At 46.0% G+C, this 129124-nt stretch overlaps 1 protein-coding gene and 1 non-coding gene across 3 annotated transcripts; one reads left to right on the top strand and one right to left on the bottom strand.

Annotated features, from left to right (window-relative positions):
* The first annotated feature begins 14157 nt into the window (after positions 1-14157).
* LOC139266025 (extracellular calcium-sensing receptor-like) lies at positions 14158-116883 on the top strand. 2 transcript variants are annotated; one of them, XM_070883796.1, is made up of 6 exons: positions 14158-14199; positions 89831-90122; positions 106003-106806; positions 109107-109334; positions 110981-111104; positions 115074-116883. In XM_070883796.1, the coding sequence occupies exons 2-6, from the start codon at positions 89865-89867 to the stop codon at positions 115985-115987; spliced, it is 2328 nt and encodes a 775-aa protein (XP_070739897.1). In that variant the 5' UTR covers positions 14158-14199; positions 89831-89864; the 3' UTR covers positions 115988-116883. The 2 variants fall into 2 exon arrangements, with proteins under 2 accessions (XP_070739897.1, XP_070739898.1); XM_070883797.1 differs by lacking the exon at positions 14158-14199 and adding an exon at positions 26985-27034.
* Positions 116884-120687: 3804 nt separating this feature from the next.
* Positions 120688-120877, bottom strand: LOC139266410 (U2 spliceosomal RNA). The gene has a single exon (XR_011593704.1). It is a non-coding gene; the product is annotated as a U2 spliceosomal RNA (small nuclear RNA).
* Between the last annotated feature and the right edge of the window lie 8247 nt (positions 120878-129124).

Here is a 129124-nt window from a genome sequence, read left to right as displayed (position 1 = left end):
TGCTGCAGTCGCGGGTAGCTTTATTCTGAGGTTAGCATTCAGTCACTTACTGCAGCACTGTAGAGGGAATTTTACTCAGCATCTAACTTATACAATAATTGCCCTGGGAGTGTTTGATGGGACAGTGTCGAGGGAGCTTTACTCTGTATCTAACCCGTGCTGTACCTGCCCTGGGAGTGTTTGATGGGACAGTGTAAAGGAAGCTTTATTCTACATATAATCCATGCTGTACCTCAGATGGCTTGATAGGACAGGGTAGAACTGAGTTTTGATTTATATCTGACCTGTGATATTCTTGACTTGCGAGCGCTCTGGGGAGAATTGGGGAGGGAGTTAACTTTCCCTCCAGCCATGCTATCCTTGGCCTGTGGCTGATGACATTGGGAGCCCAAGATGCAATTCTCCCATTCCCCAACACAGACAGCCTTCATGTTAATAAGCACAATGAATTAAACCAATAGTAATTAATTAATTTCCACCTGTTTTTTACCTCAGTTTTACTCATTGTGGAACAATCCCATACTTCTGTCCACCCGATGGTGATAATAGTAATTGATACTGACAGTTCCATCACTGCAAATATGAGGAGAATGATCCTCAGACTGAACTGAGATTCCTGGGAATGAATGGCAAGAATTTGTCAACACAGTGGCAAGTCAAAGCTGACTCTTTCATTTTTGGCTAATTGCTGATTTAAAAAGTCAATCAGGTGCCAATGGTGCAAAACAAATAAAGACTGTAAATTAACCAAATTAAAAGGAACCTCAATAAATCAAATTAAAATGTTGTGCTTGGTTGTGAGGATGCACTGCAGTCCCTCCGGTGCCCACCAGTCATGAAAGGCCTTGATCATGCTGGTGGACACCGTGTGCTCCATCTGCAGGGACACCCGGGCACGAACGTAGCCGCGCAAGGAAGGCAGGCAGTCGGGCTGAACAACCCCCTCGATCATCCGCTGCCTGGATCAGTTAACGGCCACCTTGGCCAGGCTCAAGAGCAGTCCCACGAGGAGGCCTTCTGACCTACCTGCTCCACCCTGTATAGAGTTCCACTCAGTGGACTACTGCTCCACCCAGTGGACTACTGTGGTAATGTAATTACTGGTGTGTATAATAAACGAATCATATGACAAGGTCACATGGCAAGTTCCTGTCGAGCCATCTTATGTGTGTGTTTGTGATGTCGTAAAGAATATATCACCCCTCCGCGCACTGGGTGCCGAAAGATCAGGAGCATGTGGAGTTTCAAAGCTGAAGCTGGTGGAGTTGAACGTTAATGCCCAATTAACAAGTTTAACAAGGTAAATCTCATCCTTCGGATTTATTAATTGACCAGCAAATAGGTGGCAACAAGGCAAGGCGCATCACACCTTCTCCTACTCAAACTCATTGGGATCAATTTTCCACTCGTGGTCCAGGTGTGAAACTGGCCCCGCGGACTGATTTCAACTGAAAGGGAAGTCAGGCGGTTTCTACAACAAGCAGCTGTGCCAGTTTTATACTCTTACGTTTGCCTTAATTTAGCATTCATCCATCGATGCGGCATCAGTGCGGCCTGGATGGGTCAGAGAGGAATTTTCTCAGATTTTTTCTTCCTAAATTTTATCTGGTTTTTGCCGCTCCTAGGAGATCACATGGCTCCGGTTGGGGTGGAGTGTAGAATGTTTCAATGTAAGGGGTGTCGCAGTTGTGTGGGGCGGACTGGTTGGGCTCGGGGCTCTTTGCCTTTCCGCTATTGTTCATTGTTCATAGGTTTATATTTAACCTTCAGGGCTGCTGACTGAGGGCCATGTGGCTCTTTGTCGGCCGGTGTGGATATGATGGGCCGAAATGGCCTCCTTCTGCGCTGTAGATTTCTATGTTTCTATGTTTCGATGCGGCATCAGTGCTAAAAACAGCCCTTTCCAAACCTCCCGATCCACGAAATCCAAACAGCACAAAGTAAAATATGTGGAAATCAGATGGAGTAGCCAAGGATCGCTCGTGCTAGAACTCGGGGGTGTGAATCGAGCTCCCCAGCATGGGATATTTCATCAATGTGAAGGATATTGCACGCCTGGAGCCTACTTACAATTGTTAGCGAAATCCCACTATTTTTGCAATAATTATGGTTCGTACTTACAGAAAGAGCAATTTCATCAGTTTGACAGGAAGCACCTTCACACTGCAGATAGGGAACCCACATCCGCAGATCAATGGAAAACAACAGGAAGCCACCGAGGGCAGCACTGGCACTCAACAGGTTAAAAACGACACAAGCCTGGAGCTATCAACAAGGGCACAAGAACGAGATTATTATACATTGTCATCAAGACGCCGTGGTAATTTTTACATCTTATACACCGTTCCACTATGGCACCTCAGAGACACTGGCCTGGATATTGAGGTGGGTAACGGCTGAACTTCTACATGAACTCCACTTTCCCACCCGATCCACATGTCCTCTGATTCTTTTTGTGCTCAAAAATCTATCGATCTCAATCTTGAATATACTCAATGACTGTGCAACGATAGCCCTCTGGGGTACAAAATTCCAAAGATTCACAACCCTCTGAGTGAAGAAATTTCTCCTCATCTCAGTTCTAAATGAGTGCTTATCCTGAGTTCTAGACACTTCAGCCAGGGGCAACAACCTCTCAGCATCTACTCTCTCAATTCCCCTAAGAATCTTATATGTTTCAATGAGATCACCTCTCATTCTTCAAAATTCCAGAGAGTATAGGCCCATTCTACACAATCTCTCCTCATAGGACAGCCCTCTCATCGCAGGAATCAGTCTAGTGAATCTGCATTGCACCACCTCTAAGGCAAGTATATCCTTCCTTAGGTAATGAAACCAAAACTGTGCACAGTGCTCCAGGTGTGGTCTCACCAAAGCCCTGTATAGTTGTAGCAAGACTTCCATACTCTTATACTCCAATTCCCTTGCAATAAAGATTAATATACCATTTGCTTTTCTAATTGCTTGCTGTACTGGCATGTTAAGAACATAAGAACACAAGAAATAGGAACAGGAGTAGACCAATTGGCCCCTCGAGCCTGTTCCGCCATTTAATAAGAACATGGCTGATCTGATCATGGACTCAGCTGCAGTTCCCTGCCCACTCGGTCATTAATATAGATTGTAAATAGTTGAGGCCCCAGCACCGATCCCTGCGGCACCCCACTAGTTACTGTTTAACAACCGGAAAATGACCCATTTATCCCGATTCTCTGTTTTCTGTTAGTTAGCCAATCCTCTATCCATGCTAATATATTACCCCCAGCCCCGTGAACTTTTATCTTGTGCAGTAACCTTTTATGTGGCACCTTATCGAATGCTTTCTGGAAATCCAAATACACCACATCTACTGGTTCCCCCTTATCCACCCTGCTCGTTACAGCCTCAAAGAATTTGTCAAACATGATTTCCCTTTCATAAAACCATGCTGATTCTGTGATTCGTGTGCAGGGACACCCAAATGTCTCTGAATAACAACATTTACTAGTCTCTCACCTTCTAAAAAATATTCTGCTTTTCCATTCTTCCTCCCAAAGTCCACATCGTCCGCATGCCCAACACGAGACTCCCTAAGCAAGTGCTCGAGTCGGAGCTCCGACACAGCAAGCGAGCCCCAGGTGGGCAGAGGAAACGTTTCAAGGACACCCTCAAAGCCTCCTTAATAAGGTGCAACATCCCCACTGACACCTGGTATTCCTGAGCTCAAGACTATCCTAAGTGAAGGAAGAGCATCCGGGAGGGCACTGAGCACCTCGAGTCTCGTCACAAAGAGCATGCGGAAATCAAACGCAGACAACGGAAGGAGCATGCGGCAAACCAGACTCCCCACCCACCCTTTCCTTCAATGACTGTTTGCCCCACCTGTGGCAGAGACTGTAATTCCCGTATTGGACTGTACAGTCACCTGCGAACTCACTTTTAGAGTGGAAGTAAGTCTTCCTCAATTCCGAGGGACTGCCTATGATGATGATGATGATGATGACCAAAGTGAATAATTTCATACTTCCCCACATAATTCTACGTGGGTTCGATTCTTAATGAATACGTTTTCACAAAAGTGAGAGGCGATGCAGACTTATCAAAGAGGGAGGAGGAGTGAAATATTAGATGAGATAAACATAGTGAGAGAGGAAGTATTAAGGGGCTTAGCAGCTTTGAAAGTGGATAAATCCCCAGGCCCGGATGAAATGTATCTCAGGCTGTTAAGAGAAGTAAAAGAGGGAATAGCAGAGGCTCTGACTATCATTTTGCAGTCCTCCATGGCTACAGGTGTGGTGCCAGACGACTGGAGGACTGCTAATATTGTACCTTTGTTTGAAAAGGGAGAAAGGGATAGACCAAGTAATTACAGGCCAGTCAGCCTTACCTCAGTGGTGGGAGAATTATTGGAAAAAATCCTGAGGGACAGGATAAATCTTAATTTGGAAAGACATGGATTAATCAAGGACAGTCAACATGGATTTGTTAAGGGAAGGTCGTGTTTGACTAACTTGATTGAGTTTTTCAAGGAGGGAACTAGGATGGCTGATGAGGGCAGTGTGTATGATGTAGTGTTTATGGATTTTAGCAAAGCTTTTGATAAGGTCCCACATGGCAGACTGGTCACGAAGGTAAAAACCGATGGGATCCAGGGCAAAGTGGCAAGTTGGATCCAAAATTGGCTCAGAGGCAGGAAGCAAAGAGTAATGGTTGATGGGTGTTTTTGTGACTGGAAGGCTGTATTCAGTGGGGTTCTGCAGGGCTCAGTGCTGGGTCCCTTGCTTTTTATGGTAAATATCAATGGCTTGGACTTAAATGTTTGGGGTATGATTAAGAAGTTTGCAGATGACATTAATTAAGCTGTATGGTTGATAATGAAGAAGAAAGCTGCGGACTGCAGGAAGCTATCAATGTACTGGTCAGGTGGGCAGAACAGTGGCAAATGGAATTCAATACAGATAAGTGTGAGGTAATGCATTTGGGGAGGGCTAACAAAGCAAGGGAATACACATTAAATGGTATGACACTGAAAAGTGTAGAGGAACAAAGGGACCTTGGAGTGCAGATCCACAGATCCCTGAAGGTAGCAGGCCAGGTAGATAAGGTGGTTAAGAAGGCATATGGAATACTTGCCTTTATTAGTTGAGTCATGGAATACAAGAGCAAGGAGGTTATGCTTGAACTGTCTAAAACACTGGTTAGGCCTCAGCTGGAGTACTGTGTGCATTACTGGTCACCACATTACAGGAACTACGTGATTGCACTGGAAAGGGTGCAGAGGGGATTTTCAAGAATGTTGCCTGGACCGGAGAATTTTGGCCATGAGGAAAGTTTGGAGATGCTGGGTCTGTTTTCTTTGAAACAGAGGAAGCTAAGCAGAGACCTGATTGAGGTGTATAAAATTATGGGGGGCCTGGATAGAGTGGATAGAAAGGATCTGTTTCCCTTGGCAGAGTGATCAACAACCAAGATTTAAAGTAATTGATAAGAGGTTTAGAGGAGATATGATGGAAAATGTGGTGTGGGTCTGGAACTCACTGCCTGAAAGAGTGGTAGGGGCAGAAACCTCACCACATTTAAAAGATACTTGGATGATCACTTAAAGTGCCGTAACCTACAGGGCTACGGTCCAAGAGCTGTAAAGTGGGATTAGACGGGATAGCTCTTGGTCGGCCAGCGTGGACACGATGGGCCGAAATGGCTTCCTTCCGTGCTGTAAATTTCTATGATTCTATAATTAAACTCTAACTGCCATCTTTTTGCTTAACCAGTCTATATCCCTTTGCAGCCTCTTTGCGTCCTCCTCACAGCTGAGATTCCCACCTAGCTTTGTATCGTCAGCAAATAGGGTATATTACATTCGATCCTCTCGTATAAGTCATTGATATAGATTGTAAATCGCTTAGGCCCAAGCACTGATCCTTGTCCACTCCATTAGTTACACCCTGCCAGACCAAAAATGACCCATTTATTCCTACTTTCTGTTTCCTGTCCATTAACCAATCCTCAATCCATGATCGTATATTACCCCAATCCCATGAGCCCTCATCTGGTGTAACAAGGTCCTGAGTGGCACCTTATCAAATGCCTCTAATCACACTATGGTGCTGTAGTGAGGGAGTGTTGCATTGTCTGAGGTGCTGTCCTTCAGTTGAGCCGTCAAGCAGAGGCCCTGTTTGCAGGATCTTGTGAACAAATCAGCAAAGTGGTAACACGATTACTATTGAACAAGATTGTTGCAAATTAGAAACATAGAAACATAGAAAATAGGTACAGGAGTAGGTCTTTCGGCCCTTCGAGCCTGCACCGCCATTCAATAAGATCATGGCTGATCATTCCCTCAGTACCCCTTTCCTGCTTTCTCTCCATACCCCTTGATTCCCTTAGCCATAAGGGCCATATCTAACTTCCTCTTGAATACATCCAATGACCTGGCATCAACAACTCTCTGCGACAGGGAATTCCACAGGTTAACAATTAACCTGTCCAGTCCCGTCAAAATCTTATACGTTTCTATGAGATCCCCTCTCATCCTTCTAAACTCCAGTGTATAAAGGCCCAGTTGATCCAGTCTCTCCTCATATGACAGTCCAGCCATCCCTGGAATCAGTCTGGTGAACCTTTGCTGCACTCCCTCAATAGCAAGAAATTCCTTCCTCAGATTAGGTGACCAAAACCGAACACAATATACCAGGTGAGGCCTCACTAAGGCCCTGTACAACTGCAGTAAGACCTCCCTGCTCCTATACTCAAATCCCCTAGCTATGAAGGCCAACATACCATTTGCCTTCTTTACCGCCAGCTGTACCTGCATGCCAACTTTCAGTGACTGATGAACCATGACACCCAGGTCTCGTTGCACCTCCCTTTTCCTAATCTGCCGCCATTCAGATAATATTATGCCTTCGTGATTTTGCCCCCAAAATGGATAACCTCACATTTATCCACATTATACTGCATCTGCCATGCATTTGCCCACTCACCTAACCTGTCCAAGTCACCCTGCAGCCTCTTAGCGTCCTCCTCACAGCTCACACCGCCACCCAGTTTAGTGTCGTCTGCAAACTTGGAAATATTACACTCAATTTCTTCATCTAAATCATTAATGTATATTGTAAAGAGCTGAGGTCACAGCACTGAGCCCTGCGGCATTCCACTCGTCACTGCCTGCCATTCTGAAAAGGACCCGTTTATCCCGACTCTCTGCTTCCTGTCTGCCAACCAGTTCTCTATCCACGTCAGTACATTACCCCCAATACCATGTGCTTTGATTTTGCACACCAATCTCTTGTGTGGGACCTTGTCAAAAGCCTTTTGAAAGTCCAAATACACCACATCCACTGGTTCTCCCTTGTCCCCTCTACTAGTTACATCCTCAAAAAATTCTAGAAGATTTGTCAAGCATGATTTCCCTTTCGTAAATCCATGCTGTCTTCGTCCGATCCTGTCACTGCTTTCCAAATGCACTGCTATTTCATCCTTAATAATTGATTCCAACATTTTCCTCACTACTGATGTCAGGCTAACCGGTCTATAATTCCCTGTTTTCTCTCTCCCTCCTTTTTTAAAAAGTGATGTTACATTAGCTACTCTCCAGTCCATAGGAATTGATCCAGAGTCGATAGACTGTTGGAAAATGATCACCAATGCATCCACTATTTCTAGGGCCACTTCCTTAAGTACTCTGGGATGCAGACTATCAGGCCTCAGGGATTTATCGGCCTTCAATCCCATCAATTTCCCGCCTAATAAGGATATCCTTCAGTTCCTCCTTCTCACTAGACCCACTGTCCCCTAGTACATTAGGAAGGTTATTTGTGTCTTCCTTTGTAAAAACAGAACCGAAGTATTTGTTCAATTGGTCTGCCATTTCTTTGTTGCCCATTATAAATTCACCTGAATCCGACTGCAAGGGACCTACGTTTGTCTTCACTAATCTTTTTCTCTTCACATATTTATAGAAGCTTTTGCAGTCAGTTTTTATGTTCCCTACAAGCTTCCTCTCGTAATCTATTTTCCCCCTCTTAATTAAACCCTTAGTCCTCCTCTGCTGAATTCTAAATTTCTCCCAGTCCTCAGGTTTGTTGCTTTTAGTAGCCAATTTATATGGCTCTTCCTTGGTTTTAACACTATCCTTAATTTCCCTTGTTAGCCATGGTTGAGCCACCTTCCCCATTTTATTTTTGCTCCAGACAGGGATGTACAATTGCTGAAGTTCATCCATGTGATCTTTAAATGTTTGCCATTGCTTATCCACCGTCAGCCCTTTAAGTATCCTTTGCCAGTCTATTCTAGCTAATTCACGCCTCATACCGTCGAAGCTACCTTTCCTTAAGTTCAGGACCCTAGTTTCTGAATTAACTGTGTCACTCTCCACCTTAATAAAGAATTCTACCATATTATTGTCACTCTTCCCCAAGGGGCCTCACACAACAAGATTGCTAATTAGTCCCTTCTCAATACACATTACCCAGTCTAGGATGGCCAGCTCTCTAGTTGGTTCCTCAACAAATTGGTCTAGAAAACCATCCCTAATACACTCCTCGAAATCCTCCTCCACCGGATTGCTACCAGTTTGGTTAGCCCAATCAATATGTAGATTAAAGTCGCCCATGATAATTGCTGTACCTTTATTGCACACATCACTTATTTCTTGTTTGATGCTGTCCCCAACCTCACTACTACTGTTTGGTGGTCTGTACACAATTCCCACTAGCGTTTTCTGCCCTTTGGAATTCCGCAGCTCTACCTATACCAATTCCACATCATCCAGGCGAATGCCCCTCTTACTAATGCATTAATTTACTCTTTAACCAGCGATGCCATCCCGCCTCCTTTTCCTCTCTGCCTATCATTCCAAAATGTTGAATACCCCTGGATATTGAGTTCCCAGCCTTGGTCACCCTGGAGCCATGTCTCCGTGATGCCAATTACATCATATCCATTAACTGCTGTCTGCGCAGTTAATTCGTCCACCATATTCCGAATACTCCTCGCATTGAGGCATAGAGCCTTCAGACATGTCTTTTGCCACACTTTGCCCCTTTAGAATTTTGCTGTAATGTGGCCCCTTTTGTTTTTAGCCTTGGGTTTCTCTGCCCTCCAATTTTACTATTCTCCTTTCTATCTTTTGCTTCAGCCTCCATTTTATTTTCCTCTGTCTCCCTGCATAGGTTCCCATCCCCCTGCCATATTAGTTTAACTCCTCCCCAACAGCACTAGCAAACACTCCCCCGAGGACATTGGTTCCGGTCCTGCCCAGGTGCAGACCGTCTGGTTTTTACTGGTCCCACCTCCCCCAGAACTGGTTCCAATGTCCCTGGAATTTGAATCCCTCCCTGCTTCATCACTCCTCAAGCCATGTATTCGTCTGAGCTATCCTGCAATTCCTACTCTGACTAGCATGTGGCACTGGTAGCAATCTTGAAATTACTACTTTTGAGGTCCTACTTTTTAATTTAGCTCCTAGCTCCCTAAATTCGTCTCGTGGGACCTCATTCCATTTTCTACCTATATCGTTGATACCAATATGCACCACGACAAATGGCTGTTCACCCTCCCTTTTCAGAATGCCCTGCACACGCTCCGAGACATCCTTGACCCTTGCACCAGGGAGGCAACATACCATCCTGGAGTCTCGGTTGCGGCTGCAGAAACGCCTATCTATTCCCCTTACAATCGAATCCCCTATCACTATAGCTCGCCCACTCTTTTTCCTGCCCTACTGTGCAGCAGAGCCACCCATGGTGCCATGAACTTGGCTGCTGCTGCTCCCCCCTGATGAGTCATCTCCCTCAACAGTACCCAAAGCGGTGTATCTGTTTTGCAGGGGGATGACCGCAGGGGACTCCTGCACTATCTTCCTTGCACTGCTCTTCCTGTTGGTCACCCATTTACTATCTGGCTGTGTACCCTTTTTCTGCGGTAAGACCAACTCACTAAACATGCTATTCACGTCATTCTCAGCATCGTGCATGCTCCAGAGTTCATCCACCTGCAGCTCCAGTGCTGCAATGCAGTCCATCAGGAGCTGGAGGTGGATACACTTCCCGTACACATAGTCGTCAGGGACACCGGAAGTGCCCCTGACTTCCCACATAGTACAGGAGGAGCATAACACGTGTCCGAGCTGTCCTGTTATGAATTAACCCTTAGATAAACTTAATTTGGCAACAACAATGCTAAAGGTTATTTACTAATAAAGAAGAAAAAATCACTATTGAAGCTGTAATCACGTAGAGAGGATTAAGTTTACATTGTAATTGCATGTAACCAAGGTTTTATTTACCAATTGAAAATTCTCATTTGCTTTCCTGGAGTGTATTAGGGATGGTTTTCTAGACCAATATGTCGAGGAACCAACTCGAGAGCAGGCCATTCTAGACTGGGTGTTGTATAATGAGAGAGGACTAATTAGCAATCTTGTTGTGCGAGGCCCCTTGGGGAAGAGTGACCATAATATGGTAGAATTCTTTATTAAGATGGAGAGTGACATGGTTAATTCAGAGACTAGGGTCCTGAACTTAAGGAAAGGTAACTTCAATGGTATGAGATGTGAATTGGCTAGGATAGACTGGTGAATGATACTTAAAGGATTGACGGTAGATAGGCAATGCAGACATTTATAGATCACATGGATGAACTTCAACAATTGTACTTCCCTGTCTGGAGTAAAAATAAAAAGGGGAAGGTGGCTCAACCGTGGCTAACAAGGGAAATTAAGGATAGTGTTAAATCCAAGGAAGAGGCATATAAATTGGCCAGAAAAAGCAGCAAACCTGAGGACTGGGAGAAATTTAGAATTCAGCAGAAGAGGACAAAGGGTTTAATTAGGAGGGGGAAAATAGAGTATGAGATTAAGCTTGCAGGGAACATAAAAACTGACTACAAATAGAACAAATACTTTGGTTCTGTCTTCACGAAGGAAGACACAAATAACCTTCCAGAAATATTAGGCGTCCGAGGGTCTACTGAGAAGGTGGAACTGAAGGGAATCCTTATTAGTCAGGATATTGTGTTTGGGAAATTGATGGGATTGAAGGTCGATAAATCCCCGGGGCCAGATAGGCTGCATCCCACGTACTTAAGGAAGTGGCCCTAGAAATAGTGGATGCATTGATGACCATTTTCCAACATTCTATTGACTCTGGATCAGTTCCTATGGACTGGAGGGTAGCTAATGTAACAAAGGAGAGAGAGAGAAAACAGGGAATTATAGACCGGTGGGGAAAATGTTGGAATCAATTATTAAAGAAGTAATAGCAGCGCATTTGGAAAGCAGTAACAGGATCGGTCCAAGTCAGCATAGATTTATGAAAGGGAAATCATGCTTGACAAATCTTCTAGAATTTTTTGAGGATGTAACTAGTAGAGGGGACAAAGGAGAACCAGTGGATGTGGTGTATTTGGACTTTCAAAAGGCTTTTGACAAGGTCCCACACAAGAGATTAGTGTGCAAAATTAAAGCACATGGTATTGGGGGTAATGTACAGACGTGGATAGAGAACTGGTTGGCAGACAGGAAGCAGAGAGTCAGAATAAATGGGCCCTTTTCAGAATGGCAGGCAGTGACTAGTGGGGTGCTGCAGGGTTCAGTACTGGGACCCCAGCTCTTTACAATATACATTAATGATTTAGATGAAGAAATTGAGTGTAATATTTCCAAGTTTGCAGATGACACTAAACTGGGTGGCGGTGTGAGCTGTGAGGAGGACGCTAAGAGGCTGCAGGGTGACTTGGACAGGTTAGGTGAGTGGGCAAATGCATGGCAGATGAAGTATAACATGGATAAATGTGAGGTTATCCATGTTGGTGGCAAAAACAGGAAGGCAGAATATTATCTGAATGGTGACAGATTAGGAAAAGGGGAGGTGCAACGAGACCTGGGTGTCAAGGTACATCAGTCATTGAAAGTTGGCAAGCAGGTACAGCAGGCAGTGAAGAAGGAAAATGGCATGTTGGCCTTCATAGCTAGAAGATTTGAGTATCGGAGCAAGGAGGTCTTACTGCAGTTGTACAAGGCCTTGGTGAGGCCACACCCGGAACATTGTGTTCAGTTTTGGTCTCCTAATCTGAGGAAGGACATTCTTGCTATTGAGGGAGTGCAGCGAAGGTTCACCAGACTGATTCCCGGGATGGCAGGACTGACATATGAGGAGAGACTGGATCGACTGGGCTTGTAATCACTGGAGTTTAGAAGAATGAGAGGGGATCTCATAGAAACATATAAAATTCTGACGGGATTGGACAGGTTAGAGGCAGGGAGAATGTTCCCGATGCTTGGGAAGTCCAGAACCAGGGGTCACAGTCTAAGGATAAGGGATAATCCATTTAGGACCGATATGAGGAGAAACTTCTTCACTCAGAGAGTTGTTAACCTGTGGAATTCTCTACCGCAGAAAGTTGTTGAGGCCAGTTCGTTAGATATATTCAAAAGGGAGTTAGATATGGCCCTTAAGGCTGAAGGGATCAAGGGGTATGGAGAGCAAGCAGGAAAGGGGTACTGAGATTGAATGATCAGCCATGATCTTATTGAATGGTGGTGCAGTCTCGAAGCGCCGAATGGCCTACTCCTGCACCTATTTTCTCTGTTTCTATGTTTCTATGTAACTGCACGTATCCAAGGTTTTATTTATTTATTGAAAATTCTCATTTGTTTTCAAATCCCTCCATGGCCTCACCTCTCCCTATCTCTGGTATCTCCTCCAGCCCCACAACCCTCAGAGATGTCAGCGCTCCTCCAATTCTGGCCCCTGGAGCATCCCCAATTTTAATCGCTCCACCATTGGCGGCCGTGCCTTCAGGTACTGAGGCCCCAAGCTCCAGAACTCCCTCCCTAAACCTCTCTTTCCTCCTTTAAGACGCTCCTTAAAACATACCTCTTTGATCAAGCTTTTTGTCATCTGCCCTAATTTCTCCTCATGTCTCATTGGCTCAGTGTCAAATTTTGTTTCATAGTCACTCCTGTGAAGCACCTTGGGCATTTTATTATGTTAAAGGTGCTATATAAATGCAAGTTTTTGTTGTTTGTTATTGCAGTCAGTGCAGAGTAGGACAAGATGTAACCCAGCACCCGTTAGAGGTGATTAAGTAGAAAAGGACAGAACAAACACGTTAACATTTTATGACTAACTCTTCATCAGAGCAGAAGCTCATGGTCTACAGAGCAGTAGTGATACCCACCCTCCTATATGCTTCAGAGATATGGACTATGTACAGCCGGCACCTCAAAGCACTGGAGAAGTACCACCGACACTAATCTGCAGGATCCTGCAATTCCACTGGGAGGATAGGCACACCAATGTCAGTGTTCTCGCTCAGGCCAACATCCCCAGCATCGATCAGCTCCAATGGATGGGCCACATCGTCTGCATGCCCCATACAAGACTCCCAAAACAAGCGCTCTACTCTGAGCTCCTACATGGCAAGCAAGCCCCAGGTGGGCAGAGGAAATGCTTCAAGGACACCCTCAAAGCCTCCTTGAAAAAGTGCAACATCCCCACCTGGGAATCCCTGACCCAAGACCGCTCAAAATGGAGAAGAAGCATCCAGGAAGGTGCCGAACACTTCGAGTCTCTTCACCGGGAGCACGCGGAAGCCAAGCGCAAACAGCGGAAGGAGCGCACGACAAACCAAGCACCCCCCACCCACCCATCCCTCCAACCACCGTCTGCCCCACCTGTGACAGAGACTGTCGGTCCCACATTGGACTCATCAGTCACCTGAGAACTCATATTAGTGTGGAAGCAAGTCATCCTCGACTCCGGGGGACTGCCTTAGAAGAAGAAGAACCCTTCAACAGAACTAGAATAAAATTTGCAGACGAACTGCATTTAAAAATGAACAGAACACAGGGAAGGGGAGGACAAAAACACGCACTCATGAGAAAGGGAATGTAGAATGAGCAGTAAAGTACTTTAAAGGAAAAGAGGGTATGGTTAAATCATAGATAGGCTGGATTTTCGGTTTTCTGTCGCCCCTGTTAGCAATAGTGGCGGTAAGCACTTCCGGGCAGGCGGCCAGCTTCCAGCGCCCCGCCAGGACATTCGGTGCCGGTTTCGAGAGGGCACGGAGCATTACCGCCCGGAAGTGGTGAGCCGGTGTGCAATACCACTGGTTGCGACACCAGATCGATATTTGGATCACTCCTGACCCTTAGCGCGCCCCCTGCTGGGAATGCCTGTGGAAGCTGCCGTGCCGAGCTGTAGCGGCCGCAGTGAGGTAAGTGTGATTGTTTCTGGTTTTTTGTTTTTTGCGTCCTATGTTGTGGTGACGTGAGTAATGTATCGGGAATGCTTTTGGTGTTCTTTTCAGAATTGTTTTCCCCCCGAGGCCTGTCTTAGGTCCCTCCGAGGCCAGCTGTTCAGCTCGGTATTTTCCCTCGCTCAGTTGGCCTAGTGCTCTAAAAGAGGTTTGCAACGCCTCCCTTAGCAACGCCTCCCTTAGCAACGCCCCCCTGCTCCAAACTCCGGGCCCAGCTGATGAGGTTGGAAGCGGCTAACACAATCCATTGCCGGCACAAGATTTACCATCCAGCCCGGATTAACGCCGCAACTGAGGCGCAATAACTGAAATATTAGTAACTGGAGACGATAAGAAGAAGCATGTTCATAGAAATTAGAGATATTTAAGGACATAGAGGGGGTGAAATTGATGTTTCTCAAAATCACGAAATAGGAGACAGTGAATTGGCAGCCCGTATCACAGCGCAGCCTAATTCTTTTATCTTGAACTCAATGGAGAGGTGTTAAACCGGCTATCAGTTGTCTTTTGCCCATCCATCACTTTTGCCACAGACCAATTTCACCTCCAGGGAACCTGTGAATAGCTGAGCCAGTGGGGGATGGTGATGGGGAGGTGGGATATGGGAGGAGGGGTATGGGAGGTGGGGTATGGGAGGGTGAGACGAATCTAACATCAAAGCAGGAGTAGGTGGCACAGTAGAAGAGAATCCGCTCCCACTCTGATCTCTCCATCCTCGGCCTCTTGCACTGTTCCAACAAAGCTCAAAGTAAGCTCAAGGAACAACACCTCATCTCTCCCTCCATGTAAACCCACCCCCCCCCCCCCCACCAACCCATATTCACGGCCAGCCCCTCGACCTTGCCATCTCTCGTGGCCTAGCTACTTTATCGTGTCAATCGCAGATAAGGCCATCTCTGACCACTTCCTCGAATCGCTCTCCACCCACATCCCCCTTCCACTCCCCCCTCAACCCTACCTCCTTCTGTGTCCATCCCTGTAAAAAACACTCTCTCCCGACTCTCTTACAACTGCACTTATGAGCTCCCAACTGTCCAGCCTTTGGTCTTCCACTCACCATGACATTGCTGCAGCCATCGATCTGCTCAATCACACCCTCACCACCACCTTTGATGCTCTAGTCCCTATTAAAACAATTACTTTCTCTAATCCTGGTCATTCCCCCCGGTACAGCCCTGATCTTTGCTCTCTTAAGTCCAAGGGACGCAGATTTGAACAGATATGGCGGCAACTGGTTTAGCCATTCACTGCCACATAAAGTACTATTGGGGCCTGCTCTCGTCTGTCAAAATCGCTCACTATTCCAGAAACATTCTGGAATGTAAAGATAAAACCCACCTTCTATTCTCCACTGCTAACCGTCTTTTTAAACCCCTCTCCCCAGTCTCCACCCTCACCTCCGACATTAACTGTGAGTAGCTCATGGAGTTCATTGTCTCTAAGATTGAGACCATCCATTCATTCACCTCTGCCTCTTCCCTTCCTTCCCCTAGCCCACCGGGCCAAACTTCCTCTAAGGAGACCTCTGCCCTAGCTCCGACCTCACATCTTTCTCCAGTTTCTCTCCGCTCTCCCCTCATGACCTTTCCAAGCTCATCCTGTCCATGGGACCCACTTCCTGCTCCCTTGCCCCTATTCCCACCAAACTGCTGACCACCTAACTTCCTTTTCTAACTCCCATGTTAGCTGACATTGTTAACGGTTCTCTCACCTCAGGCAAGGTCCCCATTTCCCTCAAATCTGCCGTCTTCACCCTTCTAAGAAACCAACCCTCGACCCCTCCGTCCTTGCAAACTACTATCTATCTCTAACCTCCCTTTCCTCTCCAAAGTCCTTGAACGTGTTGTCACCTCCAAAATCCATGCCCATCATCATTTCCGCAATTCAACGTTTGAATCCCTCCAATCCGGTCTCTGCATCTGCCACACACTGAAACGGCTCTCACCAAAGTCACAAATCACTTCCTTTGTGACTGTGACAAAAGCAAATTATCGCTCCACATCTGTGTTGACTTGTATGCAGCCTTTGACACGGCTTGACCACTCTATCCTTCTCCAACGCCTCTGCACCATCGTCCAGCTGGGTGGGACTGCACTTGCCTGGTTCCATTCTTATCCATCTAATCGTAGCCAGAGAATCGCCTGCAACGGCTTCTCTTCCTGCTCCCTCATCGTTACCTCTGGTGTCACCCTAGGATCTATCCTTGGCCCCTCTTATTTCTCATCTACATGTTGCCCCTTGGCGACATCATCCGAAAACACATCAGTTTCCACGTGTACACCGATGACGACCAGCTCTACCTCACCACCATTTCTCTTGAACCCTCCACGGTCCCTAAATTGTCAGACTGCTTGTCTGACATCCAATTTTGGATGAGCAGCAATTTTCTCCAATTGAACAGTTGGAAGACCAAAGCCATTATTTTTGGTCCCCACCACAAACTCTGTTCCCTAGCCACTGACTCCATCCCTCTCCCCAACTTCTGTCTGAGGCTGAACCAGACTATTCGGCACCTTGGTGTCTTATTTAATCCTGAAATGAGCTTTCGATCACATATCCGCAGCATAACTAAGACCACCTATTTCCACCTCCATAACATTGCCCGTCTCTGCCCCTGCCTCAGTTCATCCGTTGCTGAAGCCCTCATCCATGCCTTTGTTACCTCTAGACTTGACTATTCCAATGTACTCATGGCTGGCCTCCCACATTCTACCCTACCTAAACTAGAGGTGATACAAAACTTGGCTGCCCGTGTCCTAACTCGCACCAAGTCCCACTCACCCATCACCCCCTGTGCTCGCTGACCTACATTGACTTCTGGTTAAGCAATGCCTCAATTTCAAAATTCTGATCCTTATTTTCAAATCCCTCCATGGCCCTCGCCCCTCCCCCGCCCCCCGAGATCTCTGCGCTCCGCTAATCCTGCACTCTGGAGCATCCCTGATTATAATCGCTCAACCATCGGTGGCCGTGCCTTCTGTTGCCTCGGCCCCTAGCTCTGGAATTCCCTGCCAAAACCTCTCCGCCTCTCTACCTCTCCTTCCTCCTTCAAGATGCTCCTTAAAACATACATCTTTGGCCATCTTTTGGTCACCTTTGCTAGTTTCTACTTGTGTGGCTCGGTCAAATTTTTTGTGTCATAATATTCCTGTGAAGTGCCTTGGGACGTTTCAGTACATTAAAGGCGCTATATAAATACAAGTTGTTGTTGTTTAGACACTTTGCAGCCTTCTGAACTCAACATTGAGTTCAACAATTTCAGACCATGACCTCTGCCCATATTTGGTTTTATTTTGATTTTTTTCTGTGTTTTATTCTGTTTTCTCTCTCTCTTTCTCCCAGCAGCTGTTGAAGATTCTGGAATCTCCATTTGCATTCTATCTAGACTCACCTCTTGTTTCTTAACTTGTCCCATTCCCATCTCCTTTTGCCTTGCACCATCATCCCTTTTGTCTCTTAATCTCTCCTGCCTTCCACCCTATCACAGACCTCCCCTTTTCTTTTTTCCTCCACTCCCCGCCTTCTTGCTTAAAAACCTGTTACATCTCTAACTTTTGCCCAGTTCTGATGACGGGTCATCGACCTGAAACCTTATCTCTGTTTCTCTCTCCACGGATGCTACCTGACCTGCTTTTATTTCAGATTTCCAGCATCCGCAGTATTCTGCTTTGTCGAAGACAATCGACCAGTCTAAGATTACCACAGCATTTCAACAAGAGAGTCTTTACCCCAAGTGACAAACCTCTCCCCTCAACCCCCCAAAAATATCGACACATTCACCCCACGTCACCAGCATCTCCTGCTGGTGGGAGCCCTCATTAAGCTCTGAAGTTATTGGCCCAGAAATTCCGGCCTCCCGGGTCCGTACAGAGTGTGTACGGACTCGGGAAGGCATCGCAAAAGCCGGTTTTCAGTGCACAATGCACAAGCTGGAGCTTGACAGATCCTCTGCATCCCCACAGGAAAGACATTTGCTTGGGCAAGATTGCGGTATTTACCCATATCTTGCCCAGCAAATGTCCTGAAATCTCTTGCGCCTGATAAAAGCAGGTGCATAGCCTACTGTTACAGGCGTAAAAGTTTTAAATCACACTTAAAACATGAAAAATAAAATTTAAAAATAACATTTTATTTTTAAAAACCCTCCCCACTACGTTAAATTTATTTTAAAGCATAATTTAAAAAACGTTTTAAAAAATTGGAAAAATATATAATTTTACTAATACATAAATAACTTTAATTTAAATTAATGTTAAATATGTAGCACATTTTTTCTATTTTTTATTAATGTTTTGGATGTTTGGGGGGGTGTTCTCATTCATAATAATGGGAACTCCAACTTACGGAGTGCCCATTTTTATGAATGAGAATATACTTTACCTTGATTGGCTGCCCAGAGCCATGTGACTGCAGCTCCAGCCCTGCACACGTCCCGATGTGCACGCGCTGCGATGCGCTGTCAGTGGAGGCCTCAGGACCGGGAACTCGCGCTGGTGCAGCAGCTTCAGGTAAGTGCGCTTCTTTTTTCTAGAATCCAGCTGAACGCCCGCAGGAAGGAGAAACCGGGATTTCAGGGCCAATAATGTCAACATTAAGGCCAGAAGACTGCACAGTACCTAATACAAGAGTGGCATAATTAGATGTCAGCCGTGGCTCAGTGGGCAGCACTCTTGCCTCTGAGCCAGAAGGGTGGTGGGTTGATAGCCCCACTCCAGAGACTTGAGCACAAAAATCTAGGCTGTCACTTCAGTGCAGTGCTGTCACTGGGCAGACTGACGACATTGGTTTCAATGCTGGTTTTTGCACTCTGTCCCGATGTTACTCTCCCTTGAAGTCAGTGTGCCATGATATTCTGTGAAGTGCCAAACCTGTGCTAATGTTTCTGTTAACTGCATGGCTGCTCGGCGGGTTTTAAATGGAAAATTAATTTTTTTTAAACTAAAAATAAAAACATTTTAACCCCCAAAAAATGAGCAGGAAAATTGACCTGCGTTCCACTCGAACCCGTGGGGTCCCCATCCCCTCTACCCCTCCCTCCCCCGGTGTTTGAGATTCCCTCATGCCGCATACTGTACGGAGAGACTTACAGTGGTTCTGTTTAGGTTTCTGTGTGCAGCAATCGACGTGATTCCTGAAATTATGAACTGGAAAATAATATCGGAAATGAATAGTGGGATTAAAATATTAATATATAAGCATCCAAATTGCATTAAAACAGGTACCATTCTTTATTATTACAGTGTCAGCTGTGGCTCAGTGGGTAGTACACTCGCCTCTGAGTCAGAAGGTTGTAGGTTCACGTCCCACTCCAGGGATTTGAGCACACAAATCTAGGCTGACACTCCCAGTGCAGTGCTGAGGGAGTGCTGCACTGTCGGAGGTGCTGTCTTTCGGATGAGTCGTTAAACCAGGGCCCCGTCTGCCCTCTCAAGTGGACGTAAAAGAAGAGCAGGGGAGTCATCCCTGTGTCCTGGGCCAATATTTATCCCTCAATCAACATCACAAAAAAAAGAGATGATCTAGCCATTATCACTTTGCTGTGTGTGGGAGCTTGCTGTGCCAGATTGGCTGCCGCGTTTCTACATTACAACAGTGACTACTTCATTGGCTGTAAAGCGCTTTGAGATGTCTGGTGGTCATGAAAGTCTTTCTTTCTTTCTTTTATTGATTGTTTATAGTCAGCAATGCTCTGTCGACAGCATCTTTGTACAAATTAAGCTCCCCATGAATAGGTTAGAATTGACTGGGGCAGTGACAATGAGTATTCAATGCCTTCTGCTGGCATTTCTCTGTTTCCTGTTTTGCGGAAGGCTTGTTCATTTGAAATGGGTCGACTCCTGTGCTGAAACTAGGGTTGCCAACACTGGCTGGATGTATTTCTGGAGGTTTCATCCTGCGAACTCCCACCCCCCCACACTCCCGGCACTGGTCGCTCAACACATCCATCCTCACAGCACACCGCCTCCCAACCCCAAATCTTGACAATGAAACAGCCTTTTGTTCTCCATCTCCAATATCTTTATAACTCATGAATGAAAGTGGAATTCATTGGGAAAAAAAACACCCCATTTTTTTTTTAATTGTCCCTATACTTATTCCCTGCTCACGGTCACAGAATTAAAATGAATCTTTAATTCCTGGAAACTTCAGGGCAATCCTGGAGTGTTGGCAACTCTCGCTGGAAAAACAGTGTTTTAGCAGGCCACGTGTTAAGAGTTTCACTCATACTACCTAGGGATTAGATAGGATATACAACACAGAAACAGGCCATTTGGCCCAACCAGTCCATGCTGGCATTTACGCTCCATTCGAGCCTCCTCTCATCTTTCCTCGACTAAATCTATCAGCATAACCCTCTATTCCCTTCTCTCTCATGTGTTTATCGAGCTTCCCCTTAAATGCATCTATACAATTTGCCTCAACCCTCCCTGTGGTAGCGAGTTCCACATTCTCATCATTCTCTGGGTAAAGAAGTTTCTTCTGAATTCCCTATTGGATTTCTTGGTGACAACCTTATATTGATGGCCTCTAGTTATGCTCTTCCCCACAAGTGGAAACATTCTCTCTGTATCCACTCTATCAAAACCTTTCATAATTTTAAAGACCTCTATTAGGTCACCCCTCGGCCTTCCTTTTTCAAGAGAAAAGAGACCCAGCCTGCTCATCCTTTCCTGATATGTGTACCTTCACATTTCTGGTATCATCCTTGTAAATCTTCTCTGCACCCTCTCCAGTGCCTCTATATCCTTTTTATAATATGGCAACCAGAACTGTACACAGTACTCTAAGTGTGATGTAACCAAGCTTCGATACAGGTCTAGAATAACTTCCTTACTTATCAATTCTATACCTCTCGAAATAAACCCTAGTGCTTGGTTTGCTTTATTTATGGCACTGCTAACCTGTCTCACAACTTTTTAAATAGTAACTCTTAAACAGTAACTCGAGCCTCAAGGATAGGTTGAATAATAACCACAGGAGGGGAAGATTTCCTCTGGTCACGGTGTGATAACGCGACGGCAAAAATAGCTGGGGAGCGTTCCTCTCTTACCTGCTTCAAGCAAGATTGTAAATTTGGGTGGAAATTGTTGCGGTTTCGCATCACTGATACGGCAACCCGTGCAGGAGATGGGCTCATTAGACAATCACCAAGTGTGGTCTGGCTCCTCTGTGTAGTCACACTCAAAGAACACTTGGGTTGGTTTCTTTGCTCATGGTTCTACCGATGTAAGGTGGGGAAGAAATGTTCTACTTAAGCTCACCCACCGCGGCTGATTTGCTGTCCCTTAATTTGAACTGATAAAGAAAATAAAGAGCATGCAGCCTGCCCCGCTGAATTGTCTTATACCCTTTCACACACGCAGTGCTTTACACCCAGTTCTAACGTGGGTTCATATCTCTGGAGTAGGACTTAAACTCAGAACCTTCTGACTCAGAGGCTAAAGTGCTCAGTGGCTAACACTCTCTCGCCTTTGAGTCAGAAGGTTGTGGGTTCAAATCCCATTCCCAAGACTTGAGCACAAAAACCTGGGCTGACACTCTCAATGCAGCACTGAGGGAGTGGACGTAAATATCCCGTGGTATTATTTCAAAGAAGAACAGGGGAGTTATCCCTGGTGTCCTGGCAAATTTTTATCCCTCAACCAACATAACAAAAACAGATTATCTGAGTCAATATCATGTTGCTGTTGTGGGAGTTTGCTGTGCGCAAATTGGCTGCCACGTTTCCTACATTATAGCAGTGACTACATTTCGAAGGCATTTAGTTGGCTTAAAAGCACTTTGGGGTGTACAGATGTTGTGAAAGACGCTGTATATGCAAGTCTTTCTTTATTTACACACACATTCCCGCAATGATTCAGACTCCAGACAAGCGCTGTTCAAGCCAAGAGTGCCATCGTGGAAAAGCTCCCCTAAAGTGAGGCGAGGGTCTCTGGCCTTTTGAGCAGTTGTGCCTGTTTCATGTTGCTGACACTCACCAGCGTTCCGCCCCACCAAGGCGTTCCTATTTCCGCTGCGAATGATCGCGGACTCAGAATTAACGGAACCCCGAATGTTATAAAAACCAATCCCAACATAACCTGGGCTACCTGGAACAGAGAGAGAGAGAGATTGCATGAGAATAAAAAAAATCACAGAGCAATATTCTGCTAAAATAGTCCTGGGTGAGGAGGAGAGAGAGAGAGAGAGTGAGAGCAGGAGGTATGGAGAATAGATAGAACATTTATCAAAAATCCTGTTTAATAGCAGATAAAATTTCCCCAAACGTGGGAATGATTTTGCTGCAGATAATTAACAAAGGGAATCAATGCGATTGGCTGCAGAAGATCAAAGTACAAAGTACTCCACTGAGTAAGATTCGTTAGCAACAGAATCCTACAGCACAGAAGACCATTTGGCCCATCGTGCCTGTGCCGGATCTCTGAAAGAGCGATCCAGTTTAGTCCCACTCCCCCCACTCTCTCCCCGTAACCCTGCACATATTTTTCCAGTAAAAAAAATTGTTGAATCTTACACCGAGAGCCTGTCGTTGTCCCTTTGCAAGTCTTTGTTTGGGTATTTCCACACTTTCTGGATGGGACCAAGGGGCTTCCGGTATTACTGGCAGGTCCTGTCCACTCAGTTTGGGGTCAAACGGATTAATCACAGGTTTCCTACTTTTATTGGTGAAAGCAGCCATTGCCTGCGTGAAGACTGGAAAATCTGCCAGAAGTAACCATGAGTTCAATTCATAGAATTTATATTCATGAAACGATACAAAAACGCTGTTATTATTTGTCTGAATGTTTCCCATTACTACAAGTTAAATTCTTTATAACACAGGGCAAATATTCAAGGCCCTGAAAGAATATTAATAATCATTCTGACCTTACTTTTCTTTTGAAAGAAAAAGAAAGACTTGCATTTATATAGCGCCTTTCACGACCACCGCATGTCTCAAAGCACTTTACAGATTGAAATTGAAAAATAAAAAAGGGGTGATCACACTGCTGGGTGTGTATTAAATACCCCTAAACAGTGGGAGGGAGATAGTGGAGCAAATATGTAGGCAAATTGCTGTGAAGTCCAAAAACCATAGGGTAGTAATAGTAGGGGATTTTAACTATCCTAATATTGATTGGGACAAATATAATGTGAAGGGTATAGATGGTGTGGAATTCTTGAAATGCATTCAAGAGAATGTTTTTAGTCAGCATGTAGCAAGCCCAACACGAGAGGGGTGATCTTGGATTTAGTTTTGAAGCTGGGCAGGTTGAAGGGGTATTAGTGGGAGAGCACTTGGGTGCCAGTGACCATAATTCAGTAAAATTCAAGTTGGTTATAGATAAGGACAAGAATAGGTCTGGAATAAAAGTCCCAAATTGGGGAAAAGCTAATTTTGCTAAGTTAAGGAGTGATTTGGCCATAGTGGACTGGAAACAGCTACTTGTGGGTAAATCAGTGTCGGAACAGTGGGAGGCATTCAAGGAGAAGATCCAGAAGGCTCAGGCCAAACGTGCCCTTAAAGAAAAAGAGTGTGAATAATAATTCTAGAGCCCCCTGGATGTCTAGGGACTTACAGGGGAGGATAAAGAAAAAAAGGGAAGCTTATGTCATATACCAACTGCTAAATACTATAGAATTTTTAGAGGAATATAGAAAGTTAAGAGACAAAATTAAAATGGATATTAGGAATGATAAGAGAGAGCATGAAAAATTCTTGGCTAGTAAAATTAAGGAAAACTCAAAGATGTTCTATAAATATATTAAGAGTAAGAGAGTAACTAAAGAAAAGGTAGAGACCATGAGGGTAATCTTTGTGTGGAGGCAGAAGATGTTGGGAAGGTTTTTAATGAATATTTTGCATCTGTTTTCACAAAGGAAAGGGGCAATGCAGATATTGCTATAGAGGAGGAGTGTGATATAAACATAGTGAGAGAGGAAGTATAAAGGGGTTTAGCAGCTTTGAAAGTAGATAAGTCCCCAGGCCTGGATGAAATGCATCCCAGGTTGTTGAGCAAAGTAAAACAGGAAATAGTAGAGGCCTTGATCATCTTTTTTCAGTCCTCTTTGGATTTGGACATGGTGCCGGAGGATTGGAGGACTGTTAATGTAGTACCCTTGTTTAAGAAGGGAGAAAGGGATAGGCCGAGTAATTACAGGCCTGTCAGCCTAACCTCAGTGGTAGGAAAATTATTGGAAAAAATCCTGAAAGACAGGATAAATCTACATTTGGAAAGGCAAAGATTAATTAGGGACAGTCAGCATGGATTTGTTAAGGGAAGATCGTGTTTGACTAACCTGATTGAATTTTTTGAGGAGGTAACCAAGAGGGTCGATGAGGGTAGTGCGTACGATGTAGTATATATGGACTTTAGCAAAGCTTTTGATAAGGTCCCACATGTTAGACTGGTCATGAAGGTTAAAGCCCATGGGATCCAGGGCAAAGTGGAAAGTTGAATCCAAAATTGGCTTAGAGGTAGGAAGCAAAGGGTAATGGTTGATGGATGTTTTTGTGACTGGAAGGATGTTTCCAGTGGGGTTCCGCAGGGCTCAAGACTGGGTCCCTTGCTTTTATGGTATATATCAACAATTTAGATTTGAATATAGGGTGTATGATTAAGAAGTTTGCAGACAACACAAAAATTGGCCGTGTGGTTAATAATGAAGAGGAAAGTCATAGGCTGCAGGAGGATATCAATCTACTGGTCAGGTGGGCAGAGCAGTGGCAAATGGAATTTAATTCAGAGAAGTGTGAGGTAATGCACTTTGTGAGGGCTAATAAGGAAAGGGTATATACATTAAGCGGTAGGCCACTTAATAGTGTAGATGAACAAAGGGGCCTTGCAGTGCTTGTCCACAGATCCCTGATAGTAGCAGGCCAGGTGGATAAGGTGGTTAAGGAGGCATACGGAATGCTTGCCTTTATTGGCCGAGGCGTAGAATATAAGAGCATGAAGGTTATGCTTAAATATTATAATACTTTCATTAGGACACAGCTGGAGTACTGCATGCAGTTCTGGTCGCCGTATTATAGGAAGGACGTGATTGCACTAGAGAGGGTGCAGAGGAGATTTACTAGGATGCTGCCTAGAATGGAGAATCTTAGGTATGAGGACAGATTGGATAGGCTGGGTTTGTTCTCATTGGAACAGAGGAGGTTGAGAGACCTCATTGAGGTGTACAAAATAATGAGGGGCCTGGACATAGTGGATAGTAAGGGCCTATTTCTTTTGTGGCGGCATCTATTACAAGGGGGCATAGTTTAAGGTGGTTGATGGAAAGGTTAGAGGGGATTTGAGGGAGGGCTTCTTTATGCAGAGGGTTGTGGGAATCTGGAAATCACTGCCTGGAAGAGTGGTGGATGCAGAAACCCTCACCACTTTTAAGAGATGGTTGGATGGGCACTTAAAGTACCGTAACCTGCAGGGTTATGGACCTAGAGCTGGTAATTGGGATTAGACTGGATAACCTCTTGTTGGCCAGTACAGATATGATGGTAAGTACTGCAGGGAATCGAATATTGCCACGGTGATCTCCTGGACTAGTTTTGATCGCCTGGATGAGTTAGAGATGAATTTTCACAGATCTTTTTCCCTAAATTGGCCTGGGTTTTCATCTGGTCTTTGCCTCTCCCAGGAGATCACATGGCTCCGGTTGGGGTGGAGTGTTAAATGTTACAATGTAAGGGGTGTCGCAGTTGTGTGGGGCGGACTCGTTGGGCTGGGTGCTCTTTACCTTTCCACCATTGTTCATTGTTCATAGGTTTATATATAACCTTCAGGGCTGCTGACCAAGGGCTATGCGGCTCTTTGTCGGCCGGTGCAGACACGATGGGCCAAAATGGCCGCCTTTGGCGCTGTAAATTTTTATGTTTCTATGTTTCTATGTTTCTACAGCCAATGAAGTACTTTTGGAGTGCAGTCACTGTTGTAATGTTAGAAACACGGCAGCCAATTTGTGCACAGCAAGCTCCCACAAACAGCAATGTGATAATGACTAGATAATCTTTTCCTGTTATGTTGATTGAGGGATAAATATTGGCCACGACAGCGGAGATAACTCCCCTGCTCTTCTTCGAGATCGTGCTATGGGATCTTTTACGTCCACCTGAGAGGGCAGATGGGGCCTCGGTTTAACGTCTCATCCAAAAGAAGGATCCAAAAGAGTAGCACTCTCTCAGAACTGCATTGGAGTGTCAGCCTGGCTTTATGTGCTCAGATGCCTGGAGTGGGACTTAAACCCACAACCTTCCGACTCAGAGACGAGTGTGCTACCCACTGAGCCACAGCTGATACTTTTGAACATAAGAACATAAGAAATAGGAGCAGGAGTAGGCCATTTGGCCCCTCGAGCCTGCTCCGCCATTCAATAAGATCATGGCTGATCTGATCTTAGCCTCAACTCCACTTCCCCACCTGCTCCCCATAACCTTTGACTCCCTTATCATTCAAAAATCTGTCGATCTCCATCTTAAATATATTCAAAGACCGAGCCTCCACAGCTCTCTGGGGTAGAGAATTCCAAAGATTCACGACCCTCTGAGAGAAGAAATTCCTCCTAATATCTATTTTAAATGGGTGACCCCGTATTCTGAAACTATGCCCCCTAGTCCTAGATTCCCCCACGAGTGGAAACATCCTCTCTGTGTCTACCCTGTCAAGCCCCCTCAGAATCTTATACATACAATAAGATCACCTCTCATTCTTCTAAACTCCAATAATTATAGGTCCAACCTGCTCAACCTTTCTTCATAAGACACCCCTTCATCCCAGGAATCAATCTCATGAACCTTCTCTGAACTGCCTCCGCTGTAAGTATATCCTTCCTTAAATAAGGAGACCAAAACTGTATGCAGAACTCCAGGTGTGGTCTCACCAAGACCCTGTACAATCTAAGGAATCGGTTCCTGAATCGAAGAACTTTGGAAGATTATAGTTAGGGCGTCTGCAATGTGCTCACCTACTGCCTTTAAATGCCTGGGATGGAAACCATCTTACCCTGGAGATTTGTCGCTCTTTAGTGCCATTATTATCTTCATTACTGTTATTTTACTCATGTTAATTTTATTGAGTCCTTATTCCCGATTCAATATTAGTTTCCTTGGGATTTCTAGCATGCCGTCACTGTAAATACTGACCCAAAGTAATTATTCAGCATGCCTGCCATTTCCTTATTATCATTGACAATATCACCGTTATCAGTTTTTAAGGGGCCAATATTGTTCCTAACTACCCTCTTTTGCCCAATATAATTATAAACAATTTGGTGTCGATTTTGATATCCCTTACAAATTTCTTTTCATACTCCCTTTTTGTAGCTCCGACCATCTCTTTTATCACTTTGTGTTATTCTTTGTATCTGTCCAATTCGCCAGGATCTGGGCTAGTTTTACATTTTTGTACGCTTTTTCTTTCAGTTCTATATTTATCTCTTTTATAGTTACCTCTTTAGTCGCCCATGGCTGGCATTTTTGGGGCTGTAGAGTTCTTGCCCCTTGAATTGGTTCTGCATCACATTAAATTCTGTTTCGAACTTCTCCCACTGACCCTCTGTCGTTTTACCCTTTAACAGATTTGCCCAGTTTACTGTCGACACTCTGCCTCATCGCATTGAAGTTGGCCTCACCTAAATCTAAAACCTTAGTAGCTGTTTCGTGTGTCTCCCTTTCAAACACCACATTAAACTCGATCATATTATGATCACTATTAGATAAATGTTCATGCTCCATTAGTCACTCTCAGATGGACATAATTGGTGTCCTGGTCAATACTTATCCCTCAACCAACATCACTAAAAAATATATATAATCTGGTCATTATTACACTGCTAATTGTGGGAACTTGCTGTGCATAAATTGGCTGCTGCGTTTTCTGCACTTCAAAAAGTACTTAATTGGCTATTCAGCGCTTTGGTAAGCCATGAGACCATGAAAGACACTACATAAGAACATAACAACATAAGAACATAAGAAATAGGAGCAGCAGTAGGCCATTCTGCCCCACGAGCCTACTCCGCCATTCAATAAGGTCATGGCTGATCTGATCTATCTCAAATTCACTTTCCTGCACTATCCTCATATCCTTTGATTCTCTTAATATCCAAAAATCTATCGATCTCTGTATTGAATATACTCAACAGCCCTCTGGGGTAGAAAATTCCAAAGATTCACCTCCCTCTGGGTGAAGAAATTTCTTCTCATCTCAGTCCTAAATGGCCAACCCCTTATTCTGAGACTGTGACCTCTGGTTCTAGACTCCCCAGCCAGGGAAACATCCTCCCTGCATCTACTCTGTCAAGCACTGTAAGAATTTTTTATGTTTCAATGAGATCACCTCTCATTCTTCTAAACTCCAGAGAATATAGGCCGAGTCTACTCAATAAATTGGAGTCTTTCTTCTTTTTTCTTTCTCCTCTATATAATGACTGAAGTTTTATTTAAACTTTAAATATTAGAAACATAGAAACATAGAAAATCGGTGCAGGAGTAGGCCATTCGGCCCTTCGAGCCTGCACCACCACTGTATGTGCAGATGCAACAAACTATGAATACATTTTTTTAAAGCTTCTGCAGGATAGTGACACAGTGTAATGCATAATATAACATTAAATAACATTAAATATCTACTTAAATAACAGAGTGATCAAAATGAGCTAGGTGCACTGTGTGAAATAATTTTAGTTTACCTGGATTATAGATGGTTGTATGAAATCGTGGTCACTTTCAGTCCACTTTCTGTGAAACTTTGGTAACACTTAGCACGGAGGAGTTGTAACAGCTTAGTTGCACGTAGACAGGGAACTGTATGACAAAGGTGTGTTTGACTTGCACCGGATCACTGACTTCTGGCACTGATTAGTCAGACCCTCTGTATCCAATGGCTTGGGTCAGCTGAGCTTGGAGGAGAAGCAACGGAAGCCTATCAATAGCTGCATGTGATATCAGCAGATGAACACCGAACAAAATGGTTTACCATTTGAACAGAGGTGCAGACCATTTAAATACAGACATGATTTAGCTAATCATTGGCCACTGACATCACAAATGATCCTTTTTAAATTGTGGTTTACAAAGTACTGAGGTAGAGGCTTGTGACAACTGTTAAATTCATGGTCACCACAATCAACACATCCCTACTGTTCACAAATTACTTCCTGCAGTTCGACAATTACCAATGCAGTTTCCAGCTATCAACTAGAGGCACTCAATGGTAGAAATTGCATAGAAATTTGTCACGGAGTTGTTTGACTTACTTCCTGATCAGAGAACATTTGTGTATATGAACTTTCAAAAGGCATTTGATAAAGTCCCACACAATAGACTTGTTAGCAAAACATACAAGATTCTGAGGGGGATTGACAGAGTAGATGCTGAGAGATTGTTTCCCCGGGCTGGAGAGTCTAGAACCAGAGGGCACAGTCTCAGGATAAGGGGTCGGCCATTTAAGACCGAGATGAGGAGGAATGTCTTCACTTAGAGGGTTGTGAATCAATTGGAATTCTCTGCCCCAGAGGGCTGTGGATGTTGAGTCTCTGAGTATATTCTAGGCCGAGATAGATTTTTGGACTCAAGGGGAATCAAGGAATATGGAGATCGGGCGGGAAAGTGAAGAGGTCGAAGATCAGCCATGATATTAAATGGTGGAGCAGGCTCCGGGGCTATATAGTCTAATCCTGCTCCTATTTCTCATGTTCTTATGTTCTTAGGTTATAACTTTATAAAACACTGGTTAGGGCCCAGCTGGAGTACTGTGTCCAATTCTGGGCACCACATTTTAGGAAGGATGTCAAGGCCTCAGAGAGGGTGCAGAGGAGATTTACGAGAATGGTAGAAGGGGTGAGGGACTTCCGTTATGTGGATAGACTGGAGAAGCTGGAGTTGTTCTCCTTAGAGCAGAGAAGGTTGAGGGGAGATTTGATAGAGATGTTCAAAATCATGGAGGGTTTTGATGAGTAAATAAGCAGAAACTGTTTCCAGTGGCACCAGGGTTGATAACCAGAGGGCACAGATTTAAGGGAATTGGCAAAAGAAGCAGAAGCGACATGAGGAAACATCACATTACATGTTGTTCTGATCTCGAACGCATGGTGTGAAAGGCTGATGGAATCTGATCCAACAATAACTTCCACAAGAGAATTGGATAAATATGTGAAGGGGGGAAATTTGCAGGGCTTTGGGGAAGAGAAGAGGGAGTAGGACTAATTAGGGAGCTCTTTCAAAGAGCCGGCACAGGCACAATGGGTCGACTGGCCTCCTTCTGTGCTGTCTCTTTGATGATTCTACTAAGATAAAAATGAAAGATAAACAGGAAATAATATTTGTAAAACTGTCAAGCGTGTTTCAGTGTTTCCCAATTCTGACTCTTTTGCAATTCCCTGCTTCAAAATGTTGGTATGTAACCACCAAGTGCCTCGATTTCTCAACGCACCATTAAACTCACTTATGGAGAATGTGGAAGTTGGGGGAGGTGCCGAAGGATTGTGAGCTCTCTATCTCATCATCATCATAGGCAGTCCCTCGAAATCAAGGAAGACTCGCTCACCAGGACATCGGGTAGGCCGTGTGTGGCAAACATGGCCCGCAGGCTTTCAGTGGTGGCAGTGGACGTGCTAGCCGACATTATTTCACATTCAATCCACTTGAAGTACGCCTCTTCAACCACGAGAAACATTTTACCCAAGAACGGCCTGCATAGTCGACGTGTACCCTAGACCACGGTTTGGAGAACCAAGACCATAAATTTAGCGGCGTCTCCCTGCGTACATTGCTGAACTGCGAGCATGTATTACATCTCTGAACGCAGGACTCTAAGTCCGCATCGATACCGGGCCACCTTACGTGGGATCTGTCTATTGTTTTCAACATTACGATGCCTGGGTGGGTACTGTGGAGGTCATTGATGAAGGTGTCTCTACCCTTCTTGGGGACCACTACTCAATTGCCCCACAGATGGCAGTCTGCCTGTATAGACATTTCATCTTTGTGCCGCTGGAACGGCTTTATATCTTCCTGCATTTCCACTGGGACACTGGACCAGCTCCCATGAGGCACACAGTTTTTGACTAGGGACAATAAGGGGTCCTGGTTCGTCCAGAATTTGATCTGCCGGGCTATGATTGGTGATTGCTCACTCTCAACTGCTTCCATTACCATAACTAAATCTGTGGGCTGTGCCATTTCCACCCCCGTGGTGGGCAATGGCAGCCTACTGAGAGCATCGTCGCAGTTTTCTGTGCCTGGCATGTGGCGGATGGCGTAGTTGTATGCGGACAACGTGAGCACCCATCTCTGGATGCGGGCCAATGCGTTGGTATTTATCCCTTTATTCTCGGTAAACAGGGATATGAGTGGCTTATGGTCAGTTTCCAATTCGAATTTTAGCCCAAACAGGTATTGATGCATTTTCTTTACCCCATAGACACATGCTAATGCTTCTTTCTCAATCATGTTGTAGGCTCTCTTAGCCTTAGACAGACTCCTGGATGCATAAGCAACCGGTTGCAGTTTCCCGAAATCATTAGCTTGTTGCAATACACACTCGACACCATATGATGATGCAACACATGATAGTACCAAACATTTACATGGATCATACAACACAAGCAATTTGTTTGAGCATAACAATTTTCTCGCTTTTACAAAGGCATTTTCTTGGCTTTTGCCCCAAACCCATTCATCTCCTTTTCATAGTAAGACATGCAGTGGTTCTAACAGTGTGCTGAGACCCGGTAAGAAGTTACTAAAGTAGTTCAGGAGTCCCAGAAACGACTGCAGCTCCATCACGTTCTGTGGCCTCGGTGCGTTCTCGATTGCCTCCGTCTTCGCGTTGGTGGGCCTGATTCCATCCGCCGCAATACTCCTTCCCAAGAACTCCACTTCAGTGCCAGGAAAATGCATTTCGAGCATTTTAACTTGAGCCCTGCGCAGTTAAGTCGACTAAGAACCTCCTCCAGGTTCTGCAGATGCTCAACTGTGTTCCGACCTGTGACCAAGATGTCGTCCTGGAAGACCACAGTGTGCGGGACCGACTTCAGTAAGCTTTCCTTGTTTCTCTGGAATATCACTGCCGCTGATCGAATTCCAAATGGGCATCTGTGATAAATAAAAAGACCTGTGTGCGTGTTGATGCAGGTGAGCCCCTTCAATGATTCCTCCAGTTCCTGCGTCATGTAGGCTGAAGTCAAATCCAGCTTCGTGAACGTCTTTCCTCCCGCCAGCATTGCAAAGAAGTCATCGGCCTTTGGTAGTGGGTATTGATCCTGCAGGAAGAAACGATTGATAGTTACTTTGTAATCGCCACAGATTCTGACAATGCCGTCTCCCTAGAAGACAGGAACGATCAGGCTGGCCCACTCGTTGAACTCTGGAATATTACCGCCGCTGATCGAATTCCAAATGGGCATCTGTGATAAATAAAAAGACCTGTGTGCGTGTTGATGCAGGTGAGACCCTTCAATGATTCCTCCAGTTCCTGCGTCATGTAGGCTGAAGTCAAATCCAGCTTCGTGAACGTCTTTCCTCCCGCCAGCATTGCAAAGAGGTCATCGGCCTTTGGTAGTGGGTATTGGTCCTGCAGGAAGAAACGATTGATAGTTACTTTGTAATCGCCACAGATTCTGACGATGCCGTCTCCCTGAAGACAGGAACGATCAGGCTGGCCCACTCGTTGAACTCTGGAATATCACCGCCGCTGATCGAATTCCAAATGGGCATCTGTGATAAATAAAAAGACCTGTGTGCGTGTTGATGCAGGTAAGGCCCTTCAATGATTCCTCCAGTTCCTGCGTCATGTAGGCTGAAGTCAAATCCAGATTTGTGAACGTCTTTCCTCCCGGCAGCATTGCAAAGAGGTCATCGGCCTTTGGTAGTGGGTATTGGTCCTGCAGGAAGAAACGATTGATAGTTACTTTGTAATCGCCACAGATTCTGACGATGCCGTCTCCCTTGAAGACAGGGACGAATCGGCTGGCCCACTCATTGAACTCGATCGGTGAAATGATGCCCTCTCGTTGCAGCCGGTCTAGCTCGATCTCTACAACTCATCATGTACGGTACTGCTCTCGCTTTGTGATTGAAGGGTCGCACTCCTGGAATTAGGTGGATCTTCACTTTTGCTCCTTGGAATTTCCCGATGTCTGGTTCGAACAGCGAAGGGAACTTGTTTAAGACCTGGGCACACGAAGTGTCATCAACTGGTGACAGCGCTCTGACGTCGTCCCAGTTCCAGCGTATCTTTCCCTGCCAGCTCCTGCCGAGCAGCGTGGGACCATCGGCCAGCACCACCCAGAGTGGTAGCTTGTGCACTGCTCCATCGTAGGAGACATTTATGGTAGCATTGCCGATTACGGGAATCAGTTCTTTTGTGTAAGTTCTTAGTTTCGTACGAATTGGAGTTAAGACTGGTCTTGAGACCTTGTTGCACCACAATCTTTCGAACGTCTTTTTGCCCATGATGGATTGGCTTGCGCCCGTGTCTAGTTCCATTGATACCAGGAGTCCATTGAGTTCAACATTCAGCATTATCAGGGGACACTTTGTGTTAAATGTGTGCACCCCATATACCTCTGCCTCCTCGGTCTGAGGCTCTGGTACATCATGATCCACCGTGGATCTGTCCTCCTCTGCAACATGGTGGTTTGCAGGTTTAACAGAATTAGCAGCTCACCTGCACAGACATTGAAGATGTCCCATTATTCCACAGCCCTTGCTAACATACCCTTTGAATCGGCATGAATGGAAACAATGATCACCCCCGCAGCGCCAACAAGGTGTTAATGGCCTTGCATTCATCACCCTTGATGGTGGAATCTGCGATATCTGCGGACATGCAGCTGCAGGCATGTGTGACCTGCCATGTACGTTGCGATTCGAAAACGACATCACTTTGTTTGCAGTACTTTTAGCAGCACTTGTGTGCTGAGAGATTTGCTTCGTATTGTCACTGGTGGCAATGAACACCTGGGCAATTGCTATGGCCTTACACAAGGTTGGATCTCGACAGTCAAAAGTTTGCGAAGTATGGTTTCATGGCCAATGCCAATTACGAAAAAGTCTCTGAGCATATACTCCAAATGTCCTTCAAATTCGTAATGTCCTGCAAGGCGTCTGAGCTCGGCGACATAACTCGCCACTTCCTGGCCTTCAGACCTTTTGTAGGTGTAGAACCGATACCTCGTCATCAGAACGCTTTCCTTTGGGTTCAAATGCTCTCGGACCAGTGTGCACAAATCATCGTATGATTTTGCCGTGGGTTTCGCTGGAGTGAGCAGATTCTTCATGAGGCCATACGTTGGTACCCCACAGACGGTGAGGAGGATCGCCCTTCGTTTGGCAGCGCTCTCTTCCCCATCATGCTCGTTGGCCACGAAGTATTGGTCGAGTCTCTCCACAAAAGTTTCCCAATCATCTCCCTCCGAGAATTTCTCCAGGATGCCCACTGTTCTCTGCACCTTTGGATTCGCGATCTGTATCTTGTTGCCAGTTGTTGCTATTCTTGCTATTGAGGGAGTGCAGCGAAGGTTCACCAGACTGATTCCCGGGATGGCGAGACTGACCTATCAAGAAAGACTGGATCAACTGGGCTTGTATTCACTGGAGTTCAGAAGAATGAGAGGGGCCCTCATAGAAACGATTAAAATTCTGACGGGGTTAGGCAGGTTAGATGCAGGAAGAATGTTCCCAATGTTGGGGAAGTCCAGAACCAGGGGACACAGTCTAAGGATAAGGGGTAAGCCATTTAGGACTGAGATGAGGAGAAACTTCTTCACCCAGAGAGTGGTGAACCTGTGGAATTCTCTACCACAGAAAGTTGTTGAGGCCAATTCACTAAATATATTCAAAAAGGAGTTAGATGAAGTCCTTACTACTAGGGGGATCAAGGGGTATGGCGAGAAAGCAGGAATGGGGTACTGAAGTTGCATGTTCAGCCATGAACTCATTGAATGGCGGTGCAGGCTAGAAGGGCCGAATGGCCTACTCCTGCACCTATTTTCTATGTTTCTATGTTATGTATGGAGAAAGGGTCAGACTGAACACTGTGAGCTCAAGGTACAGTGTGACTTTAGTCTTTTATTGCATGTCTCCAGAGTGTCTCTCCAACCTGTGAGGCCTCCTTAAATACCTGTGCTCCCAAGGGATTATGAGATCCCTTGGGACTCCAGGGAATGAGGCCTCTGGTGGCTGTACACAGTATATACAAGTTTACAATTGAGGAATAGTGGAGGACTTTTAAGGAGCTCTTTCATAGTGCGCAACAATAATATATTCCAGTGAAAAAGAAGGGCGGTAAGAGAAGGGATAACCAGCTGTGGATAACCAAGGAAATAAAGGAGAGTATCAAATTAAAGACCAATGCGTATAAGGTGGCCAAGGTTAGTGGGAAACTAGAAGATTGGGAAAATTTTAAACAACAGCAAAGAATGACTAAAAAAAGCAAGAAAGAAAGGAAAGATAGATTACCAAGGTAAACTTGCGCAAAACATAAAAACAGATAGTAAAAGCTTTTACAGATATATAAAACGGAAAAGAGTGACTAAAGTAAATGTTGGTCCCTTAGAAGATAAGAAGGGGGATTTAATAATGGGAAATGTGGAAATGGCTGAGACCTTAAACAATTATTTTGCTTCGGTCTTCACAGTGGAAGACACAAAAACCATGCCAAAAATTGCTGGTCACAGGAATGTGGGAAGGGAGGACCTTGAGACAATCACTATCACGAGGGCAGTAGTGCTGGACAGGCTAATGGGACTCAAGGTAGACAAGTCCCCTGGTCCTGATGAAATGCATCCCAGGGTATTAAAAGAGATGGCGGAAGTTATAGCAGATGCATTCGTTATAATCTACCAAAATTCTCTGGACTCTGGGGAGGTACCAGCGGATTGGAAAGCAGCTAATGTAACGCCTCTGTTTAAAAAAGGGGGCAGACAAAAGGCAGGTAACTATAGGCCGGTTAGTTTAACATCTGTAGTGGGGAAAATGCTTGAAGCTATCATTAAGGAAGAAATAACGGGACATTTAAATAGGAATAGTGCAATCAAGCAGACGCAGCATGGATTCATGAAGGGGAAATCATGTTTAACTAATTTACTGGAATTCTTTGAGGATATAACGAGTATGGTGGATAGAGGTGTACCGATGGATGTGGTGTATTTAGATTTCCAAAAGGTATTCAATAAGGTGCCACACAAAAGGTTACTGCAGAAGATAGAGGTATGCAGAGTCAGAGGAAATGTATTAGCATGGATAGAGAATTGGCTGGCGAACAGAAAGCAGAGAGTCAGGATAAATGGGTCCTTTTCGGGTTGGAAATCGGTGGTTAGTGGTATGCCACAGGGATCGGTGCTGGGACCACAACTGTTTACAATATACATAGATGACCTGGAAGAGGGGACAAGAGATTTAGATAGGTTAAGCGAATGGGCTAAGGTTTGGCAGATGGAATACAATGTCGGAAAGTGTGAGGTCATCCACTTTCAAAGAAAACAGTAAAAGGGAATATTATTTAAATGGGGAGAAATTACAACATGCTGAGGTGCAGAGGGACCTTGGGGTCCTTGTGCATGAATCCCAAAAAGTTAGTTTGCAGGTGCAGCAGGTAATCAGGAAGGCGAATGGAATGTTGGCCTTCATTGCGAGAGGGATGGAGTACAAAAGCAGGGAGGTCCTGCTGCAACTGTATTGGTGAGGCTGCACCTGGAGTACTGCGTGCAGTTTTGGTCACCTTACTTAAGGAAGGATATACTGGCTTTGGAGGGGGTACAGAGACGATTAACTAGGCTGATTCCGGAGATGAGGGGGTTACCTTATGATAGATTGAGTAGACTGGGTCTTTACTCGTTGGAGTTCAGAAGGATGAGGGGTGATCTTATAGAAACATTTAAAATAATGAAAGGGATAGACAAGATAGAGGCAGAGAGGTTGTTTCCACTGGTAGGGGAGACTAGAACTAGGGGGCATAGCCTCAAAATACGGGGGAGCCAATTTAAAACCCAGTTGAGAAGGAATTTCTTCTCCCAGAGGGTTGTGAATCTGTGGAATTCTCTGTCCAAGGAAGCAGTTAAGGCTAGCTCATTGAATGTATTCAAGTCACAGATGGATAGATTTTTAACCAATAAGGGAATTAAGGGATACGAGGAGTGGGCAGGTAAGTGATCTTGTTGAATGGCGGAGCAGGCTCGAGGGGCTAGATGGCCTACTCCTGTTCCTAATTCTTATGATCTTACGTTCTTATAACATCAACTGTATATGGCTCATGTCTCTGAGCCATACAGGAGAGCAGAGTGTATCACTACAGCCCTGTAGACCATGACCTTGGTGCTAGATTTGAGGGCCTGATCTTCGAACACTAACTTCCTCAGGCGGCCGAAGGCTACGCTTGCACACTGAAGGCGGTGTTGGAGCTCGTTGTCGATGTCTGCCCTTGCTGATAATAGGGTCCCGAGGTATGGAAAGTGGTCCAAGTTGTCCAGGGCTGCGCTGTGGATCTTGATGACTGGGGGCATTCTGTGTGGAAGTAGGGGGAGGTGTCGGAGAATTGTGGGCTCTCCGTTTACCTCTACCTCAACAACGAGCCACACCCTTCAGGTTATAGATTTTAAATGATCCTTTGCTATTTAACGGTGCAAATCCTTGTCACGTTTGATAATCTCAGCTCTGCAAGGAAGCAAAATCAGATGGCATTGTCACGGATATGCCTGGGACCAGTTAGAGGATCATGCCAGATAGTGGGACTGCAGACTGAACAGATTGGTACGGAGCTCCACACATTGATACGTGTCTGCCATGAGCACAAAAACCTAAGCTGAGGGAGCGCTGTGCTGTCGGAAGTGCCGTCTTTCGGATGAGATCCAAGGTCCCGTCTGCCCTCTCAGGTGGACGTAAAAGATCCCATGACACTATTTCGAAAAAGAGCAAAGGAGTTATCCCTAGTGTCCTAGCCGATATTTATCCCTCAATCACATCATTAAAAAAAAGATTATCTGGTCATTATCACATTGCTGTTTGTGGAAGCTTGCTGTGTGCAAGTTTGCTGCCGCATTTCCTATATTACAACAGTGACTGCACTTCAAAAAGTATTTCTTTGGCGTAAAGCACTTTGGGACGTCCGGTGGTTGTGAAAGGCGCTATTTAAAAATAAATCTTTATTTGCTTTAGAAGAGCTTGCGAGGTTGCTTGGCTATAACACTAAAAGCTTGGAGTTGAATTTCCATACAGGTTTTAAGCAACCTCGCAAGTTTTAATCGCTGTAACTTCGGCGCAAGAACCCCTGAGGAAATTCACCGCTTTGAGTTTACACTGAGGCCCAGTAAATATTGTTAATAAAACCATTAAGTTATATGACAGACACAATAGAACCAATTCATCTACTTTGCATGGAGTTCAATAAAAGAACATGGATGCATACTGTTTAATTTTAATTATAATATTAGCTCTTTTAAAGAGCCTGTAGAAGCACAATGGGCTGAGTGGTAGCCTCCTGTGCTGTATCAGATGGTTGTTTGAAGGTCATTGGTTCAAGTCCTACTCCAGAGACTTGAGCACAAAAATCTAGGCTGACACTCCCAGTGCAGTGCTGAGGGAGTGCTGCACTGTCGGAGGTGCCGTCTTTCGGATGAGACGTTAAACCGTGACCCCATCTGCTCTCTCAGGTGGATGTAAAAGATTCCATGGCCACTATTTCGAAGAAGTGCAGGAGAGTTATCCCCGGTGTCCTGGGGCCAATATTTATCCCTCAATCAACATCACTAAAAAAGCAGATTATCTGGTCATTATCATATTGCTGTTTGTGGGAGCTTGCTGTGCGCAAATTGGCTGCCACGATTTCTACATTACTACAGTGACTCCACTTCAAAAAGTACATAATTGGCTGTAAAGCGCTTTGGGACGTCCTGAAGTCGTAAAAGGAACTACATAAATGCGGCTCTTTATTTCTTCTTTCCTTCTTATTCCAATTACGTAGCCTGATCCTCCCAGCCTGAAATTAGACAAGCACAAATATCAGTGCTTGATAATCGGAAAAGTGAGTCAAGGTGGTTTCATAGTTTGCATCCTGAGGTTCCTGAGCGAGGGCGCTCTGAACGGTGACAGATTGAATCACAATTGAATTCTGCAAACAGATCGAATTAACTCAAGCGACCTGTTGCAATCTGGAAGGCACATCCTGAAAGAAGCTGATTGTGTAATAACTTTCAAAAAGGAATTGGATAAATACTTGAAGGGTGAACATTTGCAGGTCTATGGGGAAAGAGCATAAGAGCATCAGAAATAGGACCAGGAGGAGGCCATTCGGTCCCTCGATCCTGCTCCACCATTCAATAAGATCATGGCTGATCTTCTACCTCAACTTCAATTTCTCTGCAAGAGAAATGCAGGGAACAGCACCAACCCTTGTACATGGCCTTCTTTGATCTCAGAAAGGCCTTTGACACTGTTAACTGCAGCGTCCTCCTCCATTTCGGCTGCCCCCAAAAGTTTGTCACCATCCTCGGCCTGCTCCACGGCAACATGCAAGCTGTGATCCTGACCAACGGATCCACCACAGACCTAATCCACATCCGGACCATGATCAAGCAGGGCTGCATCGTCGCGCCAACCCTCTTCTCGATCTTCCTCGCTGCAATGCTCCACCTCACATTCAACAAGCTCCCCGCTGAAGTGGAACTAATCTATAGAACCAGTGGGAGTCTGTTCAACCTTCGTTGCCTCCAGGCTAGATCCAAGACCGTCCCATCCTTTGTCATCGAGCTGCAGTACGTTAACGATGCTTGCATTTGCACACATTCAGAGACTGAACTCCAAGCCATCGTCAACATCTTCACCGAGGCGTACAAAAGCCTTACATTAAACATCCATGAAACAAAGGTCCTCCACCAACCTGACCCTGCCACACAACACTGCCCGTCATCAAAATCTACGGCGTAGCCTTGGACACGTGGACCACTTTCCATACCTCGGGAGCGTACTATCAGCAAGAGCAAACTTCGACGACCAGGTCCAACATCGCTTCCAGCACAGCCTTCGGTCACCTGAGGAAGTGAGTGTTCGAGCATCAGGCCCTCAAATCTGGCACCAAGCTTATGGTCTATCGGGCTGTAGTGATACCCGCCCTCCTGTATGACTCAGAGACGTGGACCATATACAGCAGACAGCTCAAAGCGTTGGAGAAATACCACCAACGATGTCTCCGCAAGATCCTTCAAATCCCCTGGGAGGACAGACACACCAACATCAGTGATTTCGATCAGGCCAACATCCCCAACATCGAAGCACTGACTACACTCGACCAGCTCCATTGAGCAGGCCACATTGTCCACATGCCCGACACAAGACTCCCAAAGCAAGCGCTCTACTCGGAACTCCTACACGGCAAGCGAGCCCCAGGTGGGCAGAGGGAACATTTCAAGGACACCCTCAAAGCCTCCTTGATAAAGTGCAACATCCCCACCGACACCTGGGAATCCCTGGCCAAAGATCACCCTAAGTGGAGGAAGATCATCCGGGAGGGCGCTGAGCACCTCGAGTCTCATCGCCGAGAGCATGCAGAAAACAAGCGCAGGCAGCGGAAGGAGCGTGCAGCAAACCAAACTCCCCGCCCACCCTTTCCTTCGACCACTGTCTGTCCCCCCTGTGACAGAGACTGTAATTCCTGTATTGGACTGTACAGTTACCTGAGAACTCACTTTTATAGTGGAAGCAGGTCTTCCTCAATTTTGCGGGACTGTCTATGATGATGATGACTTTCCTGCACTATCCCCATATCCCTTGATTCCCTTAATATCCAAAAATCTGTCGACCATATCCAAAAATGTATCGAGTAGTTGGAGCAGCGCGAGTCCGGGGTTGGTGAGGCATGCTTGTGCAGCTACAGGGAGAAGGCAAAAAAGAAATAAAAAGAAACAGAAAGGTGACGTCATAGCCAAAGGGGTTAATTGATTGGCTGGTGATTGGTGAGTAGTTTTTCTTTCTTCTCTTCAACAGTGAGTAAACTTTAACATTATTGTTGCCTATCTAAAGGTTAAGTTATGGCAGAAGAGCTCGGTCGCGTGTTATGCTCCTCCTGTACCATGTGGGAACTCAGGAACGACTCCAGTGTCCCTGACGACTACGTGTGCAGGAAGTGTATCCACCTCCAGCTCCTGACGGTCCGCGTTGCGGAGTTGGAGCTGAGGGTGGATTCACTCTGGAGCATCCACGATGCTGAGAATGACGTGAGTAGCACGTGTAGCGAGTTGGTCATACCACAAGAGAAGAGTCCACAGCCAGATAGGGAATGGAAGACCAGCAGGAAGAGCAGTGCAAAGAAGGTAGTGCAGGGGTCCCCTGTGGTCATCCCCCTGCAAAACAGATACACTGCTTTGAGTATTGTTGATGAAGATGACTCATCAGGGGAGGGCAGCAGCAGCCAAGTTCATGGCACCGTGGCTGGCTCTGTTGCACAGGAGTGGAGAAAAAGAGTGGGAGAGCGATAGTGATAGGGGATTCAATTGTTAGGGGAATAGATAGGCGTTTCTGAGGCAACCAAGACTCCAGGATAGTATGTTGCCTCCCTGGTGCAAGGATCAAGGATGTCTCGGAGCGGGTGCAGGACATTTTAAAAAGGGAGGGAGAACAGCCAGTTGTCGTGGTGCACATTGGTACCAACGACATCGGTAAAAAAAGGGATGAGGTCCTATGAAACGAATTTAAGGAGCTAGGAGCTAAATTAAGTAGGACCTCAAAAGTAGTAATCTCGGGATTGCTACAAGTACCACGTGCTAGTCAGAGTAGGAATCGCAGGATAGCACAGATGAATACGTGCCTTGAGCAGTGGTGCAGCAGGGAGGGATTCAAATTCCTGGAGCATTGGAACCGGTTCTGGGGGAGGTGGGACCAGTACAAACCGGACGGTCTGCACCTGGGCAGGACCGGAACCAATGTCCTAGGGGGATTGTTTGCTAGTACTGTTATGGAGGAGTTAAACTAATATGGCAGGGGGATGGGAACCAATGGAGGGAGACAGAGGGAAACAAAAAGGAGATAAAAGCAAAAAACAGAAAGGAGATGAGAAAAAGTGGAGGGCAGAGAAATGCAAGACAAAGAACAAAAAGGGCCACTGTACAACAAAATTCGAAAAGGACAAAGGGTGTTAAAAAAAACAAGCCTGAAGGCTTTGTGTCTTAATGCAAGGAGTATCCGTAATAAGATGGATGAATTAACTGTGCAAATAGATGTTAACAAATATGATGTGATTGGGATTACGGAGACGTGGCTCCAGGATGATCAGGGCTGGGAACTCAATATCCAGGGGTGGGAACTCAACATCCAGGGGTATTCAATATTCAGGAAGGATAGAATAAAAGGAAAAGGAGGTGGGGTAGCATTGCTGGTTAAAGAGGAGATTAATACAATAATTAGGAATAACATTAGCTTGAATGATGTGGAATCTATATGGGTAGAGCTGCAGAACACCAAAGAGCAAAAAACGTTAGTGGCAGTTGTGTACAGACCTCCAAACAGTAGTAGTGATGTTGGGGAGGGCATCAAACAGGAAATTATGGGTGCATGCAATAAGGGTGCAGCAGTTATAATGGGTGACTTTAATATGCACATAGATTGGGCTAACCAAACTGGAAGCAATACGGTGGAAGAGGATTTCCTGGAGTGCATAAGGAATGGTTTTCTAGACCAATATGTCGAGGAACCAACTAAGGGAGAGGCCATCTTAGACTGGGTGTTGTGTAATGAGAGAGGATTAATAGCAATCTCGTTGTGCGAGGCCCCTTGGGGAAGAGTGACCATAATATGGTGGAATTCTGCATTAGGATGGAGAATGAAACAGTTAATTCAGAGACCATGGTCCAGAACTTAAAGAAGGGTAACTTTGAAGGTATGAGGCGTGAATTGGCTAGGATTGATTGGCAAATGATACTTGAGGGGTTGACTGTGGATGGGCAATGGCAGACATTTAGAGACCGCATGGATGAACTACAACAATTGTACATTCCTGTCTGGCATAAAAATAAAAAAGCGAAGGTGTCTCAACCGTGGCTATCAAGGGAAATCAGGGATAGTATTAAAGCCAAGGAAGTGGCATACAAATTGGCCAGAAATAGAAGCGAACCCGGAGACAGGGAGAAATTTAGAACTCAGCAGAGGAGGACAAAGGGTTTGATTAGGGCAGGGAAAATGGAGCACGAGAAGAAGCTTGCAGGGAACATTAAGACGGATTGCAAAAGTTTCTATAGATATGTAAAGAGAAAAAAGTTAGTAAAGACAAATGTAGGTTCCCTGCAGTCAGAATCAGGGGAAGTCATAACGGGGAACAAAGAAATGGTGGACCAATTGAACAAGTACTTTGGTTCGGTATTCACTAAGGGGGACACTAACAACATTCCGGATATAAGAAGGGCTAGAGGGTCTAGTAAGAAGGAGGAACTGAGGGAAATCCTTATTAGTCGGGAAATTGTGTTGGAAATTGATGGGATTGAAGGCCGATAAATCTCCAGGGCCTGATGGACTGCATCCCAGAGTACTTAAGGAGGTCGCCTTGGAAATAATGGATGCATTGACAGTCATTTTCCAACATTCCACTGACTCTGGCTCAGTTCCTATGGAGTGGAGGGTAGCCAATGTAACCCCACTTTTTAAAAAAGGAGGGAGAGAGAAAACAGGGAATTATAGACCGGTCAGCCTGACATCGGTAGTGGGTAAGATGATGGAATCAATTATTAAGGATGTCATAGCAGCGCATTTGGAAAGAGGTGACATGATAGGTCCAAGTCAGCATGGATTTGTGAAAGGGAAATCATGCTTGACAAATCTTGTGGAATTTTTTGAGGATGTTTCCAGTAGAGTGGACAAGGGAGAACCATTTGATGTGGTATATTTGGACTTTCAGAAGGCTTTCGACTAGATTCCACACAAGAGATTAATGTGCAAAGTTAAAGCACATGGGATTGGGGGTAGTGTGCTAACATGGATTGAGAAATGATTGTCAGACAGGAAGCAAAGAGTAGGAGTAAATGGGTACTTTTCAAAATGGCAGGCGGTGACTAGTGGGGTACCGCAAGGTTCTGTGCTGGGGCCCCAGCTGTTTACACTGTACATTAATGATTTAGACGAGGGGATTAAATGTAGTATCTCCAAATTTGCGGATGACACTAAGTTAGGTGACAGTGTGAGCTGCGAGGAGGGTGTAGTGGCCAAATGCATGGCAGATGAAGTATAATGTGGATAAATGTGAGGTTGTCCACTTTGGTGGTAAAAACAGAGAGACAGACTATTATCTGAATGGTGACAGATTAGGAAAAGGGGAGGTGCAACGAGACCTGAGTGTCATGGTACATCAGTTATTGAAGGTTGGCATGCAGGTACAGCAGGCGGTTAAGAAAGCAAATGGCATGTTGGCCTTCATAGCGAGGGGATTTGAGTACAGGGGCAGGGAGGTGTTGCTACAGTTGTACAGGGCCTTGGTGAGGCCACACCTGGAGTATTGTGTACAGTTTTGGTCTCCTAACCTGAGGAAGGACATTCTTGTTATTGAGGGAGTGCAGCGAAGGTTCACCAGACTGATTCCCGGGATGGCGGGACTGACCTATCAAGAAAGACTGAATCAACTGGGCTTGTATTCACTGGAGTTCAGAAGAATGAGAGGGGACCTTATAGAAACGTTTAAAATTCTGATGGGTTTAGGCAGGTTAGATGCAGGAAGAATGTTCACAATGTTGGGGAAATCCAGAACGAGGGGTCACAGTCTAAGGATAAGGGGTAAGCCATTTAGGACCGAGATGAGGAGAAACTTCTTCACCCAGAGAGTGGTGAACCTGTGGAATTCTCTACCACAGAAAGTTGTTGAGGCCAATTCACTAAATATATTCAAAAAGGAGTTAGATGTAGTCCTTACTACTAAGGGGATCAAGGGGTATAGCAAGAAAGCAGGAATGGGGTACTGAAGTTGCATGTTCAGCCATGAACTCATTGAATGGCGGTGCAGGCTAGAAGGGCCGAATGGCCTACTCCAACTATTTTCTATATTTCTATGTTTCTATGAATAGGGGAGTGGGACTAATTAGACAACTCTTTCATACAGCCGGCACAGATTCAATGGGCTGAATGGCCTCCTTCTATGCTGTATCATTCTATGATTTCCTGAGGATAGCGCAGAGTCGATGACAGACTCAATTTTATGTGGCCTCTGGAAGGCGCCAGTTTGATCCACAAAATGCCCTCTTCTGGTTTATTTCAACTTTTTTTTACTCTTTCAGTAAAGAGTGGGGTAAAAGTTTGTCTTGGGAGGTATTGCTGAACGGGGAGAGGTGGTGGGAGGGGGTAGCATATAATACAATACTGCCTGTACATAACTGCTGCTCGAGATGAATTTCTGCACCAGTAGGCTCGATTTTCATATGAACTGTAAGTTTGTTTTTATTATTTGTTCCTGGGATGTGGGCGTCATTGACAAGACCAGCATTTATTGCCCATCCCTAATTGCCTCTTGAGAAGGTGGCGATGAGCCGCCTTCTTGAACCGCTGCAGTCGGTGTGATGAAGGTGCTCCCACAGTGCTGTTAGGGAGGGAGTTCCAGGATTTTGACCCAGCGACGATGGTGTGTGACTCGGAGGGGAACTTTGTAGGGGATGGTGTTCCCATGCACCTGCTGCCCTTGTCCTTCTAGGCAGTAGAGGTCGCGGGTTTGAGAGGTGCTGCCGAAGAAACCTTGGTGCTGCAGATGGCACACACTGCAGCCACGGTGCGCCGGTGGTGGAGGGAGTGAATGTTTAATGTGGTTGATGGGATGCCAATCAAACTGGTTACTTTGTCCTGGATAGTGTCAACCTTTTTCAGTGTTGTTGGAGCTGCACTCATCCAGGCCAATATTCCAACACACTCCTGACTTGTGCCTTGTAGATGGTGGAAAGGTTTTGGGGAGTCAGGAGGTGAGACACTCACCGCAGAATACCCAGCCTCTGACCTGCTCTTGTAGCCGCAGTATTTATGTGGCTGGTCCAGTTAAGTTTCTGGTCAATGATGACTCCCAGAATGTTGATGGTGAGGATTCGGTAACGGTAATGCCATTCAATGTTAAGAGGTGGTGATTGGTTTGTTGGAGATAGTCATTGCCTGACACTTGTGTGGCGCAAATGTTATTTGCCACTTATCAGCCCAAGACTGAATGTCGTCCAGGTCTTGCTGCATGCAGGCATGGACGACATTATCTATGCTTCACTATCTGAGGAGTTGCGAATGGAACTGAACGCTGTGCAGTCATCAGTGAACATCCCCACTACTGACCTTCTGATGGAGGGAAGGTTATTGATAAAGCAGCTGAAGATGGTTGGGCCTAGGACACTGCCCTGAGGAACTCCTGCAGTGATGTCCTGCGGCTGAGATGATTGACCTCCAACCACCACAACCACCTTCCTTTGTGGTAAGTATGACTCCAGCCAGTGGAGAGTTTTACCCCTGATTCCCAATGACTTCAGTTTTACTAGGGCTCCTTGATGCCACACTTGGTCAAATGCTGCCTTGATGACAAGGGCAGTCACTCTCACCTCACCTCTTTTAATGAGGTCTGGAGCCGAGTGGTCAAGGCAGAACCCAAATTGGGCATCGGTGAGCAGGTTATTGATGAGTAAGTGCTGCTTGAAAGCATGGTTGACGATACCTTGCACCACTTTGCTGATGAGGGAGAGTAGACTGATGGGGTGGTTATTGTCCGGATTGGATTTGTGTAGCTTTTTGTGGACAGGTAATGGTTGATGTGTGTTTTTGTGACTGGAAGGCTGTATCCAGTGGGGTTCTGCAGGGCTCAGTGCTGGGTCCCTTGCTTTTTGTGGTATATATCAATGAGTTGCACTTAAATGTTGGAGGTATGATTAAGAAGTTTGCAGATGACACTAAAATAGGCTGTGTGGTTGATAATGATGAAGAAAGCTGCGGACTGCAGGAAGATATCGATGTACTGGTCAGGTGGGCAGGACAGTGGCAATTGGAGTTCAATCCGGATAAGTGTGAGGTAAAGCATTTGGGGAGATCTAACAAAGCAATGGAATATACATTAAATGGTATGGCAGTAAAAAGTGTAGAAGAAAAAGGGACCTTGGAGTGCAGGTCCACAGATCCCTGAAGGCAGCAGGCCAGGTAGATAAGGTGATTAAGAAGGCATATGGAATACTTGCCTTTATTAGTTGAGGCATGGAATACAAGAGCAAGGAAGTCCTTATGCATGAAACACAAGAAGTTAGTATGCAGGTACAGCAAGTAATCAGGAAGGCAAATAGAATGTTGGCTTTTATTGCAAGGGGGTTAGAGTATAAAAGCAGAGAAGTCCTGCTACAACTGTACGGGGTATTGGTGAGGCCACACCTAGAGTACTGCGTACAGTTTTGGTCTCTGTATTTAAGGAAGGATATACTTGTATTGGAGGCTGTTCAGAGAAGGTTCATTAGATTGATTCCGGAGATGAGAGGGTTGACTTATAAAGAAAGGTTGAGTAGGTTGGGCCTATACTCATTGGAGTTCATAAGAATGAGAGGTGACCTTATCGAAACATATAACTTAATGAGGGGGCTCGACAAGGTGGATGCAAAGCAGATATTTCCACTCATAGGGGAATCTAAAACTCGGGGACATAGTCTCAGAATAAGGGGCCGCCTATTTAAAACTGAGATGAGGAGGAATTTCTTCTCTCAGAGGGTTGTAAATCTGTGGAATTCTCTGCCCCAGAGAGCTGTGGAGGCTGGGTCATTGAATATATTTAAGGCGGAGATAGACAGATGTTTGAGTGATAAGGGAGTAAAGGGTTATGGGAAGCGGGCAGGGAAGTGGAGCTGAGTCCATGATCCGATCAGCCATGATCAAGGGACCAAATGCCCTACTCCTGCTCCTATTTCTTATATTCTTATGTTCTGCTTGAACTGTATAAAACACTGGTTAGTTCGTAGCTGGAATACTGTTTGCAGTTCTGATCACCACATTACAGGAAAGATGTGATTGCACTAGAAAGGGTGCAGAGGAGATTTACGGGAATGTTGCCTGGACTGCAGAATTTTGGCTATGAGGAAAGATTGGAGATGCTGGGTCTGTTTTCCTTGGAACAGAGGAGACTAAGGAGAGACCTGATTGAGGTGTATAAAATTATGAGGGGCCTGAATAGAGTGGATAGGAAGGACCTGTTTCCCTTGGCAGAGGAGTCAACAACTTGGGGGCATCGATTTAAAGTAATTGCAGGGAGGTATAGAGAAAAGAGGGGATATGTCTTCACCCACAGAGTGATGGGGGTCTGGAACTCACTGCCTGAAAGGGTGGTAGAGGCAGAAACCCTCACCACATTTAAAAGATATGTGGATGTGCACTTAAAGTGCCATAACCTACAGGGCTACAGACCAAGAGCTGGAAAGTGGGATTAAGCTGGATAGCTCTGGGTCGGCTGGCGCGGACTATGGGCCGAAATGGACTCCTTCCGTGCTGTGAATCTCAATGATTCCATGATTCTGTGAGGACATACCTGGGCAGTTTTCCACATTGTCAGTAGATGCCAGTGTTGTAGCTGTACTGGAACAGCGTGGCTAGAGGTGCGGCTAGTTCTGGAGCACAAGCCTTCAGCACGACAGCCGGGATGTTGTCGGGGCCCGCAGCCTTTGCTGTATCCAGTGCACTCAGCTGCTTCTTGATATCATGTGGAGTGAATCAAATTGGCTGAAAACTGGCTTCTGTGCAAGTGGGAACCTGGGGAGGAGGCCGATATGGATCATCCACGTGGCACCTGTATGAAGACGGTTGTAAATGCTTCAGCCTTGCCTTTTGCACTTGGGTGCTGGGCTCCGCCATCATTGAGGATGGGTATATTCATGGAGCCTCCTCCTCCCATTAGTTGTTTCATTGTCCACCACCATTCAGGATTGCATGTGGCAGGACTACAGAGCTTTGATCTGATCCGTTGATTGTGGAATTGCTTAGCCCTGTCTATAGCGTGCTGCTTCCGCTGTATACCATGCATGCAATCCTGTAATGAAGTTTGCCCAGTTTGGCACCTCATTTTAGGTACACCTGGTGCTGTTCCTGGCATGCTCTTCTGCACTCCTAATTGAACCAGGGTTGGTCCCCTAACTTGATGGTAATGGTAGAGTGAGGGATATGCCGGGCCATGAGGTTACAGATTGTGGTAGAATACAATTCTGCTGCTGCTGATGGCCCACAGCACCTCATGGATGCCCAGTTTTGAGCTGCTGGATCTGTTCTGAATCTATCCCATTTAGCACGGTGGCAGTGCCACACAACACAATGGAGGGTGTCCTCAGTGTGAAGAAGGGACTTTGTCTCCACAAGGACTGTGCAGTGATCACTCTACCAATGCTGTAATGGACAGTTGCATCTGTGACAGATATTGGTGAGGACGAGGCCAAGTGGGTTTTTCCCTCGTATTGGTTCTCTCACCACCTGCCGCAGGCCCAGACTGGCAGCTTTGTCCTTGAGGACTCAGCCAGCTCGGTCAGTGGTGGTGCTACCGAGCTACTCTTGGTAATGGACACTGAAGGGCCCCACCCAGAGTACATTTTGTGCCCTTGCTACTCTCAGTGCTTCCTCCAAGTGATGACGATGAGAATGATACCACTGGACCGCCACCTCTGGTGGGTCTGACCAGCCGGTGGGACAGGACATTCCCAGGGATGGTGATGGAGGAATCTGGGACATTTACATGTATTTATCTGATATCCTTTTGCAAGTTACGACTGAATCTGCTTCCACTGCCATTTCAGGCAGCGCGTTCCAGATCACAGCAACTGGCTGCATAAAAAAACCTCTTCTCTGGTTCTTTAGCAACTATCTAAATCTGTGTTCTCTGGTTACTGACCCACCCACCAGTGAAAAACCTTTCTCCCTATTTACTCTATCAAAACCCCTCATAATTTTGAACACCTTTATCAAATCTCCTCTTAACCTTCTCTGCTCTAAGGAGAATAATCCCAGCTTCTATAGTCCCTCATCACTGGTACTTTTCTAGTAAAACTCCTCTACACCCTCTCTAAGGCCTTGACATCCTTCCTAAAATGTGGTGCCCAGAATTGGGACACAGTTACATAGGATTACATCAGATATACGGCACAGAAACAGGCCATTCGGCCCAACCAGTCCATGCCAGTGTTTATGCTCCACTCGAGCCTCTTCCTGTCTTTTCTCATCTAAACCTATCAGCGTAACCCTCTGTTCCCTTCTCCCTCATATGCTTGTCTAGCCTCCCCTTAAATGCATCGATATTATTCGCTTCAACCACTCCCTCTGGTAGCGAGTTCCACATTCTCACCACTCTCTGGGTAAAGAAGTTTCTTCTGAATTCCCTATTGGATTTCTTGGTGACTGTCTTATACTGATGGCCTCTGTATCCACTCTATCAAAACCCTTCATAATTTTAAAGACCTCTATTAGGTCACCCCTCGGCCGCCTTTTTTCAAGAGAAAAGAGACCCAGCATGTTCATCTTTTCCTGATAGGTATACCCTCGCATTTCTGCTATCATCCTTGTAAATCTTCTCTGCACCCTCTCCAGTGCCTCTATATCTTTTTTATTGTTGTATATACAGACTATGGATGTACTCTCTGCGTAGTCACTGTGTGGTTGCATAAGATGGAGACTTGTTTACCTGATCTACTATCAATAAGGTTTACACTGTGTATATACATGCTGGCACCACTAGAGGGTGCAACTGGTGGAGACCGGAGGGCCCAGTATAAAAGGCTGCGCACCATGCTTGTGTCTCACTCTGGAGTTTGGAATAAAGGACCAAGGTCATCACAGTTTGAGTACAACACATTGCCTCGTGGAGTCATTCATAAGTACATTACAGACATTATGGGCCCAAGTTTCCACAAGAAAAAAAACGGGCGGCCCTCCGAGCTGGGCGCCAGTTTTTCGCGCCTAAAACGGCGCCTAAAAAAATCCTCGGTATTCTCCACCTACTGACAGGTCTTCTGGCACTCGGCGCAGCCAGCACGAGCTGTGTGGGGGGCGGAGCCAGGTCCCGGCGCTGAAAACAGTGCCGGGACCTCTGCACATGCGCGCTACAGTCGGCACGCAAGTGCAGTAGCTCCAGGTGCCGAACTGTGTGGGAGGGGCCCGAAGCACGCAGCCCCTAGCCCTGGCTGAATGGCCTCACTGGGGTTGCGTCAATAAGGCTCCTCCCACGGCCAGCTCCTGCTCCCCCCCCCGACCAGACCTGACACTCGCTCCCCCCCCCCCCCCCCGCCCCCCGCCGACCAGATCCGACCCGACCCGACACCCGCGCCACCCCCCCCCCCCGCCGACCCGACCCCCGCTCCCCCCCCCGCCCTGACCCGACACCCGCTCCCCCACCCCGCCGACCCGACCCCCGCTCCCCCCCCCCGCCCCAACCCAACACCCACTCCCCGCCCCAACCCGAGACCCGAGACCCGCTCCCCCCCCCCGCCCCGACCCGAGACCCGCTCCCCCCCCCCCCGACTGACCCGACCCACGCTCCTGTTCCCCGACCCGACCCCCCCCGCTCTCTCTCCTCACCTCCCCCCCCTCTCTCTCTCCCTCTCCCTCCCCCCCCTCTCCCTCCCCCCCTCCCTCTCCCTCCCCCCCCTCTCCCTCTCCCCCCCCCCCTCCTCTCCCTCTCCCTCTCTCTCTCTCTCTCTCTCTCTCCCCCCCTCCCGCTCAGCGGCACGAACGGCTGCAGAATTCTCCCTGGCTGAAGCACTTTCACACAGGTAGGAAGATGGTTTATTTAATCTTTTCTTGGCTTATAAATGTTTATTCAGGTTGGATTTATTTGTATAATATTTGTAGAAGTATAAATAAGGATTTATTGTCGAATTTAATGAGTTTCCTTCCCCCCACCTCGTTCTGGACGCCTAATTTGTAACCTGCGCCTGATTTTTTAATGTGTAGAACAGGTTTTTTCAGTTCTACAAAAATCTTCACTGGCTCCATTCTACTTTAGTTTGGAGTACATTTTCACTGTGGAAACTTTCAAATCAGGCGTCAGTGGCCGGACACGCCCCCTTTTGAAGAAAAAATTCTGTTCTAAACTAGAACTGTTCTACCTGACTAGAACTGCAGAAAAAAAAATGTGGAGAATTGCGATTTCTAAAATAGTCCGTTCTCCACCAGTTGCTCCTAAAAATTCAGGCGCGAATCATGTGGAAACTTGGGCCCAATATGGCGACCAGAACTGTATGCAGTACTCTAAGTGTGGTCTAACCAAAGTTTGATTTAGGTTGAGCATAACATCCCTACTTTTCAATTTTTTACCTCTAGAAATAAACTAGTGCTTGGTTTTCTTTTTTATGGCCTTGCTTAACATGTGTCGCAACTTTTAGTGATTTGTGTATTTGTACTCCGAGATCCCTTTTTTCCTCTATCCCACCTAGACTCTCACCCTCCAAGTAATAAATGATCTCCCTATTCTTCCTACCAAAATGTAATACCTCACGTTTATCTGTGTTGAACTTCATTTGCCAATTAAATGCCCATTCTGCAATTTCTTCAGCCCAACCAGTCAGTTCTGAACGAAGGGTCATCGACCTGAAACGTTAACCCTGTTTCTCTCTCCACCGATGCTGCCTGACCTGCTGAGTATTTCCAGCATTTTCTGCTATTTTATTTCAGATTCCAGCACCTGCAGTATTTTGCTTTTGTGGGCTGCAATTTCTTTAAGTTTATCAAATCAGCCCCCCTCCCCACCCCTGAGCACAGGCTGGATTAGGAGGTTCCCAATTGGTGAATGGACAGACTGGCTGAGTCACAGAGGGGCCGAGTGCTCAAAGTTACCTGCAGTATAGGACGTGTGATGTCTTGGGCTGTACGTGTTGCTCATTGTGCAAGCTTCACATCGATTTCCTACAGCAATAGAGCCTTGCACAATGTTGTATTCAGGCCTCTTCCGGTTTGCACAATGGGTGGTTAACAAGCAAGGCTTTTTATTTCTGTCCATTCTGATGTGTCAATTTGCAACTAGCACTAGAGGGTCGCTTCACAGTTTTAATTATAAATCTTCACCAATAAAAAAAAGTGTTTTTTTTCGATGTTTTAAAATGCTTTTGAACGCGGATCCTCTTTCCCCACTCCCTCCTGACGCTGAAATTTCCCTGGACTTAACCCCCATCTGCACCTTGAGTCTGACCGGGTCTCAGTTCCATATCCCGCGGAGCAGACACAGTTACGTGAGCAAGAGGTTCCAGGCGCTTGCGGTGGCCCTGGGAGATGCAACCCTGCTTCTTCCGTCCAGCCGCTTGGCGACCCCGACTAGAGAGGCAACACTCACTCGGCCGTGAGAATCTGAATGTAAAGGAAACTCAGAAATCGTCACGATTGAAAAATGCAAAGAATGGAACTGAACTTGTCTGTCCCAACCTCCCTTGAGAGTCCACGAACTTGGGGGTTCCCGGACCAGCTAGCACCTCAACCACCTCCTTTCTCCTTTCACTCTGGGTCTCGGCCCTCAATTCACCTTCTCAATTCATGATGAATCCTGGGCCACATTGAGACAACCTATGGAATCGTACAACACAGAGGAGGCCATTCGGCCCTTCTTGTCTGCGCGGGTTCTTTGAAACATGGAACATAGAAACATTAAAAATCGGTGCAGGAGTCGGCCATTCAGCCCTTCGAGCCTGCACCACCATTCAATAAGATCATGGCTGATCATGTAACTTCAGTACCACATTCCTGCTTTCTCTGCATACCCCTTGATCCCTTTAGCCATAATAGTCACATCTAACTCCCTTTTGAATAACGAACTGGCCTCAACAACTTTCTGTGGTAGAGAATTCCACAGGTTCACAATTCTCTGAGTGAAGGGGCTATCTAATTAGGCCCGCTCCCTCTGCTCTTTCTCCATAGCCCTTCAAGTATTTACCAATTCCCTTTGGAAAGTTGCTATTGAATCTGACTCTATTATCCCTTTCAGGCAGTGTGTTTCAGATCACAACTCTCTGTGTAAAAACAATATCCTGCTCTACCCCTCTGGTCATTTTGCCAATCACCTTAAATCCGTGTCCTCTGGTTACCGACCCTCCTGCCACTGGAAACAGTTTCTCCTGATTTACTCTGCCAAAACCCTTCATGATTTTGAACCAAATGTCTCCTTAGCTTTCTCTGCTCTAAGGAGAAAACCCTAGTTTTTCTAGTCTTTCCAAGTAACTGAAGTACCATTCCAGTAAGTCTCCTCTTTACCCTCTCCAAGGCCTTGATATGCTTCCTAAAGTGTGATGCCAAGAATTGGACACGATAATGCTGCTGAGGCCTACCCATAACTTCCTTGCTTTTGTACTCTATGCATCTATTAATAAAGTCCAGGATCCCGTAGGCCTCTGAAGAGCCTTCTCAACTTGTCCTGCCAGCTTCAAAGCCACAGGTCTCTCTGTTCCTGCACCTCTTTTAAAATTGTACCGTTTTATTTTATTTATACTGCTTCTTCTTTATCTTCCTAACAGAATGTATCGCACCACACTTCTCTGCGTTAAATTTCATCTGCCATGTGAGATCCCATCTCAGCAATTTGTCTATGTCCTTCTGAAGTCTGTGAATATTTTCCTCACCTTTTGCTACAAATGCACGCGGTGTGTAATGAATTTAGTGTGAAATGCCTTTAGCATTTGCTGTTAGCTTCCTTCAGTGTGCAATGCATTTGGTGTGAGATTCATAGAATCAAAGAATAATGAAGCACAGAAGGAGGCCATTCAGCCCAACATACCTTTGCCTCCTGAAGGCTGTTACTATCCTCCTCACTCTTTACTACAGTAACAAGTTTCATGCCATCTGCAACCTTTGAAATTATGCTCTGTATACCCAAGTCCAGGTCATTATTATATATCAATAAGGGCAGTGGTCCCAACAACATCTCTGGGGGATACCACTGCACGCTTCCCTCCAGTCTGAATAACAACCGCTCATCATGACTCATTTGCTTTCTATCCTTCAGCCAATTTTGTTAATAGGCAGAAAACAGAGAGTAGGGATAAACGGGTAATTTTCAGGTTGGCAGGCTGTAACTAGTGGGGTGCCGCAAAGATCAGTGCCTCAGCAATTGACAATCTGTATTAATGACTTAGGTGAAGGGATCGAGTGTAATGTATCCAGGTTTGCCGATGATACAAAGCTGGGTGGGAAAGTAAGTTGTGAGGAAGAAGCAAAGACCATCCAATGGGATATAGACAGGCTAAGTGAGTGGGACATAAGGTAACAGATGGAGTATAATGTGGAGAAATGTGAGGTTATTCACTTTGGTAGGAAGAATAGAACAGAATATTTTTTAAGTGATGAGAAACTATTAAATGTTGGAATTCAGAGAGCTGTAGGTGTCCTCGTACAGGAAACACAGAGAGTTAACTTGCAGATATCGCGAGCAAATAGGAAGGCAAAGAGAGGCTTGGAGTACAAGAGTAAGGAAATCTTACGACAATTGTACTTTTCTGAGACCACACCTGGAGCACTGTGCACAGCTTTGGTCTCCTCATCTGAGGAAGGATATACTTGCCTTAGAGGTGGTGCAACAAAGGTTCACTAGATTGATTCCTGAGATGAAAGGGTTGTCCTATCAGGAAACATTCAGGAGAATGGACCTATATTCTCTGAGGTTTAGAAGAATGAGAGGTGATCTCATAGAAATGTATAAGAATCTGAGGGGTATTGACACAGACACCCTCAAAGCCCCCCTGATAAAGTGCGACATCCCCACCGATACCTGTGAGTCCGTGGCCAAAGACCACCCTAAGTGGAGGAAGTGCATCCGGGAGGGCGCTGAGCACCTCGAGTCTCATCGCCGAGAACATGCCGAAATCAAAAGCAGGCAGCGGAAAGAGCGTGCTGCAAACCAGTCCCACCCACCCTTTCCCTCAACGACTATCTGTCCCACCTGTGACAGGGACTGTGGCTCTCATATTGGACTGTTCAGCCACCTAAGGATTCATTCTAAGAGTGGAAGCAAGTCTCCCTGGATTCCGAGGGGCTGCCTATGATGATGATGATGATGATGATTAACATGGTAGAGGCTGAGAGGCTGTTTTTTCTGACTGGTGAGACTAGAACTAGAGGGCATTTTTAAAATTCATTCCTGGGATATGGGTGTCGGTGGCAAGGCCGGCATTTATTGCCCATCCTTAATTGCCCTTGAGAAGGTGATGGTGAGCCGCCTTCTTGAACCGCTGCGGTCCTTGTGGTGAAGGTACTCTCACTGTGCTGTTAGAGAGTTCCACGATTTTGACTGAGCGACGATGAAGGAATTGCGATATATTTCTAAGTCAGGATGGTCTAGAACTTGGAGGGGAATTTGGAGGTGGTGGTGTCCCCATGCACCTGCTGCCCTTGTCCTCTAGATGGTAGAGGCCATGGGTTTGGGAGGTGCTGCCAAAGAAGCCGTGGTGAGTTGCTGCAGTGCATCTTATAAACGGTACTCACTGCAGCCACGGTGTGCCGGTGGTGGAAGGAGTGAATATTGAAGGTGGTAGATGGGGTGCCAATCAAGCGGGCTGCTTTGTCCTGGATGGTGTCGAGCTTCTTGAGTGTTGTTGGAGCTGCACTCATCCAGGCAAGTGGAGAGTATTCCATCACATTCCTGACTTGTGCCTTGTAGATGGTAGAAAGGCTTTGGGGAGTCAGGAGGTGAGACATTCGCCGCAGAATACTCAGCCTCTGACCTGCTCTTGTTCCCACAGTATTTATGTGGCTGGGCCAGTTCCGTTTCTGGTCAATGGTGACCCCCAGAATGTTGATGGCAAGGAATTCGGCGATGGTAATGCCATTGAATATCAAGGGGTGGTGGTTAGACTCTTGCTTGTTGGAAATGGTCATAGCCTGGCACTTGTGTGGCGCGAATGTTACTTGCCACTTCTCAGCCCAAGCCTGAATGTCGTCCAGGTCTTGCTGCATGCAGGCATGGACTGCTTCATTTTCTGAGGAGTTGTGAATGGAACTGAACACTGTGCGATCAGCGAACATCCCCACTTCTGATCTTATGGTGGAGGGAAGGTCATTGATGAAGCAGCTGAAGATGGTTGGGCCTAGGACACTGCCCTGAGGAACTTCTGCAGCGATGTCCTGGGGCTGAGATGATTGACCTCCAGCACCACAACCATCTTTGTGCTAGGTATGACTCCAGCCAATGGAGAGTTTTCCCCTGATTCCCATTTTACTAGGGCTCCCTAATGCCCCTTCAGTTAAATGCTGCCTTGATGTTGAGGGCAGTCCCTCTCACCTCACCTCTGGAATTCTGCTCTTGTGTCCATGTTTGGACAAAGGCTGTAATGAGATCTGGAGCCAAGTGGTCCTAGCGGAACCCAAATTGAGCAACGGTGAGCAGGTTATTGGTGAGTAAGTGCCGCTTGATGCACTGTCGATGATACCTTCCATCACTTTGTTGATGATTGAGAGTAAACTGATGGGGCGGTAATTGGCCAGATTGGATTTGTCCTGCTTTTTGTGGACAGGACATACCTGGGCATTTATCCATATTGTCGAGTAGATGCCAGTGTTGTAGCTGTACTGGAACGGCTTGGCGAGAGGTGCGGCTAGTTCTGGAGCACAAGACTTCAGCACGACGGCCGGGATGTTGTCGGGGCCCATAGCCTTTGCTGTATCCAGTACGCTCAGCCACTTCTTGGTATCATGTGGAGTGAATCGAATTGGCTGAAGACTGGCTTCTGTAATGGTGGGATCTGGGGAGGAGGTCAATGTGGATCATCCACTCGGCACTTCTGGCTGAAGATGGTTGCAAATGCTTCATCCTTGTCTTTTGCACTTATGTGCTGGGCTCTGCCATCATTGAGGATCCGGATATTCATGGAGCCTCCTCCTCCTGTTAATTGTCTAATGGTCGACCACCATTCACGACTGGATGTGGCAGGACTACAGAGCTTTGATCTGATCCATTGATTGTGGGATCGCTTAGCTCTGTTTATGGCATGCTGCTTCCACTGCTTAGCATCCATGTAGTCCTGTGTTGTAGCTTCCCCAGGTTGGCACCTCATTTTTAGGTACGCCTGTTACACATAGTCTCAGGATAAGGAGTTGGCCATTTAAGACAGAGATGAGAAGGAATTTCTTCACTCAGAGGGTTGTGAATCTTTAAAATTCTCTACCTCATAGGCCTGTGGATGCTGAATCATTGAATATATTCAAGGCTGAGGTAGATAGATTTTTGGACTCTGGGGGAATCAAGGGATATGGAGATCAGGCGGGAAAGTGGAGTTGAGGTCGAAGATCAGCCATGATCTTATTGAATGGCGCAGCATGCTCGAGGGGCCATATGGCTGACTCCTGCTCCTATTTCTTATGTTCTTCTGTATCCATGCAGCCACTGCCCCTTTAATCCCAGGGGTTTTAGATTTGCTAACAAGCCGATTATGTGGTATTGATCAAAAGCCATTCAAAAGTGCATATACACAAATGCTCCCCGATCAGGAAGTATAATTAAACAATGTCAGAACACAAACAGATTCTACCATTGAGTGCATCTAGGTCACAGCTGGAAGCTGCATTTGCAATTGTAGAATAGCAGGCAGTAAATCCTGAAGTGCAGGGATGTCTAGACAGTGGCAACCATTAACTTTTATTCTACAATAACCTTGTTGCGAAATGCAGTTGTCGCAAGCCTCTGTCTCAATATTTTATAAACCACAGCCTAGAAACGACCGTTTGTGATGTCAGCGATGAACTTTTATCTGATTCGAATCTTTATTTAAAGGTATTAACATCTCTGTTCAAATGTCACACCATTGGATTAAGTATTCATCCACTAGTATCACTTGCAGCTTTTATAGGTTTCCGTTCCTTCGCCTCCAAGCTCAACGGACCCAAGCGAATGCTGAACAGATACGTCATCATCATACGCAGTCCCTTGAATCAAGGATGACTTGCTTCCACGTCAAAAAGTTCACAGTGTTTCAATGAAGGACCTAAAATTCCAGGTCCCGAACTAAATCTTGGAGGGTGGAAGATGCCTGTGCGTGGATTTTTTTAACGTGGGGTGGCCGTTGCACACCAGGCACCACACGGGCTTGACAGAGCTAGGTCTTGGTCCGGTAGCAAGGATTAACCAAGACGACTGGAGACCAGCTCTACTGCACGGACCTAGTGCGCACACATATAGTGTGGGCTGCCCCGTGCTGCCCCTGGGCCCTCGGCTCTTCTGGGCCCCGAACTCACGCCTCTCCTGGGCCCCGATCATGTCACTCCACGATCTCTCGCCGCTCCTTTGCCCCGGCCTCACCGCTCCTGCTGTACCTGCCCACTTTCCAATCGGCGACCTGGATCTTGGTGACGTCCCTCTTCACTGCTGTTGCTCTCCTGCTCCAGCACGTGGTATGGTAGTGGTATGCCGCCATGCTGCTCCTTCTGATGGTGCTCGCAGGCTGGGGGCCGCTCAGCCACAGGGGTCAGATGGATCCTTAGGCAGAAATCAGTGATACGGTGCAAGTCAAACACACCTCTCTCACACCGTTCCCTGTGTACCAGCAACTGAGTTGAGTCCCACTCCAGTGACCTGAGCACATAAATCTAGACTGACTCTCCAGTGCAGTACTGACGGAGTGCTGCATTGTCGGAGGTGCCGTCTTTCAGATGAGACGATAAACTGAGGTCCCATCTGCCCTCTCAGGTGGACATGAAAGATCCCGCGGCACTATTTCGAAGAAGAGCAGGGGAGTTATCCCTGGTGTCCTGGCCAATATTTATCACTCAATCAACACAACAAATACAGATTATCTGGTCATTATTGTTGTGTATCTGTAAAGCATGCACTCCCATGTTCCGCCACCAGGGAGCTCATCCCCTGAAGTCCCAAGGGATCCCAGTATATAAGCCGGCCTGTTCCTCACTCTGGAGTGTTTTATTAAAGACTGAGGTCACTATTACTTTAACCTCCCTGTGTGCAGCCTCATCTGTGTTAGGAACACAATAACTGGCGACGAGAATACGAATCCAACGCAAAGATGCAGCAAACTGTGGGCATCCTGGAGAAGTTCTCGGAGGGTGAGGACTGGGAAGCCTATGTCAAACGGCTAGACCAGTACTTTGTAGCCAATGAGCTGGACGAAGAAGGAAGTGCTGCAAAAAGGAGAGCGGTCCTCCTCACAATCTGCGGGGCACCGACCTACAGCCTCATGAAGAATCTTCTGGCTCCGGTGAAACCCACAGATAAGTCGTATGAGGAGCTGTGTGCACTGGTTCGGGAGCATCTTAACTCGAGGGAGAGCGTGCTGATGGCAAGGTATCAGTTCTACACGTGCCAGCGATCTGAAGGTCAGGAAATGGCGAGCTATGTCACCGAGCTAAGGCGACTTGCAGGACAATGTGAGTTTGATGGCTACCTGGAGCAGATGCTCAGAGACTTTTGTGTACTGGGCATTGGCCACGAGACCATCCTACGAAAACTTTTGACTGTAGAGATAACGACCCTCAGTAAGGCCATTGCGATAGCACAGGCATTTATGTCCACCAGTGATAACACCAAACAAATCTCTCGGCACACAAGTGCTAGCAATGTTCATAAATTAACTGGAACTGTGTTTGCAAGCAGCAATTTACAGGGCAGCACCCACGTGTCTGCAAATGCCAGCAGGCCTCAGGTGATCCAGATGACACAGAGTCCCCAACAAAGGATGAATACAAGGCAATTCACACCTTGTTGGCATTGTGGAGGCTTCCATTCAGCCTATTCATGCCGCTTCAAAGGGTATGTTTGCAAGAGCTGTGGAACAATGGGGCACCTCCAACGAGCTTGCAAACAAGCTGCTAGCTCTGCAAAACCTGCTAAACACCACGTGGCAGAGGAAGGTCGGTCCATGGTGGATCAAAGCAATTTCGAGCCTCAGAGAGAGGAGGCAGATGCTGAAGTACACGGGGTGCACACATTTTCGACGAAATGTCCACCTATAATGCTAAACATAAAATTGAATGGCTTACCCGTAGCCATGGAACTGGACACTGGCACTAGCCAATCCATCATGAGTAAAAAGATGTTTACGAGACTGTGGTGCACCAAGGCACTCAGACTGGCCCTGAGCCCCATCCACACGAAACTGAGAACATACACCAAAGAGCTTATCACTGTCCTGGGCAGCGCCATGATCAAGGTTACCTACCAGGGCACGGTGCACGAACTGCCACTCTGGATTGTCCCGGGCAATGGCCCCACACTGCTTGGAAGGAGCTGGCTGGGCAAAATCCGCTGGAACTGGGATGACATCCGAGCGCTATCACATGTCGATGAGGCCTCATGTACCCAGGTTCTTAACAAATTTCCTTCCCATTTTGAGTCAGGCATTGGAAACTTTTCCGGGGCGATCCACTTGGTCCCAGAGGCACGACCCATTCACCACAAGGCGCAAGCGGTACCTCACATGATTAGGGAGAGAGTGAAAATCGAGCTGGACAGGCTGCAACGCAAGGGCATCATCTCTCCAGTGGAATTCAGCGAGTGAGCCAGCCCGATTGTTCCAGTGCTCAAAAGTGATGGCACGGTCAGGATTTGCGGCGATTATAAAGTAACTATTAATCGTTTCTCGCTACAGGACCAATACCCGCTACCTAAGGCAGACGACCTATTTGCCACGCTGGCAGGAGGCAAGACGTTCACCAAGCTCGACCTGACTTTGGCCTACATGACACAGGAGCTGGAGGAGTCTTCGAAGGGCCTCACCTGCATCAACACGCACAAGGGACTGTTCAGCTACAGCGATCTTCCAGAGAAACATGGAGAGCCTACTCAAGTCGGTACCACACACGGTGGTCTTTCCGGATGAAATATTGGTCATGGGTCGGGACACCACCGAGCACCTACAAAACCTGGAGGAGGTCCTCCAGCGACTGAATCACGTAGGGCTGCGGCTGAAGAGGTCGAAATGCGTTTTCATGGCAACAGAACTGGAGTTTTTGGGGAGAAAGATCACGGCGAATGGCATTCGGCCCACAGACGCCAAGACAGAGGCTATCAGGAATGCGTCCAGGCCACAGAACGTCACGGAGCTGCAGTCGTTCTTGGGACCCCTCAACTAATTTGGTAACTTCCTACTGGGGTTAAGCACCCTTTTAGAGCCCCTAAATGTGTTATTGCGCAAAGGTGAGAACTGGGTATGGGGAAAAAAAGAAGTAATTGCTTTTGAGAAAGCCAGAAACATTTTATGCTACAACAAGCTGCTTGTATTGTATAACCCGTGTAAAAGACTTGTGCTAGCATGTGACGCGTCATCATATGGAGTCGGGTGTGTATTACAACAAGCTAATGTTGCGGGGAAGTTGCAACCTGTCACCTATGCTTCCAGGAGCTTGTCTAAGGCCGAGAGGGCCTACAGCATGATTGAGAAAGAGGCATTAGCGTGCGTGTTCGGGGCAAAGAAAATGCATTAGTACTGTTTGGCCACAAATTTGAGCTGGAAACTGAACACAAGCCCCTCACATCCCTGCTCGCTGAAAACAAGGGGATAAATACTAATGTCTCAGCCCGCATACAAAGGTGGGCACTCGTGCTATCAGCGTATAACTATACCATCCGCCACAGGCCAGGCATCGACAATTGTGCGCATGCTCTCAGTTGGCTACCATTGCCCACTCTGGGGGTGGAAATGGCGCAGCCTGCAAACTTGTTGATGGTGGTGCAGCCCGCAGACTTGTTGATGGTCATGGAAGCGTTTGAAAATGATAAATCACCTGTCACGGCCCGCCAGATTAGGACTTGTACCAGCCAAGATCCTCTGCTGTCCCTAGTAAAAAACTGTATACTGCATGGGAGCTGGGCCAGCATCCCTGTTGAAATGCAAGAGCGAATTAAGCCGTTCCAGCGGCAAAAGGGCAAGCTGTCCATTCAGGCAGACTGCCTGTTGTGGGGTAACCGCGTAGTGCTACCAAAAAGGGGCAGGGAGACGTTCATCTCGGATCTCCACAGCACACACCCGGGTATAGTAATAATGAAAGCGATAGCCAGATCCCGCGTGTGGTGGCCCGGTATCGACTCTGACTTAGAGTCCTGTGTACGCAATGCAGTGTATGTGCTCAGTTGAGCAACGCGCCCAGAGAGGCACCACTAAGTTTGTGGTCCTGGCCCTCCAGACCATAGTCAAGGATCCATGTCGACTATGTGGGCCCGTTTCTCGGTAAAATGCTCCTGGTGGTGGAGGATGCTTTTTCAAAATGGATTGAATGTGAAATAATGTCGGGAAGCACCGTCACCGCCACCATTGAAAGCCTGAGGGCCATGTTTGCCACCTACGGCCTGCCTGACATACTTGCCAGTGCCGAATTTAAAGAATTCATGACCCGCAATGGGATCAAACATGTCATCTCGGCCCCGTTTAAACCAGCCTCCAATGGGTAGGCAGAGCGGGCAGTACAAACAATCAAACAGAGCCTTAAACGAGTCACAGAAGGCTCACTCCAAACCCGCCTGTCCCGAGTACTGCTCAGCTACCGCACGAGACCCCACTCGCTCACAGGGCTGCCCCCGGCTGAGCTACTCATGAAAAACACTCTCGCTGGTTCACCCCAACCTGCATGATCAGGTAGAGAAACAAAATGTAAACGATGGTCGCGCCACTGTAACATCTCATCTGAAAGACAGCACCTCCGGCAGTGCAGCACTCCCTCAGTACTGCCCCTCCGACAGTGCAGTGCTCCCTCAGTACTGCCCCTCTGACAGTGTAGCACTCCCTCAGCACTGAACTGGGAATGTCAGCCTGGGGGGGTTTTTTGTGCTCAAGTCCCTGGTGGGATTTGAACCCACAACCTTCTGACTCAGAGGCAAGTGTGCTACCCACTCACCCACAGAACCGGAATATGTACCTACTTGATACAGAATATATGCTTTAATTGTTGAATATCCCGGCCTATGTTTCCATACTCAGAATAAGAATCATAGACAAACAGAACTAGCGGCCCACTTGGCTCAGTTTGCCCCAGGCCCATCAGGTCGTTAATCTTGCCCTGGCAGTTTGTTGCTGCTACCGCGTTTGTGTCTGACTGTATCTTCATGTATCTGTCACCAATTATGAGTTGTAATGGCAATGATGAATGTGTAATGGTTAAGATCACACTTAGCACCAATGTGTTTCAGTTTTTCTCTTTCACTCCCTTCCTGTCTTTCCTCTACTTGTTTTTCTCTGATTTTGTCCTTCGTTTTCTTTCTCTTTGTCCTCTGTCCCCGCCTTCCTTCCATCTCTCCCCGCCATTTCTCTCTCTGTCACTCCCTCTCCTTCAGCATTAGGTGACGCCAGGCTTGTCTGGTCTATTTGGAAAAAGTCCCAAATTGCGGCCAGGGACATTTGCAGTGCTGTAATTTTGCAGCCTGCCACTGGCCCGCTTACCCGCATGAGAAACAGGGCCGAGAAATCATCTGTACAGAAAGGAAGCAGAGAATGAGGCCCATCTGTGAATGGGCCTCGACCCACCTAAACCCGCAGGCAGTGGTGTTGCTTCTGAAATATCTGTTGGGTTCATTGTGCTTTGCAGTTCTCTTTTGCTCCACTAGATGGAGTTTGCTGAAACCTCCCGGCAGAAACTGTTCAACTCAACACAGCACAAACCCTTCCTTCTGCTTCATTCAGCTCCTTAACATCAGTAAACAGATAGACACTTTCCAGTTTGCAATATGCATATTTTACAGAAAGAGTCTGGATTTAAATATATCACCCAGGGCCTAAATAATAAGAAGTTGCATTTATATAGCGCCTTTAATATAGTAAAACATCCCAAGGCGCTTCACGGGAGCGTTATCAATCAGAACAGGTGACCAAAAGCTTGGTCAAAGAGGTAGGTTTTAAGAATCTTTCTTTCTCGTTCCTGTGCTGTATGTAGCACACAAATCACTGACTCCACACGATCTGGTGTTGATCTAACTGCTGTGACCTTCGTCATTTATTGAACAGCTCCAGAGTGACTCTCACGTGTGGTGGTCAACCTTTTATACTGCCTCTTGCAGGTACTTTCAGGTCTCCCACCACAGCGCCCTCTGTGGTGTACCATTTTGCTTATTATACATTTAAGGTACCAGGACGATACACACATCGATACATAACATCTCACTTTCCCCCCCTCCCCAGTCTTGAAGCCGTTGCTGGGGATCTCGGCCTTGTTTGTCCAACGGAAGGCAGGTATGCATAGACAGTGCGTTTGTATGGTACATGTTATCTGGTACAGATGTTGCGTCAACAGGTTGCAGGTACACTGAGCAGTTACATTAAATAGTTATTAAATCCCAGCTCCTCTGGGTGAGGTGCAGTGACATGGTAACTTATTAGCTCTTATCATTAATTGTACTTCATATTTTACACAAACACAGTGACCATTCAGCATTAAAATATTAATTCTTATTATGAATCCGTCATCTCACATTAACATAGCTCATTTTAGACTCGCTCGTGCCTTACAAAAGTCACTTTGTGGGGACCACCACGTGGTAAAGGCCCTTTTAAGGTACCATCTTGAATTCCACGTGGCTTCTCCTTGGGCGCCACCATCTTTGATGCTCTGCTGCTCTGGACACAAGGCCACCGCCACCTTGCTGTCCGCCGCTCCCGATGCCCTCCGCCGCCGCAGCCTCTGCTCCCCTCCGCTGCCACCTGACTTGCCACCTCTCCAGTGATCGTCATCATCGCTTCTCCAGCGGCCACCGTAGCTGCCTCCCCTGCGGCCATCGTGGCCTCTCCAGTCGCCGCACTTGCCGCCTCCCCTGTGGCCTCCGTAGCGGCCTCCTCTGCGGCCGTCGTGGCCGCCGACCTCCAGCTGCTGCCGCCGCCCAACTCTCCCTCTGCGTGGGCCCCTCCGATCCGCCGGCCATCTGGATCTCTCGCACCCCGCCCGCAGCGCCCTGCCGGCTCACACCCCCCCCCCCCCCCCCCACACTAGGCCCGCCTCTGCAGGGCTGCTTGCCTGTGGGGGTTAAGGCTGCAGGATCTCTGTGGCTTGAGGTCCGGGGCTGGGGCTTGCTCTGCTTGCCTGTGGGGGCTAAGGCTGCAGGATCCCTGTGGCTTGAGGTCCGGGGCTGGGGCTTGCTCTGCTTGCCTGTGGGTGGATTGAGGCTGCAGCTCCAGCTCGGTCGGCGCTGCTCTCTGGGAACCCGGGGCATGGCAGCACCCGGGGAGCAGCAGCCTGTGGAGTGATGAAGTCGTCCCAGCTCCCACGGACTGTCCCCATCCACCTCCAGTCGAGGAGCGTCGGCCCATCGCCTGCAACGACCCACAAAGGTAAACCATGCGTCTCGTCCCCGTGGGATACCTGCACCTCCGCTCTGCCAAGAACAGGTATCAGTTCCCTGGTGTAAGTACGCAGCTTTGCCGTGACCGGGACCAGCTTGGGTTGTGCAGCTGGGTTAATCCACAGTTTATCAAAAGTTTTCTGACTCATCAACGACGGACCCGAGCTCGTGTCCACTTCCATACTCACTGAGACTCCGTTGATTTTTACTTCCATTACCACTGGGGGCGAATCGTCGGTACACGTATACAGTCCCAACATCTCATCTTCTTCTACCTGCTCCTCACTGAACAGTGGATCATCCCCCATCTCCTCAGCCACACGTTGAGTGTGATTTATTTTACACATACACTGAAGGTGGCCTTTCAGGTGGCAGGTATTGCACGTGTACTCCGCAAACCTGCACCGGTGAGCCCCATGGCTTCCTCCGCAGCGCCAGCATGGTGCTGCTTGATTGGCCCCCCTCAGCGGCCTCTGAGTTCCAGGATCCCGAGGTCCATGCTCTCTGCCCTGGGCAGAGCCACATTCTGCAGTTTTGACCGTGGTGGGCGCTATCCTGTGGACAGTGCCTGCCGGGTTCGAGACTGTGTGGATCATTTGTTTGGTGCTGCACGTCGAGGTCACATATGCCCGGCTGATGGTGATGGCTTTTAGAAACATAGAAACATAGAAAGTAGGTGCAGGAGTAGGCCATTTGGCCCTTCGCGCCTGCACCGCCATTCAATGAGTTCATGGCTGAACATGCAACTTCAGTACCCCATTTCTGCTTTCTCGCCATACCCCTTGATCCCCCTAGTAGTAAGGACTACATCTAACTCCTTTTTAAATATATTTAGTGAATTGGCCTCAACAACTTCCTGTGGTGGAGAATTCCACAAGTTCATCGCTCTCTGGGTGAAGAAGTTTCTCCTCATCTCGGTCCTAAATGGATTACCCCTTATCCTTAGACTGTGAACCCTGGTTCTGGACTTCCCCAACATTGGGAACATTCTTTCTGCATCTAACCTGTCTAAACCTGTCAGAATTTTAAACGTTTCTATGAGATCCCCTCTCATTCTTCTGAACGCCAGTGAATACAAGCCCAGTTGGTCCAGCCTTTCTTGATATGTCAGTCCCGCCATCCCGGGAATCAGTCTGGTGAACCTTCGCTGCACTCCCTCAATAGCAAGAATGTCTTTCCTCAAGTTAGGAGACCAAAACTATACACAATACTCCAGGTGTGGCCTCACCAAGGCCCTGTACAACTGTAGTAACACCTCCCTGCCCCTGTACTCAAATCCCTTCGCTATGAAGGCCAACATGCCATTTGCTTCCTTAACCACCTGCTGTACCTGCATGCCAACCTTCAATGACTGATGTACCATGACACCCAGGTCTCGTTGCACCTCCCCTTTTCCTAATCTGTCACCATTCAGATAATAGTCTGTCTCTCTGTTTTTACCACCAAAGTGGATAACCTCACATTTAACCACATTATACTTCATCTGCCACGCATTTGCCCACTCACCTAACCTATCCAAGTCGCTCTGCAGCCTCATAGCATCCTCCTCGCAGCTCACACTACCACCCAACTTAGTGTCATCCGGAAATTTTGGAGATACTACATTTAATTACCTCGTCTAAATCATTAATGTACAGTGTAAACAGCTGGGGCCCCAGCACAGAACCTTGCGGTACCCCACTAGTCACTGCCCGCCATTCTGAAAAGTACCCATTTACTCCTACTCTTTGCTTCCTGTCAGGGTGACGGTGGGTTCCGTGGCCAGCAGCTTGTGAAGGAGGCCCTCATGGCCAATCCCCATGACGAAAACTTCCCGCAACGCCTCGTCAAGGTGTGCGCCAAAATCACACGGCGCCGCGAGTCTCCTGAGGTCCACAGCAGGTCTGCAGTGATGGTAAAATTTGTATCTGACCGTGAGGATGCTCTGCTTCGGTTTCAACCGGTCACGAATGAGTTCAGTCAGCTCCTCGTATGACTTGTCCCTGGCGCTCCCGGGTGCCAGCAAATCCCTGACGAGACAGTAAATCCCATCGTCACAACTGGAGAGCAATATCGCCTTATGCTTCTCTCTCAGTGCGTTCGTGTCCTCTGTCAGATCGTTTGCTGTGAAGTAGGACTCGAGCCTTTCCGTAAAGGCCTCCCAATCATTGCCCACGGTAAAACCCTTTAGCGAGCCCAGAGTAGCCATGGCTGCGTGGAATTCGTCCACTTCCTTGTCGCCAATGTGGTGTATGTAGCACACAAATCACTGACTCCACATGGTCTGGTGTTGATCAAACTGTTGTGACCTTCATCCTTTATTGAACAGCTCCAGAGTGACTCTCGCGTGTGGTGGTCAGCCTTTTATACTGCCTCTTGCAGGTACTTTCAGGTCTCCCACCACAGCGCCCTCTGTGGTGTACCATTGTGTTTATTATACATTTAAGGTACCAGGACGATACACACATCAATACATCACAGTTCCTTTTTCCTTCCTTTCTTCAGCTCGGGGGGCCGTATGGCCTACATCTTCTTTCTTTCCTCCTTCCTTCCTCTCCTCCCTTCCCTCCCTCCCTTCCTTCCCTCCCTCCCTTCCTTCCCTACCTTCCCTCCTTCCCTTCCATCCTTACTCCCCTCCCTTCCTTCCCGCTCTCCCTTCCCTCCCTCCCTGCCTTCCCCGCCCTCTCTCTCTCTCTCTCTATTAGATATCCTTGGCCTAGTGAGAGGGGCAAATTGCACCTGACCATTACCAAGTGATTGCTGCTGGGAAGAGCCTGTGTATGTGAGCATCGGGTGAGGACAGGTTCTGCGCTCAGCTGTGGAACCAGTTACGGTGAAGTAGCCTGCGGACAATCAGTCTAAAAAACATGTTCGTTTTAAACTGATACCTCACGGAGCCATGCGACCGTGCCATCTCTATCTTGTGCGGTTACACATATAACCCAAGGCACCTTTACATCAGGCCAATCCAACGCACCTGCTTTTACCGCTCACTGCGCACGAACATCTCGTGATTCAGACATCCTGACTGTCACAGATTAATAAGCTGATCCGTTTCTAATCACACGCTCCACAAAGCGGAGACATTAAAACGAGAGGAAAAGGCAAATTAATTAAAGATTCCCAAAGCAATTCCAATTATCAGTTCAATACTTGCTTTAGTTGGGCGGGGGGGACTCATTGGGATTTGAAATTTTGTTCAACTCTTCAGACTTTCCTGTTTGTCTGTTGTCAGCACCTGTGGCTTAAGCGTTAATGCTGATTAAAATATTGTTTTTTACAAAAAGATTGACACCCTGATGGGGACCCAGCTGTTCCAACGAATCCTCATTTATTTCCTTAAGTCCTGTAGTTTAATTAATAAGCCTTCTAATCTCACCTTAACTCATGATAATGTTTTTATATAAAGTACTTGTCTCCATGATAAAGTTCACAATAATTTATTTCCTCCTGATGTTTCTTTACTATTAATCGCCTTTATTTTGCTCGTTTCTCAAAAATGTGCAGCACAATACTGGCAACATGTCTATATCATATTTCAGATCTCTGTGAACAGAGGTGTTTCATGCTAACTTTCTCCCTGGAACTTAAATCTAGAACTCTCTCTCCTCCAAAACATTGTTGAGTCTGTGTGTGGGTGGTGGGGGGGGGCAAGGGGGTGAAATTGAAAATGTCAAAGCTGAGAGTGATCGATTTTTGTTAGGCGAGGGTATTAGGGGAGACGAAACCAAGGCGGGTAGATGGAGTTGAGATACAGATCAACCATGATCTGATTGAATGGCTCAAGGGGCTGAATGGCCTCCTCCTGTTCCTATGTAACAATATTTTCCATGTTCCACTACTGTCCTGGCCAATGTTCCCCCTAATCTTTCCGGGCTGCATTTCCCTTTTAAGGATTGCACGGCCCCTTTAAGGATTGCACGGCCCCTTTAAGGATTGCACGGCCCCTTTAAGGATTGTACGGCCCCTTTAAGGATTGTACGGCCCCTTTAAGGGTTGCATGGCCCATTCACAGTTGCGCGAATGCGCGAAATTTCACGTTGGCACACCCAGCCCCGGGCTGCATGGGACCGGCAGAAAGCTGCAGCTTAGAGGGAACAATGGCCCTGGGGCCAATGTTTATCCCTCAACCAACATCACTGAACCAGATGATCTGGTCATTATCACACTGCTGTTTGTGGGAGCTTGCTGTGCGCAAATTAGCTGCCATGTTTTCTACATTACAACAGTGACCAGACTTCAAAAAGTACTTCATTGGATGTAAAGCAGGTTGCGACACCTTGAGAGTATGAAAGGCACTGTAGAAATGCCAGGGAATGAAATTGGGTGCCTTTGTGCCGCCCGTTAGCACCCCCGGGAGGCACTAATGGGGCACAAATGGCTTCGCGATCGGGCACGGTGATAATATCAACTCCCGCCATATTGGACAGGAGTTTTGCGATGGCCCCATGGCTTTGCGTCTTCACCAGGAGATCGTGACGTCATCGGCGTGCGCATCGCCCCGTTTAGCGCCCTGGACCTGAACCTGACTTCCGTTCCCTGCAGCCGCACGGGGCGACAACACCAGCAGCTACAGGCAGCGTGCATCGCTAGTGCCTGCCACTGACTTTTTAAACTTTTAGAACATTGGTGCTCCAAATGGGCGATAGTGAATTTCTCCTTCCGCCACAATCTTTCTACTGGACACAATCTTGGGGTGCAGGTGCTCGTCACTCAAGTGGTCTTTTCTTCACATTTTGACACACACTATTTGGCCATGGACAGCATCACACCTGAGCCCATTCCTCCCCTTGTTCAGGGGAGGGCATGAAATTCAACATTGGTGGGGATGCAAAATGGGCAGTAGCGGTCTGGCTGCCCGTTGTACACTCTGTCCGATATCGCCTGATTGACAAAGGTTATGAGGGCCTCCTCCGTGTCCACTCATGTAGACTTTCAGAACAAGGGGGGAAATGGGGAGATAAAAATAAACAGAACTCCGTCCTGAATCAGAGACAAGACTTTTCAAGTTCTGTAATTTAAAGACTTGCATTTATATAGCGCCTTTCAAAATTTCAGGATGACCCAAAGCGCTTTGCAGCCAGTTAACTTTTCAAGTAGGAAATGTAGTGTAGGAAATGCGGCAGCCAATTTGTGCACAGCAAGCTCCCACAAACAGCAATATGATAGTGACCAGATCACCTGTTTTAGTCTTCTTTTCTTTTGTATGGTGGTAGCAAAGCAAATCAAATGTCAATATCTAAGTCAGATGTCCAGGCCAAAGCTCCTGGTGTAACAGCGTGGATATCTTGTAGGCTGCCTGTGAATTCCCTCTGAGGGCAGTGCTCGATGATGTGCTCCGGGGTCTGATTAGGAGCTCCACAGTTGCATGATGGGGGATGCTTTAATCTTCCACCTCATTATCATCATAGGCAGTCTCTCAACGTGCAGATGACTTGCTTCCACGCCAAAAAGGGATGAGTTCACAGGTGTTTCAATGAAGGACCTAATATTCCAGGTCCCGAACTACATATTGAAGGGTGGAAGATGCCTGTGTGAGGATTTTTTTAACGTGGTGTGGCCGTTGCACACCAGCCACCACACGGGTTTGACAGAGCTAGGTCTTGGTCCAGTGGCAAGGATTACCCAGGACGACTGGAGACCAGCTCTGCTGCACGGACCTAGTGCGCACACATAGCACAGTGTGGGCTGGCCTATGCTGCCCCTGGGCCCACGCATCTTCTGGGCCCCAAACTCACGCCTCTCCTGGGCCCCGGTCACTTCCCTCGACAAACTCTTGCCACTCCTTCGCCCCTCCTGCTGTGCCTGCCCGCACTGCAATCTTCCACCTATGGAGAAGGTGGCAGCATCGACCGTGACCGGTTCTGAGGTGGCTGATGGTTGTCCACTGTTTGCGAGGAAGGTTTGATCCTACAGGTTGCAGTGGATGATGACAGACTTCTCGCGGCCCACCCTGTTACGTGATCTTAGATCTCAGATCACAGCTAATGTCATCTCACAGCTCGCCGAACTCCCAGTGACGGTAGCGAACCAGGCTAATCTGTTTTAGTCATGTTGGTTGAGGGATGTTGGCCCAGAACACTGGGGAGAACTCCCCTGCTCTTCACCGAAAGAGTGTAGTGGATTCTTTTACATCCACCTGAGAAGGAAGACGAGGACTCGGTTTAACGTCTCATCCAAAAGACAGTACCTCCGGCAGTGCAGCACTCCTTCAGTACCGCACTGGGAGTGCCAGCCGAGATCTTTATGCTTAGATATCTAGAGTGTGACTCAAACCCACAAACTTCTGACTCAGAAGTGAGAGTGCCACAGCTGACAATCTTCAGCCTCATGCTGTTAATAAATCCCAGACCCTTCAAACGTTTTGCTTGTTAGACCCTACAAGCACCAGCAGCCTCTGGCATCTAACTCCGAAATAGTTGCAGGAAGGTTGCAGTTTGTGACTCAGCATAGATGCCAGGTCGTGCCACACTCACACCCAGTTATACTGAAACCTGTGCAAACGTAACTTGTTAAACTTTAAGATTAAAGGAAGCTCCCAGACTGTCACACCTGCATCCTACTGGAACAAGCTCAGGCGCAGGATACAAGCAATAACAGGATTGTATTCGCACTCTAGGAGGAAGTTGATTAATAATTTAATGGGCCACCAGAGGCATCAATGGTGGATGGTCATTCTCACTGAGGAAAGATTTTCAAATTAGGTCTCACACACACTCAAGTCATAACTCGAGCTTATTTCTGTATCTGTGTGAATCTTCCTTCTGTGCTATGCACTGAATGACAGCCAGTCACCACTGGTGGCCATTGCCTTTGCGAGGATTCCTTTAATAGGGCAGCCCCCTCAGTCAATATGAGGAGACAAAGTTGGAGAAATTGGTCTTGGGTGGTATAGCAAAGCGGACAATAGTGAACAGGAACTCGAGTGGGGTATAAAATGGGCTGTGGATTCACTATTGCCTGTTTTACGTCCATGACCAATTTCATCCCAAAGTCATCCCTTTTGTCTCGCTAATCTCTCCTGTCTTCCAACTTATCACAGACCTTCCCTTTTGTTCTTTCTTCCCCTCCCCCTTTCAGTGCTTGTTAAGAATCTGTTCTTTCCAAACCCTCTCCAGTTCTGACGTAGGGTCACCGACCCGAAACGTTAACTCTACTTCCTCTCCACAGATGCTGCCTGACCCGCTGAGATTTCCAGCAATTTCTCTTTTCATCCCAAATGTTTTCTCTCAAGGTCCTATAATATCAAGGTGGGTGCGATATTAAGCCCTTGCTTTATCTTTCGGAAGGCTCTCCGTTGGCCATTACGCCATATCCCATTTCTGGTCAGGATCTTCCTTGGTTTTGTTTTCTCTGCCAAATGAGGAGAAACTTGCCTAGCTGGTTTATCACTCTCAGGAACCAATACACTTCACATTATTGGTTGAAAGCCTCGTGAATATAGCCTGGGTCTTGCTGATGTCCTCTCTAATAACAACAACAACTTGCATTTAGACAGCACCTTTAACGTAGGACACAGGAGCGATTATCAAACAAAATTTGAAACCGAGCTATATAAGAAGATATTAGGACAGGCGATCAAAAGCTTGGTCAAAGGGGCAGGTTTTAAGGAGTGCCTTATAGCAGGAGAGAGAGAGGTAGAGAAGCGGAGAGGTCGAGGATGGAAATTCCAGAGTTTAGGGCCCAGGCAGCTGAAGGCACAGCCACCAATGGTGCAGTAAAAAAAATCGGGGATGTACAAGAGGCCAGAATTGGAGGAATGCAGAGATCTCAGATGTTTGTCGGGCTGGAGGCGATTACAGAGATAGGGAGGGGTGAGGCCATGGAGGGATATGAAAACAAGGATTAGAATGTTAAAATCAAGGCGTTGCCAGACCGGGAGCCAATGTAGGTCAGCGAGCACAGAGGGTGATGAGTGAGCAGGACTTGGTGCGAGTTAGGACACAGGCAGCTGAGTTTTGGATGAGCTCAAGTTTACGGAGGGTGGAAGATGGGAGGCCGGCCAGGAGTGCGTTGGAATATCAGGTCTAGAGGAAACAAAGGCATGGATGAGGGTCTCAGCAGCAGATGAGCTGAGGCGGGGGTGGCGACGGATGATGTTACGGAGGTGGGAATAGACAGCCTAGGTGATGGAGAGGATATGGGGTCGGAAGCTCAGCTCCGGGTCAAACAGGATGCCAAGTTTGCAAACAGTCTGGTTCAGCCTTAGACAGTGACCAGTGAGAGGGATGGAGTCGGTGTCTAAGGAACGGTGTTTGTAACCTCTGTGGTATCTATCAGGCAGCTCACAAATTGGATTCTGTCCATTGCAAATTCATCCCCTTTATTCACGACAGCACAGGAGGCATTTTGTGTTTTAATTATTCAAATGAAGAGAAATAAGCAGTAAATGCAAGTTCCTTTGTTCTTTGTAACTGTGTTCAAGCACAGATTCCACTCTGGGAGCGATTCAACTGAATGTGTTTAATAATTGCTGCAATTCTTCCAACACAGAAAGAAGAACAGTCATCACACTGGACACACATTTCCGTCAATATATTGATGGATGCTGGGAGATAGGAGTGTTGATATCTTATTCAAATAACTTGTGATGCATGACTGCAGACAGTGAGGGTCAGTGAGGATCTGCACATTGCGGATATCATCCTGCCTCAATGAATTTTCCCAGCTTGTTTTCTCTCCCACCCATTTCAATCTTGGTGGTTTCCTGCGCTAGGGGCCTCAGTACATCACCTGGGTATCTCAGTTTATAAAGGTATATATCTATGCAGGTTCCTGTCTTACAACAGTGACTACACGTCAAAAGGACTTAATTGGCCGTAATGTGCTTTGGGATATCCTGAGGTCATGAAAGGCCCAGCTCAATGTAAGCCTTTCTTCCTTCCTTGTAGTAGAGCTGAGGGCCTGAAACCTCTTTGAGCAGCACACCTTGCTCCATCGGACGGCATAGAGGACCTCCCCAGATGTTCTGCAATCTCCTCATTAGTGGCCCAGTGCACTTTGTGTCGCTCACCGGGCGTGCAGTGTTCGTGGGTAGAACTTCTGAATCTCAATCTTAAAAAATGGCAGTGCGGCACCTCAAAGCTGGACTTGCACTTCCTGTGGGGAGGGGTAAAGATTGGCTGGGAGAACGGGTTTGCAATACAAAGTCTGACGGTTCCCCAGGTGCAGGCAGGACTGCAACCTTTGCTGAGAGAGACTTAGGAGTCAGGCTGGTGCAATGCAAGGGAAGGGCGTCATCTTTGGGCATGAGGCCCAACCTGTTCAATGACATACACTGAGGGGGGGTGTGGGGGGCCGGATTAGGTGGTAATCAGCAGGGGGCTTCCTTGCCCATGCTTGACCCGAAGCCATGAGACTTCATGGGGTCCAGAGTCAATGTTGAGGACTCCCAGGGCCACTCCCTCCCACTGTGCCACCACCTCTGGCGGGTCAGTCCTGCCGGTGGGACAGGACATAGGACAGGGATGGTGAAGGAGGAGTCTGGGATATTGGCTGAAAGGTATGATTCTGTGAGTGTGATTATGTCAGGCTGTTGCTTCCCTGGTATGTGGGACAGCTCTCCCAATTTTGGCACAAGTCCCCAGATGTTAGTGAGGAGAACTTTGCAGGGTCGACTGGGCTGGCTGTGCCGTTGTCATGTCCGAAGCTGGTGCCAAGGTCAATGTCGGTTGGTCGGTCTGGTTTTATTCCTAGTGTACTTTTTTGGAGCAGCTTGGTACAACTGAGTGACTTGCTGGGCCATTAAGAGTCAACTACATTGCTGTGGGTCTGGAGTCACATATAGGCTAAGGCCAGACCGGGTAAGGATGGCAGGTTTCCTTCCCTAAAGGATATTATGAAACCAGAAGGGTTTTTGCAAAAATCCATGGTCACCATTACTGACACAAGCTTTTTATGGAAGTGTACTAGCAACCAAGAAATCATGAATTTACATTCCACCACGACTGTTATGAAATAAGATCCAATAAATCTGGAATTCAATTGGCTACCACCAGAAAAATGACCAGGAAAACGTCCAGATTGTTGTCAAGTCCCTAGACAAAAATCTAGGCTGACACTCCCAGTATGGTGATGAGGGAGTGCTGCAGTGTTGAAGGACCAGTACTGAGGGAGTGCTGCACTGTTGGAGGACCAGTACTGAGGGAGTGCTGCACTGTTGGAGGACCAGTACTGAGGGAGTGCTGCACTGTCGAAGGGGCAGTACTGAGGGAGCGCTGCACTGTCGGAGGGGCAGTACTGAGGGAGTGCTGCACTGTTGGAGGACCAGTACTGAGGGAGCGCTGCACTGTCGAAGGGGCAGTACTGAGGAAGCGCTGCACTGTCGAAGGGGCAGTACTGAGGGAGCGCTGCACTGTCGGAGGGGCGGTACTGAGGGAGCACTGCACAGTCAGAGGTTCCATCTTTCAGCTAAGACATTAAACCGAGGCCCCGTCTGCTCTCTCAGGTGGACGTAAAAGATACCATGACACTGTTTTGAAGAAGAGCAGGGGAGTTCTCCCCGGTATCCTGGCCAATATTTATCCCTCAATCAACAGCTGAAAACAAATTATCTGGTCATTACTGTGTGAAGTGCTTTGGCCCATTTTAGTGAGATAAGGTGCTATATAAATGCATCTATCATTATATTAGAATGCATCGTCCCTCTGACTAGGGGGATCAGCCACATTACTCACTTTACATTGCTCTTTGTGGGAGCTTGTTGTGCGCAAAGTGGCTGCTGCGTTTCCTACATTACAACAGTGACCACACTTCAAAAGGTACTTCATTGACTGTAAAGCACTTTGGGCCATCCTGAGGTTGTGAAAGATGCTGCAGAAATGGCAGTCTGTTTTGCACCGTGCCCGATGACTGCAATGGTAAAGGGTCTCTGGCGTGGTGTGCGATTCATTAATGAGCATTTCATGCTACTGCCGAAAACCAATTTCATGCCGTGAGCTTTTGTTTCTTTCAGCCTGTCGTTCTCGTCACAGTGGGTGGTGAGAGCCTGATGGAGGAAGAAAGGAAGCAAAGAACCAGTTACAGTGTGGGGCTGTCAGCTGTGGCTCAGTGGGCAGCACACTCACATCTGAGTCAGCAGGTTTTGGGTTTGAGTAGCACTCCAGAGACTTGAGCACATAAATCTAGACTGACACTCCCAGTGCAGTGCTGAAGGGATGCCACACTGTCAGAGATGTTGTCTTTCGGATGAGACATTAAACCGAAGCTCTGTCTGCTCTCTTGGGTGGTTGTAAAAGATCCCATGGCACTATTTCAAAGAAGAGCAGGGGAGGTATCCCCGGTGTCCTGGCCAATATTTATCTCTCAACCAACATCACTAAAACAAATTATCTGATCATTATTACAGCTGTATGTGGGAGCTTGCTGTGTGTAAATTGGCTGCCGCATTTCCAGTATTACAACAGTAACTACACTTCAAAAAGTAATTCATTGGTTTTAAAGCACTTTGGGACGTACGGTGGTCGTGAAAGGCACTATAGAAATGCAAGTCTTTCATTCTATTTTAATGAAATACGGTATAGAAGAGATAGACTGTTAGTTAAGCGGAGCTAATAAAATAAAATTTAAATTTAAATCGTACTGTAGGAAAATGGAAAAGAAGAAAGAATGGTGAAATGAAGCAAAGGAAGTTACCGACCTATGAGGGAGAGCAGTGGAAATAGCTCGGAAATGCTCTGGAAAAGAGCTCGCACAGACAAAATGGGACACACAGCCTCTTTCTGTGCTGTGAGATGGTTCTATGGTTAACAATGTAACATGTAGATCAGCGTGTTTAAACCTATTTTAATTAAAATTGTTTAACTAGCTGTTTTTGTACTTCATGATTAACTTTAGACTAATAAAGGTTACATCTGCCAGTTGAGTGATCTTCGTGGAAGAATCATAGAAATTTACGGCACAGAAGGAGGCCATTTGACCCATCATGTCCGTGCAGGCCGACAAAGAGCTACCCAGTCTAATCCTACCTTCCAGCTCTCATTCCTAGCCATGTAGGTTATGGCACTTCAAGTGCACATACAAGTACTTTATAAATGTGATGAGGATTTCTGCCTCTCCCACCCTTTCAGGCAGTGAGTTCCAGACCCCCACCACCCTCTGGGTGAAAAAAGTTCTCCTCAACTGCCCTCTCATCCTTCTACCAATTACTTTAAATCTATGCTCCTGGTTATTGATCTCTCTGCTAAGGAAAACAGGTGCTTCCTATCCGCTCTATCTCAGCTCCTCAGAATCGATTAGGTTTGATTTCTGTTAAATTAGACTATGTTTCAGCCTCACTGAACTTGAGCTGAAAACATAGTCGGCTATGTCCATGGAGACAGACACGACCCTGGACCAAGCCACAGGCTGTGAAGGCTAAGAATGCAGTGGGAGAGGACACAGAGTGTTAGTGCATGGTGCAGCAAGAAAAAGAAAGACTTGCATTTCTATAGCGCCTTTCATGACCTCAGGATGTCCCAAAGTGCTTTACAGCTAATAAAGTACTTTTTGACGTGCAGTCACTGTTGTAATGTAGGAAACGTGGCAGCCAATTTGTGCACAGCAAGCTCCCACAGACATCAATGTAATAATGACCAGATAATCTGTTTTTAGTGATGTTGATTGAGGGATAAATATTGGCCCCAGGACACCGGGAGAATTCCTTTGTTCACCAGGATCTGCTTGAGAGGGAGACCATTTAACATCTGATGCAAAACACGGCACCTCCGACAATGCAGCACTCCCTTAGCTCTGCACTAGAGTGTCAGCCTAGATTTATGAGCTCAAGTCCCTGGGGTGGGACTTGAACCCACAACCTTCTGACTCAGAGGCACGAATGTGCTACCCACTGAGCCATTACCTTGACGTTATAGCAAAGGCATGACCTTAAAATTAAGCCAGGCGGTTCAGGGGTGATGTCAGGAAGAATGTCATCATACAAAGCGTAGTGAAAATCTGGAACTCTCTCCCTCAAAAAGCTGATGGGACTGGGGATCAATTGGAGATCTCAGAACTGAGATTGGTAGAGTGCTACCCACTAAGCCACGGCTGGCACCTTCTGCACTTGCACAAGTTCGAACAAACAACAAAAGAGAAACGGAAGGCCACAAGCTAGAGATGACAGTGGTTTGAACACTGGGAAACACACAGAAAGTTTAGACTGGGGAGAAGCACTTTGCTGCGGAGAATGTCAAATCTGCCACCTAGCGGTATGATTTTGCACTGCACCAGATAAGCCTGGACTCCACCTGCCGATCATACCAACTTATTTGGTCTCACGCGAATGGAATGAACAACTGGTTTGTAATGGGGTACCCAAAGATAAATTATTGGTAGAAAGTGTAAACCACCACCATACAACAATCCCCGAATACAAAAGTTAGTAAAGGAGGGGAAATGAAAGGGGTCGACACAAGAGTCTCTTAAACTTGCTCATTGGAGAAGCTTTAAAATAAACAGTTTACACCAAACCAGTGATTATTAGAGTAGGATTGAGAATTGTACATGAGAGTCAGGTATTTCTCCATAAAAAAAATAACCAAAGCACGTGCTCTTCGGTTCCACATCATTCCACGTCTTGCTTCTAGGGACTTGAGCACAAAAAAATCTAGGCTAACACTCCAGTGCCGAGGGAGCAATGCACTGTCGGAAGTGCCGTCTTTCAGATGAGATGTTAAACCGAGCTCTCAACTGGACGTAAAAGATCCCATGGCACTGTTTCAAAGAAGAGCAGGGAAGTTCTCCCTGTGTCCTTGGGCTAATATTTATCACTCAACCAACATAAGAAAAAAACAGATTATCTGGTCATTATCACATTGCTGTTTGTGGGAGCTTGTTGTGCGCAAATTGGTTGCTGCATTTCCTACAGTCATCATCATCATCATAGGCAGTCCCTTGGAATGGAGGAAGACTTGCTTCTACTCCTGAAGTGAGTTCTTTGGTGGCTGAATAGTCCAATACGAGAGCCACAGACTCTGTCACAGGTGGGACAGATAGTTGTTGAGGGAAGGGGTGGGTGGGACTGGTTTGCCACACGTTCTTTCCGCTGCCTGCGCTTGATTTCTGCATGCTCTCGCCGTTGAAACTCGGGGTGCTCAGCGCTCTCTCAGATGCACTTCATCCACTTTGGGCGGTCTTGGGCCAGGGGCTCCCAGGTGTCAGTGGGGATGTCGCACTTTATCAGGGAGGCTTTGAGGGTGCCTTTGAAGTGTTTCCGCTGCTCACCTTTGGTTCATTTGCCGTAAAGGAGCTCCGAGTAGAGCGCTTGCTTTGGGAGTCTCGTGTCTGGCATGCAAACTATGTGGCCTGCCCAGTGGAGCTGATCGAGTGTGGTCAGTGCTTCATTGCTGGGGATGTCCAACAAAAAACCTGGGACTTAAAGAGCAGGTGGTGGATGGAGAAAGCACAGGAGATACAGCAGTTGGCCGACAACCATGATGTGCAAGGATTCTTCATCACAGTCAAGGCCACCTATGGGCCAAACACCCAAGGCCCCACCCCACTGCTGGCCAAGAATGGGAAAACACTCATCAAGGACACTGGAGCAGTCAGGGCCCGCTGAAAGGAGCACTTTGAAGATCTCCTCAATCGAGACTCTGCCTTTGCCTCGAGTATTCTCGACTCCATTCCGCAGCATGCGACCCGCCACCACCTCAGTGAGACCCCAACCCTGCACAAGGTAGAAAAAGCCATAAGACAGCTTAAAAACAACAAGGCTACAGGTGCGGACGGAATCCCTGCTGAGGCATTGAAGAATAGCGGAGAGGCACTATTCAACATTCAGGAAGGATAGAATAAAAGGAAAAGGAGGTGGGGTAGCATTGTTGGTTAAAGAGGAGATTAATGCAATAGTTAGGAAAGACATTAGCTTGGATGATGTGGAATCTATATGGGTAGAGCTGCAGAACACCAAAGGGCAAAAAACGTTAGTAGGAGTTGTGTACAGACCTCCAATCAGTAATAGGGATGTTGGGGAGGGCATCAAACAGGAAATTAGGGGTGCATGCAATAAAGGTGTAGCAGTTATAATGGGTGACTTTAATATGCACATAGATTGGGCTAGCCAAACTGGAAGCAATACGGTGGAGGAGGATTTCTTGGAGTGCATAAGGGATGGTTTTCTAGACCAATATGTTGAGGAACCAACTAGGGGGGAGGCCATCTTAGACTGGGTGTTGTGTAATGAGAGAGGATTAATTAGCAATCTCATTGTGCGAGGCCCCTTGGGGAAGAGTGACCATAATATGGTGGATTTCTGCATTAGGATGGAGAATGAAACAGTAAATTCAGAGACCATGGTCCAGAACTTAAAGAAGGGTAACTTTGAAGGTATGAGGCGTGAATTGGCTAGGATAGATTGGCGAATGATACTTAGGGGGTTGACTGTGGATGGGCAATGGCAGACATTTAGAGACCGCATGGATGAATTACAACAATTGTACATTCCTGTCTGGCGTAAAAATAAAAAAGGGAAGGTGGCTCAACCGTGGCTATCTAGGGAAATCAGGGATAGTATTAAAGCCAAGGAAGTGGCATACAAATTGGCCAAAAATAGCAGCGAACCTGGGGACTGGGAGAAATTTAGAACTCAGCAGAGGAGGACAAAGGGTTTGATTAGGGCAGGGAAAATGGAGTACGAGAAGAAGCTTGCAGGGAACATTAAGGTGGATTGCAAAAGTTTCTATAGGTATGTAAAGGGAAAAAGGTTAGTAAAGACAAACGTAGGTCCCCTGCAGTCAGAATCAGGGGAAGTCATAACGGGGAACAAAGAAATGGCAGACCAATTGAACAAGTACTTTGGTTCGGTATTCACTAAGGAGGATACAAACAACCTTCCGGATATAAAAGGGGTCAGAGGGTCTAGTAAGGAGGGGGAACTGAGGGAAATCTTTATTAGTCGGGAAATTGTGTTGGGGAAATTGATGGGATTGAAGGCCGATAAATCCCCAGGGCCTGATGGACTGCATCCCAGAGTACTTAAGGAGGTGGCCTTGGAAATAGCGGATGCATTGACAGTCATTTTCCAATATTCCATTGACTCTGGATCAGTTCCTATGGAGTGGAGGGTAGCCAATGTAACCCCACTTTTTAAAAAAGGAGGGAGAGAGAAAACAGGGAATTATAGACCGGTCAGTCTGACCTCAGTAGTGGGTAAAATGATGGAATCAATTATTAAGGATGTCATAGCAGTGCATCTGGAAAATGGTGATATGATAGGTCCAAGTCAGCATGGATTTGTGAAAGGGAAATCATGCTTGACAAATCTTCTGGAATTTTTTGAGGATGTTTCCAGTAAAGTGGACAAAGGAGAACCAGTTGATGTGGTATATTTGGACTTTCAGAAGGCTTTCGACAAGGTCCCACACAAGAGATTAATGTGCAAAGTTAAAGCACATGGGATTGGGGGTAGTGTGCTGACGTGGATTGAGAACTGGTTGTCAGACAGGAAGCAAAGAGTAGGAGTAAACGGGTACTTTTCAAAATGGCAGGCAGTGACTAGTGGGGTGCCGCAAGGTTCTGTGCTGGGGCCCCAGCTGTTTACATTGTACATTAATGATTTAGACGAGGGGATTAAATGCAGTATCTCCAAATTTGCGGATGACACTAAGTTGGGTGGCAGTGTGAGCTGCGAGGAGGATGCTATTAGGCTGCAGAGTGACTTGGGTAGGTTAGGTGAGTGGGCAAATGCATGGCAGATGAAGTATAATGTGGATAAATGTGAGGTTATCTACTTTGGTGGTAAAAACAGAGAGACAGACTATTATCTGAATGGTGACAGATTAGGAAAAGGGAAGGTGCAACGAGACCTGGGTGTCATGGTACATCAGTCATTGAAGGTTGGCATGCAGGTACAGCAGGCGGTTAAGAAAGCAAATGGCATGTTGGCCTTCATAGCGAGGGGATTTGAATGCAGGGGCAGGGAGGTGTTGCTACAGTTGTACAGGGCCTTGGTGAGGCCACACCTGGAGTATTGTGTACAGTTTTGGTCTCCTAACTTGAGGAAGGACATTCTTGCTATTGAGGGAGTGCAGCGAAGATTCACCAGACTGATTCCCGGGATGGCGGGACTGACCTATCAAGAAAGACTGGATCAACTGGGCTTGTATTCACTGGAGTTCAGAAGAATGAGAGGGGACCTCATAGAAACGTTTAAAATTCAGACGGGTTTAGACAGGTTAGATGCAGGAAGAATGTTCCCAATGTTGGGGAAGTCCAGAACCAGAGGTCACAGTCTGAGGGTAAGGGGTAAGCCATTTAGGACCGAGATGAGGAGAAACTTCTTCACCCAGAGAGTGGTGAACCTGTGGAATTCTCTACCACAGAAAGTTGTTGAGGCCAATTCACTAAATATATTCAAAAGGGAGTTAGATGAAGTCCTTACTACTCGGGGGATCAAGGGTTATGGCGAGAAAGCAGGAAGGGGGTACTGAAGTTTCATGTTCAGCCATGAACTCATTGAATGGCGGTGCAGGCTAGAAGGGCTGAATGGCCTGCTCCTGCACCTATTTTCTATGTTTCTATGTCTATGTTTCTATGGCGCGAATACACGACCTCATCTCTCTCATCTGGAGGGAGGAGAGCATGCCGGGGGATCTCAGAGATGCAGTAATCGTGCCCATCTTTAAAAAAGGGGACAAGTCCGACTGCGACAACTACAGAGGAATCTCTCTGCTAAGAGCCACTGGGAAAGTCGTCGCCAGAGTCCTCCTTGACCGTCTTCTTCCCGTGGTCAAGGAGCTCCTCCCGGAGTCACAGTACGGATTTCGTCCCCTACAGGGTACAACGGACATGATTTTTGCAGCGTAAATTCTGCAGGAAAAATGCAGGGAACAGCAGCAGTCCTTATACATGGCCTTCTTCGAACTTACAATGGCCTTAGACACTGTCAACCGCGAGGGTCTATGGAGAATCCTCCTCTGTTTCGGATGCCACCAAATGTTCATCACCATACTCCGCCTGCTCCACGATGACATGCAGGCCGTGATCCTTTCCAACAGATCCACCACAGACCCAATCCACGCCCAGACAGGAGTCAAACAGGGCTGCGTCATCGCCCCAAACCTCTTCTCAATCTTTCTCACTGCCATGCTCCACCTCACAGTCAACAAGCTCCTCGCTGGAGTGGAACAAAACTACAGAACCAGTGGGAACCTGTTCAAACTTCGCCGTCTCCAGGCCAGATCCAAAACCAACCCAACCTCCGTCGTCGAGCTACAGTACGCGGACGACGCTTGCGTCTGCGCACATACAGAGGCCGCACTCCAGGACATAGTCGGCGTATTTACTGAGGTGTACGAAAGCATGGGCCTTATGCTAAACATCAGTAAGACAAAGGTCCTCCACCAACCTGTCTTCACCGCACAGCACTGTCCCCCAGTCAGAAAGATCAACTGCGTGGCCCTGGACACTGTGGACCACTATCCGTATCTCAGAAGCCTCCTATCAACAAGAGCTAGAGGCATCGATGACGAGATCCAACACCTCCTCCAGTGCGTCAGTGCATCCTTCGGCCGCCTGAGGAAAAGAGTGTTTGAAGACCAGGCTCTCAAAGCAGCCAAGCTCATGGTCTACAGGGCTGTAGTAAAACCTGCCCTCCTGTATGGCTCAGAGACATGGACCATATACAGTAGGCGCCTCAAGTTGCTGGAGAAGTATCACCAACGATGTCTCCGCAAGATCCTACAAATCCCCTGGGAGGAGAGACACACCAACATCAGCGTCCTCATTCAGGCTAACATCCCCAGCATTGATGTATTGACCACACTCATTCAGCTTCCTACATTACCACAGTGACTATACTCCAAAAGCACATCATTGACTGTAAAGCACTTTGAGATGTCCGGTGGTCGTGAAAGGTGCTGTATAAATCCAAATCTTTCTTTCAATTATCACAAAGACATCAATAGACTAGCAGAATGGGCATGTAATTGGCAAAGGAACTTCAATAGAGACAAGTGTGAGGTGGTACATTTTGGTGGAAAGAGTAAGGAGGCCACATATTCCTTGTGTGTAAATGGGGTAGAGGGGTAGAGGGATCGACGGGTACAGATACACAGATCACTAAATGTAGCGATGCAGGTTCATAAGGCCATAAAAAAGCAAACCAAGCACTGGGGTTCATTTCCAAAGGGATAGAATTGAAAAACAGAAAAGTTATGCTAAACTTGTACAGAACCTTGGTGAGAACACACTTAATGTACTGTGTCAGAAAGCAGAGTAGGAGTAAAAGGTGGCAGAAGGTGGGTAGTGGTGTTCCACAAGGATCAGAGCTGGGACCACTGTTATTCACAATTTACATTAATGATTTAGACTTTGGAATCAAAAACACAATTTCTAAATTTGCGGATGACCCCAAATTGGGGCGATAGTCAATACTTGAGGAGAACTGCAACAAATTACAGGACATTAATAAACTTCCAGAATGGGTATATAATTGGCAAATTAAGTTCAATACAGCTAAATGTGAGGTAGTACATTTTGGTAGGAAGAATAGGGAGGTCACTTATTACTTGGAGGGTGCGTGTCTAGGTGGGGTCGAGGAACAAAGGGATCTCGGAGTACAAATACGCAAATCGCTAAACGTTGCGATACAAGTTAACAAGGCCATAAAAAAAGCAAACCAAGCACTAGCGTTATTTCTAGATGTATAGAATTGAAAAGTAGGGAAGATATGCTAAACCTGTATCAAACCTTGGTTAGACCACACTTAAAGGACTGCGTATAGTTTTGGTTGCCATATTATAAAAAGGATAGAGAGGCACTGGAGAGGGTGTAGCAAAGATTTACACGGATGATACCAGAAATGCGAATGTATCAGCAAAAGATGAATAGGCTCGGTCTCTTTTCTCTTGAAAAAAGAAGGCTGAGGTGTGACCTAATAGAGGTCTTTAAATTTATGAAATGTTTTGATAGAGTGGGTACAGGGAGAATGTTTCCATTTGTGGGGAAGAGCAAAACTAGAGGCCATCAGTATAAGATAGTCACCAAGAAATCCAGTAGGGAATTCAGAAGAAACTTCTTTACCCAAAGAGTGGTGAGAATGTGGAACTCGCTACCACAGGTTGAAGTGAATAGTATTGATGCATTTACAGAGAGGCTAGACAAGCATATAAGGGAGAAGGGAATAGAGGGTTATGCTGATGGATTTAGATGAAGAAAGACAGGAGGAGGCTTGAGTGCAGCATAAACGCTGACACGGACTGGTTGGGCTGAATGGTCTGTTTCTGTACCGTATATCCTAATGTAATCCTAGTTCTGGTCTCCATGTTATAAAAAGGACATAGAGTCACTGGAGAAGGTGCAATAAAAGATTTACTCTAATGATACCAGAACTGAGAGGTTGTAACTGTCAGCAATGATTGAACAGGCTGGGTCTCTTTTCTCTTGAAAAGAGAAGGCTGAGGGGTGACCTGGTAGAGGTCTTTAAAATTATGAAGGGGTTTTTTATAAGGTAGACATGGAGAAATTATGGAGAGACCATAACTATGGGGCCATAAATAAAAGATAGTCACTAATAAATCCAACGTTAATCCTGCTCCAACTGTACAGGATATTGGTGAGACCACAGCTGGAGTACTGCGTGCAGTTCTGGTCTCCTTATTTAAGGAAGGATATAGTTGCATTGGAGGCAGCTCAGAGAATGTTCACGAGGTTGATTCCTGAGATGAAGGGGTTGTCATTATAAAGATAGGTTGAGCAGGTCGGGCTCATTGGAGTTTAGAATAATGAGAGGTGATCTTATTGAAACATGTAAGATTCTGAGGGGGCTTGACAGGGTAGATGCTGAGAGGATGTTTTCCCTCATGGGTGAATCTAGAACTGGGGGGCACAGTTTCAGAATAAGGGGTCACCCATTTAAAACAGAAATGAGGAGGAATTTCTTCTCTCAGAGGGTCGTGAATCTTTGGAATTCTCTTTCGCAGAGAGCTGTGGAGGCTGGGTCATTGAATATATTTAAGGTGGAGATAGACAGATTTTTGAGCGATAAGGGAACAAAGGGTTATGGGGAGCGGGCAGGGAAGTGGAGTTGAGGCCAGGATCAGAGCAGCCATGATCTTATTAAATGGCGGAGCAGACTCGAGGGGCCAAATGGCCTACTCCTGCTCCTATTTCTTATGTTCTTATGTTCAATCGGGAATTCAGGAAAAACTTCTTTACCCAGAGAGTGGTGAGAATGTGGACCTCACTACCAGAGGGAGTGGTTAAGGTGAATAGCATAGATGGATTTAAGGAGGAAGCTCGATAAGCATATGAGGGAGAAAAGAATGGATGGATAAGCTGATAAGATGAGATGAAGTAGGGTGGGAGGAGGCTTGGCATGGTCCAGTCGGGCCGAATGGCCTTTTTCTGTGCTGCACATTCGATGTAATACTATGTAATCACTGGGAAGTGACCATGTCCAACCTTCATGCACCACCATTGGAGTGACACTATATATGGGTGTTAGAGTGTACGTGTAAATCCACACAACCAATACTCGACACGTCTCCTTGAAGTCTCAGCAATTCGGAGCGAGTTAATGGGTTGCTGAGTAACGTGCTGAGCCTGTAATTCCTGGCAACACACATGGACTCGGACCTTCGCAGTTCTCCCCAAATAATCTCGCTCACGAAGGAATATATCTAAATATGGCTTTATCTCCTCAGGAGACAGGAGCAGAATCCTGAACTGATTCCTTTGGAATTGTTCCAATTCTGTGGTATTTTTAATCAATTCGTGGCAATGCTGGCCAATTCTGTGTGTGTGTGATGTCTGCAAAAGGTATATATACACCCATTCAGGAACACTTTGGACCAACACTAGGCAACCGGCCGATTGTCATGTGTCGGTTCCTGCTTCTGTTGCACCTCTGGTCTGTCCCTGTCTGGGGGCAGAATGATTCACTCTGTAGACTTCGAGGAAGGTTTGACTTGCCTCGGATATGGAAGGATGGGGATATCGTTATCGGCGGGTCATTTAACATTCACTATTACCGACAGAGGCAATATCTCGACTTCAGATCTCCGCCAGGACCTCCGGATTGCAAAAGGTCAGGCTGCCCTTCCAAACAGGAAGGGAATAAAAGCTTTATTTTTAGTTTTTACTTAGTATGTGAAGTGTGAAGGCTACTGGGGTTGAACAATTGTGTCTTGAACCAAGTTTCGCATTTGCATCGCAAATGTTTTTGGATCAAGATCCAAATGTTGGGATCTCGAGGTGGTGTAGGATGTATAAACGCTTGTTGCTGTAGAACTGTTGTTGAGCTAAAGTCCAGTCCTTGGGTCTTCGTGTTGAAGATAACACTGCAGATTACACTGCATCTCCCTCGCATAACAAGCCATGTGCTCACTCACAGTCGGTGGATTCGGGTGTTTGACATCAATGATAGGACCAGGATCAGAGTCACCCCAGTGTCGGCGTGAATTTGCACATGGGCGGGAAGGCAAAACAGGCGGTGTGGCATCGGCCGCTTGTTATGCGCTCCGCCCCATATTCAGTACCATCGCCTGCAATCGAACGGAATATCGGGCATGTCCGATATCCGCCTGCTTAGCGCGCCCGCCCGTGTGGAACCGCGCTGCATTCGGCGAGCCGCTCTCCAATCTCGTCAGCAGCGGACCCACTGACCCACAGCCAGAAATGTTGGCCAGTTTCACAATAAAGGATATTTCCAGCGGTTTCTGGCAGATTAAACCTGGAGTGCCATTCTCATTGGGATTCCGTCACCCGTGCTTCAATGAATACAGTCAGAATATCCCAATTCCATTGGAGCTAATAAGGAGTTACTTATTGACAAGTGCAATTTGCAGGTTAATCTGATGGGAGAGGCGGGCAGACGGTCGCTATGTGCAGGGAGATACTCATTGCGAATATGTAGGTCCTTATTTCTCGCCTAATCGTAACCAATTTTATGATGAACGTCTTTACCATGGGTTTCAATAGGAGCAGTCAGTTCCTGCCCTGATTGCCATCACGGGTCAGGATAATCCAGACTCGGTATTGTTTCCTCTATTGGGCCAAGTACACCGTAGAAAGGGAACTTACTCTTGTTTTCAGTCCATTTGTGTTAATTCGTTGAACAGCAGAGCTAGCTGCGGCCCAGGTCACCGAATTTAGTAAGAGGCGAGCGGGGCGGAGTTGGCGTGGCGGCAGTGTAGCAAAAAGCTAAAAGGGCTGATGAAGACTCGCTTTGATCGCCCACTCGAGCGCAATCGCACAAGTCACGATGGGCCGAATGGCCTCCTTCTGTGCCGTAAACTTCAATGGCTCTATGAAGCACAGCACACCTTCACGGCCAGTTTACCACGTCGCTACACTTGCAGTGATTCTAATCGCCTCTCCCTCCTCCAGAATAATGTCAGTGAAAGCGGTGGTAAGACATATTGCGTCTCTCGCCCAGTCGGTTGGGCTCCAGTTTCACGCCTCGGTGTAAACAGACCGGGGTCGGTTATTAAGGGTCTGTGCTAACCACCGATATCTCTCTGTTTGACCCACAGTTTCGATTTCACGCAGTTTCAGTTTGCCCAGACCATGATCTACACCATCGAGGAAATCAACAGGGAGCAGATCCTGCTGCCCAACATCACACTGGGCTACCAGATACACGACGGATGCGGTGACCCAGCCATGTCCACCAAAGTCACCACCCTGCTGATCAGCGGACAGGAGGAAACCCTCGCTGACCCCAAGTGTAAAACCACCTCCAACATCCCGGCTATAGTTACAGATGCCGAATCCATGCAGTCGGTGGCGGTGGCGAGAGTTATCACTCCCTACAATGTCACAATGGTAGGAGGCATTGGCCGCACCTCTCCCTGTACACTGGCCGCAGTCGGGTCACAAACGCTGTCCCTTTATATTGCAGGCGGTTCCTTCGTTTCAAAGCCGGTTTGCTTCCTAATACAGTTCCAAACAGGAGTCAACCCGATTCACTATATAAACACGTCATGCATGGACCTGCTCCTCACATAGAGGGGCGCGTTTTACACAAGATTTACATAGGATTACACAGGATTTGCATAGGATTACAGCACAGAAACAGGCCAATCGGCCCAACAAGTCCATGCCGGTGTTTATGCTCCACTCGAGCCTCCTCCTGTTTTTCCTCATCTAAATCTATCAGTCTAACCCTCTATTCCCTTCTCCCTCATGTGCTTATCTAGTCTCCCCTTAAATGCATCGATACTATTCGCTTCAACCACTCCCTGTGGTAGAGAGTTCCACATTTTCACCACTCTCTGGGTAAAGAAGTTTCTTCTGAATTCCCTATTGGATTTCTTATATTGATGGCCTCCAGTTATGCTCTTCCCCACAAATGAAAACACTCTCTCACTACCCACTCTATCTAAACCATTCATCATTTTAAAGACCTCTATTAGGTCACCCCCTCAGCCTTCTCTTTTCAAGAGCAAAGAGACCCAGCCTGTTCATCCTTTCATGATAGGTACACCCTCTCAGTTCGGGTATCATGCATGTAAATATTTTTTGCACCCTCTCCAGTGCCTCTATATCCTTTTTATAATATGGCAAATAGAATTGTACAAAATACAGTTACCTTTTTGTTGCACTAATCTTAAAAGTTAAAATATTAATATTGATTTTCACACAAAAGGCAGTGGAAATCTGAAATTCTCTCCCCCAAAAAGCTATTGAGGCTGGAGGTCAATTGAAAATTTCAAAACTGAGATCGATAGTAACCGCTGTCAGTCTTTGGCTCCCTCCCTCACCCCACCCCCTCCCCCTCAGAGCCTGTTTCCTGTTTTCTCCTTGTCTCTAATGGCAGTTGGTCATTATCCTGCCATTCACACCCTATCTTGATTAATGTATTTCTAACTCCTGGCATTACCATTTGAATTTGGGCCATCATCCAGTTTGTCTCTCTAATCTTTCCTGCCTTCCAACCTATCACAGACCTTCCCTTTTGTTCTTTCTTCCCCTCCCCCCTTTCAGTGCTTGTTAAGAATCCGTTCTTTCTGAACACTCTCCAGTTCTGGCGAAGAGTCATAAACCCGAAATGTTAACTCTGCTTCCCCTCCACACCTGCTGAGATTTCCAGCATTTTTTGTTTTTATTCCAGATTCCAGCATCTGCAGTATTTTGCTTTTCCATCTCTAGATTTTTTTTAGGCAAGGGTATTAAGGGTTACAGAAACAAGGAGGGCAGATGTAGTTAAGATACAGATCAGCCATGATCCAACTGAATGGCTGAACAGGTCTGAGGGGCTGAATAGTCCACTCCTGTTCCAATGATTTTTCTTTAGATCATCATATGCTCTCTTTATATCTTGTCCAGAGGAGTTAATAACATTCAAAATGGATGCGAAGCTACCACCTAAACCTCACACAGTTTCAAATTAATCAAACCCTATGGAAGTAATAAGAACATAAGAATTGGAGCAGGAGTTAGCTATTCGGCCCCTCGAGTCTGCTCTGCCATTCAATAAGATCATAGCTGTTCTTCAATTTCCCTCCTTTTCCCCATATCCCTTGATTCCCTTAGTGTCCAAAAATCTATCGATCTCAGTCTTGAATATACTCAACAACTGAGCATCCACAGCCCTCTAGGGTTGAGAATTCCAAAGATTCACAACCCTTTGAGTGAAGAAATGTCTCCTCATCTCAGTGATAAATGGCCACCCTAAGACTATGACCTCCAGTTCTAATCTCTCCAGCCTCTTAGCATCTACCCTGTCAAGCTCTCGCCAGATTTTTAATGTTTCAATGAGATCACTTCTCATTCCTCTCAATGCCAGAGAATATAAGTTCATTCTACTCAATCTTGCCACATAGGTCTACCCTCTCGTCCCAGGAATCAATCTAGTGAACCTTCATTGCACCCCCTCTAAGGCAAGTATATCCTTCCTTAGGTAAGGAGACCAAAACTGTACACTGTAAATGAAAGGTGTCAATCAAACTCTGATTTGTGCATCTGACCTATGCCTTGGTAAAGATAGATGCCCCATCTGTGACAGAATTTTCTGCAGAAAATAACGCTATTAGAAGACATTTGATAACAACAACTGAAAGATGCCACGTGCTAGTCAGAGTAGGAATAGCAGAATAGTTCAGATGAATACGTGGCTTGAGGAATGGTGCAAGGGGGAGGGATTAAAATTCCTGGGACATTGGAACCGGTTCTGGGGGAGGTGGGACCAATATAAACCGGATGGTCTGCACCTGGGCAGGACTGGAACCAATGTATTACGCAGAGTGTTTGCTAATACTGTTGGGGAGGGTTAAAACTAATATGGCAGGGGGATGGGAATCGATGCAGATAGACAGAGGGAAGTAAAAAGGGGGCAGAAGCAAAAGATAGGAAGGAGAAAAGTAAGAGTCGAGGGCAGTGAAATCAAGGGCAAAAATCAAAAGGGTCCACATTACAAAATAATACTAAAAGGACAAAGAGTGTTAAAAAAAACAAGCCTGAAGGCTCTGAGTCTCAATGCTAGAAGCATTCGTAATAAAGTGGATGAATTAACTGCACAGATAGCTGTTAACGGATATGATGTAATTGGGATTACAGAGACATGGCTCCAGGGTAACCAAGGCTAGGAACTCAACATCCAGGAATATTCAATATTCAGGAAGGATAGACAGAAAGGAAAAGGAGGTGGGGTAGTGTTACTGGTTAAAGAGCAGATTAACGCAATAGTAAGGAAGGACATTAGCTTGGATAATATGGAATCTATATGGGTAAAGCAGTGAAACACCAAAGGGCAGAAAACGTTAGTGGGAGTTGTGTATAGACCAGCAAACAGTAGTAGTGAGGTTGGGGCTGGCATCAAACAGGAAATTAGGGATGCGTGCAATAAAGGTACAGCAGTTATCATGGGTGACTTTAATCTACAAACAGATTGGACTAACCAAACTAGTAGCAATACGGTGGAGGAGGATTTCCTGGAATGTATAAGGGATGGTTTTCTAGACCAATATATCGGGAAACCAAGTAGAGAGCAGGACATCCTAGACTGGGTCTTGTGTAATTAGATAGGATTAATTAGCAATCCTGTCGTTCAAGGCCCCTTGGGGAAGAGTGACCATAATGGTAGAATTCTTCATTAAGATGGAGATTGACACAGTTCATTCAGAGACTAGGGTCCTGAACTTAAACGAAGGTAACTTCGATGGTATGAGACGTGAATTGGCTAGTATAGACTGGCGAATGATACTTAAAGGGTTGATGGTAGTTAGGCAATGACAGACAGTTAAAGATCACATGGATGAACTTCAACAATTGTACATCACTGTCTAGAGTAAAAATACAACAGGAAAGGTGGCTCAACCGTGGCTAACAAGGGAAATTAGGGATAGTGTTAAATCCAAGGAAGAGGCATATAAATTGGCCAGAAAAAGCAGCAAACCTGAGGACTGGGAGACATTTTGAATTCAGCAGAGGAGGACTAAGGATTTAATTAGGAGGAGGAAAATAGAGTATGAAAGTATGCTTGCAGGGAACATTAAAACTGACTGAAAAAGCTTCTATAGATATGTGAAGAGAAAAAGATTAGTGAAGACTAATGTAGGTCCCTTGCAGTCAGAATCAGGTGAATTCATAATGGGGAACAATAAAATGGCAGACAATTGAATAAATACTTTGGTTCTGTCTTCAAAAAGGAAGACACGAATAACCTCCCAAAAATACTAGGGGACCGAGGGTCTAGCAAGAAGGAGGAACTGAGGGAACTAAAGGAAATCCTTATTAGACAGGAAATGGTGTTAGGGAAATTGATGGGATTGAAGGCTGATAAATCCCCAGGGCCTGATAGTCTGCATCCCAGAATACTTAAGGAAGTAGCCCTAGAAATAGTAGATGCATTGGTAGTCATTTTCCAACATTCCATGGACTCCGGATTAGCTCCTATGGATTGAAGGGTAGCTAATGTAACCCCACTTTTTAAAAAAGGAAGGAGAGAGAAAACAGGGAATTATAGACTGGTTAGCCTGACATCGGTAGTGGGGAAAATGCTGGAATCAATGATTAAAGATGTAATAGCAGCGCACTTGGAAAGCAGTAACAGGATCGGTCCAAGTCAGCATGGATTTATGAAAGGGAAATCATGTTTGACAAATCTTCTAGAATTTTTTGAGGATGTAACTAGTAGAGTGGTCAAGGGAGAACCAGTGGACGTATATTTGGACTTTCAAAGGGCTTTTGACAAGGTCCCACACAAGAAATTAACGTGCAAAATTAAGGCACATGGTATTGGGGGGTAATGTATTGCCGTGGATAGAGAACTGGTTGGCAGACAGGAAGCAAAGAGTGGGAATAAATGGGTTCTTTTCAGAATGGCAGGCAGTAACGAGTGGGGTACTGCAAGGTTCAGTGCTGGGACCCCAGCTATTTACAATATACATTAACGTTTTATACAAAGGAATTGAATGTAATATCTCCAAGTTTGCAGTTGGGTGGTAGTGTGAGCTGTGAGGAGGATGCTAAGAGTAGTGCAAGGAAGGTAGTGCAGGAGTCCCCTGTGGTCATCCCCCTGCAAAACAGATACACTGCTTTGGGTACTGTTGAGGGGGATGACTCATCAGGGGAGGGCAGCAGCAGCCAAGTTCATGGCACCGTGGCTGGCTCTGTTGCACAGGAGGGCAGGAAAAAGAGTGGGAGAGCAATAGTGATAGGGGATTCGATGGTGACGGGAATAGATAGGCGTTTCTGCGGCCGCAACCGAGACTCCAGGATGGTATGTTGCCTCCCTGGTGCAAGGGTCAAGGATGTCTCGGAGCGGGTGCAGGACATTCTAAAAAGGGAGGGAGATCAGCCAGTTGTTGTGGTGCACATTGGTACCAACGACATAGGTTAAAAAAAGGATGAGGTCCTACGAAACGAATTTAAGGAGCTAGGAGCTAAATTAAAAAGTAGGACCTCAAAAGCAGTAATCTCGGGATTGCTACCAGTGCCACGTGATAGTCAGAGTAGGAATCACAGGATAGCGCAGATGAATACGTGGCTTGAGCAGTGGTGCAGCAGGGAGGGATTCAAATTCCTGGGGCATTGGAACCGGTTCTGGGGGAGGTGGGACCAGTACAAACCGGACGGCCTGCACCTGGGCAGGACCGGAACCAATGTCCTCGGGAGAGTGTTTGCTAGTGCTGTTGGGGAGGATTTAAACTAATATGGCAGGGGGATGGGAACCAATGCAGGGAGACAGAGGGAAACAAAAAGGAGGCAACAGCAAAAGACAGAAAGGAGATGAGGAAAAGTGGAGGGCAGAGAAACCCAAGGCAAAGAACAAAAAGGGCCACTGTACAGCAAAATTCTAAAAGGACAAAGGGTGTTAAAAAAACAAGCCTGAAGGCTTTGTGTCTTAATGCAAGGAGTATCCGCAATAAGGTGGATGAATTAACTGTGCAAATAGATGTTAACAAATGTGATGTGATTGGGATTACGGAGACGTGGCTCCAGGATGATCAGGGCTGGGAACTCAACATCCAGGGTTATTCAACATTCAGGAAAGATAGAATAAAAGGAAAAGGAGGTGGGGTAGCATTGCTGGTTAAGGAGCAAATTAAGGCAATAGTTTGGAAGGACATTAGCTTGGATGATGTGGAATCTATATGGGTAGAGCTGCAGAATACCAAAGGGCAAAAAACGTTAGTGGGAGTTGTGTACAGACCTCCAAACAGTAGTAGTGATGTTGGGGAGGGCATCAAACATGAAATTAGGGGTGCGTGCAATAAAGGTGCAGCAGTTATAATGGGTGACTTTAATATGCACATAGATTGGGTTAACCAAACTGGAAGCAATACGGTGGAGGAGGATTTCCTGGAGTGCATGAGGGATGGTTTTCTAGACCAATATGTCAAGAAACCAACTACGGGGGAGGCCATCTTAGACTGGGTGTTGTGTAATGAGAGAGGATTAATTAGCAATCTCGTTGTGCGAGACCCCTTGGGGAAGAGTGACCATAATATGGTGGAATTCTGCATTAGGATGGAGAATGAAACAGTTAATTCAGAGACCATGGTCCAGAACTTAAAGAAGGGTAACTTTGAAGGTATGAGGCGTGAATTGGCTAGGATAGATTTGCGAATGATACTGAAGGGGTTGACTGTGGATGGGCAATGGCAGACATTTAGAGACCGCATGGATGAACTACAACAATTGTACATTCCTGTCTGGCGTAAAAATAAAAAAGGGAAGGTGGCTCAACCGTGGCTATCAAGGGAAATCAGGGATAGTATTAAAGCCAAGGAAGTGGCATACAAATTGGCCAGAAATAGCAGCGAACCTGGGGACTGGGAGAAATTTAGAACTCAGCAGAGGAGGACAAAGGGTTTGATTAGGGCAGGGAAAATGGAGTACGAGAAGAAGCTTGCAGGGAACATTAAGACGGATTGCAAAAGTTTCTATAGATATGTAAAGAGAAAAAGGTTAGTAAAGACAAACGTAGGTCCCCTGCAGTCAGAATCAGGGGAAGTCATAATGGGGAACAAAGAAATGGCGGACCAATTGAACAAGTACTTTGGTTCGGTATTCAAACAACCTTCCAGATATAAAAGGGGTCGGAGGGTCTAGTAAGGAGGAGGAACTGAGGGAAATCCTTATTAGTCGGGAAATTGTGTTGGGGAAATTGATGGGATTGAAGGCCGATAAATCCCCAGGGCCTGATGGACTGCATCCCAGAGTACTTAAGGAGGTGGCCTTGGAAATAGCGGATGCATTGACAGTCATTTTCCAACATTCCATTGACTCTGGATCAGTTCCTATGGAGTGGAGGGTAGCCAATGTAACCCCACTTTTTAAAAAAAGAGGGAGAGAGAAAACAGGGAATTATAGACCGGTCAGCCTGACATCGGTAGTGGGTAAAATGATGGAATCAATTATTAAGGATGTCATAGCAGTGCATTTGGAAAGAGGTGATATGATAGGTCCAAGTCAGCATGGATTTGTGAAAGGGAAATCATGCTTGACAAATCTTCTGGAATTTTTTGAGGATGTTTCCAGTAGAGTGGACAAGGGAGAACCAGTTGATGTGGTATATTTGGACTTTCAGAAGGCTTTCGACAAGGTCCCACACAAGATATTAACGTGCAAAGTTAAAGCGCATGGGATTGGGGGTAGTGTGCTGACATGGATTGAGAACTGGTTGTCAGACAGGAAGCAAAGAGTAGGAGTAAATGGGGACTTTTCAGAATGGCAGGCAGTGACTAGTGGGATACCGCAAGGTTCTGTGCTGGGGCCCCAGCTGTTTACACTGTATATTAATGATTTAGACGAGGGGATTAAACGTAGTATCTCCAAATTTGCGGATGACACTAAGTTGGGTGGCAGTGTGAGCTGCGTGGAGGATGCTATGAGGCTGCAGAGCGACTTGGATAGGTTAGGTGAGTGGGCAAATGCATGGCAGATGAAGTATAATGTGGATAAATGTGATGATCCACTTTGATGGTAAAAACAGAGACACAGACTATTATCTGAATGGTGACAGATTAGGAAAAGGGGAGGTGCAACGAGACCTGGGTGTCATGGTACATCAGTCATTGAAGGTTGACATGCAGGTACAGCAGGCGGTTAAGAAAGCAAATTGCATGTTGGCCTTCATAGCGAGGGGATTTGAGTACAGGGGCAGGGAGGTGTTGCTACAGTTGTACAGGGCCTTGGTGAGGCCACACCTGAAGTATTGCGTACAACTTTGGTCTCCTAACCTGAGGAAGGACATTCTTGCTATTGAGGGAGTGCAGCGAAGGTTCACCAGACTGATTCCCGGGATGGCGGGACTGACCTATCAAGAAAGACTGGATCAACTGGGCGTGTATTCACTGGAGTTCAGAAGAATGAGAGGGGACCTCATAGAAACGTTTAAAATTCTAACGGGGTTAGACAGGTTAGATGCAGTAAGAATATTCCCAATGTTGGGGAAGTCCAGAACCAGGGGACACAGTCTAAGGATAAGGGGTAAGCCATTTAGGACCGAGATAAGGAGGAATTTCTTCACCCAGAGAGTGGTGAACCTGTGGAATTCTCTACCACAGAAAGTTGTTGAGGCCAATTCACTAAATATATTCAAAAAGGAGTTTGATGAAGTCCTTACTACGAGGGGAATCAAGGGGTATGGTGAGAAAGCAGGAATGGGGTACTGAAGTTGCATGTTTAGCCATGAACTCATTGAATGGCGGTGCAGGCTAGAAGGGCCGAATGGCCTACTCCTGCACCTATTTTCTATGTTTCTATGTTTTTATGTTTCTAAGAGGCTGCAGGGTGACTTGGACAGATTAGGTGAGTGGGCAAATGCATGGCAGATGCAGTATAATGTAGAGAAATGTGAGGTTATCCACTTTGGTGGCAAAAACAGGAAGGCACAATATTATCTGAATGGTGACAGATTAGGAAAAGGGGAGGTGCAACAAGACCTGGGTGCCATGGTACATCAGTCATTGAAAGTTGGCATGCAGGTACAGCAGGCGGTGAAGAAGGCAAATGGCATTTTGGCCTTCATAGTGAGAGGATTTGACTTTAGGAGCAGGGTGGTCTTACTGCAGTTGTACTGGGCCTTGGTGAGACCTCACCTTGAGTATTGTGTGCAGTTTTGGTCTTCTAATCTGAGGAAGAACATTCTTGCTATAAAGGGAGTGCAGCGAAGGTTCACCAAACTGATTCCCAGGATGGCAGGACTGACATATGAGGAAAGACTGGATCGACTAGGGTTATATTCACTGGAATTTAGAAGAGAGCGGATCGCGTAGAAGCATATAAAATGCTGACAGGATTGGACAGGTTAGATGTAGGAAAAATTTTCCCGATGTTGGGGAACCAGGGGGTCACAGTCGAAGGATAAGGGGTAAGCTATCTAGGACCGAGATGAAGAGAAACTTTTTCACCCAGAGAATTGTGAACCTATGGAATTCTCTACCACAGAAAGTTGTTGAGTCCAGTTCGTTGGATATATTCAAAAGGGAGTTAGATGTGGCCCTTATGGCTAAAGAGATCGGGGGGTATGGAGAGAAAGCAGGAGTGGGGTACTGAAGTTGCATGATCAGCCATGATCATATTGAATGGTGGTGCAGCTCGAAGGGCCAAATGACCTGCTCCTGCACCTATTTTCTATGTTTCTATGTTTCTATGGCATTTTGAAGCTCTGGCACTAAGTTTTTAAGAGATGACATCATGGTGAGGGAGGAATGAAGGGAAGATTTGCTCTGATATCTGAAATGCTTTGTTATCTCTGCTACAATCCTAAATGTTCTTTTTCACACATGGAGCAGGTACATGAGAACATAAGAACATAAGAAATAGGAGCAGGAGTAGGCCATTTGACCCGTCGAGCCTGCTCTGCCATTTAATAAGATCATGGCTGATCTGATCATGGGCTCAGCTCCACTTCCCTGCCCACTCCCCATAACCCTTCACTCCCTTATCGCTCAAAAATCTGTCTATCTCCACCTTAAATCTGTTCAATAATCCAACCTCCACAGCTCTCTGGGGCAGAGAAATCCATAGATTTACATCTGAGAGAAGAAATTTCTCCTCATCTCAGTTTTAAATGGGCGATCCCTTATTCTGAGACTATGCCCCTTAGTTTTAGTTTCCCCTGCGAGTGGAAATATTCTCTCTGCCCCCTCATTATCTTATAAGTTTCAATAAGATCGCCTCTCATTCTTCTAAACTCCAATGGGTATAGGCCCAACCTACTCAACCTATCCTCAGAAGTCAACCCCCTCATCTCCGAAATCAACCAAGTGAACCTTCTCTGAACAGCCTCCAATGCAAGGGAGCATGTACATAGCTAGAGAGCCAATGAAATCTTCAGCAACCGTATAAAATATTAAAAGATGTTCCCTACTCTTGTGGTGGAACGTTTGAAAGTCTTCCTCAAATGTCTTTTATTCTGCACCAATTCACAAGAGATCAGCCCATGTTATTTGCACTGACACAGATACATGGGCATTCTGATACCTGAAAGAGTCAAGAATAAGCGTTATATTTGGAAATTAAGTAGAATGCCACTTATAGATTTACAATGGTTAAATATTTGTGAACTGGCCTTTTTTCACATTTGTTCTTGGGAAGTTGACAAGGCCACACATAGTGCCCTCAGAGGGTGCCGATGGGCCTACTCTTTGAACCAATGCAGTCCTTGTGCTGATGGAGCTCCCACAATGGTGCTAGGTAGAAAATTCTATTATTTGAAGAAATTGTGGTATATGTCAGGATGGCCTGTGACATAGAAGAGAATTTAATAAAGTCACAGAATGGTTACAACACGGAAGAAGGCCATTTGGCCCGTCGAGCCCATGCTGACTTTCAGCTAGTCCCACTCCCATGCCCTTTCCCCGTAGTCCTGCAATTTTTATTTCCTTCAGACACTTATCCAACTCCCTTTTGAAAGATAAAATTGAGTCTGCCTCCACCACCCGTTTTTAAATTAAAGGTGTTCACCACCAAAGCAGGTGGGAGGGTGGGCGGGGAAAGAGAGCAAGGATCACCACTCTTTTCCCAAAACGCAGGACCAATGAACCATGGTATAGCTCGGAACGGATGGTGTTCCTATGAAGTTGCGGCTCTTGTCCTTGCCAGTGATCAAGGTTGTAGAGGAGAGAGTTGCTGCCCAAATAGCCTTGGTGAGTTGCAGCAGTGCATCCTGTCGATGGCACATATGGCAGTCACAGTGCACCATTGTGGACTGAGTGGATATTGGCTTAGAATTTGTGATCAGCAGCAAAGCGAAGGCGTTTGTCGCTGGCCCCACAGTACGCTCCGCACAAAGATCCCACGATCTCTGTGTCGAGAACTTTCCGACCTTCAATTCAAATCAACAGAGGTTAGCGGGGATCCCTCAGCATGAGCAAGAGAGCTCAGACACATGTCATGCTCCTCCTGCGCTATGTGGGAACTCAGGGACACTGTGCAGGAAATGTATCCAGCTGCAGCTCCTGACAGACCGCACTGCGGCACTGGAGCTGTGGGTGGATTTACTCTGGAGCATCCGCGATGCTGAGGATGTCATGAAAAGCACATTCAGTGATTGGCCACACCGCAGGTAAAGGGTACGCAGCCAGATAGGGGATGGGTGACCAACAGGAAGAGCAGTGGAAGGAAGGTAGTGCAGGGGCCCCCTGTGGTCATCATGCTGCAAAACAGATACACCACTTTGGGTACTGTTGAGAGGGATGACTCATCAGGGGAGAGCAGCAGCAGCCAAGTTCTTGGCACCATGGGTGGCTCTGCAGCACAGGAGGACAGGAAAAAGAGTGGGAGAGCTATAGTGGTAGGGGATTCTATTGTAAGTGGAATAGATAGGCGTTTCTGGGGCCACAATTGAGACTCCAGGATGGTATGTTGCCTCCCTGGTGCAAGGGTCAAGGATGTCTCTGAGCGGCTGCAGGATATTTTGAAGGGGGCGGGTGAACAGCCAGTTGCCGTGGTGCATATAGGTACCAACGATATAGGTAAAAAATGGGATGAGGTCCTACAAGACAAATTTAGGGAGCTAGGAGCTAAATTAAAAAGTAGGACCACAAAAGAAGTAATCTCAGGATTGCTACCAGTGCCACGTGCTAGTCAGAGTAGGAATAGCAGGATAGCTCAGATGAATATGTGGCTTGAGGAGTGGTGCAGAAGGGATGGATTCAAATTGCTGGGACATTGGAACCGGTTCTGGGGGAGGTGGGACCAGTACAAACTGGACGGTCTGCACCTGGGCAGGACCGGAACCAATGCTCTAGGGGGAGTTTTTGATAGTGCTGTTGGGGAGCAGTTAAACTAATATGGCAGGGGATGGGAACCTATGCAGGGAAACAGAGGGAAGTAGAATGGGGGCAGAAGCAAAAGATAGAAAGAAGAGAAGTAAAAGTGGAGGGCAGAGAAACTCAAGGCAAAATGAAAAAAGGGCCACATTACACCAAAATTCTAAAGGGGCAAAGTGTGTTAAAAAGACAAGCCTGAAGGCTCTGTGCCTCAATGCGAGGAGTATTCGTAATAAGGTGGACGAATTAACTGCCCAGGCAGTAATGAACGAATATGATATAATTGGCATCACAGAGACATCCAGAGGTATTCAACATTCAGGAAGGTTAGACAGAAAGGAAAAGGAGGTGGGGTGGCGTTGCTGGTTAAAGAGGAAATTAATGCAATAGTAAGGAAGAACATTAGCTTGGATGATGTGGAATCTGTATGGGTGGAGCTATGGAATACTAAAGGGCAGAAAACGCCAGTTGGAGTTGTGTACAGACCACCAAACAGTAGAAGTGAGGTTGAGGATAGCATCAAACAAGAAATTAGGGATGTGTGCAATAAAGGTACAGCAGTTATCATGGACGACTTTAATCTATATATAGGTTGGGCTAACCAAACTGGTAGCAATGCGGTGGAGGAGGATTTCCTGGAGTGTATTAGGGATGGTTTTCTGGACCAATATGTTGAGGAACCAACCAGAGGGCTGGCCATCCTAGACTGGGCGATGTGTAATGAGAAAGGACTAATTAACAATCTTGTTGTGCAAGGCCCCTTGGGGCAGAGTGACCATAATATGGTAGAATTCTTTATTAAGGTGGAGAGTAACACAGTTAATTCAGAGACTAGGGTCCTGAACTTAAGGAAAGGTAATTTTGATGGTATGAGACGTGAATTGGCTAGAATAGACTGGTGAATGATACTTAAAGGGTTGACGGTGGATGGGCAATGGCAAACATTTAAAGATCACATGGGTGAACTTCAACAATTGTACATCCCTGTCTGGAATAAAAATAAAACAGGGCAGGTGTCTAACAAGGGAAATTAAGCATAGTGTTAGATCCAAGGAAGAGGCCTATAAACTGGCCAGAAAAAGCAGCAAAACTGAGGACTGGGAGAAATTTAGAATTCTGCAGAGGAGGACAAAGTGTCTAATTAGGAGGGGAAAATAGAATATGAGAGGAAGCTTGCTGCGAACATAAAAACTGACTGCAAAAGCTCTTATAAATATGTGAACAGAAAAAGATTAATGAAGACAAACGTAGGTCCCTTGCAGTCTGGGTCAGGTGAATTTATAATGAGGAACAAAGAAATGGTAGACTAGTTGAACAAATAATTTGGTTCTGTCTTCACGAAGGAAGATGCAAGTAACCTTCCGGAAATACTAGGGGACCAAGGGTCTAGTGAGAAGGAGGAACTGAAGGAAATCCTTATTAGGCGTGAAATTGAGTTAGGGAAATTGATGGGATTGAAGGCCGATAAATCCCCAGGGCCTGATGGTCTGCATCCCAGAGTACTTAAGGAAGTGGCCCTAGAAATAGTGGATGCATTGGTGATCATTTTCCAACAGTCTATGTACTCTGGATCAGTTCCTATGGACTAGCGGGTAACTAATGTAACCCCACCTTTTAAACAAGGAGGGAGAGAGAAAAAAGTTAATTATACACCGGTTAGCCTGACATCAGTAGTGGGGAAAATGTTGGAATCAATTATTAAAGATGAAATAGCAGCGCATTTGGAAAGCAATGACAGGATCGGTCCAAGTCAGTATGGATTTATGAAAGGGAAATCATGCTTGACAAATCTTCTGGAATTTTTTGAGGATGTAACTAGTAGAGTGGACAAGGGAGAACCAGTGGGTGTGGTGTATTTGGACTTTCAAAAGGCTTTTGACAAGGTACCACACAAGAGATTGGTGTGCAAAATTAAAGCACATGGTATTGGGGGCAATGTACTGACGATAATAGAGAACTGGTTGGCAGACAGGAAGCAGAGAGTCGGGATAAATGGGTCCTTTTCAGAATGGCAGGCAGTGACTAGTGGGGTGCCACAGGGCTCAGTGCTGGGACCCCAGCTATTTAAAATATATATTAATGATTTAAATTAAGGAATTGGGTATAATATCTCCAAGTTTGTGGATGACACTAAGGTGGGTGGCGGTGTGAGCTGTGAGGAGGATGCTAAGAGGCTGCAGGTGACTTGGACAGGTTAGGTGAGTGGGCAAATGCATGGCAGATGCAGTATAATGTGGATAAATGTGAGGTTATGCATTTTGGTGACAAAAACACGAAGGCAGAATATTATCTGAATGGCGACAGATTAGGAAAAGGAGAGATGCAATGAGACTTGGGTGTCATGGTACATCAATCATTGAAAGGTGGCATGCAGGCACAGCAGGCGGTGAAGAAGGCAAATGGTATGTTGTCCTTCATAGCTTGGGAATGTGAGTATAGGAGCAGGGAGGTCTTACTGCAGTTGTACAGGGCCTTGGTGAGGCCTCATCTGGAATATTGTGTTCAGTTTTGGTCTCCTAATCGGAGGAAGGACGTTCTTGCTATTGAGGGAGTGCAGCGAAGGTTCACCAGACTGATTCGCAGGATAGCAGGACTGACATATGAGGAGAGACTGGATCGACTGGGCCTGTATTCACTGGAGTTTAGAAGGATGAGAGGGGATCCCATAGAAACATATAAAATTCTGATGGGAATGGACAGGTTAGATGCTGGAAGAATCTTCCCCATGTTGGGGAAGTCCAGAACCAGGGGTCACAGTCTAAGGATAAGGGGTATGTCATTTAGGATCGAGATGACAAGAAACTTCTTCACTCAGAGAGTTGTTAACCTGTGGAATTCCCTGCCGCAGACAGTTGTTGATGCCAGTTCATTGGATGTATTCAAGAGAGAGTTAGATGTGGCCCTTACAGCTAAAGGGATCAAGGGGTATGGAGAGAAAGCAGGAAAGGGGTACTGAGGTCAATGATCAGCCATGATCATATTGAATGGTGGTGCAGGCTCGAAGGGCTGAATGGCCCACTCCTGCACCTACTTTCTATGTTTCTGTGCTGTGACTTCAACAAGCTGACGAAGCAGCCAATCAAAGTGCCGAATTCTCACAGACAGCGAATCAGGAAGTGAGTAAGCTCTTAAAGACCTAACTTTTCAAAAATCTTAAAGAGCACAACAAAGATTGGGCCTCTCACATGGAGAAAAAATAAACCTGAAATAAAGATGAATAAATTAAGTATATATATATATATCTTTTTCTTGAAAATTTAAATTTTATTAAAAATGGATCAATTTGACACTGCACAAAATGAAACTTAGTTTTCAGGCCCATAACCTTTGGTTAGCAGGCAATACACTGTTAAAACCCCAGTTGCACCTAATCCTTTCGAGCCCAAATTTTAGTGGGGAATTTAACAGCGTAATTACCGTGGAAGAGCTGACATTATCGTCAGTTTCCCTGATTTCCCTCACTGCGGGCTCTGTGGGCAGGGGAGCGGTGGCAATGTGTGTGTGTGTGTGGCGGGGGGGGGGGGGGGAGGGGTGCACAGCGCAGCCTGTGTCGGACCGATGAATGACAGGCTGGAACTTCGGGATTTCCGCTTGCGCCGCATCGCAAATCCCAAAATTGCGGTCAGTTTCGAAGGCGGAATGTCGGCGAACGCTGCTAGTTCACCACCATCCCAACTGCAAATTCCGGGCCATTGAGTCCGGTAGCAGGGGCACTGCTCAGCAAACTGTTGTGTTCTGAATGGGGTTGTTGAGCTCCTTGAGTGTTGTTGAGGCTGCAGCCAACCAGGCCAATGGTGGGTATTCCATCACACTCCTGACTTGAACCTTGGAGATGTTTTGAGTAATGGTTTCATGTTTGTTTTACAATGATTGTTTAAATGTGTTTCTAAATCGAGTTGTCCTTGGTGTGCAAGTATGGCAGGGCTTAAAAACCAATTTGCAATCCAAATATCTAACCACCACTTCTCTCAATTCCCTAGTTCAGCTATTCTGCCGCTTATGACTATCTCAACAACATGTACGAATTTCCCACATTTTTCCGAACGATTCCAAATGACTACCACCAGGTGGACGGTTTAGCCCAGCTTGTCAAATACTTTGGGTGGAATTGGATTGGGACAATAAGAAGCAACTCTACCTACGGTGCCTTGGCTATGGATGAAATCCTCAAAAGTATGGAGAGCCTCGGCATTTGCGTTGCTTTTTCCGAGGCCGTCCACAAAACAGACTCCAAGGCTAAGCTGCTCAAGCTCATCAGCATCATCAAACAAGCCACCACAAAGATTATTGTTGCCTTTGTTGCTCAGGCCGACATGGCAGTCCTGTTACAAGAAATCGCTCGCCAGAACGTGACGGGAATCCAATGGATTGGGAGTGAGTCATGGATTACAATGCCCAACATCTCTCCCAAAACACAGGCGCGCTTCCTGGCTGGGACATTGGGCTTCGCTGTCCCGAAGGCGATACTCCCGGGGCTAAAGGAATTCCTCCTTGAAATTCACCCGTCGAAATACCCGGGAAACGTCTTCGTGACTGAGTTTTGGGAAACCACATTTCAATGCGTCTTGCAAAAGCCGGAGAACCTCAGCCAGATCGACAGCGATGCTCAGGTCAAACTCTGCACTGGAGATGAAAAGTTGGAAGAAGTCGATAATCAGTACACTGATACATCGCAGCTGAGAATAGCTTACAACGTGTATAAAGCAGTGTATGCAATAGCTCACTCACTCAACCACATGCTGTCAAAAACAAACTTCACCTATACGGAACTTGACCTTTGGGAGGTGGGACGTTTGAATTTTCTGCAAATTGCTTGGAAATCTGCTTATAGAAACATAGAAACATAGAAATTTATAGCGCAGAGGGAGGCCATTTCGGCGCATCGTGTCCATACCAGCCGACAAAGAGCCACACGGTCCTTGGTCAACAGCCCTAAAGGTTACATATAAACCTATGAACAATGACAGAAAGTCAAAGAGCACCCAGCCCAAACCAGTCCGCCTTATACAACGGCGGCACTCCTTATACTGAAGCATTCTACACTCCACCCCAACCGGAACCATGTGATCTCCTGGGAGAGGCAAAAAACAGATAAAAACTCAGGCCAATTTAGGGAGAAATTCCTCTCTGACCCATCCAGGTGATCAAAACTAGTGCAGGAGATCACCCTGGCCGTTTTCGATTCTCTGCAGTACTTACCATTATATCTGCGCTGTCCAACAAAAGGTCATTCAGTCTAATCCCAAGTCCCAGCTCTAGGTCCGTAACCTTGCAGGTTACAACACTTTAAGTGCCCATCCAACCATCTCTTAAAAGTGGTGAGGGTTTCCAGGCAGCGAGTTCCAGATCCCCACAACCCTCTGCATAAAGAAACCCCCCCTCAAATCCCCTCTAAACCTTCCACCAACCACCTTAAAACTATGCCCCTCGTAATAGACCCCTCCGCCAATGGAAATAGGGCCTTACTATCTGCTACGTCCAGGCCCCTCAATATTTTGTACACCTCAATGAGGTCTCCTCTGAACATCCTCTGTTCCATTGAGAACAAACCCAGCCTATCCAATCTGTCCTCATAACTAAGATTCTCCATTCCAGGCAGCATCCTAGTAAATCTCCTCTGCACCCTCTCTAGTGCAATCACATCCTTCCTAGAATACAGCGACCAGAACTGCACGCAGTACTCCAGCTGTGGCCTAACCAAAGTATTATACAATTTAAGCATAACCTCCCTGCTCTTGTATTCTATGCCTCGGCCAATAAAGGCAAGCATTCCGTATGCCTTCTTAACCACCTTATCCACCTGGCCTGCTACTTTCAGGGATCTGTGGACAAGCACTCCAAGGTCCCTTTGTTCATCTACATTATTAAGTGGCCTACCGCTATACTTTAGAAAGTTCACCTTCTCGGGTGAAAATTCTAGTCCCTTTGTGAAGATTTTATCTGTCTCATCATTTTTTTTTTCCATTGTAGGAACACCCATAGATATAGTGGGGTCGCTAAGCTATTGGATTCAGGTTAAACTTTTATAGAATCATAGAAATTTTGGCACAGAAGGAGGCCATTTGGTCCATCGTGTCTGTGCAGGAAACACGTAGGTCTGGCCCTGACTCTCCATTTACATTGCAAAATCACAGCCCTTTAAGGGTGCATTAAGGCTAACAGGTGATGACAGACCTGTTCTGTATTTCCAGCATTTTCTCTTTAGATTTTTGATTTCCAAATAGTGTTATAGAATCCTACAGCAAAGAGGAAGGCCATTCAGCCCATCGTGCCTGTGCCAGCTCTTTGCACTCAGTGCCACATTCACCTCCCCCGACGCCTTCCCCCCTCCCTCCCACATATGAACATATGAAATAGTAGCAGGAGTAGGCCATTTGACCCCTCGAGCCTGCTCTGCCATTCAACAAGATCATGGCTGATCGGACCATGGACTCAGCTCCACTTCCCTGCCCGCTACCCATAACCCTTTACTCCCTTATCACTCAAACATCTGTCTATCTCCGCCCCAAATATATTCAATGACCCAGCCTCCACAGCTCTCTGGGGTAGAGAATTCCACAGATTTACAACCTTCTGTTAAAACCTTCTATTATAACAACTCATGGTATAAAATAAATTTCTACTCATCTCCCCTCTGGTGCTTTTGCCAACAATTTGTACTTTTATTTTTTGCCTTGCTGAATCTTTTGATATAATTTATAGACAGGAGGGATTTCATCTTGTTGCTGTGTGTCAATGGCATTGTAAGCTCAGGGGTAGATCACCTCCGATCACTGTTTATAGAAGGGTTTATGACGTTGTCAAAATCTTCTGCCAAGCTCACAATGTCACAGACACAGTTTTGCCCAGAACAAACCTTCCACTCAGCAGAAAGGCCCTGAAAAAAGTTTTAAAAATGGAAAAGATACTCATTTATACCCAGCTTTCCAATTTCCTGAAAAATCTATTTGCATGTTTTGATTGGGGAGAAGCTTTAAAAATTAGTTCTAATTTTGATTTAAGCCTACTCAATAAATTGTATTGCAAAGTATAGTCTCACCATTGACTTGCAAGTAATTTTCTCTTTTTTTCTCTTTTATTCAAGCTACTTCATCATATGTATGTTGTGAATTTTACAGCTAAGAATGGAGAAAGTATATACTTTGATCAAAACTTAGACACAGTACCATTATATGAATTGGTAAACTGGCAGATGAATTCTGAAGGTGTTGCTCGTGTTGTGACAGTTGGACACTATGATGGACTTGTAGATTTTGAGAAAAGGTTACATATAAACAAGGAGGATATTGTTTGGATAGATGGGAAAAAGGAGGTAAGTTCATCTTAAAAATGTGCTGATTGTACACAATGGTGTCGGAATCACATCGTAGGGTCCTAGGGTTTCATCACACAATGGGTTCATATCAAAACTCTTCCTCTACTAATTTAATGGATACATTAACACAGCATTTCCACCACCTAGAAGGACAATGGCAGCAGGCGCGTGGGAGCACCATCACCTCCAAATTCCCGTAAGTCACACACCATCCTGACTTGGAAATATATCGCTGTTCCTTCATCATCGCTGGGTCAAAATCCTGGAACTCCCTCCCTAAGAGCACTGTGGGAGCACCTTCAACGCACGGACTGCAGCGGTTCAAGTAGAAGACCTGCCACCATCTTCTCAATGGCAACTAGGGATGGGCAATAAATGCTGGCCTTGCCAATGATGCCTGCATCCCAAGAATTATTTTTAATACCCTTTTATAACCTATTCATATTGCTGCAAAAAAATCACCATTCTAGCTGATATCTCATACTTAGATTTTTTTTTAATTAGTAAAGTGAATAGAAAAAAGACTATTTTGTCTGGTTGTGGAGTCAGTGAGAAGGAATCATCAATTTAAAATTGTAACTGTGGCAGGGGCCATTACATCTTTTAAGGAAAAATTTGATAATATTTGAAGCAAAGGAACACAGGGCTATGGGGAGAGAATGGGAAGTGGGGATAGTTTGGAACTGCTTTAGTAATGAGCTGCACAAACACAATGGAATAAATGGCCACTTCTGTGCTGTAAATGTCTTTAGTTTTTATTCCCAGATATTCTCAGACTATCTTACATTTTTTATTTAATTCACAAAGCTTCTAACCATGTTAAATTATAAATGCTTTTTTCAGTGACTATCTCCAGATCTTTGTCCTCGTGAAACATTAAAAGGATCCCCATTGCCCTTGAGGGTGGAATATCCGTCCACATAACCGCAGTGCTGTCCTTCAATAGAAGCAAAGTTGGAAATAATTTAGAGGAACTCCCCTGTGGACTCATCAATCTATTACAGCAAATGCGGCCAGAATTCCTTAGGAGATTTTCCCAATCTTCCCAATGTAACTTTGGTCAGCGGAGATCTCAGCGAAAAGGAGTAGTTGGCTGTAGTTACGGGGGGAGATTGAGAGAACCACAGTGCATGTCTGATCCCATGATACCCAGCACCTGGGCTAAGCCCAGCCTGACATAAAGTAGCAGAAGATCTCTGTCACAAGCTGTGAACTCTTTATATTCTCTTCTTTCTGAATAACTTTTCCCAGAATTGTCTATCATAACAGTACCAAGATGTGTGTGTGTGTGTGAGTTTGTGTGTGCAAATCTGCACATATACACCTTTTTAATGCTACAAACCTCTTTAATACAGCTAATTTGATACAATATTGAACTACATTCAGCAGGTTTTGGGGTTGCATCTTGTTTATAAAACATTGATTACATTTTTACTCCTTTAATTGCAACTAGAGTTTTCTTAATTGGTATTTGCATTAAATGAAGCCTAACAATATCAAAGACATGTCTTACTTTGGTCACCTGCTACAAAGAGTATTTCTTGCCTGTTGTAATACAACCAGGTACAAGATAATCAAATGTTGTGATATTAAGTGATTAAGAGGTCACTAGATTGAGCAAATTACTATTTCTTTTATCCTAGGTTCCCCATGGAGTTTGCTCTGACAGTTGTCTTCCTGGCACATGGAAAACCCTTAAAAAAGAAATGCCTGTGTGTTGTTTTGCCTGCATACCATGTGGTGATGGTGAGATTAGCAATGTGACAGGTGTGTGAATACAGTGTGCTGATAGAATCAGAAAATCATTCATGTTTACAGCATAGAAGGAGGCCATTCGGCCCATTGGCCAATTAGTCCCACTCCCCCTGCTCTTTCCCCAGAGCCCAGCAAATTTTCCCCTTCAGGTATTTATCCAATTCCCTTTTGTAAGTTAATGGGCCTGAAATTCCGGCCTCCCCGGGTCTATATGGAGTGTGTACGGACCCAGGAAGACATCGCAAAAGCCAGTTTTCGGGACGCGATGCACATGCCCACTATTGTGTCTGCTTCCACCACCCTTTCAGGCAGTGCATTCCCGATCATAACAACTCAATGCATAAACAAATTTCTCCTCATCTTCCTCCTGGTTCTTTTACCAATTATTTTAAATCTGTGTCCTCAGGTTACCGACCCTCTTTCCAGTGAAAACAGTTTTTGCCAATCCAGTCTATCATAAGCACTCATAATTTTGAACAACTCTATTAAATTTCCCCTTAACCTTCTGTGCTGTAAGGTGAACAATTTCTGATTCTCTAGTCTCCCCACATAACTGAATTCCCCCATGCCTGGTACCATTCTGGTAAACCTCTTTAGGGGTGTGTGTGTGTGAATACAGTGTGCTGATGGTGAGGTCACCAATATATTGGTGTGTGAGAATATAGATCTGTATTTTGCCTCTGATCTCCCCTTCCCTGCTGAAGACATTGAAGCCTTGCTAAAGCTGGGTTCTGTGGCCATATTGACAGACAGTACAACGGCAGAAGTGGGGGGAGTGGGGGGGTACGAGAAGGATCACAGTCACAGTCAAGACAGATTCTATCTGCCAACATCCACTTCCAGTAGAATAGTGACCAGGAGCAAGAATCCTAACCGGTGTCCTGCTCTCATTCCGCATTCAGTTTATTGTTGTCTTTCGAAGCTTGCTGTATACAAAACGTCTGTTTTACTTGGATGACTGGTCTCCAAAAATTATTTATTGCATATGAAGCTCTTTCGGAGTCCAGAGACTGCATTCAAAGCAATTTATAACTGCAGGCTCTTAGCCCAACTGCCTCCCTAACCCAGGAGCACAGAGCCTAAATGCAACACCTATTAGGATCCGTACAATCATGGCATCTTCCTGGTCTGGCTGCACTAGCCAGACCAGCCATTGTGGGAGCCTGACACTTCACCCTTGAATTGTTACAAGAAGCACTCACACTTTGCTTCCTCTGCTCGCTAACTTTTGTTGACCGGCCCTCTGTCTGATCATTACAGGAAGGAGGCCATTTCGGCCCATTGTGTCCGTGCCGGCCAACAAGAGGCTATCCAGTCTAATCCCACTTTGCAGCTCCAGGTCCGTAAACCTGCAGGTTACGGCACTTCAAGTGCACATCCAAGTGCTTTTTAAATGTGGTGAGGGCATCTGCCTCTACCACCCTTTCAGGCAGTGAGTTCCAGACCCCCACAACCTTCTGCGTGAAGAAATTTCCCCTCAAATCTCCTCTGAACCTTCTACAATTACTTTAAATTTATGCCCCCTGGTAGTCGATTCCTCTGCTAAAGGAAATAAGCCCTTTCTTTCCGTTATATATAGGCCCCTCATAATTGTACACACCTCAATGAGGTCTCCCCTCAGCCTCCTCTGTTCCAATGAAAACAAACCCAGCCTATCATAGAAACATAGACACATAGAAAATAGGTGCAGGAGTAGGCCATTCGGCCCTTCGAGCCTGCACCACCATTCAATAAGATCATGGCTGATCATTCCCTCAGTACCTCTTTCCTGCTTTCTCTCTATTCCCCTTGATCCCTTTAGCTGTAAGGGCCATATCTAACTCCCTCTTAAATATATCCAATGAACTGGCATCAACAACTCTCTGCAGTAGAGAATTCCACAGGTTAACAACTCACTGAGTGAAGAAGTTTCTCCTCATCTCAGTCCTAAATGGCTTGCCCTTTATCCTTAGACTATGTCCCCTGGTTCTGGACTTCCCCAACATCGGGAACATTCTTCCAGCATCTAACCTGTTCAGTCCCTTCAGAATTTTATATGTTTCTATGAGATCTCCTCTCATCCTTCTAAACTCCAGCGAATACAGGCCCAGTCAATCCAGTCTCTCCTCATATGTCAGTCCTGCCATCCCACGAATCAGTCTGGCGAACATTCGCTGCACTCCCTCAATAGCAAGAACGTCCTTCCTCAGATTAGGAGACCAAAAGTAAACACAATATTCCAGGTGAGGCCTCACCAAGACCCTGTACAACTGCAGTAAGACCGCCCTGCTCCTATACTCAAATCCGCTAGCTATGAAGGCCAACATACCATTTGCCTTTTTCACCACCTGCAGTACCTGCATGCCAACTTTCAATGACTGATGTACCATGACACCCAGGTCTCGTTGCGCCTCCCCTTTTCCTAATCTGCCGCCATTCAGATAATATTCTGTCTTCGTGTTTTTGCCCCCAAAGTGGATAACCTCACATTTATCCACATTATACTGCATCTGGTTGCCACTCACCTTAACTGGCCAAGTCACCTGCAGCCTCTTAGCGTCCTCCTCACAGCTCACACCTGCATCTTAGTGTCATCTGCAAACTTGGAGATTTTACACTCAATTCCTTCATCCAAAACATTGATGTGTATTTTAAATAGCTGCGATCCCAGCACTGAGTCCTGCGGCACCCCACTAGCCACTGCCTGCCATTCTGAAAAGGACCCGTTTATCCTGACTCTCTGCTTCCTGACTGCCAACCAGTTCTCTATCCATGTCAGTACATTACCCCCAATATCACGTGCTTTGATTTTGTACACCAATCACTTGTGTGGAACTTGTCAAGAGCCTTTTGAAAGTCCAAATACACCACATCCACTGGTTCTCCCTTGTCCACTCTGCTAGTTACATCCTCAAAAAATTCCAGAAGATTTGTCAAGCATGATTTCCCCTTCATAAATCCATGCTGACTTGGACCGATCCTGTCACTGCTTTCCAAATGCGCTGCTATTTCATCTTTAATAATTGATTCCAACATTTTCCCCACTACTGATGTCAGGCTAACTGGTCTATAATTACCCATTTTCTCTCCCTCCTTTTTTAAAAACTGGTGTTATATTAGCTACCCTCCAGTCCATAGGAACTGATCCAGACTACATAGACTGTTGGAAAATGATCACCAATGCATCCACTATTTCTTGGGCCACTTCCCTAAGTACTCTGGGATGCAGACTATCAGGCCCCAGGGATTTATCGACCTTCAATTCCATCAATTTCCCTAACACAATTTCACGCCTGATAAGGATTTCCTTCAATTCCTCCTTCTCACTGGAACCTCGATCCCATAGTATTTCCAGAAGGTTATTTGTGTCTTCCTTCATGAAGATAGAACCAAAATATTTGTTCAACTGGTCTGCCATTTCTTTATTCCCCATTATAAATTCACCTGAATCTGACTACAAGGGACCTACGTTTGTCTTCACTAATCTTTTTCTCTTCACGTATCTATAGAAGCTTTTGCAGTCAGTTTTTATGTTCCCTGCAAGCTTACTCTCATACTCTATTTTCCCCCATCTAATTAAACCCTTTGTCGTGCTCTGCTGAATTCTAAATTTCTCCCAGTCCTCAGGTTTGCTGCTTTTTCTGGCCAATTTATATGCCTCTTCCTTGGATTTAATACTCTCCTTAATTTCCCTTGTTAGCCACGGTTGAGCCACCATCCCCGTTCTATTTTTTACTCCAGACAGGGATGTACAATTGTTGAAGTTCATCCATGTGATCTTTAAATGTTTGCCATTGCTAAGATTCTCCACTCCCGGCAACATCCTCGTAAATCTCCTCTGTACCCTCTCCAGTGCAATCACATCCTTCCTGTAATGCGTGATCAGAACTGCATGCAGTACTCCAGCTGTGGCCTAACCAGTGTTTTTTACTGTTCAAGCATAACCTCACCTTTGCATGTATTACTTTGAAGTGCCACCAATTGCATTGCTTTCTCTCTTAGATTCAGTGTCTTGCTTGAAATGCCCACCAGAAGACTGGTCCAATCAGCACAAGACCCAATGCGTGCCGAAGAAGATTGAATTCCTTTCTTTCGATGACGAAATGGGGAGTTCCCTTGTGACCCTGGCTGTGATTGGAGCCTGTTTAACGGTGGCCACCGCTATCATCTTCTACAGGCACAAACAGACCCCTCTTGTTAAAGCCAACAACTCGGAGTTAAGCTTCCTTCTGCTCTTCGCGCTCACACTTTGCTTCCTGTGCTCGCTGACCTTTGTTGACCAGCCCTCTGTCTGGTCATGCATGTTACGCCACACTGTGTTCAGCATCACCTTCGTCCTGTGCCTCTCCTGCATTCTGGGCAAAACCATCGTCGTGCTGATGGCTTTCAAAACCCGAATGCCCAACAACAAAAAGATCAAGTGGTTCAGTCCCATGCACCAAAGGCTGAACGTCTTCGCCCTCACCGCTGTCCAAATGGTCATTTGTGTTATCTGGCTCACCACCTACCCTCCTTTCCCCATCAGAAGCACCAGGTACTACAAGGCGATCATCATACTGGAATGCAATGTGGGGTCCCTGGTGTACTTCTGCTGTGTCTTCAGTTATATCGGCGCCCTAGCATGTTTGTGCTGCGCACTCGCCTTTTTAGCTCGAAAACTGCCCAACAACTTCAATGAGGCTACCTTCATCACCTTCAGCATGCTGATCTTCTGCGCCGTCTGGATCACCTTTATCCCCGCCTATGTCAGCTCCCCGGGGAAGTATACGGTGGCCGTCGAAGTGTTTGCCATTCTGGCCTCCAGCTTTGGTGTGCTTTTCTGCATTTTCGCTCCCAAGTGCTACATCATCTTGCTTCAACCGGAAAAAAACACCAAGAAGTACTTAATGCAGAGGTCGCATGCAAAAAAGCTCTGAACACGCCCCTCAGAAATATAGCTCTGCAGGTTTATGGTAACCGTCCAATGTCTTGTACCAATCGGCCATTTACAGCTTTCGGGCTATTTTGATGCAACACTCAGAAAAGTGTCAACTTACCAACAATGACCAACAGGAAAAGACTCTCTGGTCCATCGAGGCTGTCCCACACAATTGCCATACTTTATGCATCACAATATTTACAATCCCTACCCACCCGAAACCATGTGATCTCCTGCGAGAGCCAAGACACCAGTTTAAAAAAAACCTAGGCTAAGATGGGGGCAACAATTCTGGAAAATTCCTCTCCCACCTATCTCGGCGATGGAAGCCAGTCCAGGAGATCATTCTGGCCCTGAATTGCCGGAAGTACCTACCCTTCTGTACGAGGTGATCTCCGCCCAGGCCAGAAACAAGTTGGGCTCTTCCTTGTAGGAGTTCAGCGAATCAGCATCCACTGCACAAGATGACAGCCTGATCCAGATGACCACTATTCTCTACGATCAACTCCTGAGATCCAACCTAGATCTGGCCACATGCAACTTAAAACTGTGACCCCCCTGGTCCTCCCGAATCCATTTAATTGGAACAAGCTGTCAACTGGGACACAGTCTATTCCCTTCATCATCTTATAAATCTCAATCAGATTACCACTCAGTCTACACTTCTCAAAAGTGTAGAGTCCCACCTGGGACTTTAAACTGGGAATTAGTCTAGTGGCCCTCCTCTGCACTTAAATTAAGCTTTGAATTTAAAAAATGTGCATTAGTAAGGCAATATGAGATTTCAGGTACAGATTTGAAATCGCATACACAGCAATGTGTCCTTATAACAACTCATGTAGCATCTCCATTGATAACGAAATGCACAGTGTATTCTTGTTGGTTTCATTCAATAAAACACATTCTATACCAGACATTTCCAATGTTAGTCATAAATTTGTGAAACGCAGAGATTTTACATACTTTGTATTTACTCCTAAATACTAGGTATTGTTGGGGAAGGGATTTGTGTGTTCGGAGCATTTTAAATAATGTGAGCTGATTTCCTCTTGCTTTCTAACACAATCAGGAAAGCATTCTAAAAGAACAGCCTTCAGATATTGCTATCAATGGTAATCAGAGGAAAACTCCTCACTGTTTGTCATAGTTCCACCTTATAGAGACCAGAGGAAAATGCTTTAATATGTTTACCATGTCATTAAACCACGTGGACTGCAGCGGTTTAAGAAGGCAGCTCACCACCACCTTCTCAAGGGCAATTAGGGATGGGCAATAAATGCTGGCCTTGCCAGCGATGCCCACATCCCAGGAAGGAATTTAATTAAAATTAATAAGTAGTGACTAGGAGACGTTTACCAATTCATTAAGGACCAGAGAAAATTGACTTGCTGTTAAACAAGTCACTAACACATAGAGGGCATAGGACCAGAGGAACAGGAGTAGGCCATTTAGCCCCTCGAGCCTGCTCAATTAGATCATGCCTGACCCGTACCTCAACACTACTTACTCACATTTGCTCCATATCCCTCGATACCCTTACCTAATAAAAATCTATTGATCGCAGTCTTGAGAGCTCCAATTGAACCCCAGCATTCACAGCCGTTTGGGGCAGAGCATTCCAGATTGCCATTATCCTTTGTGTGAAAAAGTGTGTCCTGATTATCCTCCTGAGCGACCTAACTCTTATTTTAAGAATATGTGCCCTCGTTCTTGATTTCCCCCCGACCCCCACCACCAGCGGAGGAATTGATTTCCCTGTATCTATCCTATCTAATCCTTTTCATATTTTAAAGACCTCGATCAAATCATTGCCCAAATGGAAATCTTCCCCAATGATGTTTTAAATCACATTGAAAAGATCAAACACAGCACAAATGGGATTCAAACTGACTGGGACATTGAACATGTGCAATGGTCTGACTGACCTGTACAGTATTGCGTTGATTTTCATATCTGAACAAAAGAAAGTTTAAGTTGACCATTGCCAAGAATAAGCCAAATATAAATTTCCATCAATGCAAACAACTGACCCATGTACAATACCAGCCTGAACAGATAGACATTAGCAACTACACTTGTATGGTTACAGCTCTGGTCCAGTAATGTTTGACTTAACACAGCTTGACTAAGTAACGGCTAGGATATTGTATTTTTTTTAATGTATTTGTTTCTGGGATGTGGGCGTCGCCTGCAAGGTCGGCATTTATTGCACATTTCTAATTGCCCTTGAGAAGGTGGTGGCGAACCACCAGGATAGTTAGAGTCAACCACATTGCTGTGGGTCTGGAGTCACATATAGGTCAGACCGGGTAAGGATGGCAGATTTCCTTCCCTAAAGGACATTAGTGAACCAGATGGATTTTTTACGATTATCCGGTAATTTCATAAGAACATAACGTAAGAACATAAGGAATAGGAGCAGGAGTAGGCCATCTGGCTCCTCGAGCCTGCTCCACCATTCAATAAGATCATGGCTGATCTGATCATGGATTCAGCTCCACTTCCCTGCCCACTCCCCATAACCCTTTATTCCCTTATTGCTCAAAAATCTGTCTATCTCTGCCTTAAATATATTCAATGGCCCAGCCTCCACAGCTCTCTGGGACAGAGAATTTCACAGATTTACAACCCTCTGAGAGAAGAAATTCCTCCTCATCTCAGTTTTAAATGGAAGGCCCCTTATTCTGACACTATGCCTCCTAGTTTTAGTTTCTCCCTTTAAGTGGAAATATCCTCTCTGCATCCACCTTTTCGAGCCCCCTCATTATCTTATATGTTTCGATAAGATCACCTCTCATTCTTCTGAACTCCAATGAGTATAGATCCAACCTACTCAACCTATCTTCATAAGTCAATCCCCTCATCACCAGAATCAACCTAGTGAACCTTCTTTGAACAGCTTCCAATGGAACAACCTCTGGGTTACCTTTACTGACATTAGCTTTTTTTAAATTCCAGATTTATTTAATTAACTGAATTAAAATTCCCCCAGCTGCTATGGTGGGATTTGAACACCAGATCATTAGTCGAGGCCTCTGGATTACTGGTCCAACAACATAACCACTATGCTACATATATGAAGCACACATTGTGCTGATTAACCTATAATCAATGTGCCCTACACTTTCCTAATACAAAGCTTTAAAATTACAGTTGACACTACCTAATTGAGGCAGAATTTTAAAACAGTGATGCCCTTTATTGGGCAAATTACAACATTAAATCCCTACATTACAACAGTGACTACACTCCATTGTACTTCATTGGCTGTAAAGCGTTTTGGGATGTCCTCAGGTCATGAAAGGCGCTATAGAAATGCAATTCCTTCCAAAGATTTAGGGTAAATCCACAGCAGATTTATATGCAATTCCTTAACCACTATTTTAATGAAGATGTACATTGATTTAAATGCCTCTGTTAAGATAACAGGTAAAGGAACATCTCCTGAATGTGCTAATTTTAGGCTAATCTTCCCATTTCAAGGTCTCAATATCCAATTCACAGTTCAGACTACGAAAAAATACTTTTGGGGTAACATTCAACTTTGGTGTGGGGGAGCTCTGAACTCACATCTTTCTCCAGTTTCTCTCCGATCTCCTCTCATGACCTCTCTGAGCTCATCCTGTCCATGAGACCCGCTTCCTGCTCTCTCAACCGTATTCCCACCAAACTGCTGACCACCCAGCTTCTTTTTCTCGCTCCTATGTTAGTTGACATTTTGAATGGTTCACTCTCCTCAGGTACAAATGACATTCTTTATGACTGTGACAGAGGTAAAATATCCCTCCTCATCCTTTTTGACTTGTCTGCAGCCTTTGACACGGTTAACCATTTTATCCTTCTCCAACGCCTCTCCATTGTCGTTCAGCTGGGTGGGACTGCACTCACCTGGTTCCATTCCATTCTTATCTATCTAATCATAGCCAGAGAATCACCTGCAACAGCTTCTCTTCCCACCCCCGCATCATTACCTCTGGTGTCACAGAATCATAGAATCATAACATTTACAGCAGGGAAGGAGGCCATTTCGGCCCATCGTGTCCACACCGGCCAACAAAGAGCTACCCAGCCTAATCCCACTTTCTAGCACTTGGTCCGTAGCCCTGAAGGTTATGGCACTTTAAGTGCACATCCAAATATTTGTTAAATGTGGTGAGGATTTCTGCCTCTATCACCCTTGCAGGTAGTGAGTTCCAGAGCCCGACCACCCTCTGGGTGAAAAACTTTCCCCATAAATCCCCTCTAAATCTCCCCCCAATGACTTTAAAGCTATGCCCCCTGGTTGTTGACCCCTCTGCCAAGGGAAACAGGTCCTTCCTATCCATTCTATCCAGTCCCCTCATAAATTTATACACCTCAATCAGGTCTCCCCTCAGCCTCCTCTGTTCCAAAGAAAACAGACCCAGCATTCCAATCTTTCCTCATAGCCAAAATTCTCCAGTCCAGGCAACATTCTTGTAAAGCTCCTCTGCACCCTTTCCAATGCAATCACATCCTTCCTGTAATGTGGTGACCAGAACTGCACACAGAACTCCAGCTACGGCCTAGCCAGTATTTTATACAGTTCAAGCGTGACCTCCTTTTTTTTTTTAATTCGTTGCCAATCTTTCCAATTCTTTGTCAAATCACAAACGCCAGAGGTCACCTTGCACACATCAAGGATCACTCTGCACCAATGCTCTTAGCCAAAAGGCCGAGAGCCACTGCACCGTTCCTGGAAGTACTGCAATACCAGGTTCGTGCCATGGAGGTGGATGGGTCAGGCCCCCTATTTCCAAAAAGCATAGGAGAATCACCTTCCTGATCCAGGGAGAACCACGTTGGGGTCATGGTTACTCCCCTGTCAGGTCAGTTACACATGATCTTAGCCAAAAGGCCGAGAAGCACTCTTGTATTCCACACCTTGACTAATAAAGGCAAGTATTTCATATGCCTTCTTAACCACCTTATCTACCTGGCCTGCTACCTTTAGGAATCTGTGGACCTGCACTCCAAGGTCCCTTTGTTGCTCTACACTTTTCAATGTTGTACCATTTAATGTATATTCTCTTGCCTTATTCAGTCTCCCCAAATGCATTACCTCACACTTCTCGGGATTGAATTCCATTTGACACTGTTCTACCCACCTGACCAATTCATTTAAATCTTCCTGTAGTCCGCAGCTTTATTCTTCATTATCAACCACACAGCCTATTTTAGTGTCATCTGCAAACTTCTTAATCATACCCCAAACATTTAAGTCCAAGTCATTGATATATACCACAAAAAGCAAGCGACCCAGCGCTGAACCCCACTGGATACAGCCTTCCAGTCACAAAAACACCCATCAACCATTACCCTTTGCTTCCTGCCTCTGAGCCAATTTTGAATCTAACTTGCCACTTTGCCCTGGATCCCAAGGGCTTTTACTTTCGTGACCAGCCTGTCATGTGGGACTTTATCAAAAACTTTGCTAAAATCCATATCATCATCATAGGTGGTCCCTCGAAATGAGGATGACTTGCTTCCACGCAAAAAAAAAAGGATGAGTTCACAGGTATTTCGAAAGAAAAACCCGAACTACACCCTCAAGGATGGAAGATGCATGTGCGTGGATTTTTTTAACGTGGGGTGGCCGTTGCACACCAGCCACCACACGGGCTTGACAGAGCTAGGTCTTAGTCCAGTGTCAATCCATTGACACTACATCATACACTACATCATCGACCCTCCTAGGATCTATCCTTGGCCCCCTCCTATTTCTCATCTATATGCTGCCCCTTGGCGACATCATCTGGAAACACAGCGTCAGTTTCCACATGCATGCTGATGACACATAGCTCTCTCACCACCACTTCTCTCAACCTCTCCACGGTCTCTAAATTGTCAGACTGGTGGTCCGACATTCATTTCTGGATGAGCAGAAATGTTCTCCAACATTGGGAAGTCCAAAGGCATTGTTTTCGATCCCCATCACAAACTCTGTTCCCTAGCCACTGATGCCATCCCTATCCCTAACATCTGAACCACACTGTCCGCAACCTTGGTGTCATATATGACCCTGAAATGAGCTTCCGACCACATATCCTCATAAATAAGATCACCTATTTCCACCTCCATAACATCGCCATCTCCGCCCTTGTCTCAGCTCATCTGCTGCTGAAACCCTCACCCATGCCTTTGTTACCTCTAGACTTGACTATGCAAATGACTTCTTGCCGGCCTCCCAAGTTCTAAAACCCTATGTAAACTTGAGGTCATCCAAAACTCGGCTGCCCATGTCCTAACTCGCACGAAGTCCCGTTCACCCATCACCCCCGTGTCCGCTGACCTATATTGGCTCCCAGTTAAGCAACGCTTTGATTTCAAAATTCTCATCCTTCTTTTCAAATCCCTCCATGGCCTTGCCCCTCCCTATCTCTGTAATCACCACCGGCCCTACAACCCCCCGAGAAAACTGCGCTCCTCTAATTCTGCCATCTTGAACATCCCTGATTATAATCGCTTAACCATTGGTGGCCGTGCCTTCTGTTGCCTAGGCCCCAAGCTCTGGAAATCCCTGCTTCAACCTCTCTGCCTCTCTACCTCTCTTCTGCTTTCAGACGCTCCTTGAAAGATATCTCTTTGACCAATCTTTTGGTCACCTGCCCTAATTTCTCCTTATGTGGCTCTGTGTCAATATTGATTTATAACACACCTGTGAAGTGTCTTGGGATGTTTTACTACATTAAAGGCGCTATATAAATACAAGTTGTTGTTAATAATTTTAGCCACTGTTATCTTCTGGGAGGCTCTCAATAAACCAAGGCAATTGTCAATAAAGATCAATCGTAGTTTTGAAAGATTGATATATTTAATGCACTCAATATTCTATGGGTGCTGAAAGGTGGCAAGTGCAGACAGTCAGTATACTGCCAGTGGTGGAGAAGCTTTTAGAAACAATAGTCTGAGAGAAAATTAACAGCCTTTTGGACAAGCATGCACTAATAAAGGAGAGCCAGCAGGGATTATTAAGGGCAAATCGTGTTTGACTAACTTGATTGATTTTTTTAACGAGGTAACAGAGAGGGAGGATGAGGGCAGTGCAGTCAATGTTGTGTATATGGACTTTCAAAAAGAGATTGATGGGCTTGTGAACAGAATTCAAGCCCATGGGATAAAAAGTCCAGTAGCAGCATGGATACAAAATTGGCTAAGGGATAGAAAACAGAGAGTTGTGATGAGTGGCTGTTTTTCGGACTGGAGGGAGGTATACAGTGATGTTCCCCAAGGTTCAGTACTGGGGCCAATGCTGTTCTTGACATACATTAATGACTTGGACTTAGGGTACAGGGCACAATTTAGAGAAATTTGCAGATGACACGAAACTTAGAAGTATAATGAAAAGTGGAGGATAGTGATAGACTTCAAGAGGACATAGACAGGCTGGTGGAATGGGAAGATACATGGCAGGTGAAATTCAATGCAGAGAAGTGTGAGGTGATACATTTTGGTGGGAAGAATGAGGAGGGACCATACACACTAAATGGTACAATTTTACAAGAATAGAGAGACCTGGGGGTGCTTATGCACAAATCTTTGAAGGTGGCAGGATAGGTTAAAAAAAAAAGCAATTAATAAAGCATATGGAATCCTGGGCTTTATAAATACAAAAATCTTCCCAGATTTTTTTCCCCAATTGGCCTGGGTTTTTATCTGGTTTTTGCTTCTCCCAGGAGATCACATGGCTCCGGTTGGGGTGGAGTGTAGAATGTTTGAGTGTAAGGGATGTCGCAGTTGTGTGGGGCGGACTGGTTGGACTGGGTGCTCTTTATCTTTCTGCCATTGTTCATTCTTCATAGGCTTATATGTAACCTTCAAGGCTACTGACAGAGGACCATGTGGCTCTTTGTCGGCCGGCGCGGACATGATGGGCCGAAATGGCCTTCTTCCGCGCTGTAGATTTCTATGTTTCTAAAAACCAGGAAGTTATGCTAAATTTATATAAAACACTAGTTCAGTCCCATTGTGTCCATTTCTGGGCACCACGATTTGAAAGGACGAGAAGGCTTTGGAGAGGGTACAGAAGAGATTTACTAGAATTGTTCCAGGCGATTATCCCACTAGGCTGCACAGCTGCAAGGCCATGTAGCAGTCGTGAGCTCCCATGCAGCCGGCTCATCAGCTTTTAAATGTACAAACTGCATATTTGCCGAATTTTCAACGGGCCATGCAGCCCCCAAAAATTAAAGAAATATTGGTTCCAGGGATGAGGAAATACCGTTACATGGATAGACTAGAGAAGCTGGTGTTGTTCTCCTTGGAGCAGAGAAGGCTCAAAGGAGATTTAATAATGGTGTTTAAAATCATTTTTAAAAATAATTTGGAAATACTTTTAAACACTTAAACTTTTAAAACAACTTGGAAACCTCTGGGCAAATGTTTAACCTTGAAAGAAACTTTCCAAATGTAGGAGAACATTTCTTAACCTATAACCTTTGTAATTTTTATAATGTGTAACCAACTCCGCTGTCTCTCTCTCTCTCTCTGATGAATTATGGGACACAGAAAGTGGTCAAAGTAAAAAATGTATGCTTAAGCAAAAAAAAACATATTCAGTCTCCAATGTCTGCTGACCCTGAGTCATGGAGATAGGGGAAGTGGGACAGTGGGCAGTTGGAGAGGCAGACAGATGTATATCGCTTGTACTAATAACAGGAAGGTAGTTCTGCTGAAACGGGAACTAACCCCACTTGTGTGTACGTATGCTGTTAACCTTTGACTTACCACAATATAAAGATAGATTGTCATAGCATTACCATATAGGGTAAGACGTTACAAAAATGTTAGATAATTGGACAATGGTGTAAGGGGGCGGGACCGCCCCCAATGGTATAATTGTAACTTGAATACTTCGCTCGGAGAGAAGGTGTGGCGAAGCTGCGGAGTTTCCCCACTTCTCCCAGAGCGCTCTGTGCGAATAAACTGTGACGTTTCCCGCACTGTTCTCGGATTCGGTGTGGATTTTATTTCCCTCACAGATTTGGCGCTGCTTGAGCAGGGTGAATACGGTCACTTCGGGTCACCTAGCCGATGGAGAGGGACGAGTAGTCAAGGTTTGACCATCCAGTCAATTGAGCCACGGGAAAGGGCGACTCCCGAGCCCCGATTCACCAAAGAACAAAACATCCGTGAACGGTGAGAAAAACCACAGTTGAACCGCGGGTTAGAGTCTAAGCTAGCATAGTGTGAGTGGTGTGTGTGTGTGTGTGTGAAAGAAACGAATGTTCCCCGCCACCTCGATTGTCACAAACTATCTCAGTCACCTAACTTAAGCCGGAATTAAGAGGGCGAATGCCTCACGTGAAGGCCAAGGATTAAGGTCGAAGGGAACAAACGAGAGGACAAAGTGGCGACGGAAAAGTGGAACAGTGAATGTGGTAGGAAATAATTTCATTGCAACTTTAAGTTACACAGGTCGTGACATTGAGGGTCGTGTGTAGAACAGATTAATGAGATCGTAGTAAGTCACGGAGGCCATTTTGAAGAATCGCAAGTGTAATCAGACACCTCTGATAATAAAGATTGCAAGTCCGCCTGGTAGAAGTGAGTAAGACCAGGCGTATCTCTGACAATCGTGAGACCGTGACGTGAGACTACAATGAGTGGTTGTAGTAAGTTGCGGGTGCAGCTGGAAAAGATCATAGTGGGTCGCGGAGGTGCCATTTTTAACGAATCGCAAGTGTGTTGAAACACCTCTGCCGATAGAGACTGCAAGTCCTGAACGGACCGCTGACAGTAGTAAGACCGCGACGGGAAAGACTGCGATGTCCGGTAAGGAAACGGAGTGGAGCCCCCCGGGGTCCCTGACCAGACTGTACCTAGTCAACCAAAAGGGATTGAAGGAAACGGAGAGGGCCCTGCCTAGGGTCCCTCACCAGACTATACTTGACCGAAAGGAGGGATGGGCCCCGATGGGAAAAAAAAGGTGTGAGAGAACAGAGAGAGTCAGAAACAGAAAGAAAAAACTGAGATATTTGAGATGACGAAAAGCAGCCCTCAAAGCCTTCATGCTAGACTCCGTTCTAGTTATGAAAAGAAAGGATAAAGATGCAGCCCCTTGAAAGAAACCGAATTGAACGAAATTGAAAGAAAAAGTGTCTTCGATTGTCTGAATTAACAAAGTTACTGAGAGATGAGCCCTCTGTGTAAAATACCAAAACCTAATTTGAAGAAAGGAGATCATAAAAAAAGAGGACATAACTTACTAAATACTCGTTGATATTGGCTGTGAAAAAAAAGATATTGGTTTAATTGAAAAGAATTTTGGAAGAGGTAAAAGACACTCTCCATTGAAAATGATTTTAAATTACGAGAAAGTTTCATTGCAATTTGAAAAGATTTCCAGAATGGACTGTTTATCAAGAAAAGTCCCGAACAGTCTAAACAAGCAGGAGGGTTTTGAAAATAACGAGGAGAAGAGATCTAAGCTATGTGAACTCAGCACAGAAAGAAAAATTGGGAATTAGAAAATCTCACTGATTTTAAAATTCTTATAGGAAATGTTGGAATGCATACAGCTTGTGTGAAAATTGAAGTTCAATAAACAAAATAGCTATTAAAAATGTGTGGTATCATTTTAAATCAATTTTAAAAAATCTTTGGCAAGTACTTGAATTAGAAGTTAAGAAAAAAAATTGAAATTTAATCTAAAATGCTGTCTGTCCTGATGAGAAGACTTCTATTATGACGACTTTACGAATGATTTCTGCTGTTTTAACGGATTCCTAATTTCTAAGCAAGTTTTGAAAGCACAACATTTTTTTAAAAAAATGAAATTCGGATGATTACGTGAAGTCACGTAATGACATCAGGCCTTCTTACAAACCTGTAAAGAAGTTAACCTTTTCCATTGACAACTGTTTTATATTGGACATTATTCATTTGGATTTCTTGATAGAATAAAGAAAACTCACCTGACAGATGAAGGAAATGGTGGGATAGTCAGAATAAAATAAAACAGAACTAGCTCATGTAATAATACTTGCCTGATACAACTAATGAAAAAATTATTCTAGGAACAGACTTAATAAGGGAATTTAAACTATTAATAGACGCCGAGCTTAACAAAATAATCTGGCCGCAAGCGGATGGATGTAAAAGCAAGTACTCCACGCCCTTACGAAACATTGCGAAAATGGGCAGTGCTAAACCACTGGCCCAGGATTAGGGATAAGAGTCGGGGGTAGACGGGGTGAAATGCGAGGCCCTCGAGCTGGTATGGGCCAAAACAAAGCAGGACACGGGCCTCGTTGACATGACGCCGGTTAACATCCCAGGGCCCGAACATCAGGGACATAGGAGGAAACCCGGCAGAAGGCTTCCTGGGGGCAGTGAGCCGCACTAGTGTGAGGAAGTGGATAGTGAGAATATAGAAGGTCGCCGAGCAGGCAAACCCTTAACCGGGGCACAGATGACCCTCTACGTGGATGGATCTAGAAAGTATGTCGAAGGGACACCACGGACCGGGTGGGCCGTGGTAAATGGCCAGTTACAAACCATGGCGTCTAGCAGATTAGATGGGGGACTCTCAGCCCAAGTTGCTGAGATTGTGGCCTTCATTGAAGCCTTGAAGCCAGCAGGGGGCCATGGGAAAATATACAGATAGATTTCACCGGGCCATTGCTGGACTCGTGGGGGAAAAGATATTGCTTAGTGGTAATCGGCCAGTTCACCCGATGGGTGGAAGCTTACCCAACAAGGAACTGTACTGCCACTGCGGTAGCTAGAATTCTGGCCGAAGAAATAATCCCTAGATGGGGGGGTGCCATTGCAAATGGACTCGGACCAAGGCACCCACTTCACAGGGAAGGTAATAAAGGCTGTATGTCAATTAATGGGAATAAGACAGAAATTCCACATCCCATACCATCCCCAGAGCTCTGGGATGGTAGAACGGATGAATCGAACCCTCAAGGTGGCGATTGCAAAGGCAATCCGAGAAACCGGGAGGGCCTGGGTTGACGTGTTGCCCCTCATTCTAAGAAGTTAAGAGCGATCCCAAACAGGATGACTGGGCTGTCCCCCTATGAGCTAACGACGGGTAGAGCGATGCAACTCCCAGAAGGAATTTTTATGGGAGGAGCGGGAGGAGCGGATCCCTAAGGGATAGAATTTGGAGATATATATATTGGAGATGAGTAATAGTCTCCAGGAAATGTGAAAGCAAACCAGAGAAAGGCAGGCTCAATGCGATAAAAAAAAACTGGAGTTCGCCGCCTTCCCGGACATACCTCAAGCCGGAACGCACATGATGGTGAAGGTTCTCCCAGGAAAACCCGGGTTCACCCCGAAGTGGATAGGGCCGTACGAGGTTATGATTAGTGGAGATGCATGCGCCTGTATTGATATTAGGGGAAAAGGACAATGGAAACATAGAACCCAGCTTAAGGTTTTTGAGCCTGCTGCTCAATACATTTATTATCTGTCATTATTTTTCTGTTTAAAGGTCAGGAGCGACTCTTCAAGCAAGCCAAATGGCCATTTTGCCTTTGAGTAATTGTGAACATAGAGTAATAAGATGAAACTATACGTCGCGATCTGTGTAATGGCCTCGATCTGTATTGTATGTGCCCCATTGGTAAGACAAAAATGGGAGCTTCATGTAAACACCTTTTTATATATATCCTATGACTATGCGAGGAATGGGAACTTCTCTAATTGCTGGGTGTGTTTTCATATCCCCACACACTTGAGAGGAGGGATCCCTTTGCGTCCCATTCCCCTAAATCTGACCGAAGTTGCCGCATGGGTCCTTCATCAGAACTCCTCTGGTACCATACGGGAGGGATCCAAAGCCAAAGGAACATCTGCCTCATACAAGGTGGACGGAAGCGGGGACGAGGGAGATTGGGAAAGCATTGGGTATCATACCAGAGGCACGCTTCATGGATGGTATCAACCATCCTACAATCGGCATGCGTTACCTCCATCCTTGGCCCTGACTAACACATCGAGGATAGGGAGACTCCGGGAACAATATGCCTCACCCGAAGTGTAACTGGCACAAAAGGACACAACATGGGATATAGTAATTGCACTACCGCCTTAACATAACTGAAGGGGCAGAGCCAAGTTTCCTCCGACGCCTCCCAAACATGACGGGGGCAGGAAAATT

The sequence above is a fragment of the Pristiophorus japonicus genome, chromosome 6, assembly GCF_044704955.1.
Source record: "Pristiophorus japonicus isolate sPriJap1 chromosome 6, sPriJap1.hap1, whole genome shotgun sequence".
Classification (NCBI taxonomy): domain Eukaryota; kingdom Metazoa; phylum Chordata; class Chondrichthyes; family Pristiophoridae; genus Pristiophorus; species Pristiophorus japonicus.
Note: the sequence above shows the minus strand (reverse complement) of the source record. Positions and strands in the feature narration are given on the sequence as shown.

Bases quoted from the DNA above. Each gene is read 5' to 3' on its own strand.
- LOC139266025 (XM_070883796.1), top strand. From the start codon at position 89,865: ATGATCTACACCATCGAGGAAATCAACAGGGAGCAGATCCTGCTGCCC. The intron at 90,123-106,002 runs GTAGGAGGCATT...TCAATTCCCTAG, and splicing joins CTCCCTACAATGTCACAATG to TTCAGCTATTCTGCCGCTTA. The intron at 109,335-110,980 runs GTAAGTTCATCT...CTTTTATCCTAG, and splicing joins GGATAGATGGGAAAAAGGAG to GTTCCCCATGGAGTTTGCTC.